The sequence below is a fragment of the Bufo bufo genome, chromosome 4, assembly GCF_905171765.1.
Source record: "Bufo bufo chromosome 4, aBufBuf1.1, whole genome shotgun sequence".
Taxonomy (NCBI): domain Eukaryota; kingdom Metazoa; phylum Chordata; class Amphibia; order Anura; family Bufonidae; genus Bufo; species Bufo bufo.
In genome coordinates, this window is record NC_053392.1 from 101,445,957 (window position 1) to 101,590,135 (window position 144,179).

The following is a 144,179-nucleotide window of genomic DNA, read 5'->3' on the forward strand; positions in this document are numbered from 1 at the left end:
CATAGATTTTCCGCAGGAGTTGTAGTTCTGTAAGTAGGGATTCAGTAAAGTCATCACGGTATGTGGAAATCAGCATTTCTGTTGAAGTTTTCAGTTCTTCTTCTGAAAGAGTCCTCAGATTCAAGATGGGAGCAAAGAGCTTGCAGACTTCTTCCATTGATTTAAATCTTTGATCCAGGTCTGAAATTATGACATCCATTGCTGGGAAGAACATATTGACTTTGAAATAAATTTCCACATCCAGATCTTTTACATTTTTATCAGCCTTCTTTTTACGAAGCTGGTGAGCATTCAGTAGCTCCTTGGGAATCTCCATAGAATCAGCAACAACTTTGGACTCCGAGAGTAGAGCTGGCCACTTATCCCGTAGAATCTTCATTTCTTCAGACAAAGCCCTGATGTTGGCTGCACCTATGTCAATAGATACAGACCTGGACTGAAGGATTTTATTCCGTTCCTCAAAACTTGGCAGGACCTTGACCCAGAATGTAGCCAGAACAATTGCACGGAAAGAGGAGAAATAATCTAGCAGCCCTTCCGCTTCAGAGTGTGCAGCACTTGTCAGTTTTTTACTTTTCAGCACTCTTTCCAAAGCTTTCAGAACACTTGGAAGCTTTTGTGCGATTGGCTTTACTGCTTCAATCCTGGAACTCCATCTGGTGTCACTAAGGCCATGTAAAGAACCACCAACTTCATCTAACAAAGCGCTCCATCTCTCAGGACTGCTGCTAAATAGAACATATAGCCTATTTACACTCCCAAAGAAGGTCTTCATTTCAGGGGAACTTGAAGCTGCATGTACACCAACCAGATTTAATGAGTGTGCTGCACATGGACTAAACAACGCTGCTGGATACTTTTGTTGGATCCTGGATCTTACACCTTTAATTTTTCCTGACATGTTGGCTCCATTATCATATCCTTGACCTCTACAGTCTTTGACATCAATGCCATGCTCACACAATCTTGTTAGCAGCATTTCAGCAATTTCTTCACCAGTCTTCTCAAAGAAATCAAAGAATTCCAGGAACCTTTCTTGAATGCCCCATTTTCTTTTCACAAGATCTCTGTGCACATATCGCAGAATAATAACATTCTGTTCCATATGCGATACATCTGGTGTTGCATCACAGATCACTGAAAAATAAATAGATTGTTGCCTTTCAGAAAGCATGACATTCAAAACATGTCTTCCACATACATCGATTAATTCGTTTTGTGTGGCTGATGACAGATAATGTGCAGGTAGACGCTTTCCTTTTTCCTGGCTTTGTTTCACCTTTTCCAAGTGCTCCCTAAGTACACTATCATATTTGGCAACAAGTTCAAGAGTTCCAAGGAAATTACCATTTTGAATGTCTCCAATTCTTTGAGAACATCCTCTAAAAGCCAGATTCCGTGAGGCAAAAAATAAGGTAACATTAAGAAGCCTTTCCAACAGAGCTGCAAACTTTTCTGCTTCTCTTGTCAATTTTCTTTGCATCTCAAAGTCCACACCTTGTCCGCCTATGGACCTCTGTAAAGCTCGCCAACTTAGGTAGTACTTTCGGTGTTGAGCAGAACGTTCATGCTCTGGCAATCGTGTATAAAGTCGATGCCATGTGTTTTTGGAAGGGTCAAAGCCTTCGCTCCTACATAGTATACTCCCATCCTTTCTATGGTAATAATTTGTATAAAAAGCTCTGCAAGTGATGCAGTATAAAACATGTTTGGAATCACTCCATCGAAGCCAGTCTCTTAAAATCTTCTCACGTCCATTTGAGGATTTTGCATACAAAAGATACTCAGAAAATGAACGTCCATCGCTGTCCAAAGTCATACGATATGCCATTTTTTTCAGATCCTCTTCAGTCATCAATCCAGAAAGCACAATTTGATTTCTTTCTTTGTCTTGAAGATTTTCTGGCCACAGTGCTGGATCTTTCCAATCGACTTTGCACAAATCCATAGTAACAGGACCTGTAGAACTTGAGGCAAAAGAGGAGCTGCATGAAGTTTCTAAATCGCTCAAAATTTCAAAGGGATATGCAATGGAGGAGGTATCTTCTATACTTGCAGCAGACTGGGTGCATGAGGACACACTTTCCTCAGGTAAAACACTCTCAGTGGAGCAGTTTTGAATTTCAAAGGCAGCCATACCCTCTTCTTGCAAATCTTCAGATATAGTGAGCAGCTCACAATGTTGAGAATGGCCCTCAATTGTGTCTGACCTAACATCCATATCTAGTTCTGAGGATTCTCCTTGTTCAACATTAGGTTCCTGGGTAGTTTCTGGCTTCTTAAAATAGTGAAATATTAGATTTTTCTTCTTTATTTTTTCTTGTTCTTCCTCTCGCTCTTTCCTCTCCTTGCGCTTCAGAAATCCAGACTTGTGTGGATACATTTTTGGATTGACCTGAAACAGGGAGATAGGATTCTTGTTCTGAACAAACGCAGCCAGAATCCCAAATTTGGGTCATATCTAAGTAAGATTGCCCAAAGGCGCTTATCACTCACTCCACCTCAATGTGATCATGGGCTCCATTCACTAAAGCATATTGCATGCGGTATTGGGCGACGACACATTTTCCTAAAAATTGCATGCAATAATAAAATAGCAATTGGTTTCATGAGATAAATACAGGCAGTCCGTCCCCAAGTTCCAAACTGGCTAGGGACTGTAGGTTTGTTTTTAAGTCAAATATGTTCGTAAGTCGGAAAAGCATGCGCAGAACAGCAGATACGTTGTTTTTTAAAAAACTAGCAATGCTAATAGAGCTTCCTTGTGTTTTCACTGCCATCTCCTTCCCTCTAATTAGAACCCCCAAACATTATATATATTTTTTACTCTAACACCCTAGAGAATAAAATAGCAGTTGTTGCAATACTTTGTCACACAGTATATGCGCAGCGGTCTTACAAGCGACTTTTTTGGGAAAAAATACACTTATTTTTTTACTTAAAAAATAAGACAACAGTAAAGTTAGCCCGATTTTTTTTATATTGTGAAAGATAATGTTACGCCAAGTAAATTTTGACCCCACATGTCACGCTTAAAAATTGCACCCGCTCGTGGAATGGCAACAAACGTTTACCCTTTAAAATCTCCATAGGCAAGGTCTAAAAAATTCTACAGGTTGCATGTTTTGAGTTACAGAGGAGGTCTAGTGCTAGAATTATTGCTCTCGCTCTAACGATCGCGGCGATACCTCACATGTGTGGTTTTAACACCGCTTTCATATGCGGGCGCTGCTCACGTATGTGTTCGCTTCTGCGCGCGAGCTTGGTGGGACGGGGTGCGTTTCTGGCTCCTAACTTTTTTAGCTGGCTCCTAGATTCCACAGTGTGGTCTGTGTAGTGTGCCTTTGAAATTAACTCTTCACAGACTATGTTATGTTCTTTTTGGACTCTGCATTAGTTTTCCTTTTAATACATTTTTCACATATCATTTGTTTACATTTCAAGGTATAAAATTTATTTCACACATGATTTTAACCACATAGCGCTGCACTCTTTCCATGTTTTGAACACATGTGATCTATCTGACCCCCTGACACACACACAGATCCACCTGACTCCTACTTGCACTACTCACATTACGCTGACCCCCACCTGACACAGACGCTGACCCCCACCTGACACAGACGCTGACCCCCACACCTGACACAGACGCTGACCCCCACCTGACACAGACGGACGCTGACCCCCACCTGACACAGACGCTGACCCCCACACCTGACACAGACGCTGACCCCCACCTGACACAGACGCTGACCCCCACCTGACACAGACGCTGACCCCCACACCTGACACAGACGCTGACCCCCACCTGACACAGACGCTGACCCCCACCTGACACAGACGGACGCTGACCCCCACCTGACACAGACGCTGACCCCCACCTGACACAGACGCTGACCCCCACCTGACACAGATGTTGCACGGTCTGCGCACCGACGTTCGGCTTCTTTTGGCAACTCGTGACGCGCAGTATGCGACGGTCGGAAGCCTGTCAATCAAATAGGAACGCCCAGTCCCGCAGAAGACCTACCCGGAAGCGGCGGTAAAATACGGTATGTACGAGAAAAAAAACAGCCGACAAGCTGGCCGGGACTTGATTCTTGATTCTTGATTCCGGACTCTTCCGCGCCCGAAACAGAGAAAATAGTCCCTACCTGCTGCCGCATACAAACGGAGCAAGCAGGCAGGTACTGAGCGGCGATTTAAAAAAAAAAAAAAACGTAGAAAGCAGGGGGCGGGGGGGGGGGGGGGGGGGGTACGACGGCGTTTGACTAGCGGTCAGGGCTGTGGAGGTTTTTTTTTTTTTTAAAACATTAATTGGTTATGTCGAGGCTGCCCGGGCCCCCCTGCCAGCAGGGCCCGGTACAACTGGGCCAGCTGTACTGGCCTATCAGCGGCCCTGAATACAGTGTTGGACCCCCTTTTGCCTTCAGAACTGCCTTAATTCTACGTGGCATTGATTCAACAAGGTGCTGATAGCATTCTTTAGAAATGTTGGCCCATATTGATAGGATAGCATCTTGCAGTTGATGGAGATTTGAGGGATGCACATCCAGGGCACGAAGCTCCCGTTCCACCACATCCCAAAGATGCTCTATTGGGTTGAGATCTGGTGACTGTGGGGGCCATTTTAGTACAGTGAACTCATTGTCATGTTCAAGAAACCAATTTGAAATGATTCGAGCTTTGTGACATGGTGCATTATCCTGCTGGAAGTAGCCATCAGAGGATGGATACATGTTCTCATTCTGTTTACGCCAAATTCGGACTCTACCATTTGAATGTCTCAACAGAAATGGAGACTCATCAGACCAGGCAACATTTTTCCAGTCTTCAACAGTCCAATTTTGGTGAGCTCGTGCAAATTGTAGCCTTTTTTTCCTATTTGTAGTGGAGATGAGTGGTACCCGGTGGGGTCTTCTGCTGTTGTAGCCCATCCGCCTCAAGGTTGTGCGTGTTGTGGCTTCACAAATGCTTTGCTGCATACCTCGGTTGTAACGAGTGGTTATTTCAGTCAACGTTGCTCTTCTATCAGCTTGAATCAGTCGGCCCATTCTCCTCTGACCTCTAGCATCCACAAGGCATTTTTGCCCACAGGACTGCCGCATACTGGATGTTTTTCCCTTTTCACACCATTCTTTGTAAACCCTAGAAATGATTGTGCGTGAAAATCCCAGTAACTGAGCAGATTGTGAAATACTCAGACCGGCCCGTCTGGCACCAACAACCATGCCAGGCTCAAAATTGCTTAAATCACCTTTCTTTCCCATTCTGACATTCAGTTTGGAGTTCAGGAGATTGTCTTGACCAGGACCACCCCCCTAAATGCATTGAAGCAACTGCCATGTGATTGGTTGACTAGATAATTGCATTAATGAGAAATAGAACAGGTGTTCCTAATAATTCTTTAGGTGAGTGTATAGAGTTTGTACCTGTTAGAACTCCACCTGCCCAACTTCTTTATTGTATTCGTATGTAGCCCTAATTTATGTGCATGGGTTGCTGCACCGATACGAAAGGAGTGAGCAGAATTTTTTTTATTATTCAAATCAAAATGTTTAATGCACTTTGCAAGAATAAAATGTAATTGATATTTTGTTAATGGCGATCCATCGAGATGCACAAATAAAGGGCCGTCAGAAAAACTTCTAAACTGTAACCATTCTTTAAAGGAAGATACCGGACAGATAGCTAGATCGTTAATCCTATTCATTACAATCCAATTACCTTTCCCAGCCTGATCAGTTTTCGATCTTGTCAGAAAAATGCGTATTTTATGTAAAGTTAATTTCAGATGAGAAATGAGTAATGGATTTGCTGCTCTCCTATTTTTTGCAGTAAATTCGGAAAAACGAAGAGCTCCAAAAAAAAGCTAATAAGAAAGCTGTCTTAAACAAAGAAGTTTCGTATTTCGTCATACATATAAGTATAGAACAATTTTTTTTTTTAATAATCTATCGAGAGAGGACGAGTTTTTGGCAAACTGGTTCATGTTTTCACTGATCCTTTTATGATCTGTTTCAGAAGAAAGTTGGAAGAAAAGGGGGGAGCACCCAAAATCTTCTGAAAATAGGAAATACCCATCAGCAGCTTGTTAATATACTGTCCTCTTCTTCCAATTTTCAACAAATCATAAATGTAATGGATCGCTGGGGGAATCTCACCATCCAAATAACTATAGTCATAATACAAACAAAAATGTTTCCATTTGTTCCAAGCCACTGAATAAGAGGCCCATGTATTAGCGGCAACTGCCTTAGGCTACTTTCACACCAGCGTTCGGGTGTCCGCTTGTGAGTTCCGTTTGAAGGCTCTCACAAGCGGCCCCGAACGCATCCGTACTGCCCTAATGCATTCTGAGTGGACGCGGATCCGCTCAGAATGCATCAGTCTTGCTTGCAGCGTTCGGGTGTCCGCCTGGCCGTGCAGAGGCAAGCGGATCCGTCCAGACTTACAATCTAAGTCAATGGGGACGGATCCGTTTGAAGATGACACAATATGGCTCAATCTTCAAACGGATCCGTCCCCCATTGACTTTCAATGTAAAGTCTGGACGGATCCGTCTGAAGCTACTTTCACACTTAGAATTTTTTCTACAATATAATGCAGACGGATCCGTTCTGAACGGATCCCAAGTCTGCATTATATGAGCGGATCCGTCTGTGCAGACATCAGACGGACCCGCTCTGAACGGTAGTGTGAAAGTAGCCTTACTGACTAGCATAGTGATGAGAGACCAGTCAATTTCCATAGTCTTTCTGGTCAAGGGATTCCTTTCCTTTCCGCTTCTGGTGCCAGGAGTCAGAATTATTTGAAATTCTGTTGGGACAGAGAATCGTCGGTTTCGTTAGATATACCTGTAACATATTGGGCCTTGACCCACATATTATTATTCAAACATATAATGACAATTTGTCTTAACAGATTGATGACCTCCTCAGACTTAGCGGATAAACAGTTTAACGCAAACACCACTCCTTTATTATCTGAAAACAACAAAATACGCCTGTTTCTGAGATGTTCGTTCCAAATAGTTAACGCGACCAATACCGGAAAAAATTCTAAAAAGTTTATATTTTTTTATAATATTCATAGAAAACCAATCAGACGGCCAAGTTTCTGCTGACCATTGATTACCAAACAACACGCCATAACCAATTGATGCCGCTGCATCTGTGTATAAATGTAATGACTCAGCTGTGACAAATTATTCTTGCCAAATAGATCTACCATTAAAATTCACCTGTGTGAAGTTGGCACCCCATGTTTTTAAATTTAAAAAATAAATACATCATTCGTTTGTGCTGGTTTGTGCTGCAAAAATGAACGTTTGCGCCGCTTTGGTTTCCGAGATATTGCGCGCTTGATTTGCTGAACCCCGCCCACTTTCCACCCCATGTTCTTAAATTTCAAAAAGAAATACACCATTCGTTTGTGCTGCATTTGTGCTGGTTTGTGCCGCAAAAATGAACATTTGCGCCGCTTTGGTTTCCGAGATATTGCGGCGTTGATTTGTTGAAACCCCGCCCACTTTCCACCCCATGTTCTTAAATTTCAAAAAGAAATACACCATTCGTTTGTGCTGCGTTTGTGCTGCAAAAATGAACGTTTGCGCCGGTTCGGTTTCCGAGATATTGCGCGTTAGATTTTTATGAAGCCCCGCCCACTTTCCACCCCATGTTTTTAAATGTCAAAAAGAAATACACCATTCGTTTGTGCTGCGTTTGTGCTGGTTTGCGCTGCAAAAATGAATGTTTGTGCCGCTTTGGTTTCCGAGATATTGCATGCTTGATTTGCTGAAACCACGCCCACTTTCCACCCCATGTTCCTAAATTTCAAAAAGAAATACACCATTCGTTTGTGCTGCGTTTGTGCTGGTTTGTGCCGCAAAAATGAACATTTGCGCCGCTTTGGTTTCCGAGATATTGCGCGCTTGATTTGTTGAAACCCCGCCCACTTTCCACCCCATGTTCTTAAATTTCAAAAAGAAATACACCATTCGTTTGTGCTGCGTTTGTGCTGGTTTGTGCCGCAAAAATTAACGTTTGCGCCGCTTTGGTTTCCGAGATATTGCGCGCTTGATTTGCTGAAACCCCGCCCACTTTCCACCCCATGTTTTTAACCCTCACCCTAGACCTCCCAGGTGTGCTACAGCTTGCCCCCTCCCCCCCCCCACAACTTTTTTTGGGGCGCAAGCATTTTATTTTATTTTTTCTGCGTACGCTGACTGTGGCCGGCACTCTTAACGTCCGGCCACTGTTAGCGCATCGCACACCCCACCGCTGATCAACTTCAGACGGTTGATCAGCGAGTTTTAATTTTTAATTTTTATTTTTTCACATTTTTTGACCTTTTTTTATTTAGTGTTTTTTTTTGTCTCTTAGGTTTAGGGTAAGTTCGCGAACACCCGTGCCCCCACACACACGCACACCAAATAAAGTTTATCACACATACAGTACACACACACACACTCCCCTATGGCCCGCCGGATGTTCTCGGCTGAGGAGGCATACGCCCAGCTTGCCTCCGCGTCCGAGAGCCCCAGTGAGGAAAAGGAGGACCCCACTTTCCTTTTGTCATCCGCGTCCTCCTCATCATCTAGCGATGATGATGAGCCCCCAAGGCGGCGGAGACGCCGCCAGGCGGAGCAAGGGGACCGCCATGCTAGGGACCCTGTGGCCCACACTAGTACGAGTGCAGTACGCAGATCTGCAGGGTATAGCGATGTGAGGTCGCGGTTACTTAGGCAAACGAGGGTTGCTATGGGTTACTCACAGTTTGTAGGGTAACCCTGGGCAGCGTACAGCAGTGATGGAGAGGCTGGCACAGAAGTCCTCTGGGGCACTCTCTGTATATAGGGACCAGGCCTGATGGTGGATGAGGTGCCCTGGATGTTGCAAATGTTTAAAGTGCCTAGGGCAAGGTTCCTTTAAGGTTCGTGACGCCAGTGCCTGTAACGGTGGCACACCGATTTATAGTTGTAATAAGTGAGGAACACAGTGTTGTGGTGAACCAAACTTTTCTGTACTGGAAACAGTTCAAACTTTATACAATTTAGGTTCAGTTCCACTTTGCAGCATTAATCAATAGCAGGCTCTTACAGCAATGGTAGGTAATGTTCTTTGCAAGATACTCAGAGGATAAAATCAACACTCACAGACCAGGCTGCACTATTTCCTCAGATATCCTGGCTGTCTGTATCCCAAGGCCCGTATGCCCTAATGCTGGCTTTTATCCTTGGTAGCAATCCTCCTCAAGTATAAATCCCTTGCTTTAGGTTAATGATCCTTCTGCCCTTCAGCTTACTTGACTAGCTGGAACACTGGCTCTGCTCTGCTCTGGTTAGGGAACTGCAGGTTTCTCCCAGGAGGCAAACTCTTCTCTTGGGGTCAATATTCTGAGCTAACAAAGGCTTAGGAACTTCAGGCAGGCTAGACTGCACTTACTAGCCTCCTGGACTGCACTGCTCTTCCCTGTCTGTGCCTAACTATATATACTAAGTGCTCACTAGCTCCCTCTAGTGCCTAGGATGCTGAACTACACCCTAACAGGCCTGATACCCAGATAAACAGGAAAATATGCATAAAACATCATATTAACAAAAATGTCATGTTAACCCTTGTGTAGTGCCCACATTTACCTAGTGGGACACTACATACCCCGTTGCTGTGATGTTGCCCGTCCTCGGCACAACATAAGGGGCCCGCCCAGCAGGAAACCTCAGCCTGAAAGACAAAACGAAAAGCAGGCATATACAACCGTCACCATTGTTACAATACAAATATCAAGCAGTTCCTCTGGCAAGTGTGGTGAAAAGGGGCGTCGTTCTCTTCTCTCAGGATAGTATAAGGGAACAGAGGGCGCTGACCTGGTACAGCGTATCAAGGATAACCAGGATAGTCCATAAAGATAGTCTATAATGATGATGATAGAAAATGCAAACATGAGGTAAGTTCCTGGAGGCTCAAAGAACAAAAATGAGTCCGTACCCGGGTCTTATAAACAGTTAAACAGGGTTTTCCCGGGAGGGGCTACTTGGGCCCACAATGTAGTCCCCAAATCTCACAGGTGGGTGCCCCTTAGTAGACCGTGTGGATCTTCTTACTGGCGGAGATTCTTCCTGGCTTAGTTCAGGAGGGTTGGAGGAGTCCATAGGCTCTGCAACTCTTTCAGGTACACTCTGGGACAGGTCATCCTGAGGTAGAGGAATAGCAGAAGCTGAAGTGGGTTCATCCTGGGATTGAGAACCAGCAGGAACTGGAGCTGGTACCACCAAGTTTAACCAGGGTGTGAGGAACCAATGAAGTGGCTCTTTATCATGTATCAGGTTCTCAACAGCCTACATAGGATCAGCAGGCTGGGCCGGCAACTCGGGCTCAGGAGACTCCGGCTCGATGTCCTCTGCTGCACTTTCTCCTTCTATGCAGGGTTTTAAACGATTCCTGTGTACAATTTGGGAGCCTTTATCTTCTCTGGAAATTTTATAAATATGGGCCTCAACATTAGGGATGGCAGAAATGACATAGGGAGTCCTTTCCCACTTACTGTCCAATTTACTGGCACGGTGGTTATTTTTTAACCACACCATGTCTCCTATAGCTAGAGGCCCTGCATGAGCAGCCAGGTCATAGTCTCTCTGCTGTCGCTCCCGGGCATTTTCCATGCGCTCCTGGACAATCTCCTTAGCATTGAGGAGACGCCTTTGATGCTCCACTACCCAATCGGTTTTTGGTAGCAGATTGATGACATCCGGCACCTGTACATCCAGGAAGTGGTCAGCAGGTAACCTCCCTTAATTGACCGAACATCAGATAGAAGGGCGTGTACCCGGTGGAGCAGTGAATTGTATTGTTGTAAGTATATATGAGTTGTGGCAGCAGAGTAGGCCAATTACCCCTGGTCTCAGTGGGTACTGCTCTCAGCATTTCAATGAGAGTCCGTTACCTTGTGGATGATAGGCGGTGGTCCGGACTTTCTGGCAAGTATGTAGCAGGCACATCTCTTGGAACAGCTGTGATTCAAACGCGGGGAGGATCCTCTCTGGGCAGCCGTAGGGCAGGAGGAAATGCTTCCAGAACGCCTCCGCCACAGTCTTGGCTGTCAGGTCTTTCACAGGCACTGCTACGACAAACTTTGTGAAGTGATCAATAATAGTCATGGCATAAGTATACCCTGAGCGACTTGGCTCCAGCTTCACATAATCAATGGCAACAAGTTCTAAGGGAGTTTTACTTACGATAGGATGGAGAGGCGCCCTCTGGTCATAGCATTCACTTCTCCCCACGGCACAGGCAGAGCACTCCCGGCACCATTTCTCAATGTCTTCTCTCATCCCGATCCAATAGAACCTCCTGCGAATAGTGGCCTCAGTTTTCTGCACGCCGAAGTGTCCGGACTGGTTAGGATACATCTCCAGCACCAGACTGGCATCTCGACGGGGTATGAGGATCTGGTATATTCTATCGCAGGACACTGGATCCAGGCTCCTTCTAAGCAACATGCCTTTTTGAAGGAAGAGTTGGTGGAGATTAGGGATGAATTTTGGGGTGTCCGTGACACGGACCCGAACCCGAACATTTTCGTAAAAGTCCGGGTTCGGGTTCGGTGTTCGGCGCTTTCTTGGCGCTTTTTGAAAGGCTGCAAAGCAGCCAATCAACAAGCGTCATACTACTTGCCCCAAGAGGCCATCACAGCCATGCCTACTATTGGCATGGCTGTGATTGGCCAGTGCAGCATGTGACCCAGCCTCTCTTTAAGCTGGAGTCACGTAGCGCCGCACGTCACTCTGCTATGATCAGTTTAGGGAGAGGATGCAGCTGCTGCTGTTAGGGAGAGATTAGGCAGGGATTTACTCAGCAAAAACACCTAATTCAGTGATAGATCTACAGCTGTGGATCATTGAACTGCTGCTATTTAATTGCTCACTGTTTTTAGGCTGCCCAGAGCGTTTTTATGTCACTTTTTTCTTGGGTGATCGGCGGCCATTTTGTGTCTTGTGGTGCGCCAGCACAAGCTGCCACCAATTCCATTTAACCATCAATAGTTTGGTTATTTTTTTGCTATATCCTACATCAGGGGCTTGGCTGTGCTTGCTATTTTATTGAGGGGTAAAATACAATTGGCCAAGATAGCAGTACCCTAAATCTGGTGTTTCAGCTGTGGCTAGCCAATTGTAATACTGTCTGCTGTCTGCCGAAGCACAGTTTTTGTTCTGGGTTGAATACAATTCCCAATTTAGCAATCCCCTAAATATTTTTTTTCTGCTGTATCAGGCCAAGTTTAAATTGATCCATAAAAGGGTATATTAGATTGAAGGTGCGGATAATGTCATCCTCAATAACTTCACACGCTACCGTGCATTTCCAAGTTTAAATAATTCTGTCTATAAACGTATACCTGTCACCCAGCGCCTAAATAATAGGCCTAAAATTTATATTCAGCTCAATCTGTGTTTATTGCTGAGGCTGGTCAATTTATTTAGTGTCCGCCAAAGCACAGTTTTTGTTCTGGGTTGAATACAATTCCCAACTTAGCAATCCCCTAAATATATTTTTTCTGCTGTATCAGGCCAAGTTTAAATTGATCCATAAAAGGGTATATTAGATTGAAGGTGCGGATACTGTCATCCTCAATAACTTCACACGCTACCGTGCATTTCCAAGTTTAAATAATTCTGTCCGTAAACGTATACGCCTAAATAATAGGCCTAAAATTTATATTCAGCTAAATCTATGTTTATTGCTGAGGCTGGTCAATTTATTTAGTGTCCGCCAAAGCACAGTTTTTGTTCTGGGTTAAATACAATTCCCAACTTAGCAATCCCCTAAATATATTTTTTTCTGCTGTATCAGGCCAAGTTTAAATTGATCCATAAAAGGGTATATTAGATTGAAGGTGCGGATAGTGTCATCCTCAATAACTTCACACGCTACCGTGCATTTCCAAGTTTAAATAATTCTGTCCGTAAACGTATGCCTGTCACCCAGCGCCTAAATAATAGGCCTAAAATTTATATTCAGCTAAATCTATGTTTATTGCTGAGGCTGGTCAATTTATTTAGTGTCCGCCAAAGCACAGTTTTTGTTCTGGGTTGAATACAATTCCCAACTTAGCAATCCCCTAAATATATTTTTTCTGCTGTATCAGGCCAAGTTTAAATTGATCCATAAAAGGGTATATTAGATTGAAGGTGCGGATAGTGTCATCCTCAATAACTTCACACGCTACCGTGCATTTCCAAGTTTAAATAATTCTGTCCGTAAACGTATACCTGTCACCCAGCGCCTAAATACTAGGCCTACAATTTATATTCAGCTAAATCTGTCGTTACTGTTGTGCCTGTATTAGTGTAATACGGTACCTAAATAGATAGCCAGATAGTGTTAGGTGCCTGTAAAAAAAGGCCTGAATTTGAATTCAATACATTGGGCCAAATAATTTTTTTCTTATTGTGGTGAATGGTAACAATGAGGAAAACATCTAGTAAGGGATGCGGACGTAGACATGGTCGTGGTGGTGTTAGTGGACCGTCTGGTGCTGGGAGAGGACATGGCCGTTCTGCCACAGCCACACGTCCTAGTGAACCAACTACCTCAGGTCCCAGTAGCCAGCAGAATTTACAGCAATATTTTGTGGGGCCCAATGCCGTTCTAAGGATGGTAAGGCCTGAGCAGGTACAGGCATTAGTCAATTGGGTGGCCGACAGTGGATCCAGCACGTTCACATTATCTCCCACCCAGTCTTCTGCAGAAAGCGCACAGATGGCGCATGAAAACCAAGCCCATCAGTCTGTCACATCACCCCCATGCATATCAGGGAAACTGTCTGAGCCTCAAGTTATGCAGCAGTCTCTTATGCTGTTTGAAGACTCTGCTGGCAGGGTTTCCCAAGGGCATCCACCTAGCCCTTCCCCAGGGGTGGAAGAGATAGAATGCACTACCACTTATGTTTCCTAATGATGAGGACATGGGAATACCACCTCAGCACGTCTCTGATGATGACGAAACACAGGTGCCAACTGCTGCGTTTTTCTGCAGTGTGCAGACTGAACAGGAGGTCAGGGAGGAAGACTGGGTGGAAGACGATGCAGGGGACGATGAGGTCCTAGACCCCACATGGAATGAAGGTCGTGCCACTAACTTTCAGAATTCGGAGGAAGAGGCAGTGGTGAGACCGAGCCAACAGCATAGCAAAAGAGGGAGCAGTAAGCAAAAGCAGAACACCCGCCGCCAAGAGAGTCCGTCTGCTACTGGCCACCGCCATCTGGGACCGAGCACCCCAATGGCAGCTTCAAGGAGTTCCCTGGCGTGGCACTTCTTCAAACAATGTGCTGACGACAAGACCCGAGTGGTTTGCACGCTGTGCCATCAGAGCCTGAAGCGAGGCATTAACGTTCTGAACCTTAGCACAACCTGCATGACCAGGCACCTGCATGCAAAGCATGAACTGCAGTGGAGTAAACACCTTAAAAACAAGGAAGTCACTCAGGCTCCCCCTGCTACCTCTTCTGCTGCTGCCGCCACGGCCTCTTCCTCTGCCTCTGGAGGAACGTTGGCACCTGCCGCCCAGCAAACAGAGGATGTACCACCAACAACACCACCACCTCCGTCACCAAGCATCTCAACCATGTCACACGGCAGCGTTCAGCTCTCCATCTCACAAACATTTGAGAGAAAGCGTATATTCCCACCTAGCCACCCTCGATCCCTGGCCCTGAATGCCAGCATTTCTAAACTACTGGCCTATGAAATGCTGTCATTCAGGCTGGTGGACACAGACAGCTTCAAACAGCTCATGTCGCTTGCTGTCCCACAGTATGTTGTTCCCAGCCGGCACTACTTCTCCAAGAGAGCCGTGCCTTCCCTGCACAACCAAGTATCCGATAAAATCAAGTGTGCACTGCGCAACGCCATCTGTGGCAAGGTCCACCTAACCAGAGATACGTGGACCAGTAAGCACGGCCAGGGACGCTATATCTCCCTAACTGCACACTGGGTAAATGTAGTGGCGGCTGGGCCCCAGGCGAAGAGCTGTTTGGCGCACGTCCTTCCGCCGCCAAGTATTGCAGGGCAACATTCTTTGCCTCCTGTTGCCTCATCCTCCTACTCGGCTTCCTCCTCCTCTTCTTCCACCTGCTCATCCAGTCAGCCACACACCTTCACCACCAACTTCAGCACAGCCCGGGGTAAACGTCAGCAGGCCATTCTGAAACTCATATGTTTGGGGGACAGGCCCTACACCGCACAGGAGTTGTGGCGGGGTATAGAACAACAGACCGACGAGTGGTTGCTGCCGGTGAGCCTCAAGCCCGGCCTGGTGGTGTGCGATAATGGGCGAAATCTCGTTGCAGCTCTGGGACTAGCCGGTTTGACGCACATCCCTTGCCTGGCGCATGTGCTGAATTTGGTGGTGCAGAAGTTCATTCACAACTACCCCGACATGTCAGAGCTGCTGCATAAAGTGCGGGCCGTCTGTGCGCGCTTCCGGCGTTCACATCCTGCCGCTGCTCGCCTGTCTGCGCTACAGCCGAACTTCGGCCTTCCCGCTCACCGCCTCATATGCGACGTGCCCACCAGGTGGAACTCCACCTTGCACATGCTGGACAGACTGTGCGAGCAGCAGCAGGCCATAGTGGAGTTTCAGCTGCAGCACGCACGGGTCAGTCGCACTGCGGAACAGCACCACTTCACCACCAATGACTGGGCCTCCATGCGAGACCTGTGTGCCCTGTTGCGCTGTTTCGAGTACTCCACCAACATGGCCAGTGGCGATGACGCCGTTATCAGCGTTACAATACCACTTCTATGTCTCCTTAAGAAAACACTTAGGGCGATGATGGAAGAGGAGGTGGCCCAGGAGGAGGAGGAAGAGGGGTCATTTTTAGCACTTTTAGGCCAGTCTCTTCGAAGTGACTCAGAGGGAGGTTTTTTGCAACAGCAGAGGCCAGGTACAAATGTGGCCAGACAGGGCCCACTACTGGAAGACGAGGAGGACGAGGATGAGGAGGATGTGGAGGAGGATGAGGATGAAGCATGTTCACAGCGGAGTGGCACCCAACGCAGCTCGGGCCCATCACTGGTGCGTGGCTGGGGGGAAACGCAGGTCGATGGCGATACGCCTCCCACAGAGGACAGCTTGTCCTTACCTCTGGGCAGCCTGGCACACATGAGCGACTACATGCTGCAGTGCCTGCGCAACGACAGCAGAGTTGCCCACATTTTAACGTGTGCGGACTACTGGGTTGCCACCCTGCTGGATCCCCGGTACAAAGACAATGTGCCCACCTTACTTCCTACACTGGAGCGTAATAGGAAGATGCGCGAGTACAAGCGCACGTTGGTAGACGCGCTACTGAGAGCATTCCCAAATGTCACAGGGGAACAAGTGGAAGCCCAAGGCGAAGGCAGAGTAGGAGCAAAAGGTCGCCAACGCAGCTGTGTCACGGCCAGCTCCTCTGAGGGCAGGGTTAGCATGGCAGAGATGTGGAAAAGTTTTGTCAACACGCCACAGCTAACAGCACCACCACCTGATACGGAACGTGTTAGCAGGAGGCAACATTTCACTAACATGGTGGAACAGTACGTGTGCACACCCCTCCACGTACTGACTGATGGTTCGGCCCCATTCAACTTCTGGGTCTCCAAATTGTCCATGTGGCCAGAGCTAGCCTTTTATGCCTTGGAGGTGCTGGCCTGCCCGGCGGCCAGCGTTTTGTCTGAACGTGTATTCAGCACGGCAGGGGGCGTCATTACAGACAAACGCAGCCGCCTGTTTACAGCCAATGTGGACAAGCTGACGTTCATAAAAATGAACCAAGCATGGATCCCACAGGACCTGTCCATCCCTTGTGCAGATTAGACATTTATAACTACCTCCCCTTAACCATATATTATTGTACTCCAGGGCACTTCCTCATTCAATCCTTTTTTTATTTTCATTTTACCATTATATTGCGGGGCAACCCAAAGTTGAATGAACCTCTCCTCTGTCTGGGTGCCGGGGCCTAAAATATCTGACAGTGGCCTGTTCCAGTGTTGGGTGACATGAAGCATGATTCTCTGCTATGACATGAAGCCTGATTCTCTGCTATGGGACCTCTCTCCTCTGTCTGGGTGCCGGGGCCTAAAAATATCTGACAATGGCGTGTTCCAGTGGTGGGTGACATGAAGCACGATTCTCTGCTATGACATGAAGCCTGATTCTCTGCTATGGGACCTTTCTCCTCTGTCTGGGTGCCGGGGCCTAAAAATATCTGACAGTGGCCTGTTCCAGTGTTGGGTGACATGAAGCATGATTCTCTGCTATGACATGAAGCCTGATTCTCTGCTATGGGACCTCTCTCCTCTGTCTGGGTGCCGGGGCCTAAAAATATCTGACAGTGGCCTGTTCCAGTGTTGGGTGACATGAAGCATGATTCTCTGCTATGACATGAAGCCTGATTCTCTGCTATGGGACCTCTCTCCTCTGTCTGGGTGCGGGGCCTAAAAATATCTGACAGTGGCCTGTTCCAGTGGTGGGTGACATGAAGCATGATTCTCTGCTATGACATGAAGCCTGATTCTCTGCTATGGGACCTCTCTCCTCTGTCTGGGTGCCGGGGTCTAAATATATGACAGTGGCCTGTTCCAGTGGTGGGTGACATGAAGCCTGATTCTCTGCTATGGGACCTCTCTCCAATTGATATTGGTTAATTTTTATTTATTTTATTTTTATTCATTTCTCTATCCACATTTGTTTGCAGGGGATTTAACTACATTTTGCTGCCTTTTGCAGCACTCTAGCCCTTTCCTGGGCTGTTTTACAGCCTTTTTAGTGCCGAAAAGTTCGGGTCCCCATTGACTTCAATGGGGTTCGGGACGAAGTTCGGGTCGGGTTCGGATCCCGAACCCGAACATTTCCGGGAAGTTCGGCCGAACTTCTCGAACCCGAACATCCAGGTGTTCGCCCAACTCTAGTGGCGATGTCTGCACAGTCTCAATAGTTCTGGGTCTGCACTCTTCCTGCGGACTCTCTCAGGAATTCTCCCACTAGTAAGTGAAGTCGAGCAGTTCACAGAGGACTCTTCTTTCGGACTGGAGCTTAATCCTTAAACTCAGGAATATTCGATGAGGAAGAATCAGCAGCTGAGCAATTTTCAGTGCAAACATTATCTTGCTGAGCAAATTTGTTGTAAAACGCCGGCATCTCTACTTCTTCCCAGGCATCTTTTGGTTCCTCTGGGGCTTCTGTAGTGGGAAGCCGGGACAGGGCATCAGCGTTATCATTGGAGCGGCCTGCTCGGTATTTCACAGTGAAGTCATAGTTGGCAAGGCAGGAGGCCCATCTTTGCTCCAGCGCCCTTAATTTGGCTGTGTTCAGCTGCGCCAGGGGGTTGTTGTCCGTGAAGGCGACAAACGGAGTGGCAGCAAGATAGTCTTTGAACTTTTCAGTTACAGCCCACACTAAAGCGAGGAACTCCAGCTTGAAGGAACTATAATTCTGATTGTTTTTCTCAGCTCCCCTCAGGGATCTGCTGGCTTCGGCAATCACCCTCTCTTTGTTGTCCTGCACCTGGGCCAACACGGCTCCCAGGCCTCTTTTACTGGCATCCGTGTAGAGGTGGAACGGCTTCTGATAATCCGGGTAACCCAGAACAGGGGGTTCAGTCAGCTTCTTCTTTAGGAGCTGGAAGGCAATCTCCCGTTCCTCATTCCATTCAACAGGGATAGGAGTCTTTGGACTCTTCTTGGGATGCCCCCTTAGGAGTTCCTGGATCGGATCCGCAATTTGAGAAAAATGCGGGATGAAGCATCTATAGTATCCTGCAAAGCTGAGGAAACTTCTCACCTCTTTCACGGTGGTGGCAGTAGGCCAATTACGGACAGCAGCAAGTTTATCAGGATCAGACTGGACTCCTTCGGCACTAACAACGTGCCCTAGATACTTCACGGCTGGTTTCAGTAGGTGGCACTTGGACGGCTTAATTTTAAGGCCATATTTAACAAGGACTTGAAACACTTCAGTCAGATGTTTTAAATGGTCCTCATACGTCTTTGAGTAGATAATGACGTCATGCAGGTATAGTAGTACAGTCTCAAAATTCCTATGGCCTAAACAACGCTCCATCAGCCGCTGGAATGTCCCTGGAGCGTTGCACAATCCAAACGGCATATAATTAAACTCAAACAGGCCCATAGGCGTAGTGAAAGCGGTCTTCTCTCGATCTTCTGGGGCCATGGGTACCTGCCAGTACCCACTGGTTAAGTCCAGAGTGGAGAAGTAGGCTGATGACCCCAGGGCAGTCAAGGACTCCTCAATGCGTGGCAACGGATAAGCGTCTTTGTGGGTGATTTGATTGATTTTTCTATAATCCACGCAGAACCTTATGCTGCCATCTTTTTTCCGGACAAGAACTAGGGGCGCAGCCCAGGGACTATGACTGTCCCGGATTATGTTAGAGTCCTTTATCTCCTGTATCATCTCTTTCACAGACTGATAGGTAGTAGGTGGTTTTAAAGTCAGTATAAAACTGAGTCTACTTTTGCAGCGCCTACCAGTAGCCATTTGGCTCCAGGAGAAGTATATAGTGGGCTCAGCATGCATGTTGGTACTTGCATCCCTGGATCCGATGAAAGCTGTCACAGCACCGGACGGGGTTAAAAGCAGAGTGTGCCTGGCGTGTATGCTGTACCTGCGCTCCCTGGACTTTGTGTGGCTATCATGGCCCATAAACAGATTGGTTCCTAACACTAGTTCCTCTCATAGAGGCGACCTTGACGTGGTGAGTGGCTTATTACGCTTTGGCCAAAATGTACACCAATGCCTCATTCAACATCCAGCATAGAGGCAGGGCAGAGTGCTGGTTGCAGAGTGCTATTGCATTTGTGTTTTTGCGTTTGTAGGTGTATTTCGCCATAGCGATGTGCACCTGCATACAGGGTTGTGCTGACTGAATCCCCCACATTTTTTCTTTGTAGTATATATTGGAGGCGTGGCGATCTCCATGCAGCCATGCACACCTGACCAGTTAGTCTGCCCTGGAGGCTGGTTTTAAAGTCAGTATAAAACTGAGTCTACTTTTACAGCGCCTACCAGTAGCCATTTGGCTCCAGGAGAAGTATATAGTGGGCTCAGCATGCATGTTGGTACTTGCATCCCTGGATCCAATGAAAGCTGTCACGGCACCGGACGGGGTTAAAAGCAGAGTGTGCCTGGCGTGCATGCTGTACCTGCGCTCCCTGGACTTTGTGTGGCTATCATGGCCCATAAACAGGTAGGAACTAGTGTTAGGGACCACTCATAGAGGCGACCTTGACGTGGTGAGTGACTTATTACGCTTTGGCCAAAATGTACACCAATGCCTCATTCAACATCCAGCATAGAGGCAGGGCAGAGTGCTGGTTGCAGAGTGCTATTGCATTTTTGTTTTTGCGTTTGTAGGTGTATTTCGCCATAGCGATGTGCACCTGCATACAGGGTTGTGCTGACTGAATCCCCCACATTTTTTCTTTGTAGTATATATTGGAGGCGTGGCGATCTCCATGCAGTCATGCACACCTGACCAGTTAGTCTGCCCTGGAGGCTGGTTTTAAAGTCAGTATAAAACTGAGTCTACTTTTACAGCGCCTACCAGTAGCCATTTGGCTCCAGGAGAAGTATATAGTGGGCTCAGCATGCCTATTGGTACTTGCATCCCTGGATCCGATGAAAGCTGTCACGGCACCGGACGGGGTTAAAAGCAGAGTGTGCCTGGCGTGCATGCTGTACCTGCGCTCCCTGGACTTTGTGTGGCTATCATGGCCCATAAACAGGTAGGAACTAGTGTTAGGGACCACTCATAGAGGCGACCTTGACGTCGTGAGTGGCTTATTACGCTTTGGCCAAAATGTACACCAATGCCTCATTCAACATCCAGCATAGAGGCAGGGCAGAGTGCTGGTTGCAGAGTGCTATTGCATTTTTATTTTTGCGTTTGTAGGTGTATTTCGCCATAGCGATGTGCACCTGCATACAGGGTTGTGCTGACTGAATCCCCCACATTTTTTCTTTGTGGTATATATTGGAGGCGTGGCGATCTCCATGCAGTCATGCACACCTGACCAGTTAGTCTGCCCTGGAGGCTGGTTTTAAAGTCAGTATAAAACGGAGTCTACTTTTACAGCGCCTACCAGTAGCCATTTGGCTCCAGGAGAAGTATATAGTGGGCTCAGCATGCATGTTGATACTTGCATCCCTGGATCCGATGAAAGCTGTCACGGCACCGGACGGGGTTAAAAGCAAAGTGTGCCTGGCGTGCATGCTGTACCTGCGCTCCCTGGACTTTGTGTGGCTATCATGGCCCATAAACAGGTAGGAACTAGTGTTAGGGACCACTCATAGAGGCGACCTTGACGTGGTGAGTGGCTTATTACGCTTTGGCCAAAATGTACACCAATGCCTCATTCAACATCCAGCATAGAGGCAGGGCAGAGTGCTGGTTGCAGAGTGCTATTGCATTTGAGTTTTTGCATTAGTAGGTGGTATCCCGTTGATACACATGTTAATTTTTGGGCGAGATCCTACGTATCTGGGCATCCAGCTTGGATCCCTTGGAACTATTGTTCTACCTCCCGAGGGGCGGTCCTCGGCCTCGGGGGTGGCCCGTTTAACTGCCAACACGTGGATTCAGTATGTCCATATTTTTTACAATAGTGAAAGACAGGCTGCCTGCAATTTCTAGACTGGTAACTCGGTCGTCCATCAGGTTCCTTGGGGTATACATCTTTATATGCAGGCGGGAGCCTTGGAGGCAGGGGGCTTTCATCTTCCAGTAGCAATGGTCTTTCCCATTCTTCTATTTTCCTGCACACCTTCTCCAGGCTCTTAGTGAGATGGTTTACCTGCTCCAATAGTGCCGCCACCATATTTGTTACTGGGGCCTGTGTGGCTTGACTAACTCCAGACGGCCTCACATTGACAGTTTTTGACTGACAGGCCTGAGGTTCAAGAAGGCTGCTGGCCCCATGGTTGGGTTTTGGCCTAGGATACTGATGGCCAGCTCTTTAAAGTCCAAAAACACACAATGGGGGTGTTGAGCCGACAGCATCCTCAGCTGGCCCTTTAAATGCTCTGTGTTTATACCCGCAATGAACTGCTCTCTCAGAGTCCGGTCCTGATCCTCGGCCTCCTTTGGGTGCACCTGGACCACAGCCCTCAGGGTCTCTTGCAGGGACAGAGCAAAATCACGGAGTGACTCATTAGGCTGTTGCTTCCTGCTGAAAAATCGCATCTTAACTTCGGACACCATTCTGGCCTCAAACGTGGTGCCGAGGCGATCAAATATCTGTTCCAGGCTACTCTTTTCAGAAAGGGGCCAGGACATGACTTCCCTGCGGGCGGTCCCTTCTAACTGGGCTAGGAGGATCTCCATTTGTTGTTCAGCAGAGATAGGGTAGAGCCGGAACAGGGCCAGGATTTGGTCCCTAAATTCCTTCAATTTATGAGCTTCCCCGGAATATCGTGGGAACCAGGGAGCCCCAAAATAATACGGCATGGTCAGTGGCATCAGGCTTGATGCTGCCGCAGCGGCAGGCGCCTTATTATCCGCTGCATGCGCTTCAGTAGGCACATCGGGGGCTGCCTGCCCCGCTTCCTCAGGTGCGGACATAGCGTTGCTAAGGGGGCTATGGAGTGAGTATGGCCCTTTAAGAAACTCCGGAGCTGACCGGAGCTAAGGTGAACGTATTTTTCCCCCAGGTCAAGTCTCTTATTGCTAGTGGGGGACCTTCCCCAGTCTCCTGGCAAGGATCGGGACCTTCCCGGTACGGCTATATGCAGGGGCCGGTGAATATGAAAGTTTGTACTTACTCCGGCGGTGCTCGCTCCAACTCGCGCGAGATGTGTGATTACGTCAAACGGGAGTCCCACGCGTGGCGTCAGAAGGTAGGCGCGGCCTCTTGGAGCTCCGGGATTCAAGGTAGGCGGTATCTTCTTCAGAGACAGGGCGGCGTTTTCTTTTTTGCAGGCTGGGCGGTACCTTCTCTTTGTCTTTTTCGCGCCAAACGGACCCAACAAGGCGCACAAATAATCCAGTCAGGTTAAGCGGCCATTTTTTGAGCACACGCTGTCCATTCATTGACAGCAAGCGGTGACTTCAGAAACAGCAAAACAGTCCATGCAATAAAATCTTCACACTGCGATTATTACAGTCCTTTGGCCCAGCAATTTTCCTCAATAAATAAGTAGGGCTTAGTCACTTTTTGGGCATACAATGGCACACAGTTTTAAATTCCACAATGGCGTAGAAACGATCCGTAAATCCTGTTCGTGACGCCAAAATATGCAGTACGCAGACCTGCAGGGTATAGCGATGTGAGGTCACGGTTACTTAGGCAAACGAGGGTTGCTATGGGTTACTCACAGTTTGTAGGGTGACCCTGGGCAGCGTACAGCAGTGATGGAGAGGCTGGCACAGAAGTCCTCTGGGGCACTCTCTGTATATAGGGACCAGGCCTGATTGTGGATGAGGTGCCCTGGATGTTGCAAATGTTTAATGTGCCTAGGGCAAGGTCCCTTTAAGGTTCGTGACGCCAGTGCCTGTAATGGTGGCACGCTGATTTATAGTTGTAATAAGTGAGGAACACAGTGTTGTGGTGAACCAAACTTTTCTTTACTGGAAACAGTTCAAATTTATACAATTTAGGTTCAGTTCCACTTTGCAGCATTAATCAATAGCAGGCTCTTACAGCAATGGCAGGTAATGTTCTTTGCAAGATACTCAGAGGGTAAAATTAACACTCACAGACCAGGCTGCACTATTTCCTCAGATATCCTTGCTGTCTGTATCCCAAGGCCCGTATGCCCTAATGCTGGCTTTTTATCCTTGGTAGCAATCCTCCTCAGGTATATATCCCTTGCTTTAGGTTAATGATCCTTCTGCCCTTCAGCCTACTTGACTAGCTGGAACACTGGCTCTGCTCTGCTCTGGTTAGGGAACTGCAGGTTTCTCCCAGGAGGCAAACTCTTCTCTTGGGGTGAATCTTCTGAGCTAACAAAGGCTCAGGAACTTCAGGCAGGCTAGACTGCACTTACTAGCCTCCTGGACTGGACTGCACTGCTCTGGGCCTAACTATATATACTAAGTGCTCACTAGCTCCCTCTAATGCCTAGGATGCTGAACTACACCCTAACAGGCCTGATACCCAGATAAACAGGAAAATATGCATAAAACATCATATTAACACAAATGTCATGTTAACCCTTGTGTAGTGCCCACATTTACCTAGTGGGACACTACACGAGCAGCTCTGGGGCTCGTACTAGTTTTCTGGCCCACCAGTTAAGTCCACCGGAGCCCCCTACCGGTAAACTTGTCTGGTATACCCCAGAGCGTTTTGAGCCTGTGATTCCTGATTTTGTAGACCAACCAGGAATCCAGATTTCCACAGTGGGCTTCACTGAATACGACTACTTTCTTTTTTCAGTGACCACTTTGTGAATCTGATGGTGGAGCAAACAAACCTGTACGCCCAACAGTTCATTGCTCAACCCCCGGGCTCCTTTTTGGCTAGGCCCGGTGGCTGGACTCCGGTCAGTGCAGCCGAGATGAGGACGTTTTGGGGCCTTGTGCTGCACATGGGCCTAGTCAAGAAACCTAGTGTCAGGCATTACTGGAGTGGGGACGTCCTCTACCAGACCCCACTTTACAGTATGGCCATGACACGCTCCCGGTTTAAGGGCCATCCGGAAATGCCTGCATTATTCAAATAATGCAGCATGTCCCCCCCAAGGTGATCCTGCCTATGACCACCTGTACAAAATCAGGCAAGTCATCGATCACTTTGGGGCCAAATTTGTGCAGGCCTATGTACCTGGAAGGGAGGTCGCGGTTGATGAGTCTCTCATTGCTTTCAAGGGGAGACTCATTTTCCGCCAGTATGTTCCCTCTAAGCGGGCGAGGTATGGCGTGAAGCTGTACAAACTTTGTGAGAGTACCTCAGGGTACACTTACAAGTTTTGTGTGTACGAGGGGAGAGATTCCCGTATTCAACCCCCAGAATGTCCCCCCACTCTGGGTGTTAGCGGGAAACTTGTGTGGGACCTTATGCACCCACTGCTAGATAAGGGTTACCACCTGTACGTGGATAACTATTATACTAGTATCCCCTTGTTCCAGTCCCTCGACGCCGGATCCACGTCCGCTTGTGGGACCATGCGGAAAAAGCAACGCAGCCTCCCTACCCACCCCCTCCAGGTACCTATCCCCAGGGGTGCGACCCGTGCCCTTACCAGTGGAAACCTGTTGCTGGTCAGATATAAGGACAAGAGGGATGTCCTTGTAAGGTCCACAATTCACGGTAACAGCATTACCCCTGTCCCTGTGCGAGGTACTGCGGCAACGGTCCTCAAGCCCGATTGCATCGTCGACTACAATCGGTATATGGGAGAAGTTGATCTCCCTGATCAAGTCCTCAAGCCATACAATGCCATGCGCAAAACCCGGGCATTGTACAAAAAAGTTGCGGTCTACTTGGTGCAAGTTGCCTCGTACAACTCTTTTTTGTTCTGTCCCGGAGCGCTGGCAACACAGGGACATTCCTTCAGTTCTATGAGGCAGTCCTCAAGGAATTGAAACCAAATTTTTATATCCTCCTTTAAGATTTTGTTTAGGCGAATATGATCTTGTGGTTTCTTTTTCCCAGCTGTGGCGGCATAAAGTCTTTTGGAAAAAATGCGACCCATTGGGATAACCCTAGTAATAAAGTTTAGGGAACCCAGTGTCGATTGAATCTTTTTCAAAGTACACATTTTACTTCATAGCAGATTCAGTAATGAACTTTTTGTAGATACAATTTTTTCGGATGGGATCCTGAACTCCATATATATGGTATCTATTTCGATTCCAAGAAATTCTATTAAGTTCGTTGGATAAACTGTTTTTTCCTCCACCAAAGGGAGGTTGAAATATTCGGCTATATTTTTAAAAGTATTTAAAAAATGTATACAGTCTTTGGAATCGACCGACCCAATGAATAAATAGTCATCTAGATAATGCAAGGTATAACCCCCATTATAATGATACTCTACCATCCATTGGATGAACGTTGAAATGGCTTCAAAATAATGGCACGATAGAGAGAAACCCATTAGTAACGCTTTATCATAATAATATAGCCCTTCAAACTGGAAACCTAAAGAATTATATCCGGATGGGTCTACTGGTAAAAACCGAAATGCTGATTTAATATCCGTTTTAGCTAAGAAAGAGTTTCTACCAGCTTTTCTTAATAAAGACAAAGCCTGGTCAAACGATGTATAGTGTACTGTAGCCAAATCCTTGTTAATCATATCATTAAGCGAATCACCTTCTGGGTAAGATAAATTATGAATCAATCTATAGCTATTAGGTTCCTTTTTAGGCACTAAGCCTAATGGAGAAATTCTGAAGTTGGAAAATGGAGGTGAAGAAAATGGCCCAGCAACTCGTTATTCTAAAATCTCTTTATTTATCTTATCTAAAACTATTTTTTTGTTTAACTGAACAGATTTTAAGTTATCGGGAAAAATAACAACCCTGCCCAGTAAAGGCAGGTACATAAAAACCATTAGTAAATCCATTAATTAACAATTCCGCCTTCTGTTTTTCTGGATACATTTTTATACTGGAGATTAGCCTTGATATGTTCAACGGCATCACCTCCCCTATTTGATTCTTTATTAACAAATTGTTTCTTAAAGCACTCATTTGCTGGGTGGTTTCCGGAACAAAAGGTGCATTCATGTCTGTATTTGCATGTGGACTGCCATTTACAAGTGGCTTCATTAAATGCGAAGCAAATATCTTTTTGGGGGTTTCCTGACGAAAATTATGATTTCTTTGCGGGAGCATGAGATTGATCCAAAGACCAACATCTTTTTGACCCCAATTTAAGTCGTTGTAGACGGCTAATTTTTGCCGAAAGGATTCATCATACGAATACCAAGCAGATCCCCCGAAATTTCTTTATGCCTCTAAAATGGCATCTAAATGATGGAATAAGCCACTGCAATATTGGGAAATTTTTCGCCCATTACTGCGGAGTAAATACAAAAGCACTGAAGCCAATTTCTTTTCGTCCTCATCTTTATTATTATCAGTTTTGTTTGACGGTAACAGGGATAATAAATCAAAAAATTCCCTGTGCCAGATCTTTTCTTTTATAGATTTGGTCAAATGAAAACCAAGTGGTGATATTTGACATGGCATGGATTCCGCATAAGCGCTCTCTTTAATACCACTAGCTGCGACCAATGATGGTAAAAGACATTTATCTTTTGCTAATGATTTGGGAATTTCAGGGTATATCTGACAATCAGATTCAGATGAAGAGTCCTGAGAGGACCAAGCTGAATCCTGATTTGGTGGCGCGTTTTTAAAAGATAAAAATGACATGAATTCATTGAATAATTGAATATGATCCTGAGGTATCTCTGTGGATGTTTGCACTGCCTGAGACCCTGAAAGTATAGTGCCCTGTAATAAACAGTCACTATTAGTATTAATAGAGGTATGCTCACCCTCCTGTATATTGACGGTTGCGATGTCTCTTGCAGGTGCACGGGATCGACCAGGAGCCGTTGTAGAAGATTGTTGGTGAGTAGAGAACGTCAGGCGCTGATCCCTTCTCGCGCTGAGTGGTGCAGAAGTTTTCTGACAGCGTCTTCTTGAATCCAAAGAAGGAGAAAAGTGTCTCTTTTCTCTTCTTACTCTCTTTGCCGGCGGAGGAGATGAGGTAGGAGGAGAAGGAGTATTGCTGCTGGCAGACTGAGCGATGTGCTCTGAGATCGCTCCCAGCCCTGCGCTCCTGAGATTAGAGGAAGCGCCGGCTGAATTAGAAGATTGTCGATCCAGGGGCGCAGACGGAGGATCCTGCTGTAAACAGTGCCGTAGCCAAGCTTCTCCACCTTGTTCTCCTGCTCTCCGGATCAATTGCTGGAGTAATTCATTCATGTTGACAGGCGCAGTTCTGGATTCTTCCAAGGTCTGGCCGAATCTGCGCAGCTTCTAACCGCTCTCTTTCTTTTACAGGTGCTCCGAGATGACTGTTGAACTTCTCTCCAATCAGCTACTGACCTCGAGGACCCACAGACTGCAACAACTGCATCTGTAACCCAGGTAAGATCTGTACAGATTTTCAGTATTGCGCATGCAAGCTTAGAGGGTTCATGACACCATGTCCCCCCTTACTTGCATCCGCAATAAGGTTTGCCCAGACAGTGATGGTCAGTTCGCAGTGTTCACCAGCGACTTGACTCACCCGTCCAGCGATGCACAGGTAAGCCCTTACCTGTGCCTGTGACGGGAGCCGGTCTGAAATCAAATGCGGTCACCGGGAGCAGGCAGTTCCGAGAACAGCCGCCGGGGGCCTTCATCGGGCTGTTCTCGGAACTGCCTGCTCCCGGTGACCGCATTTGATTTTAGACCGGCTCCCGGCACAGGCACAGGTAAGGGCTTACCTGTGCATCGCCGGACGGGTGAGTCAAGATGGCAGCCCGCATGTGTTCGCTGGTGAACACTGTGAACTGACCATCACTGATAGGGATGCCTCAAGTGGTAAGAGGTATATAGTTGCACAGACCTCAGCCTTCCTACAACCAAAGTTTGCCCTTTTTTTTGCAACTATGTATTTGTGATCAGAACTAGTGAGCAAGTGAGGACATATCAAATCAACGGCTGGCCGTGCAGCTGTTGATACTTAGTTTATTGTATCTATCCAGCGCCACTGCCGATAATCCTACTCTAGATACATAAACTACATCTATGCTCAACGTGTTTCTACATGGGGGAATAAGCCCCACGTGTCATCAGGAGCAATCTTTTCAGCAGAGTACTCTAAAAAAAAAACTGTCCACCACTGATGGCGTGTGGACCGCATGTGCCCGTCACTAGGATGGCCGTACACGGCCGCTCTAGATGTGGGTCTGAATACAGAAAGCCCTACCCCTGTGGGCGTGCGCCTATGGCCATTCCGCCAGTCAGGAGTATGGGCATGTCTGACGACTCCGCCCCCTGATGCCAGCAGACCGAGATACAGGATTATCACACGAGGGGAGTGCATCAAGCTCTACAGGTAGCCGGGGAATATAAATCGGCGGCTTGAAACATGATCTCCAGTATATATACATTGTCTCTTTACTTATTGGTACCTCTGACCCAGGCGGGTACCAGAGAGAGAGAGAACAAACCACCTAAATAAGTGAATCGGACCAGGGGTTAGAAAATGTCCTCAAATATGTCATAACAATGCAGGCAAATAGGCTATTGGAATACTTAAAATGTTAGGTCACACCTCCAGATATATAATAAGTCAAGGAGGTAAGGGAGAGTGAGTGGCCACCAAGGTTATATTCACCTACAAAATAAAAATATACGTAGTTGAAGCGGCCAGCATAAGCTCACCAGAGCCCATGTATCAAATAAAACAGGCGAAGGAGATCATCATTTAACACTTTGGGACATACAGTTCTCAGATTAAAGATCCACTGGCCTTCTTTACGTAAAAGTATCGCATCAATGTCTCCACCACTCTGGGGCCTCTTGACACTCTCTATGCCATGAAATTTGACCACTTTCACCATGATAATCGCACATGTAGTGCGATTGGGGTCTTCTTTTTATTCCTGATGTCTGACAGATATTCCCCGATCCTTTAAACTCCTGCTTCGTTTTGCATACCTACTGTATACCACAGTTACACGTAAGCAAATAAATGACCCCTATTGTTCAACAATTAATAAAGGATTTGATGTAAGGCTACTTTCACACTAGAGTTAATATTTTCAGATATTGAGATCCGTCATAGGGTCTCAATACCGGATAAAAAAAACGCTTCCGTTTTGTCCCCGTTCATTGTCAATGGGGACAAAACGTAACTGAACAGAACGGAATGCTACAAAATGCATTCCGTTACGTTCTCATGCCGGAGAGCCAACCCCTGTATGCTGCGGTTTGCTTTCCGTCCTGGGATGCGAAGCAAGATTGTCATGACCCACAATGCAAGTCAATGGGGACGGATCCGTTTTCTCTGACACAATAGAAAACGGATCCGTCATGAACTCCATTGAAAGTCAATAGGGGACGGATCCGTTTTCTATTGTGTCAGATTGTGTCAGAGAAAACGGATCCGTCCCCATTGACTTGCATTGTGGGTCATGACGGATCCATCTTGCTTCGCATCCTAGGACGGAAAGCAAACCGCAGCATGCAGGGGTTGGCTCTCCGGTTTTGGCTATGTTAGAGATAATACAACCGGACCCGTTGATAATGGATACAGATGGTTGTATTATCAGTAACGGAAGCGTTTTTGCTGAGCCCTGCCAGATCCAGCAAAAATGCTAGTGTAAAAGTAGCCTAATATTCCTTCTTTGTAGTGGAACTTCTAAAAGTTTTGCCCGGAGCCAAGTTTCTTCCATAGGGCTATCCTAAAGGCTGTGTACCAACCGATCTCTTAAATTTCAACTACGTCGGTACATAATCTGAGGATATTTCAAAATCAAATCCCTTATGTCAGGGTCAGAGCGCAGGATACACCAGTTGGCTTGCAGTATTTCACGTATTTGTACATGAGCTTTATCATAGGTGCCAATGATCCTAATCCCATTATCCTCTTTCTAAGGCTACTTTCACACTTGCGGCAGAGAGATCCGGCAAGCAGTTCCGTCGCCGGAACTGCCTGCCGGAACAGGCAAAATGTATGCTAACTGATGGCATTAGTAAGACTGATCAGGATCCTGATCAGTCTTAAAAATGCCTGATCAGTCGAAAAAATGCATTGAAATGCCGGATCCGTCTTTCCGGTGTCATCCGGCAAAAACGGATCCGGCATTTATTTTTTCACCTTTTTTTCAGTCTGCGCATGCGCATACCGGAAGGACGGATCCGGCACTAATACATTCCTATGGGAAAAAATGCCTGATCCGGCATTCAGGCAAGTCTTCAGTTTTTTTAGCCGGAGATAAAACCGTAGCATGCTGCGGTTTTCTCTTTTGCCTGATCAGTCAAAACGACTGAACTGAAGACATCCTGATGCAAACTGAACGGATTACTCTCCATTCAGAATGCATGGGGACATACCTGATCAGTTCTTTTCCGGTATAGAGCCCCTGTGACGGAACTCTATGCCGGAAAAGAACAACGCAAGTGTGAAAGTAGCCTTAGCTGCTTTCGGACACAGTATTTGTGTACGATTACAGCCAAGTGAATGATGATAGGCTTGCTTACCGACACTTTGAGGATAACAGCGTGCGGTAAACCTGGCAGCCGGCAAACAATGATTCTGCATGGGACGAGCAATGCCATTAGTGATCACTCTTCCCCATACTGTGGAGGAGATCACTGCATGTAAATGCGATGGTCTCCTCCACAGACGAGCAGACAGGAAGGAACGTTGTTTGCTTCCCAACTATTGCCTGCTCAAATGAGCAGTGTAAAGGAGCCTTAAGATCACACCTAATGATCCTGAATTTGGTTTGGATTTCTGAGACTGCTCATTTCGGAAACTTGCGGGTCTCAAAGCAACCACATTTACGTCACATCAGCAGGTGGGATGTAGTAGCACGATCTTACAACATATTGTGTGATGACAAGTTGCAGTGTAGCCCCAGTCTAAAACTTTGGAAGATCATTGATTCATTTTAATACTGGGTTCCTCTTTCTTTTTGAATTCAAAGGTTTCCACAAGGATCACTGCAAATGCTTTCCGATTCCACGTGCCTGGCTCTCTTACAATAGGCACTACAGATAGTAAATAGCTCTGGTTAGAATATGATATGCTTCACTGCATCGTCGCCAAAGTGATTTCTTAGTAGGAATAACAGTTGTAAACAAATTTATGTCTCAGCGTTTTACAAACTGATGGCGGAATTGCTATTTGACGTATCTGGATTTTGGGCTCAGAATAGAATAGCTTTTACGAGCCGTGGACTCGCCAACTATTGTTTAAGGGAATGTGCCATCAGAAAATGTCCCATTGTTTAAATCACGATTTTATGTTAAACACATTTTCTATAACATCCCTATATTATTTATTTTTAGAAATCTTCTCCAGTAAATAATATTTAAAATACCTGCTTCTCTTCTACAGGCAAGTACACATGCTTTGTCTCAACCAATAAAAACCCATTCCCGTTCACAAATAAGCCATTTCCTCATATGGGAAGGTCACCTGTAAGGGAATTAGCCAATAGCCCTTATGTTTTTGGCCTATGTAGTTTACACACTTCACCCCCAGAACACACCGCCGACACTGCCTGACGTTACTGCAATGGAGGTAAATATCATGTGTGTGATAGGGAAAACCACCAAAAATACTAGAGAAACGCAACCACCTCATGTGAACCAGGAATATTCACATTCTTATCTAAACACTGTATGATCAACCATGGCTTCCTACTAATACTGTAGTTCATATGAGGTGGTTGTGATCCTCCAGCATTTATGTAAATTGTTGTTTGCTAACTACAAGCGCCATACTTTAGTTTGCATAGATTGCAATAAAGATTGTTCCTATCCAAGCATCGGTGGCAAATGTTGCCCACAGTCTTCTACAACTGAACCTTTTGCTTCAGGTACACCACTTGTCTTAAGTATGTTCTCTAGGTTGTTTTCATCTGTGTGACCTCCATTTTTTAACGGCAGTCACGTGGCCATTTTCAGAACCATTGCAGCTGTTTTAACAGCTAGTCCATAGCAGCCATGTTCTGGTTTTGGAAGTTTTAACGGCCAGACGGCCCCTATAAAAATGGGCCCATTTTTAACAGCCTTTTAGATAGAAATGCAACCGTATAATGGCCATTAAAAATGGGTACATGAGCGGCACGAAAGGCAGGGAGTTAAAAAAAATACCCACCACTGGCACTCGCAGGGCTGGGGGGGAAGAATGGAGCATTATATATGTATGGAGGCACAAAATAGGAACATTATTTTTTCCCTATGGAGAAATAGATGAAAAACAGCTGAAAAAAATGCCATTGCTTCAACATATTGCCAGAGACGCAAAAATGCTACCAGACTGAAAAAAAAATGCCATTAGCCAGAAAAAAATGCTTGTATCCCCTGCATTTCATATTTCCAACAGACTTTCAGCTAACATCTGAAGCTGGTATTTTTGAAGCAAAAATATGCATCAAAAACACCACTAAAAACTCAACAAAGAAACCTGTGTGTGAATCCACACTAATGGCCCGAAAGCAATCATCCAGCTGCAAATAAAACCTTTTTTTGAAAAGCTTTTTTAGAATAGTAATACTATTTTATGTTTTATAGCCATGTCAGTGTCTAGATCAGTAAATCTCCATCTCCCGATACATCCCCACATGCACTCTCCGATCCTCACAAGACCTCCTTTCTCTCCTCTACTCTTATCACCTCTTCTCACAATCGGCTCCAAGATTTCTCCCGCGCATCCCCCATACTCTGGAACTCGCTACCCCAACATATCAGACTCTCACCCACAGTGGAATCCTTCAAAAGAAACCTGAAAACTCACCTCTTCAGACAAGCCTACAACCAGTGACCCTGCTGCCTCTATACCTCCATGACCAGCTTCACCCGCACCTACTGTGTCCTTCTCCCATACCATGTAGGTTGTAAGCCCTCATGGGCAGGGCCCTCTCTCCTTCTGTACCAGTTTGTAACTCATCTTGTTTATGATTAGTGCAATTGTCTGTATTATGTATGTGCGCCCCTTATCATATGTACAGCGCTATGGAATGAATGGCACTTTAATAATGAATAATAATAATAATAATCTTGCTGATCATCAGGTAAAACGCTGCTTCCTAGTTTTATTAGGATGTGTGTTGACAGCATTTTGCTGAGTAGTGAGTAAGGTGATGTTGTGTTTCAAATGATTTGCTGTCTGTGAGGCTATCCATCAACAAGCAATTACTCTTACCTTCTGCAGAATCCACCGTTAACCCTTTTGTGAGCAGCGTCTATTAGGGAGAGTTCACTGTATGATCCTTCTGTTGTAAAACCAATAAAAATAATTTTAAAACATTAGGGAGAGTTCACATGACCTTAAAAAAATGCATGCAGGACTTTTTTTTCCATCTGAAATAACAGATCTCTGATGGAAATGGCTAAAAAACGGATGCCAAATGTGCAGAACTGATGCACAGGATCTGTTTTGTTTACAAAATCTGCTTTTTTCTTGACTTTTCAGAACAGAAAAATAACGGTGATGTGAACTCCGCCTTAGTTGGGAATTACTGCATCTGGGTATTGCCAATGTACTAGATGTTCACCATGAGGTTCTTTGAGACATTACATTTTTCTGCTCCTCCACCCTGACCTATGGTGGTACATTTCAGGTTGATACCTTACTTTTCTTAAAAAAGGATATCCCATGATGAATATCGGATCATGAGGGGTCCAAGCACTGGGACCCTGAGAGGTCCCGAGAATGAGAAGTTTTCGAGACTCCTTCGGTCCACTCACTGCTGTTGAACTGATGGTGTGCTGTAAATGACCAGTGGACTGATGAGCACCATCACTCCACTCAGAGAGGGGACTTTCAGGATTGCTGGAGAATCCAGTAGTTGAACCTCAGATAATCTGATATGTATCGCCTATCCTGTGGATATGCAATAAAAAAAAAAAAAAAATTGTGGGAAAACCCCTTTAAAGAAGAATTATATCTTTTATTATCTTCTGACGTGCTATTGAGTCAATTCATATACACATCAATATATGACAGTAATGGGGATCCATAGGCTGGGACTCATGATTATGAAGGGGCTGCAGAAAATGCTACAGCACCCAGACTTATTAAGAATTGTGTTTTAGTCTTAATAAAAAGTGACCAGGTGCAAATATGGCAAATTTATTAACTGGCTAAAATCTATTAACAAATCTAGAGCATTGCCTAGCAGTGAGTGTGCAGTACCCCAGATCAAGAGGATATCTGCAAATTGTTCATTTCTTCATGTTATGTCAAATAAATTTATGTCATGCTATGTATTATACCCAGTATGGTAATGTATGGAAGTGACCAAGTTAATCAACTCAAGACACAGCCCCTACAGGAAACTTGGGTGTCCTGTATCTGCCCCTTGGGGAGTCTAGAGTAGTGTTGATCACAAATATTCTAATCGCAAATTTTTATTGAGAATATCGGCACTTCGAGAATTCAGTACCCTCACTGCTTCTTGCTTGTGACCAATGAGAAGGCTGCAATATCTTTGTCAGAGCTTAGCAACATCCCTAGCAACCAATAGGAAAGTTGCCTACCCCTTACTATATAAGAACCTCCCCAGCAGCCATTTTCTGCTGTTTCTTGCAGTTCTGAGAGAGAGAGAGAGAGAGAGAGAGCAGTGACATTGCTGTGCTCTGTGCTTTCATCTGGATCCTTATTCAATTACATTAGATAGTTAGTTAGCTCATATATATATTAGAAATATTAGCTTTAATGTTACCGTTATAAGATCGGATTGGATTGCGATTGTATGTGTGTGGGGACTGAGCAATCGGATATTGTCCAGCTGAGCAGATATGTACCTGTCTAGTGAAGTGACGGTACGGTATGGGGTGTACAGCTGTTTCACCTCCCGGTAACGCTAAATCAACCAGTAAATAATGGCGGTCAGACAAAGAAAGCTTCTCCTGACCAACAAGACTGTGACTGTGTGTGGGTGGTTTATAGTGTGTGGCAGGAAAATGGATGTGCAATGTGCATGTGAGAGATATTTCTCTGCTGTCCATACATACATGCTACAGATATAGTGCTGTGATGTCAGAACAATACTTAGTGCACCAATCAGTAATATCTACTCAGACCTGATAAAATGTGAAGTTGCACGTGTTGCGCCAAAAAATATGTGCATCATTAGTGACGATTTGCGCAATCACTAATATATTGGAGCACTCTAACTGCATATAAAGCTATTGTTCTGCCATGCATGCCAAATGTAATCAAAAACAGTGCTGTAATGTAAAATTACTTACAGTGATTAGGAGTTCTTCCTCACACTCACAAAAGTTGCTGCCAACTATTTTCTCCAGTCTCAGGAAACTTCTAGCAGCTTGAAAAATTTTGAAAAAGTGAGCCACGCTTATAATGCGCGCGCGATACATGCATATTACATTACCGATTTTCGCAATCAAGAAAATAATGGAAATCACTAATTCTAGAATTTGCAAATTTATGGCAAATATTAGGCCAAAAATTTGTGAAATATCCTGAAAATGAATATTGCCTATGCTGCTCATCACTAGTCTAGACTGAGTTCTAGCCTGAGTTAGCTAGTAGAGGAAGAGTGAGAGCAACTCCATGTACTGTATTCAGCATGGGACTGCACTAAAGCTCCAGAGACTTACCGATATGTGGACGATCTATGGAAAGGAAGAAAGAGAGAAAATGGCAAAGTTCAAAAATCTACATGGCTGCACATTGGAGTCAGTAAGGTATACTGCTACCTAAGCTATTTAGACTTTACTGCAGTGACAGGAACACTGTTAAGACACTCTTTACACCGGGACACATTGGCATCTCTAAAAACCTGTGTACCGCAGTTGTGAATTACAGGCACAATTGCAAAAGTGAGATTGCCAGCTATAGATTCTGCAAAAAGAGACTGGAGAAGGAGGGGAAGAAAAGGTTTGCCTTCCTTTCACTGCATGGCCCTAGGGAGCAAAAGTGTGAGGAAATCCACAGTGAAACCACTCCCATCCTCCGCTCCGGCTCCTCCCCATCCTCTACTCGGGTTTGTCGGGTTCGACTGAACTTTGGGTAAAAATTCGGGTTCGGGAACTGAACTTGACCCGAACTCGAACCCCATTGAAGTCAATGGGGACCCGAACTTTAGAGCTGTAAAATAGTCGCTTTATTAAATGCCTGAACACCGAACCCAAACTTTTGCTGCAAAGTTCGGGTCCCGGCACCCAAACTCGCAAAGTTCTGTATGTACCCCAACCTTGCAGTTCGGGTTCGCTCAACACTATTTACAACCTGTCCCTGTCAAAGAGCCCTGACAACTTTTGAAAAGCAGTGGAAAATAGTCCAATGTTGAACATCCAAAAAGTTGTAAGTGATCTGTTAGAAAACTCTACAAACCGCCAAATGCCCCAATTTCTGTCACAAAGTCATATATTCCATTGATCAAACTTTGGCGGATGACAGCCACCCCTGAGAGAGCTTATGAGCCCCTTGACCATTTCTTCCCTTTTTCATACTGTATGGCCTGGCAGGTTCTAGGTGTTAAAAAAATGACTCAGTCACCATCACTATGGTTCCAGTGCTGAGCAACCGCTTCTTCTGCTTCTGGTTCCTGCTGGAGGGCAAGTGTGACATGCTATCTACATCACTTCTGCTGGTCATAAGATTTGTGGATCTGACTGCTGGGACCCCCATCTATCTTTAGAAAATACACTGAAGCTGATGCACCAAAATTATTAGAGGAGTTGTCCTATTACAAACATTTCCCCCTTATCCGCAGGATAGGAGATAAATATCTGATTAGTGGAGTCTGACCACTGGGATCCTCTTTGATCACAAAAAGGGGCCATGTTGTCTTCCATTTAAATGGGGGTATGGTTATACATGCTCACTGCAACTACAGTCGTGGCCAAAAGTTTTGAGAATGACACAAATATTAGTTTTCACAAAGTTTGCTGCTAAACTGCTTTTAGATCTTTGTTTCAGTTGTTTCTGTGATGTAGTGAAATATAATTACACGCACTTCATACGTTTCAAAGGCTTTTATCGACAATTACATGACATTTATGCAAAGAGTCAGTATTTGCAGTGTTAGCCCTTCTTTTTCAGGACCTCTGCAATTCGACTGGGCATGCTCTCAATCAACTTCTGGGCCAATTCCTGACTGATAGCAACCCATTCTTTCATAATCACTTCTTGGAGTTTGTCAGAATTAGTGGGTTTTTGTTTGTCCACCCGCCTCTTGAGGATTGACCACAAGTTCTCAATGGGATTAAGATCTGGGGAGTTTCCAGGCCATGGACCCAAAATGTCAATGTTTTGGTCCCCGAGCCACTTAGTTATCACTTTTGCCTTATGACACGGTGCTCCATCGTGCTGGAAAATGCATTGTTCTTCACCAAACTGTTGTTGGATTGTTGGAAGAAGTTGCTGTTGGAGGGTGTTTTGGTACCATTCTTTATTCATGGCTGTGTTTTTTGGCAAAATTGTGAGTGAGCCCACTCCCTTGGATGAGAAGCAACCCCCCACATGAATGGTCTCAGGATGCTTCACTGTTGGCATGACACAGGACTGATGGTAGCGCTCACCTTTTCTTCTCCGGACAAGCCTTTTTCCAGATGCCCCAAACAATCGGAAAGAGGCTTCATCGGAGAATATGACTTTGCCCCAGTCCGCAGCAGTCCATTCACCATACTTTTTGCAGAAGATCAATCTGTCCCTGATGTTTTTTTTGGAGAGAAGTGGCTTCTTTGCTGCCCTTCTTGACACCAGGCCATCTTCCAAAAGTCTTCGCCTCACTGTGCGTGCAGATGCGCTCACACCTGCCTGCTGCCATTCCTGAGCAAGCTCTGCACTGGTGGCACTCCGATCCCGCAGCTGAATCCTCTTTAGGAGACGATCCTGGCGCTTGCTGGACTTTCTTGGACGCCCTAAAGCCTTCTTAACAAGAATTGAACCTCTTTCCTTGAAGTTCTTGATGATCCTATAAATTGTTGATTGAGGTGAAATCTTAGTAGCCACAATATCCTTGCCTGTGAAGCCATTTTTATGCAACGCAATGATGGCTGCATGCGTTTCTTTGCAGGTCACCATGGTTAACAATGGAAGAACAATGATTTCAAGCATCACCCTCCTTTTAACATGTCAAGTCTGCCATTTTAACCCAATCAGCCTGACATAATGATCTCTAGCCTTGTGCTCGTCAACATTCACACCTGAGTTAACAAGACGATTACTGAAATGATCTCAGCAGGTCCTTTAATGACAGCAATGAAATGCAGTGGAAAGGTTTTTTTGGGATTAAGTTAATTTTCATGGCAAAGAAGGACTATGCAATTCATCTGATCACTCTTCATAACATTCTGGAGTATATGCAAATTGCTATTATAAAAACTTAAGCAGCAACTTTTCCAATTTCCAATATTTATGTAATTCTCAAAACTTTTGGCCACGACTGTACATTCAACTCTATGGGACTGCTGAAGCCAATGTACTCAACTGTTTCCGGCAGTCCCATGAGTTGAATGGATTGGCAGTGCAAATGCATGACAACTGCTCCAATGGGGGAACACAGGATCCCTGTTCTCGTGATTCACAGGGGAACTCAATGGTTGCACCCCTGCTGATGAGACATTATTTCATAGCCTTTGGACAAGTAATAAGTGTTAATGGGACAACCCCTCTAATAATTTTGGTGCATTATACTCCAGCATATTTATGTATTAGGAAATTTAGGAAACGCAAAGTCAATAAATACCCCCCACCCAAAGTGTCTAAAGATGCACCAAATTTATGATTCAGGTGTGAGTCACTGTGATAAGTTTGGTGCACCCTAGACAGGATTTGTGAATTTGCGTCTATTGAGATCAAAGGGTTTTTCAGAGACTTTAACACTGCTCATGCACACGGCCATTGCCATTTCTGCAGTCCGCAAATTGTGGATCCGCAAAACATGGATACCGGCCATGTGTGTCCTGCATTAATACAGGTAGAACATGTTCTATTTTGTTGCAGAATGGACATACGGGTGTCCACATCTTTTGCGGCCCCATTGAAGTAAAGGAGTCCGCAATTGACCTGCAAAAAATGCTGAACAGATGCGGACCAAAAATACGTTTGTGTGCATGAGCCCTTAGGATGATGAATTTAGTGCAAATCAGAAGCCACTGTGCACCTGAACCAGGCTCAGCTCTGTACACAGCATCATGTCTGTGCCTGGTTACCACTGCTCAGTCTCATTCAAATGAAGTTGTGCCTGGTACTGGAGCACAGCAGCCTCAGAGAACAGCAGACTGTAAGGGGTTCCAGATGTTGGAATTTCAATTTAATATTCATGATCTATCTTAACCAAATCCTGACCGTCTATTGACTATAAACGTCCTGGGGTCGGGATTTATGGAATGTCCATTCTGGGGTCACAGCTGCATGCTAATCGTACAGTTGCTGGGTGGCGGGCCCACTGTGACAACAGGGTACGCCATAGAGAAGGCAGGGATGGTTTCTCAGTGATGCAAATTTACCACTAACATGAAGTACAATGTGTCATAAAAGAAACAATCTCAGAATAGCTTAGGTAAATAAAAGCATTCCAAGCATTACCACATAAAGTGACATGTCAGATTAACACAATTAGGCTTGGTCAGAAAGGTGGTAAATGGCCTGGTCTGGAAATGGTTAAGGATGGTTCATCAATATTAAAGTCCTAGTTAAGAAAAAAAATGTTGGACTTATTCACAAAAACTATTATTGCCCAATCTTCTTCCACAACATCTTACATTTTCATTGGTTTTAGAGTAAGGTCAAAAGTTTACACAACCTCGCCTGGGTATTAGACTGCTCTTTTCTATACTGTTAGGTGAGTTCTAGTGAAGTTGATTTACAATTAATAAGCTACAAGGATACAAATAGAAGCATCTAATTAATTGTGTTGTATTGCAATAAGTTATTGGCAGGGTAATACAGGAGAATATGGAGAAAATATGGAGAAAATATGTATGTATGCAATTAGAGTTGTCACGGCTGTGTCTTGGTCCCGGTATAGTTTGCCATGACATGTCTGCCGTGCATGCAGTTGCCTGGGGCAATGTGATATTTCTGCATGTGTGTGCACTGCTCCTGTTTCCTGGCCTCTCCCCAGCCTGGTGGCTATGGGGTTAAGGTGTGGATCTGGGTGTGGCCTCATGGCTCTCCAAGAGCTATAACTTTGTTTTTTCATCAATATACCTTTATGAGGCCTTATTTTTTGCAGGACAAGTTATAGTTTTTAATGCACCATTTTGGGTACATATTATCACTGATTAACACCAGCTATCTGTCTTAAACCCCCTTTGTTTACGTCAGTAAAAAGGCGTATTGGTGGTCACTAAGGGGTTAATATTCCTGAGACGTTCATATTGGATACACACATTTCCTTCCTGTACTGTCTGTATAGACAACGCAGTAGTGTGTGCTTTATAGCAGCTGAAATGCATTTCAGTTACTTTACAAGTTTGTATCATGGACTATTGAAGTCTCCAGAAAGTATTGTGCAGCCCCTCCACCACAGACCAGGACGAGACCAGGGAGATGACCAGAACCTTACAATATTGTCCCAGTCTGAACAGCAAAGCTGACGTGAACTTCAGAATGCATGAAGTGTCACTCTTCTGTATCTGCTATAGTAGCCATTGTGAAAAGGGAAATATTTCAAGATTTCATCTTATATGTAGACATTACCCAAAAAATAAATCCAGCATTTTTTTAAGATTTACATTTATTAAAAAACTAATTTTACGTACAAATCATTTTCTGATTATACATTCTCTTTAAAGGGCATTCAGTTTAGTTTTTTTTTTCTAATAAAAGAGATGACCTTTTCTTACTCGACTTCACCGACACGACTGTAGATTTATTTTATTTTTTTTAAGTCATTGTCCTGCCCCAATAAAGTTTCTGGTTTTTACCATGACCTCCATCTTCCTTTCATTGTCTTCATATAGTCATCAATGTTTATGGAGGTCTCAGGTAGAAAACCTTACAATTGCCATTGATCGGCCATCTGCCACCTGATGTATTTCCGGTCTATGGCCCTTTTAATAATGCATTCGAAGATGGACGTTTTTCAAAACTGAAAGAATAGGGAATAAACCACAATGTCTGGCAGCAATTGTCTCACACTGCTTAAATTTCCCTTTTCTTGATTTTCTATCTTTTTTGAACTTTGCAGAAGGTACACATGATACAATTGGCTTCAAGTACAATTTAAAGTTAGAATTTGTCAGTTTAAGTGGAAAATTAAAACAAGTGCGGCAGGTAGAATTTCACGTTCTGACAAAAGTAGCCTTTCTGAGCCGTAATATCTGCGAATTAACAGGAAGACGAGTGCCTCCATGTAAACGGTCTACTAATCTTACTAGAAATGTTACTATTAAAATTGGTAGTGATACCTGCAAAATAATATATCACAAAATACTTGGGCAGCCTGTTCTTTCTCATTTAAAGAAAGGTTTGCACAACCTGTCACTATAGGGGTCCATTCAAACGTCTGTAGTGTATTGCGGATCCGCAATACACCCGGCTGGCACCCCCATAGAACTGCCTATACTTGTCCGCAATTGCGGACAAGAATAGGACATGTTCTATTTTTTTGTGGAGCCGCGGCCCGGAAGTTCGGGGCCGCGCTCTGGAAATGCGGGTGTGGAGAGCACATAGTGTGCTCTCCGCATCCATTCCTGCCCCATTGAGAATGAATGGGTCAGCACCCGTTCCCGATATTGCGGAACGGGTGCGGATGTGTGAATGGACCCTAAGTCCCAGCATCTCCTCTAAATTAATTTTATTGTCTGCATAATTACTAAAATGTACATAGCATATAATATATTGTAGGGTTATGTTTAATTAAGGCTACATGCAGTGTCTTTTGCGGTCCGCAAAACACGGATGGCGTCCGTGCGCGTTCCGCAATTTGTGGAACGGCACAGACAGCCTTTAATATAACTGCCTATTTTTGTCCGCAAAGCGCGTACAAGAATAGGACATGCTATATTTTTTTTGCGGGGCTACGGAACGGAGCAACGGATGCGGACAGCACACGTAGTGCTGTCCGCATCTTTTGCTGCCCCATTGAAGTGAATGGGTCCGCACCCGAGCCGCCAAAACTGTGGCTCGGATGCAGACCAAAACAACGGCAGTGTGCATGAGGCCTAAGCAAAATGTACATCCTCTTTTCAAATGGGCCATTCAAGAGGTTGTCCCATGTACTCCTGAGGTCAGCCAGGAAGATAAATGTCGGTGGTGCAGAACTGGAAGCGGCAGGGAAAAAAAATTGTAGTATGGCTTCTTTTGTTATTTTACACCACTATCAACTGTTGCCCAAGTTTTTATTTAACTAGGACAACCTCTTTAAAGGAAAATCTACTTTAAGATTTTCTTCACACACCAATTTGCTCTGTTGCTTTTTTACACCAAAAACTGCTTTCAGTTTTTTTAAATACTGCATTTTTTTTTGTGACTTTTCGAATGAGTGGATGGTGTTTATGTTTTTTAGGGTACTTTCACACTTGCGTTGTGAAGATCCGGCAGGCCGTTCCGTCTGTATTATTACTTCTGGGACACAGTGGGGACATTATTACTGTAGGGGCACTATTACTACTACGTGTTGTCTGGTATATAATTATTTCTATTGGTGGGACTTTGGGGAGCACTATTACTGTGAGGGACACCCTGGCACGGTATCAGCTTAGCACAATTATTTTTGGGGAACATTATGTTTACACTATTAGTGTCAGGGACACTGTTTCCTGGGCACAGTTATTTTTTAGGACACTGTGTGCCAATAATTATTGAAGAGGAACTATCTGTGTGTAACTAGTATATGGAGTACAGCAGGCACAGTATTGGGGGTGGCAGGATGGGGTGTTCAGAAGGTGGGAGGATGATGGAAAAGTAGGAAACTAAGATGTCTGTCAAACTCTGCAGAGAAAAGAGATGGCTGAAAGAAATCATCATGGTGGTCTGGTCTGAAAGGAGAAGATGAGGACAGAGAACATCTACATCAAAGGAGACGTTATGTGGACCTGTATTAGGCTACTTTCACATTTGCGTTAGCGATTCTGACAGGGTCTTCCAGCAGAGAACAGCCTGCTGGAATTCACTGGATCCAGCACTGCTGGATGCAGACAGAATGCCCACCGGCCCCATTGACTATAATGAGGTATAGCAGAGATCTGGCCACAATCTGGCAAAAATGTAGAGAATCAGAGGGACACAAACTGCTGCATACTGCGGTTTGTGTCCGGCCGATTCCTTGCATTTTCTGCTGGATCAGGTGGCCGGAGCGTAGTTTCGCAGGTGTGAAAGTAGCCTTACCCTGTATGTTTTGTATTGCTATAAGTAATGTTAGGATGGAATAGGTTAGGTTGCGAATTTGGCTTGGGGCTGGGGGCAGGCACATTCTTTGCACAGGGGCCCTCTGCTGTCTGTGTCCGCCCCTGTCCTGATGCATACTGAACGGATTGCTCTCCATTCAGAATTCATTAGGATAAAACTGATCAGTTTTTTCCCGGTATTGAGCCCCTAGGATGGAACTTATTACCAGAAAAGATTGATGCTAGTGTGAAAGTACCCTTAGTCATGTTTCTCCCTATAGAGAATGAGATGAAAAAAATGCCATTATTCCAAAAAATTGTTTAAAATTTTTTTTTTTAATACACCAGAGACACAAAAGAGGCCAGCAACTGAAAGAAGGCTATTAGCCAAAAAGTGCTTATGTGGCCTGTATTTCGTATTTCCCATACACTTTATGCTAACGTTCTACAATAGCTCCACCACAAACCAGAGTTTTAAAAAACACCAAAAAAAAAAAAAAGAAGAGCTGAAACAAACACTAAAAATCTATGTCTGAATCAATCTTAAAGAATATTCTCTCTTTCTTTCTGGGCACTTTGGAACCTCTTCTGTATTGGTAATAGATGGGATTACATTAGTGATATAAGGTACCCCCACTGGCATTGTTAGGCCTGGGTGCTAGGGGCACTTTCTGGGTCTTGTGCCTCAGACTGGTGATCACAAATTCCAGTCACGTTCAGCTACTGATATCACTCGCCGGGGTCTGCTTGCATGCTCTAAAGAGGACATCAAAGGGGATATCACAAGGGAGTGGAGAGAGGTGAATATTTTCCCCCCATACCAATGTTTTATATACTCCAAAGGGGCCAGTAAAGACTGTCCTGATATTTAACCATACATCTGCTGGTACAAGAGTCACAGTTTTCCTGGGAATGTCAAAGGAGATACAATACTTCTAACCACACACATGCACATCAGATTTCCATAGGGATAGATGACTAACCAAGAGCTCTGACCCAGCACTTTGGCGACGCTCGCTTATAAGTATACCTAGATACCTTTTTGAGTGCAATTCTAGTGAATGAAAATTACCCCTTGTCACTATATTGACTGTGAATGGTAATTGCAGAATTCAGCTATACTTTCATCTAATAAATTACTGATGTTTTGTGAGACCAAAGACTCGTCAATCTTCTTGCAGGCCAGAAGTATTAGTACATTATTTTTTTTTAATCCTATTTTCATTTTGTATATATTTTACCTTTCAATTCGAATAAAACACTTATGATGCATAAAAGAAAAGGGAATCAGATGCCTCCATGAAACAATCAGAGATACAGATGTAGAAGAGCTAAAATTGACTCTGATAACACATGACACGGTGTTATGTTGGTTATCTAGTGACAAAAGTCATTGAAATCTAATTTAGGCGTATTTCATTTTAGTAAATGACCCCCATAAATTTTAAGGCTGAAAAAAAGACATAGGAGGAGATTTATCAAACTAGTGTAAAGTAGAACTGGGTGTGGATTGTTGGTCTCTTGGTGAGGAGAGATCTATTACTGGTCAGTATGTTGCACCTTTTATACTGATAACTTGGTGTTTGCATTGTTTTTTAGTATCTTAGTATCTTAGTATATTTATTCCTCTGCACTTGCTCTGATTTTTCATTAGTCTAAATACAGTACAGACCAAAAGTTTGGACACACCTTCTCATTCAAAGAGTTTTCTTTATTTTCATGACTATGAAGGCATCAAAACTATGAATTAACACATGTGGAATTATATACATAACAAACAAGTGTGAAACAACAGAAAATATGTCATATTCTAGGTTCTTCAAAGTAGCCACCTTTTGCTTTGATTACTGCTTTGCACACTCTTGGCATTCTCTTGATGAGCTTCAAGAAGTATTTGAAGCTCATCAAGAGAATGCCAAGTTTTTAACGACCTTGGTAATATACAGTACAGACCAAAAGTTTGGACACACCTTCTCATTCAAAGAGTTTTCTTTATTTTCATGACTATGAAAAGGTGGCTACTTTGAAGAACCTAGAATATGACATATTTTCAGTTGTTTCACACTTGTTTGTTATGTATATAATTCCACATGTGTTAATTCATAGTTTTGATGCCTTCATAGTCATGAAAATAAAGAAAACTCTTTGAATGAGAAGGTGTGTCCAAACTTTTGGTCTGTACTGTATATTACCAAAGTCGTTAAATGTATCAAATATATAATAATTTTTATACGTACCATCATTGGACTGTTCCTGACCAGTTTATGCACTTGATTGGACTCCCTTACCTCTTTATCACCACTCCTTAGAATTTTAAGTGTTTTTAATCCATTGTGTTGTGTCAATCATGTCTGTACTTTGATTACTAATAAAATGTTATATATTAATCATGAATTGTGTTTGATCATGTTAATTATTACACAGTAAAGCCATATATCCTTGTTGGTTCTATGTGCTGTCACGTATATAGGTTAAATATCATTTGTATTCGGGTCGGCTCAAGATAAGTACGCCTACCTACCTACCTACCTACTATGCTAAGCAGTAGGGGGTATGCCGAGACTGCTGTACGGAGGGTAGGCTAAAGGGGCCCACCCCATTGAGTAGTTAGAATAAAAGGGGACTTGGGAGGGTGGGGCAGAAACGAGCCGCCGGTAAGGTGAGGAGGAGGCTGCGGCTTATAAGCAGTATAGCCCTGCCCCCCTCACACAAATGCGGCAAATAGCCATTTGCCTATAACTTGTATTCGGGTCGGCTCAAGATAAGTACGCCTACCTACCTACCTACTATGCTAAGCAGTAGGGGTATGCCGAGACTGCTGTATGGAGGGTAGGCTAAAGGGGCCAAAAATAACAAACATAGCTCAGGGCAATAGTGTTATTAACAAAATTACAATACCAGATTCCTGAAAGCATTAACCTTTCACACTGTGGATTTGGTATATATCGTGCATAACCAGCCGACTTCTTAATAACATGCACTGAGACGTTGTACTTGGAGGCGGCGAAGCCGCACCAGTGTGAAATGAATGCCCTGTGATGGAACTGGGACTGAACCCAACATTCCTTAATAATATTCGGATGAATTTGAGAAAGTTCTGACAACTCAAAGGACCCAGCTTTAGCAGAAGAGCATCGCCTGGGGTTGCTTCGGTAAAGCGCGTCCGATCCTGCACTGCCATAACTGGGCACTACTTATTACGAGTGGGGAAGTATCTAACCTCTGTGAGCTGACCTGCTCGGGCCGTCTTTGTGGACGTTAAAGTAAGAACTTAGTATGACCCATCCCATGACAGCTGATCCTTCCTCAGATAGCTCTTGCATGTTGTGGCGCAGGTGAACTCGCCTGGTCTGAGGAAGCCGTAGAAGGCTAGGTACATGGTTGTCTTGATCAATAAACTAGTGTGCTTACTGAAGGGGTTTTGCGTAGTTTATCTGAAATCAATTTGAACATTGAGCCTGTAAATGGCTGTCGTGTAGGGCGGGCCATAGCGGACACCTTCTGAATACCCTTCAGTAGCATTCTAATTGGATGGGCTGAAAACAAGGAGGGTTGATTAGGATGCCGTAGATACAAATGATGTTGAATCCCAGCCGGGTATAACTTAATAGTGCTAAATGACAGCTTGTGGTGAGAGTGGCCCAAAAAATGCGGCAAAGGCCAGTAGGTAAGAGATGTTGCCCACTCCTGCCGAAGAATGGGTTCTCTTAAAATTACAGAACGAGGTCCATGCCTTCCTATATATCCTCATGGTGTTACAGGACAGGGCTTTAGTCATAAGGGACCTGGCGGTGGTGAGATGAACCGTTAGTCCATCACTAGCTGGTCGAGCCTGGGCACTGGTGATGGTACGCGGTCTGCTTGTGGAGAGACCTGCAAAAAGAGAAGAGCCAATAGCCCTGTATGGAAACCTGCGGAAAGACCATTGATAACATACTGTACCCAGTCTGCATGTGGGTGGGACCCTAACAGGATAAGACAACATCCCTGTACAGACTAAAGGCTAAGACAAACTCTGGTATGCTGAGTTTCTATTCAACCTCACGTCCTTAGATTTGAGGACCACAGAGACCTCCCCACAGACTATGGTCTTGTTGTCTGGCGCCTCATGAGCTGTTATGAGTAAGGACGCTAAGTTCATGTCCTTGCCGTCAATAATTTCCTGTCGAATGTTGGCTGGAACTAAGTGGAATGGAGCGATAGGGGGTACAGAACATGACCCACCAGCAACACTAGCCTGGAGGCCGGACTTTGGCACACCAAACGGGAAGCTGTATCGCCTGCCTCGACCGACTCTAGCCTGGCCTGAAAGTTCAACATAGATGACGCCATGGAGTTGATGGCCGCGTGCAGTTGTGTAAGCGAGGTCTGAATAGTGTCCATGGACACCACCTGCAGATTTTGAACCTCCGGAACTGAAGACAGAAGACGGAACAGTTCCGCCTTCCTTGCAGAAGCTGGAAATGGAATGCCTCTTTGGATAACTCTGCCATCAACTTGGGCGCAGTCCATGACCTTAATGATGGTGTGGAGTATCTTGCGGAATGTGACACCACGCTCCCACGGGATGATGATGTATCGCCCATCAATGATTCTTGAGACATCCTATTAAAACACAACATGATTAATGCAGAAGATGAATACCCAACACGAGTTTGTGCCATTCACCAGTATCACGGACCACCGATGTGCCAAGAACCGCCGTACCAGCACACGAGATGCCGTCCAGCATGCGGAGCACCCCTTTACCGAAATGACTGAATATGGGAAGATGTGTACATAGCAGAATAGAACAGCCTTGCAAGCCCCGAACGAGTGTAGACTGAGACATGAGAGTGGACGAGGCCTACAGTGTAGGACCGTATCCTGTGGTCGTGACAGGACTTAACGTGTCTGTAGACGTGACAGACGTATCGAATTGATGCCTGTAGTCGTGACAGGACATAAACATGTCTGTAGACGTGACAGACGTATCGAATTCATGCCTGTAGTTGTGACAGGACATAAACGTGTCTGTAGACGTGACAGACGTATCGAATTCATGCCTGTAAACGTGACAGGACTTAAGTTTTTTTTATTTTTTTTATCGAGTCTGTGGTCGTGACAGGCTAGAGCCTAACCGAGGATATAATAGACACGTGAGAGACCTGTCCAACAGACAGACTTGCCATGACCAACTTTGTAAGTGGAATGTGAGTACGCACCCACTATGCTACTGTACCTGGCAACTGCTACCTTGCTGATGAAATGACTGAACGTAGCTGAACATGTTAAAAATGGAATATTAGCAACTATTCCAACCCCCTAGTCTTAAATCTACTCCCGTGATGCGTCTGCTGGTACGAAGCCGTGCATCGGATGGATAGAAGGAGCCACAAACCTATGGACGCATATATGAAAGAAAAACCTGTAGACAATAGACCCAATAATTGATAAGTAACGCACTGCTTGAGATGACCCCACTAGAGAAGATGATAGGCAATCAACTTGCGACACACGCTGCGGAACCTTAAAGAGTCCCCCTGTATTTGATTTTTTTTTTTTTTTTTTTTTCCTTCAACCCAACCCAAACTCCCACTTTTTTTTATTTATTTTTTTAACCCAAACTCCCACTTTTTTTTTTTTGTAACCACTATCATCTGCTGCCTGGAGGCTGCAGCAGACCAGGTGAATCGAGACCATACCAGAAGCAAAACAGCCTTGCATGCACCCCTGCCTCACTACGAGCACGGCGGCCCGTGCAATACATTACAATGTGTCGAGAGCGGAGTCGCGCTGACTCCTGCAACCTGAGAGTCTGCCGCGTGGGGAGCCGATGCTGCCAGGCAGAAACGTTCCGGTGCGGTGGTGCTCCCTTACCAAAAGGAGCCGACACACCGCCGGCCAGAATGAGAGGACGAAAGACCGCAGTAAGTCACTTACATTCATGAATCAGGAAAAGCAATGCAACCAAGGTGCCTGTGCAGCCAGACATAAGCCTGATGGGACTGAATATAGCCTATGTACTGCACTGTCCTATGATGTAACAATACCGGATATACATATAAAACACTCATCATCATTTTTAACCCCTATAACTTATTATTATTTTCTTTTTTTCTGTAACACGCCTTTTTCCCCCTTTTTTTTTTTTAACCACTGTACTACTACTACACAACCATAACCAGAATGTATCAAGACATGACAGGCAAATGTAAGCTGTAATAACACCGCCGACCAGCAGATGGTATGCTGGTACAACCTAAGGCAGCAGTGGCAACCACGGCTCTGAACACATGGAAGCCGGCTCTGCCGCCCGCCGAGACGTGCAGGTAACAACGTGCGGTGTGTTGGTGCCGATCCCTCCCCACCTGCCCAGGAATGAACCCGCAAGGCCCCGATCTTACCGCTGGAAGACGTGAACGCTGGGATGTAGACATCGATGTCGATGAGAGGCAGAGACCGTATACTCACGTGCGTACAGGCGCCCGGAAGTGACGCAGAAACGAGCCGCCGGTAAGGTGAGGAGGAGGCTGCGGCTTATAAGCAGTATTGCCCCGCCTCCCCTCACACAAATGCGGCAAATAGCCATTTGCCTATAACTATATGGGGAAGTATTTTTGATGTTTCGTCCATCCAGTTCAGTCCTGTTATCCTGTAAGTTGATCCAGAGGAAGGCAAACAACAGGGGAAAAATTCCTTCCCGACTCCAATCAGGCAATCAGAATAACTCCCTGGATCCACGACCCCTCTCTAGTAGCTATGCCTGTAATATTATTACGCTCCAGAAATACATCCAGGCCCCTCTTGAATTCCTTTATAGTACTCACCATCACCACCTCCTCAGGCAGAGAGTTCCATAGTCTCACTGCTCTTACCGTAAAGAATCCTTTTCTATGTTTGTGTACAAACCTTCTTTCCTCCAGACGCAGAGGATGTCCCCTCGTCACAGTCCTGGGGATAAATAGATCATGGGAAAGATCAGTCTGTACTGACCCCTGATACTGATATTAGTTTGCTGTCCATTAAAATTCTTAAGTCCTTTTCCATGTCAGTGTTGCCCAGTGTTTAACAGTACGTATATAGTTTTATAGTGGCTCACTCTCCCTTGACTATGGTGGGGGTGCTTAGTTTAAAGTGACTCACCCAGTCACTAAGGTTATGGCGTATATTTCAAATGATAAATTAAAGAAGCGCTCACCATCCGTATTACATATCCATAATTATTCAAATGATGTAAAATAATGTAAAATACTATTTATTATATAACTATTTTGAAAATTGAAATTAAAATAAATATAGATAAAATGATATAATAATATATTACAAAGGTGAATATAACACCACTTGTGGTGTTGCGGCAAATATCTCCCCTATAGAATACACATAAAAATGCTTCAATATAAAGTTCTGATGTTTAAATCAATATAGAATCAAAATTTAAATTTAAACTTTGCCATTCATAAAAGTTCAGGACAGTAGAAGCGCTCTTGCATTAGGTCCGATATATATGGAATAAATAGGGCACCGATGATATCACTCTTACATCATCCGAAGCAATATGTCCAGAAGGATGATGTATTATAACCAATAAGAATGGGCCCATTCATGTTAATGACATATTCAGAACGATCCTCTTTTGGTTGTTAGTATCCTCCTTTTTCTTGCAAATATAGGTTAGTGTTTAAATAACGTCTCTACTCACTCGAGACTTGTTTTACACCAGGGGTGTCAAACTCAAATACACAGTGGGCCAAAATGTAAAACTTGAACAAAGTCGCGGGCCAGCATTGAACAAATGAACCTTTTAACATGGACCCAAACAAGATTTGCTTTAACATTGAATATGGAACAAGCATATTCATTTATTAAATAAGATTTAAATAATAATAAATAATAATAATTTTTAAAATAAAATAACAATAATAAAATCAATCAACCATTCAAGCCCATGTCTTGGAGTAGCAAGAAAAAGTGCATAAAGAAAACATTAATTATTGCTCAGTTTGCTGCACACTGATCTAATCTGATGTGCCCAAGCCAGATACCTGGCATCTCTTCTTGGATGATAGTTCATCAATGTCTGGGCTCAAGCTTTGAGCTGAGGAAATCCTCAGTATCGAGCGAAGGTGTTCATCAGTCAGACGTCTCCTGTGAGATGTTTTGGTCATCTTCATCGAGGAGAAAAGTTGCTCACATAGATAAGTGCTGCCGAACATGGAGAGCATCTGAGCAGCTTGGGTGCGGAGCTGAGGCATTGTGTCAGGGATGAACTGTGGAAACTGTGCGGCGCCCACAGCATCATACTTTGACTTCAGCGTGTCATTACACTGGAGTTCATTTAGCTCTGTTGAGGAACGGTTGAGACGTATGCATATATCCATGCATGCCTGCAAACACGTGCGGGCATGTATGGTATATATGTGCATACATTAACCACTGCATCATGGGGTGATGTGCGCAGATGTGCCAAGCATCTGCGCACGTCTGCCCATGGTGATCCCCAGGGGCTCATGGTGGCCCTTGTGAGAAATATGTGGTCCCTGGAAGCTGTGCCCCCTTATAATCCCCCTTATATGTGTCCCCTTATAGTTAGTATATATTTCCTGTATGACCGTGTATATATTGGCCCTGTATGGCAAGTGGGGACATATGCATGTCCCCTGTATGTGATGCCCCAGATATATGTGAGGGTGTGTGTATATATAGATATGTGTGTATGTATTTGCACACGTGTCTATGTATATACACTTATGTCAGCATGACAGTTTGTATGTGGGCTTATTGCTGCCCATTCATACCCCCGGTTTTGTATGTGTTTATAGATGTGCCCCAAGCATCTGTGGATATATATATATATATATATATATATATATGGGCCTATAACTGCCCATGTATGCCCCAGGTTTAGAATGAGTATATATGTGTATATAGATGCGCCCCAAGTATCTATTTACATATATATACTTAAATGCCCCCCAGAGGGACAGCGTTTAGCCAGTTCCTGCAGATGGCTGGTGACTTCAAAGGCTAAGAAATCAGTTGCCTTTTGTTGATTTTATCAGCCAAGTTACTTATGTTTGGGACAGGGCTGGGTGTGTGGTGTTGCTAGCCTCAGGGGGCCAACTGGCAGTCCTGAGTGCAGGTATACGTCACAGTGACACTATGATGTCACATCCCTGAGGAAGGAGTAGGGGGGCTGGTTTTGGGCTATAAAGCCCCAAACACAGCAGAGGTGCGGCCTCTTGCAACCAGACTAGATTCAGAGACGCATGGGAGAGAGGAGCTCCATGATGACCACCTGGATAAGGCCTAAGTATCACCCCTGGTCCTGTAACCCCTATATTTGTGTCCCTGATGTGCACCTTGGGCCCTGCCTTATAACCCTTGCCCCTGATGTGTACCCTGGGTCCTGATTTACCCTTGCCGTGTTACTGGACACCCTGATCCCCCAAACCCTTGCCTTATTGTATCCTTGTTTGTACCCCTGATCCTGTGCCACTGGTTCCCCTGATTGTATTTGTGGTTCAGTTACACCCCCCTGATGACCCCCACTGTATCTCCACCGTGTAACCCTTTCCCTACCCTGATTAACCCCTGGTGGTAACCCCTGCTCAAACCCTGCCACACACACCCCCCCTCCCCCCCTCACTGTACACTTGCAGGGTATTTACCCTTGCATTGCTGTACAGTTCTGATATTATCCCCATTGTTAACCCTTTGTGTTTGTGGTCGGCTTACACCCCTGTGAGGCCACCATTAACCCTCGTCGTACCCCGTAGGGACAGTGAATAGTCGGGTGGGTTACTGATATTTGTGTGTATGAATATATTATTGCAATGTATAGATAGTGTGTGGGGTGGAATTTGGGATTGTGCTGTGTAGTGTAGTTAGGCTTGTATTGTGTTTATGGTAGTACTGTTTCTGTACTGCGGTGTGTACGTCTATATGTATATATATTCATATCCATTGATCCATGAATATGTATAGATATTAGCGTATTGCTAGACGTGTATAATTGTATTGTGTAATAAATATTCCTTATTGTTCATAATGCAGTGTATGGTGTTTTTAGTAGTCGCCGCCGTAGTATAGTGATAGTAAGGCGCATGCAGCTAGCATAGTGATTAGTGTAAAGCATAGCAAAGATATTGTGTTATTATTATATAAAGGCATAAATGGGCGGAGTTATCACTAGATGGCTCCTCCCATTTATGAATATTAATTATCGATATATGCATAAATATTGGTGATTAATATTCCCCCTTTACAAGCTCCATTTGGAGGTTGGTTGGTGCGTTTTCCACATTAACTGCGAAGGGATTACTGAGCAGTTCAAACCTACATTTCTGGACATCAAAGTCGGCAAATCGCCGGCTAAACTCAGCGCCGAGTACACTGAGTTTTTCAGCAAACTGTGCGCATGGGAACAAGTTTGTAAAGAACTGCGTTTTCATGGTTGGGCAGCAGGGAAAATGGCCAAGGTTTCCTTGCAGCATCTGATTCTCCCACAGGCACAGTTTAGTTTTAAAAGCCCTCACTGCAGCGTACATGTCTGTGATGATGCGCCCGCGCCCCTGAAGCTGCAGGTTCAGCGCATCGAGATGGCTCGAGATGTCACACAGAAAGGCCAGCTCACACAGAAACTTTTTCTCCCGAAGCTCTGCTGTGTCCTTCCCTTTGCTTTCCAGAAACGGACATATTTCCTCATGCAGCTCAAAACATCTATTCAGTACTTTTCCTCGGCTTAACCATCTCACCTCTGTGTGATACGGCACGTCTGAATACGCCGAACCACACTCCTCCAGAAAAGACTTAAACTGGCGGTGATTCAGACCTTTGGCTCTTATAAAGTTAACTACTTGTGTTACTGTGGTCATAACATGTTCCATCTTTAGGGCTTTGCCACACAGTGATTCCTGATGTATGATGCAGTGATAAACAGTTAGTTCACCTGCACAGTTCTCTTCCTGCATCTTCTCCCGGACCCTGCCCACCAGTCCACTTGTTTTACCGCACATCGCTGGCGCACCATCTGTCGTTACTCCCACGACTTTATCCCGACAGCTTTATTTCAGTTACGCATTTGGAAACCTCCTCAAAGATTTCCTTTCCTGTGGTTGTGCCATGCATTGATTTGAATCCCAATAGCTCCTCCGTAACACACATATTTGAGTCCACTCCACGGATGAAGACTGACAGCTGAGCAGTATCAGATGCGTCGCTGCTCTCATCCACAGCAAGGGAGAATGCAACGAAATCTTTTCCCTTTTCCAAAAGCTGGTCATACAGATTGGTGGCAAGATCACATGTGCGATCAGCTACTGTGTTTCTGCTCAGGCTCACGTTTGAAAAGGCTTGCTTTTTCTCTGGGCACACGATGTCACAAACTTTCAACATGCACTTTTTCATAAACTCTCCCTCATTAAAGGGCCGGGCTGATTTTGTGATCTCTACTGCTACAATAGAACTAGCTTTTACAGCAGCCTCACTTTGTGATGTGGCTTTTTTGAACATATTCTGTTGTGAAACCAAACTTCTTTTCATCTCCTCCACTTTCTGGCTCTTTTGAGTCATGTCCAGGTCCTTGTACTTGTCATGGTGTTTTGTTTCATAGTGTCGTCGAATGTTGTACTCCTTAGTTATAGCCACGTTGACTCCACAAATCAGACAAACAGGTCTGTCTTTTACATATGTAAACAGATATTCTGTCTCCCACCTGTCCAGAAAGTTCCTGTTGTCTGCCTTTTTGCCATTTTTGGGAAGGGGTTCCACAGTGACAGTTGTAGCTTGAGATCGCTTTGACTTCTGCCACACAGGAGAGGGCGTTTCTGGGACCTGTCCTTATTGACGCGCCAAAACATCAGCAAGGCATTATGTGATTTGTAGTATTAGCGATGAATGAATGCGCTGTATAATACCGGCGGGCTAGCTCTAGTAGTCATTTGGTATAGCCTCGCGGGCCAAATATAATTACACTGCGGGCCAAATTTGGCCCGCGGGCCAGAGTTTGACACCTATGTTTTACACCTACACCAGAGGCGGCCCTCCTGGTATAGGTACAGTCACCCACCCTTGTATTTTCGTCAGGCGTGTATGTGCCGGCTTTCTGTGCAGCGGCCGTACTTCTTCGGTCTCGCGCTGTAGCTGGCGTCCCACGTGATGCCCCGTCACGTGACTCGTGTAGCGGAGCTTGTGATTCAATGTTTGTCACGTGATGACTGGATGGGTGTTAGATCGTAAAGAAAATGCTTCTCAGTTTATCTTAGGCCTCATGCACATGACCGTTGTGTGCATCCGCGTCCGTTCCGTCATTTTTCACAGTTTAGCGGAGGTCCCATTCATTTCTATGGAGCTGTGAAAAAAAACTGATAGTCCTCCGTTTTTTCTCCGCGTCCGTGATCCGTGATTCCAGTCCGTCAAAAAAATATAACCTGTCCTATTCTTGTCAGTGGAAAATGGAGGACAGACCCTTTCAAGTCAATGGTTCCGTCAAAAAAAACGGATGCACAACTGGTATGTCATCCGTGTCCGCGTCCGTTTTTTTCTACAAGACCTTGGTGCAATAAAATTACACTTTTCATTAACCTTCCTTTTTTTCCCCTGTCAGACAAAAAAAAAGGAAGACCCAAGGAAACACAACTGAAGCAAAATCGGACACGGACCACTGAAGCCAAATCACTGACAGTGAAAAAACACTGTCGTGTGCATGAGGCCTTAGAGTGCCTTTTTGTCGTCCTTGATGTCAGAAATATAAATGGACAATATAGATGGGTTATGGTGGGTAGTTGCGGTCTCTATTTGCGCCAGACCCGTTTCAAGGTATTCCCACCTCTTCCTCAGTGGCCATATTGTGAGTCCCATCTACCCTCCTTTTATACCCTTGGACCCACCAAAAACCCAACATGGATCTCTGAAAGAGACAGAGTATCTCATTATAATCCAGCATAGTTTTGCCTTTTTATACAGTTTCATAAAGTTTCTATGTAACAGTTCTTACTTATAGAGATGAAGTTTAGGAAACACTGTAAAAACGCAGCTGCGTTTTTGTTGCGGTTTGTATGCGTTTTTTTCTTTTGTTGTGCGTTTTATTGCTCTTTGGTTGCTTTTTTTATTTAGAGGACTTTCTATAGTTCAAAGTTGAAGTATGTATAAAATTACTCATACAAAATGCATAAAAATACTGTCACCAACTTGCCTCTCCAAGCTCCAGCGCTGCAGTCTGGGTCTCGGACACTACAGCGCGGTGCCAGACGTGCTGTCATGCCAAGCCCCTTGGTGACTCAGTGTTTAGGCCACACCCCTCTCATGCCTTTTAGGCCACACACCCTCTCGATCTTCCCCTTTGGCCACGCAACCCTTAGGTCACACCTGAGCTACACCCCCCGGTGAGGTCAGCGCTCAGGTGATTAGATCCCTATTTAAGGCTGCAACTGGCAATCACCTTTGGCAGTTATAGGCTTTCCTTACTGTGCTCTGCTACCTGTGTGTATTGAACTGTTGCTTTTGGATCTGACCTCGGCTATACCTTGACCTCTCTCTCTGCTTAGCGATTCTGTACCTTCTTCCTGTCCAGTATTGACCCTTGGCTGTTATTGCTCCCTCCTTCCGCTTTGTGATTCTGTTGGTATCGATCTCCTGATTTGACTGTTTCTGGCTCGACTTCCCTTGGCGTTTGTTTGCGTGTCCTGTATGTGAACAGGTGCCTGCGGGCACTTGGATTGTATCTCTGCACTTACCAGTATAGGGAACGTTGATCAGTTGTGGACTTGTCGCCTAGGACTTGTTCTGCAAGTAGGCAGGGTCAGTGGGCTGGGTACAAGTTAGGGCTCACTGTGTGTGTGCACGCCTGTCCCTACCTACGGCCGTGACAAATACATAATTTTTAAAATATATAAATAATATTACCCTTTATGATAAGACTTTAAAATATTTGCATCTTCAACATTTTGTCTAAATGATAAAAGAGAGAGATTGGTGAGGTCCCACCCCGAGGGAAGATCGTGGTGCTAATATGACAGCCAGACACACAATGTTCCATTAGAGTAGGACACTCCCACGTGTCTATAGGAATCCATATAGTTCAAAATCTGAATTCAGGCCCCCTGGAAGTAGAGTGTCAAATTCATAGATGCGTCTCGATTCTTGTCTAGACATCTTGAGAATATGATCTCCCCCCCTCCAGTGTGTTTTGACTTTTTCTAAGGCTGCAAATTTCATCCCTGTAGGGTCCTTATTGTGTTTTTGTTTAAAATGTAGGGACAGGGAGTGTTTTTCATATCCTTTTCTGATGTTAATCACATGTTCGGAGACTCTTTTTTTAAAAAAGTTCTTTGTCCTGCCAATATATTGTTTCATGCATGGGCATTCTATTATGTAAATTACACTTGTTGAGTTACACGTTAGGAAGTCTTTGATGTCCCAAGAGAAAGTGTTATTTGATGCGAGAATTTTTGTGTTTTTTTGGGAAATTTCGTTATTTTGCAGTTGTTGCATTGGCCACATCTGCAAAAACCTTTCAACTTATACCATCCAGGTACAGTGGGCTCTTTGTATTTTTTCTCCATTACTGTGGGTGCAACTTTAAGTGATAGATTAGGGGCCTTTGTGTAGGTGATTTGTGGGCCATTGATTAGTAAAGGGCCGATCGCTCTATCTCTTAAAATAAGGTGCCAGTGTTTTTTTTATTATAGCTTCTATTTTTCTGTGCTGTGTGTTATAAGGTAATATCATTCTAATATGTTCTTCTTGGTTTGCTGAAGCCCCTACATCCTTTGGTTCAAAGAAACATTTCCTTTCCATGTTCCTAACTTTGGTGAGAGATTTGTCCAATATTTCCGTTGGATATTTTTTAACTATAAATTGTTCCCTCATTTTTGATGCTTCTCTCTCAAAATCTTCCTCTTTAGTGCAATTTCTTTTTTCCTCCAATCATTTAGACAACATGTTGAAGATGCAAATCTTTTAAAGTCTTATCATAAAGGGTACGAACAAGTCATATCATAAAGGGTACTAATAAATATTATTTATATATATTTTTTTAAATGTATGTATTTTTTATGTATTTTGTATGTGTAATTTTATACATGATTCAACTTTGAACTTAGAAAGTCATCTAAGTAAGAAAAAGAAAAACGCACAACAAAAGAAAAACCGCATGCAAACCGCAACAAAAACGCAGGTGCGTTTTTACAGTGTTTCCTAAATTTCATCTCTATAAGTAAGAACTGTTACATAGAAACTTTATGCAACTGTATAAAAAGGCAAAACTATGCTGGATCTGTCTCTTTAAGAGATCCATGTTGGGTTTTTGGTGGGTCCAAGAAAAAGGGTATAAAAGGAGGGTAGGTGCCACTCACAATATGGCCGCTGAGGAAGAGATGGGAATACCTCGAAACGCGTCTGGTGCAAATAGAGACCGCAACTACCCACCATAACTGATCTATATTGTCCATTTATATTTTTGACATCAAGGATGACAAAAAGGCACTCTAAGATAAGCTGAGAAGCATTTTCTTTACGATCTATGTAACACCCATCCAGTCATCACGTGACAAACATTGAATCACAGGCTCCGCTACACGAGTCAAGTGACGGGGCATCATGTAGGGCCCCAGTTACAGCGCGTGTGGTTAAGAGCATGGCAAGTGCTCTGCAAACAAATGTGGATAGGGAAAGGACTTAAAATAACATAAAATACGTAAAAATAAAAAAATATAATCTTGATCTTGGAGGAGGAGGTCCATATGGAGTTCGAGGTTGAGGAGGCAGTGGATGTGGCGGTGTAGGTGGAAACGGCGGTGGAGGAGGAGGTAGCCAACATTGTTTTTTTGTTTTGTTTTATATTTTATTTTATTTATTTTTATTTTTGTTCAAATTTGGGTAGACCCCAAAACATTGGGAAATGTAAAAAATAAACAAAGAGAAAGTGCACTGGAGTACAACAATGGCTGGGTGAGACCAGTATAAATGTCTAATCTGCACAAGGTACGGACAAGTCTGGTGGGATCCCTGCCTGGTTCGTTTTAATGAATGTGAGCTTGTCCACATTGGTTGTGGACAGACGACTGCGCTTCTCTTTGATAACCCACTCCTGCCGTGCTAAACAAACGTTCAGACAATACACTGGCTGCAGGGCAGGCCAGCACCTCCAAGGCGTAAAGGGCAAGCTCAGGCCATTTGCCCAATTTGGAGACCCAGAATTTGAAGGGGGCAGACCCATCAGTCAGTACGTGTAGGCGTGTGCACAAATACTGCTCCACCATGTCGCACGGCCCCGTGATGTCTACTATCCAATTGGATATCTTCTCTATCAACTTTCGATGTTCTTTTATGCGCCTACCATGGTGATCACGGGTAACGGGAAACCATGGATGAAATGTGATCTAGCTGAAATGTGGGACAAGTTATTGAAGCAGAAGCAAGGAGGGGGCGCGCGGCAATTACCCACTCCCGACTCGGGAGGTAGTGACGATAAATAACAATACAGGACTCCTAAGATGCCCTGTCATTGGAATGATTCATGAATTAGGAAACGTTATACAGGAGAGGCCCTGCTGCCGCTTTGTTGACTCTAGATAACTTCTGCCTGATCGCACGTCCCCGTGACATCCACGATCCAATTGGAAATCTTCTTCTCTATCAACTTCCGATGTTCTTTTTTGCGCCTACCATGGTGATCACGGGTAATGGGGAATCAGGGTTCAATGCTGGAGAGGGAGAGTGAGAAAGAGAGACCACATCCAAGGGAGGTCAATGGCTGAAATGTGATTGAGGGGAAATGTGGACAAGTTGTTAAAGCGGAAGGATCGAATGAAAGGGGCACGCATCAATTAATGATGAATTTTAGAAATTGAAGTCCCTGTCACCTATGCAGAGCAGGGGTTTTTCATCGGCAAAAATGGGTTAATTGTCACCCACCAATGGAACAGACAATTTTACAAAAATTTGTTCCCTGTCACCTATGCAGAGCAGGGGTTTGTATACGGCAAAGTTGTAAAATGTCACCTGAGAATGCAACAGACCATTTTTTTAAATTTAGGTCCCTGTCACCTATGCAGAGCAGGGGTTTATTCACGGCAAAAATGATAAAATGTCACCCAAGAATGTAACAGACGCTTTTGCACCCTGCTTCCTCTTTTGCTGTGCTGGTGCCTCTGTGAGACCACCGCCTCTTCCTCCAAACTGCACACGTCACTCGCATGACCTTGATTCCATGTGGGGTCTAGTACCTCATCATCCTTCACATCATCTTCCACCCACTCTTTACCCCTGCCCTCCTTGTCGGTCTGCAGACTGCAGAAAGCCGCAGCAGTTGGCACCTGTGTTTCGTCAGAGATGTGCTGCGATGGTCTTCCTATGTCCTCATCCTGAAACATAAGTGGTTGAGTATCAGTGCACTCAATCTCTTCCACTTCTGGTGAAGGGCTATGTGGATGGCCCACGGAAACCCCGCCAGCAGAGTAATCAAAAAGCATAAGAAACTGCTGCATGACTTGGGGCTCAGACTGCTTGCCTGATTTGCAAGGGGGTGATGTGAAAGACTGATGGCCATGGGCTGTAGGTGCCAACTCTGATCTTTCAGCAAGGCACTGCTTGGGAGACAATGTGAAGGAACTGGAGGCACTGTTAGCCACCCAATCTACTTGTCACTACCATCGTCATGGTCGCGACTCCTTGAGCCGCATGCGGTTGCCCGCGGTCTGGTCTTGTTGTCAACCACAGGTGAGGGCTGTTAGTATGTTGCATCACGTGTGGTTGCCGCTGGCAACATGAGGTTGTTGACAGTGGAGCAGCCTGAGCTGGTTGCTAGGCGGCCCCACTGTCTATGCATGCGGTTGCCTCTGGCAACGTGGGTTTGTATGTGTGCACTTTATTTGTTTGGTATGCACAGGATTTAGTTATGTGTGCATTTCCCATTTAAGTGACACTTACCTTCTCTGGTGTTGGAAGGGTTAATTCCTTTCCTAGTATGTCTTTGTGGGTGTGGCTACTTGTCTATTTAGCCTCTGCTGGAAACCTGTAGCTGAGGGGTACTCCAGGCATGTTATGCTGGAGTCATCCTCCTGGTATCCTGATGCCATCTATCCAGTGAGGGCCACCCTTGTGGTCATAAAACTAATGTATTGATGTTATGCTTATGTTTGTGTGGAGTCTCACCTTATTGCAGTTATGGATCTGATTTCCTGTGTGAGTTTATGTTGTATGCTGTGTCCTTTTGTGTTTGGTGTGGATAACAGCTATTGAGCACGGGTTCCAGTCAGTGTGTCTGTGGCAGGTAGGTGTGGAAGTGGTTTCACTCGCCTGCCATATCCATATGCTGTTGATGTTCCCCTTTCCTTGCAGCTTGGCCAGTGAGACTCCTGTTCCTCTGTATCTAGGAGGAACAGGTCATCTTACCCTGCTCCTAGTCCAGGGATCTCTTGAGGGCTAGTAGGGACTCGAGGTTCCTGAGTATGAGCCCTCCTACCATCTGGGTTGGCTCATACAGTTAGGAGTCAGGGTCAGAGTTAGGGACGCTTTAGGAGGTGACGTGCTCCCTAATTCTGTAGTCCAGGCCTAGCAGCTTCCTTATCCTTAACATCGCACGGATGAGGTTTCCCCCACTCTCATCCGTGACAGTATGACCACAATGGCTCCTTGCGTGGATACCTTCGAAAGAGGGTGCAGCATGTATCGCCACCTGTTGATGGGGTGCATGCGCGTTTTCCGGAGGGAGAGCGTTATGGGGGTTTTCACCGTTAACGGCGCGGTGAGTGGTTTTTTCCCGCCATTAGTTTTCACCGTTGTCTGTATTGGTGTCCCCTTGTCCCTCTCTATCTTTCTATCTGGTCGTCTGCTGGCAGCATTCCATTGGTGTTCCGGCTGTGTGCTGGTTGGGAGTAGCCGTTGGCAGCGACCTGGAGTGGGAACGTGACTTGAGTTGGACGCTTTTCATTCCCCACCCCCTCTCCCATTGTTTGTTGGGTCCCACCAACTTTCCCCTTTTTTGGTTGGGGGGGGTTTTGAGGGGTGGGAGTGTCACAACCTTCGGAAGAGGGCGCAGCATGTGTCGCCTGCCCTTTTCTGGCGCACATGCTTATCCTCCGGAGGGAGGGTGAAAGGGGGACCCTGTTACAGTGCAGTTCTCTGTAGCAGTGGTTGCAGTGTGTGTGAACTGGCACTTGTGTTTGGGTCTTCCGTCATCCACGTCTCAGTGGTTCTCTCCCTTGTGTCGGTGTGGCTGGTTGCTCTCCTTTGTGCTGGCTTTGGTGTATGCTGGTGGAGTATGCATGCTGGCAGCGACTTGAGTTGAACTGTGTCTGAGAGTGGACGCAGTGATCAGTGCGGTCTCTCCGGGCTGTTTGTTGGCTGGCGCCCTGGTTCCTGTGTGTTGCTCCAGGGGCTGGCAGCTGGTGCCCTGGTTCCTGTGTGTTGCTCCAGGGGCTGGCAGCAGTCTGGGGGAGATTAGCTTGCACTGACACTGATTCTGCTACCTTTTTCCCTTCCCCCATCCCTGTTCTTGGGTTCCTCACTAGTTTACCCTTTTTTTTGGTGGGGGGGCTTTGAGAGGTGGGAGTGTCATGACCATGGTCATGGTCGCGACTCCTTGAGCCGCATGCAATTGCCCGTGGTCTGGTCTTGTTGTCAACCATAGGTGAGGGCTGTTAGTATGTTGCCTCACGTGTGGTTGCCGCTGGCAACATGAGGTTGTTGGCAGTGGAGCAGCCTGAGCTGGTTGCTAGGCGGCCCGCTGTCTATGCATGCAGTTGCCTCTGGCAACGTGGGTTTGTATGTGTGCACTTTGTTTGGTATGCACGGGATTTAGTTATGTGTGCATTTCCCCTTTAAGTGACACTTATCTTCTCTGGTGTTGGAAGGGTTAATTCCTTTCCTAGTATGTCTGTGTTGGTGTGGCTACTTGGGCTATTTAGCCTCTGCTGGAAGCCTGTAGCTGAGGGGTACTCCAGGCATGTTATGCTGGAGTCATCCTCCTGGTATACTGATGCCATCTATCCAGTGAGGGCCACCCTTGTGGTCATAAAACTAATGTATTGATGTTATGCTTATGTTTGTGTGGAGTCTCACCTTATTGCAGTTATGGATCTGGTTTCCTGTGTGAGTTTGTTGTATGCTGTGTCCTTTTGTGTTTGGTGTGGATAACAGCTATTGAGCATGGGTTCCAGTCAGTGTGTCTGTGGCAGGTAGGTGTGGAAGTGGTTCCACTCGCCTGCCATATCCATATGCTGTTGATGTTCCCCTTTCCTTGCAGCTTGGCCAGTGAGACTCCTGTTCCTCCGTGTCTAGGAGGAACAGGTCATCTTACCCTGCTCCTAGTCCAGGGATCTCTTGAGGGCTAGTAGGGACCCGAGGTTCCTGAGTATGAGTCCTCCTACCATCTGGGTTGGCTCATACAGTTAGGAGTCAGGGTCAGAGTTAGGGACGCAGTAGGAGGTAATCTGCTCCCTAATTCTGTAGTCCAGGCCTAGCAGCTTCCTTATCCTTAACATCGCACGGATGAGGGTTTCCCCCACTCTCATCCGTGACACTATTGCCTGTACTTGTTCTGGTCTCACCATTCTTAGAGCCGCATTCAGCCCTACCAAATAACTCTGAAGGTTCTGTCACCTACTCGCCCCTGAGGAAGGGGTTTCACTTGTGCGTGTAGCTGGCACAGATCGACCACGTCCTCTCCCTGCAACAGGAGCTCCACCAACACCAGCAGCACCATGACCAGGGCCACATCCCTTATTTGACGCTCTCCTCATTCTTTGCTTTCACCCACCAAACTAACATATGGTTTATGTCAGGCGACAATGTAACCGCCAATAGTCAACAATTAAGTTCACTGACACTAAGGCAGTGTCGGTGTCATAAAGAGGAAACATTTCTTGAGGTCACACAATAGTGTGACAGGCGAATTTTATACAATTACTTCACGGTCACAAAAAAGGTTAATTTGTCAAACGAAATTGTAACAGCCGTATTTAAAGGGATTCTGTCACCAGTTTCTTACCCACCCATTTAAAAATATGGTTATGTTCATGGAGCACTAGCGATTCCTAATGTGGTCTTATAACAGAAATCCGTAGGCTCATTTTGTCTAAAAAAACGTTATAACTAACCTGTCATTCATCTCACAAATGTGCCCAAGGGGATGATCATGTCTTCCAGATGCCGCCCATACCCGCCGCCGTTTGTGCCCAGCTCCTCCTTTGCTGTCATCAGCGCCGCCTCAGAATCCTTTGCTACGCCTCCGGCTCTCCCTCACTCCCCCCTCCTTCTTCTCTAACATCCCACGCGTGCGCACAGGCCTGTGCCTGATGCGCCCGTGCGGACTTCTCCGTTCGGCTTCATGGAGCAAAGTGCGCATGCGTCGGCAACTTGCCGCTCCATGCAGCCGAACGGATAAGTCCGCACGGGCGCATCAGGCACAGGCCTGTGCGCACGCGCGGGATGTTAGAGAAGAAGGAGGGGGGAGTGAGGGAGAGCTGGAGGCGCAGCAAAGGATTCTGAGGCAGCGCTGATGACAGCAAAGGAGGAGCTGGGCACAAACGGCGGCGGGTACGGGCGGCATCTGGAAGACATGATCATCCCCTTGGGCACATTTGTGAGATGAATGACAGGTTAGTTATAACGTTTTTTAGACAAAATGAGCCTACGGATTTCTGTTATAAGACCACATTAGGAATCGCTAGTGCTCCATGAACATAACCATATTTTTAAATGGGGGGGTAAGAAACTGGTGACAGAATCCCTTTAACACTTGTATTGGACTGTCAGAAATGCAGCAAAGGTCCCAAATGTAGTATCTAGCACAAAATGTTTTTTTTCTTAATACCAGAATATAAAAGCAGTAATTAGCGCTTGTATTGGACTGTCGGAAATGCAGCAAAGGCCCCAAATGTAGTATCTTACACAAAATGGGTGTTTTTTTAAAACCAGAATATAACAGCAGTATTTAACGCTTGTATTGGACCGTCACAAATGCAGTGCAGGCCGCAAAGGTACTTTATGGAAAAAAAAAAAAAGATTTTTTCACCTACAAAATCTAACAGATGGATTTACTTGGATTGTACTTTACAGAAAAAAAATGTGAATGTCACCCCCTGGGTCCCTGAACTCACAGACGGATTCCCTATATTATTTTCCCTTCCCCTGGCACATATGCAATGCAGGTGCACTTAAAAAATGGGTATATGTTGCCCACTGAACTAAAAGAACGCCGACGCACACCTAACTAACAGATGGATAAAACGTATTTTTCTGTGTCACTGGGCTCAGGGCAGGGTACAAAAATGTTGCATTGCACCCACAAAAAAATTAAAAATAAAATAATTGCTGTAGATCGCAGAGTTAACAACAAGTTCTGCTAACAGAAAGATTCTGTCCTATTCTCTCCCTCACAGCAGCAGTATCCTCTCCCTACACTAGTAACAGCAGAGTGACGTGCAGCGCTATGTGACTGCAGCTTATATAGAGGCTGGGTCACATGCTGCACTGGCCACTCACAGCCATGCCATTAGTAGGCATGTCTGTGATGCAGTGGCGTACACACAATCCATGGGGGCCCGGTGCGAAACTGATCCATGGGGCCCCCCCCCCCCCGGTCTCAGGAGGGGCATTTCCCCAGGCAATAGGAGATTATGGGGCCCCTGTGTCAACCACACACACACACAGCCCCACCCATAAATCGCGCCCGTACCTCTTACATCCAGTGACGTCTCCTTCGATGTAGATGTTCTCTGTCCTCGTCTTCTCCTTTCAGACCAGACCACCATTTTTACGCCGTTTTTAATCTCTGCAGTTTGACAACAACAAAAAAAATCTTAGTTTACTACTTTTCCATCATCCTACCATCTTCTGGACAAAATATCCTACTACCCCAATACTGTGCCCTGTGGTCCCCAATAGTGCCCCCAATATTGTGCCAGTATCAAGTGCCAACCGCCCCGTGTGCCAGTATCAAGTGCCAACTCCCCCCCTCATTTTTCAGTATCAAGTGCCAACCTTCCTTCCCTCCCCCCTCCCCATTTTCCAGTATCAAGTGCCAACTCTGCCCCCCTCATTTTCCAGTATCAAGTGCCAACCTTCCCCCCCCCCATTTTCCAGTATCAAGTGCCAACCTTCCCATCTTTTTCCAGTATCAAGTGCCAACTCCCCCCCCCCTCATTTTCCAGTATCAAGTGCCAACCTTTCCCCCCTCCATTTTCCAGTATCAAGTGCCAACCTTCCCCCCATCTTTTTCCAGTATCAAGTGCCAACCTTCCTTACCTCCCCCCTTTTTCCAGTATCAAGTGCCAACCTTCCTTCCCTCCCCCCTTTTTCCAGTATCAAGTGCCAACCTTTCCCCCCCCCATTTTCCAGTATCAAGTGCCAACCTCCCCCCCATCTTTTTCCAGTATCAAGTGCCAACCTTCCTTCCCCCCCATTTTCCAGTATCAAGTGCCAACCTTCCTTACCTCCCCTCTCCCCATTTTCCAGTATCAAGTGCCAACTCTCCCCCCCTCATTTTCCAGTATCAAGTGCCAACCTTCCCCCCCCCCCCATTTTCCAGTGCCACCCTCCCCCCCCCCCATTTTCCAGTATCATACGCCAACCTTCCCCCCCATCTTTTTCCAGTATCAAGTGCCAACCTTCCTCCCCCCCCCCCATTTTCCAGTATCAAGTTCCAACCTACCTTCCTTCCTTCCCCCCCCCCATTTTCCAGTATCAAGTGTCTCCTCATGTCCCAAGTAAAGTCCGGTATAAAAAAAAAAAAAATAAACCCTTATACTTACCTCCTTAGCAGCGATGCGATGCAGGCCTCTTCTGGCCTGTGTCCCGCTCTGTACTGCTCAAGCGGCGCGATGACATCATCGCGCCGCCTGCACCGCTCTGATAGGCTGCCGGCACAAGGCCCGCAGCCTATCAGAGGAACAGGGAAGGGAGATGCCTCCCTCCCCTGCCCGGCCGCAGCACAGCAATCTGTATCGCTGTCCTATGGAGATGAACGCTTCCACAATGGAAGCGTTCATCTCCCTGTCACCTGCGGCTGCCGCCGCTGGCCCACCTGAGTCGCACACGCACTACTGCAGGGGCCAGGGGTCCACAGGCGGCCGGGCCCCCTGGAGTGCCGGGCCGGGTCGCAACTGCGACCCCTGTATGTACGCCACTGCTGTGATGGCTTTTAAGGGCACACGAGTTAAACGCTTGTTTATTGGCTGCCCTGCAGCCTTTCAAAGAGCGCCATTAAATCGCAGAACACCGAACTTTTACTGAAAAGTTTGGGTCCGGGTTCCAAAAATCCTAAAGTTCGATACGAACCCGTTTACAGTTCGGGTTCGCTCAACCCTAGTTATAATTAGTGTTGAGCGAACTTGTGTTTTAAGTTCGGCGTCTAAAGTTCGAGTTCAGGTTATCGAAGTATCCGGTTATGGATTTGAAATTCCGTTAAGGTCCATGTTAGCGGAATCCATAATGGGATTCTTCGATAACCCGAACTTTAGACGCCGAACTTAAAACACAAGTTCGCTCCACTAGTTATAATGCATCATCCTTCTGGACATATTGCTTCGGATGATGTAAGAGTGATATCATTGGTGCCCTATTTATTCCATATATATTGGACCTAATACAAGAGCGCTTCTACTGTTCTGAACTTTTATGAATGGCAAAGTTTCAATTTTAATTTTGATTCTATATTGATTTAAACATCAGCACTTTATATTGAAGCATTTTTATGTGGATTCTATAGGGGAGATATTTTCCGCAACACCACAAGTGGTGTTATAGACACCTTTGTATTATTTTATCCAATTTTAATTTCAATTTTAACACGTCTTATACAATAAATAGTATTTTACATTATTTTTTTCATCATTTGATTAATTATGGATAAGTAATACGGATGGTGAGTGTTTGTTTAATTTATCATTTGAAAGTTACCCAGTGTTTACCATTTAGCATGTACGGGTGACTTGCATTATTCCCATGTGCATAACCTTACATTTGTCAATGTTATAGGGGTTATCCTGGCAAATTTGCAACGGGTCGCTCCTATGACCCTGTCGCGTCCCAGGCTTAGTGGAATGCCGAGTGGTGTGGTGCGGCCTATATGTGTCACAGTGCTCCTACCTGGTCCCAGCAAGACCCCAGGCTTAGGCTCCGAAGCAAATAAAGGGGAATAGTTGAGTTACGGGGATGAGGAATAACTTGAGTCCAGACCTTGGTAAACTTTAACAGCAGCTTTACTTGGTTGAACTTGATTCCAGACAATATTTAGGCTGTTCTTACATTCCGGCATTCTCTTGGTTCCAGCAGGCTTTGGCATAAACTGGCAAGCAAACTTGATAACTCTCCCTTCTCTCTTTCTCTGCTGGGCTGACATGCTTAATAACTCTGCTTGGGTCTGGTTACTGGACTTCTGGTTGGTTCTGGTACCCTTGGATTGAGGTGCCTTTGACTGTTATCCCCCTCCTCACACTCAGTAAAGTAAATTAGCATGGATTGGAATATATAGAAGGGTACTCAGCATTCAGAGTCACACCGAAATAGAGGAATCTAAAATAGTCCAATTTATTAAACATAAGATCGCATGTTTTTAGACTTATTAGCATAAAACAAAATATTATAAAACAGAATAGCAATGGATAGATAATATATTAAAATGTCCAATCCCGCTTCAAAAAATATAAAATGTCCAATACCGCTTCAAAAACACAACTAAAGAAATGTAAAAGTCAGTACCACATCCAATCTTAGATCCTAAATCAGGTACGCATGTAGACTTTCGATATATGTATCATATGCTGGAGTTAAAAATCGTATTTATGAAATCAGTCCATGCTAAAACAATTCGTGGCGTCCCACGTTTTCGAATAATAGCATAATCGACAAAGCAGCAATATTCAACAGAATAGTGTACTTAGAATCTGTACTTATCTTTGTGCGTAGGAACTTTTGTGCGGCCCTCCGCTGATAGTCTATATGCTGTGGAGTGTAAAAAATTCGTATTCGGTGTCCTACGTGTCTCTGCCTTCGAACATGAGTTCGGTGAATTTTTCAGCCCAGACACTGCGATTATGGAGTCCCACACTTTAAACTGATCTTTTTTCGGGTACAGCAAACCGCAGTTCACCTCTTCCTTGATCCTATGGGCGTTCTTCTCCAGAGTCTGTGTCTTTTGGGTGTTTGTAGATCGCGATCTTGAATCTTTTTTCTTAAAGCAAATAAAATCTAGTTGTTGTAAATTATGGTAATTGATATCTAAGTGGGTTGAGCACCAAACGTGTTTCGGAGTGTTACTTTACTCCTTCATTAGTGGTCAAAGAAGAACGCCCATAGGATCAAGGAAGAGGTGAACTGCAGTTTGCTGTACCCGAAAAAAGATCCGTCTAACCGCTTAAGGACCGGGCTCATTTTCACCTTAAGGACCAGGCCATTTTTTACAAATCTGACCAGTGTCACTTTGTGTGAATAACTTTAAAACGCTTTTACTTATCCAGGCCATTCTGAGATAGTTTTTTCGTCACATGTTGTACTTCGTGACACTGGTAAAATGGAGTAAAAAAAAATTCATTTTTATTTATAAAAAAAATACCAAATTTACCAAAAAAAAAATTCATTTAAAATTTGCAAATTTCCAAGTTTTAATTTCTCTACTTCTATAATACATAGTAATACATCCAAAAATAGTTATTAATTTACATTCCCATATGTCTACTTCATGTTTGGATCATTTTGGGAATGCTATTTAATTTTTTGGGACGGTACAAAACGTAGAAGTTTAGAAGCAAATCTTGAAATTTTTCTGAACTTTTCCAATACCCACTTTTTAAGGACCAGTTCAGGTCTGAAGTCACTTTGTGAGGCTTACATAAAAGAAACCACACAAAAATGACCCCATTTTGGAAACTACACCCCTCAAGGTATTCAAAACTGATTTTACAAACTTTGTTAACCCTTTAGGTCTTCCACAAGAGTTATTGGCAAATGGAGATGAAATTTCAGAATGTCCATTTTTTGGCAAATTTTCCATTTTAATCCATTTTTTCCAGTAACAAAGCAAGGGTTAACAGCCAAACAAAACTCAATATTTATTGTCCTGATTCGGTAGTTTATAGAAACACCTGATATGTGGTCGGAAACTACTGTACGGGCACACTGCAGGGCGCAGAAGGAAAGGAACACCATATGGTTTCTGGAAGGCAGGTTTTGCTGGATTGGTTTTTAGACACCATGTCCCATTTGAAGCCCCCTGATGCACCCCTAGAGTAGAAACTCCAAAAAAGTGACCCAATTTTGTTGGTACTATTGGTACTATTTTAGGGTACATATGATTTTTGGTTGCTCTATATTACACTTTTTGTGAGGCAAAGTAACAAAAAATAGAAATTCTGAAATTTAATCTCCATTTGCCATTAACTCTTGTGGAACACTTAAAGGGTTAACAAAGTTTGTAAAATCAGTTTTGAATACTTTGAGGGGTTTAGTTTCTTAAATGGGGTCACTTTTTGGAGTTTCTACTCTAGGGGTGCACAGGAGGGTTTCAAATGGGACATGGTGTTAAAAAAACGAGTCCAGCAAAAACTGCCTTCCAAAAACCATGGCGTTCCTTTGCTTCTGCGCCCTGCCATGTGGCCAAACAGCAGTTTATGACCACATATGGGGCATTTCTGTAAACTACAGAATCAGGGCAATAAATATTGAGTTTTGTTTGGCTGTTAACCCTTTCTTTGTTACGGGGAAAAAATTTATTAAAATGAAAAATTTGCCAAAAAATTGCTGTTTTGGCACCGTTTTAATTTTTTATTATTTACAACGTTCATCTGCCCGCTGTGGCCCCCCTTACCGTCTCCCACACTGTCTGCTAAGTAACAGTATAGGAACACCAGGGAGGAGACATCAGCTTCTCTCCATGGGCATTCCTTCTCCCTGCCTGTAGCGCGAACTGAGTGGCGCCTAGGAATAATAGTAAGTGCAGGGAGATCCCTGGGCACAGCTCTACATGTCCTGCTACTTCGTTAATAAAGTCTGGACCCATGAAAGGTCCTCTAGTTAATTATCATTGGTGGCACAGTGGCCACAGTCCCTCCCCTCCTCCACCCACTCTCTCCTTATTGGTGGCAGTGGCTGGCCGGCATCACAGTTGGAAGGAAGGAATGCTCTCCTTCCTTCCCGCTGTATGGCCACGTGCTCCATGTGATGTGCATGTCGGGCGCGCAAGCGCCTAGCGTCTCCACTCCTCTGTATTGCCGCAGCCCGGCAAACAATCTTCCAGGACCCAGTCTTGGGCCGCGGCCCGGCAGTTGGGGACTGCTGTTATAGAGTTCCGGAAGCTGAAGGTGAACAATGGATCCACTTGATAGATGGATACGTTCGAACAGATACGTTCAAATTATTTCCGTTCGCCTCCATTTCTTTCCTTTTCTGTGACGGATCAGTTTCTAAGGGATCCTGAAACGCTAATGTGAAAGTAACCTAACACATGCAGCTGCCATTTTAGGAAAAACTGATTCGTTACCACAAAGTGCGACGAAATTTGGATTAGTTGCGAATCAAAGTTTTCTTAAACTTCGGACCGAATTCCGCTTCAAATGCTTCGCTCAACACTAATGGTCATAAACGAATGGGGCCATATTTCTAATTCAACCTTGGAAACACATGGTTAATTGCTTGCCCCTGTTCAATTTCATATTTGTCTTTCTCATTAATATTCATCACTTTAAATGAGGTGAAAATACGTTTGTGTGTTCTTTTCTTCTGATCCACCAATATGTACTCTTGGTATTATTAACCAAACTTTTGAAATCTGTTTCATTGTATGCTGCAACTAAAGCCGGAAGTATCAATGAAAAGGAGAAGAAGATATTATGTGACTGTTTTATTGCAGACCCGAAGTGTCAGTAATAAATCTTTTTCTCAATAAAGTTAAATCAAGCAATATTTGCCAAATACCGATGAATCAAACAGGATTCAGGTGTATCATGGTGAGATTACTGTACAATTGTAATAACATATTTAATATCAAAAAGCTTTGAGAACTCCAGTCCAGTGCACTCCTAAAGGGAGTTATGTGGCAACATTATATTACTGGTTCTGGAAGACTACATAACTGGAATTAGGCTTCTGAAATGTGTGCATGGAAAGCAATTCAAATAGATTAATCTGTATTCACTCTCTTTGCATTTGTCCTGTTTTGTTGCATTGCAATTTGGGATTAAAATACACTGATTTAAATTTGGACCTGAAAAAAAATTTGTACAAATTGTTATAGTCGAATAAAAAAGAAAGCATTGTAAAAAAGAAAAAAAAAAAAATTAAGTTGTGGGTGCATATATATCCATTTGCTATGAAACCCCAAAATACCGTCTGCTCCAACCAATTAACTTCAGAAGTCAATCAATTAGGTATATTAGGTCCCCTGGATGCAGCTGAAGTGTCACATCACCGATCACATGATTTGAATATAACTACACCTGTTCTGAAAGGCCCCCTGAGTCTACAACACCACCAAGACTAAGGAACCTCCAAACAGGTCAGAGACAAAGCAGGGGAGAAGTACAGATCAGCATTAGGTTATAAAAAAAATGAGGCATGGTATACTTGCCTCAGCTTCATCTTCTTACAGCACATGGCCAGATGCTACCTGAGTAGGCTAGTAAGGATGTTCAACCTGTGGAATGACAAGCCAGAAGGGGCCTATTTAGAGACCAGGTCAGCAGGAGTCTTCAGGCTGCAGCACCACCTCCATGACTCCTTTGATACAAATTAGCATTTTCATCAAGCTTTTTTTTTTTTTTTAGATAATGCAGCAATTGATAAAAAGCAGATGGGCATGTTCAGACAATATCAGTCTGTGGTGGCACTTTAAGAGTACAATTTGCCCTGGTTTTCTTTAACCATAGGTTAAACAGTGCAGTTGCACAAGATCTTGAATGTTGTCAGCTACAGTGTAGAAGACTAGTCTAGCCCAGCAGATAAAAGGGAACACCTGCTCCACAAAGTGCTATAAGACATCAATTTGAGTATTGTTGCTGACAAGTTCAGGTCTCAGCACCTGGTCTAGTAGAATGTCCCCACTCCTGGGCCTTCAAAACTTCTCTTCTCTTGATGCCCTGGATGCTAGATGCTCTAGGAGTGTGGTTGGAACCAACAGTGCCCATCTCCTCTGCATGCCGGAAGCTCCAACCAGACTCTCCTTCTCAGTGGCATTGGGCTGCCAAGACAACAGGCAACCAAAGATGACATCATCAGTACCCTATATGAAACTCACTTCTGCCTCTGGATGCTGCGTGTTGATAAAGTATCCTACCATATCACTGATGCTCTTCTCATATTGCACTTTGAACTGTTGTCTGGTATTTGTAGATCCAGACGTTACACACTTTTGACTTGCTCTAGACTTCACTTGCTCTCTTTATCCCTGGTACTTCTGCTTCCAACTCTTGGCTGTTTCTGCCTACTCACTACTATGCTACCTCCTCCAATACAAAACTAGCTAATCTGTAGAAAAAAGACATGGATTGCACATCCACAAGCATTGACATAGGCCCACTTACCAAGTCAAGGTTCGAGTGGTTCCTACTCTAACTTTGTGCAGCTCCACATTGAGATCTCCTCCGCTGCAACACAGGACCTAAGCCCCCTTGGCACTGGGCCCTACCAAACATCATTTTTGCAATGGCAGAATACATAAAACACTATTCTGCCCTAGTCTTTATTTATATTTTGGGTGTGGGGGATACCACATATGTATGTGTTTTAACTTTTTTTTGTTATTTTTAAAAAGGACCAGGAACCCCTTTTCATATGGCCAAGCAAGATGCAAGAGTTCCAAAAAAAGACTCATCTGTTGTGCTGTCCCAACAATGGTTTCTAATTCATATTAATTGTATTCAGTGTTATATGTATTATCCACTATGTTTAGTGTATTTTGCTGTCATCTAGTGGACATTTGGTTTTATGAAGTTATATATGCTGTAATTTCTATGTTATTCCTCTTGTAACTCCTCTTCTTCTGTGAGCTCACATCTTTTGTCCTTCAGTTCTTTCCTGTTTTTCAGACATGCTTCACAGAGCAGGAGAGAGGACTTTTCTTTGACTTCTATCATCATTTGTTAAGGTACGTTCAATAAAGTACCTAAAGGCATATACAATGCATCTCCTTCACTGGAATTCTACATGCACTAGGGGAATGATTATAGCGAGTGCACTATCTTCCATTGCTCATACAAGAGATTGCCACTCACACATTAAAGCCTTCTCTCATGTACATGACAGAATATCTGTTACTGGCTCTCCCATTCCAGCACTAAGCTCCCTTCTCCTCCAATTCTAGTCCTTAATTAACCAAAGGTGTGACATGCCATCTAAATGCATGTCACTGCTGCTAGCCAATCAATAGCCTCAGCAGTGACGGCTATTACGTGCCATGTGGTGTTGTGTGTAGGCTGGTTGGCCAGTGGTGGTCATGTGCGTGTAGATACATGTTCCATTTCCTATCCAGCAGGGACTGGAAGCAAAGGGCTAAAAAATTGTGTTTATTAATTTTTGAGCTTTTTTACTTTTTTTAAATCTAATTAGAGGAGTTTTTGTCACTCTCAGCTGTTATGCCTGCAGGATCAATGACGAGGAACATGGGAATCTAGTAAGTCTGACGCATTGTGTGTATACTGTTGACTACAAATCTAAATTAAAAGTCATTATAAGGCAATTTGTCTTACATTAGAAAATTCTGAAAACTATGAGCAATGTATCTTCTTCTAACCATATTTTTCTCTGTTGCATCAAAGAATATCATCACGAGATCAACTCAATAACTGCACTTTCAAGAACTGTGAACGTCACAGGAGAGTAAAATACTGCTATTTCTGGGAAGCACAGAGCGGCTCGTGCTTACCGTACTGAAAACATGTAAACAGTACATTTAACTGCACATTTAAAGGGAACCTGTCACCTCTACTATGCTACCCTCACTGAGCATTTCTAAATGTTCATCGTGTTACCCTAAACATATAAATTACACTTTTAATTTCATTTGCAGACGAATTTAATAAGTATTATGCATTTTTGTACTTCTTGCCTTTTATGCAAATTAACATAAAAGAGTCATATCTTACTTGTGTGACCAGAGAAGAGTCATATTTTCAAGCTCTGACTCATCTCAGGTTAATTTGCATATGTATCAAATCGTTGTTTTTTTTGACACAATAAAAGCACAGAGAGCTATGGGGACTGGGTATTGCCATCTAGCAACCCATGTCCTCAGCTCTATTCCCAAAATCCAGGTGACCGGTTCCCTTTAAGAACTTTTCAAAATGATTTTAAAGTCAGTGAACCATTTGGACAACTAAGGCATAATCAATATAAGCTTTACCCAAATGTCAACAATGTGTCAGTATAATAAAACACAAAATGTGAGGTAGTAGGGAAATAGCCCCGTCCCCACAATACCAGACTCATGGTATCATCTACCAGTATGGAGATATGTCCAGTAGTGAATCTGACATTGCCCATTTTGACATCATCAGGCCCATGATGACATCACATGCACTTTCATGGGTTTTTGTTTATTCTAGCTAATTTAGCTAATTAAGAAGAATGCAATAAATTACTAAGCCGCACATGTCAGGAGAGATGGCAGGTCTTCTTTAAAGTTGACCTTTCATGGTTTTTGTTTATTTTAGATAAATACCTTTGGGGGGTACCCCGCTGATGCTGCCACCCTGCCTGTTTTTTTTTTAAATATTGCTCCGGTGTCGCGCTGTCCCCCCCTGTATTTTTCCCGCTCAGTATGTTAATACTGAGCATCGGTACAGGGAGGAGGAGACGCCAGGGTTTCTCAATGGGCGTCTTCTTCTCTCTGACCGTGCCGCGATCCAATCACACCAGAGAGCGTCACACCCAGGGAGAAGGTGAGCTTTTATTGTCTCCCTGGCTGTGACGCTCTCCGCTGTGATTGGATCGCAGCACAGCCAGGGAGAAGGAGACAACCATTGAGAAACCCTGGCATCTCCTCCTCCCTGTACCGATGCTCAGTATTAACATACAGGGGGGCACAGCAGGGCGCAGGAGCAATATAAAAAAAAAACAGGCAGGGTGGCAGTATCAGCGGGGGTACCCCCCAAGTAAAAGGTATTTATCTAAAATAAACAAAAACCATGAAAGGTCAAAAGAAGAAGACCTGCCATCTCTTCTGACATGTGCGGCTTAGTAATTTCTTGCATTCTTCTTGTAATTACAATTCTGGAGCATCTATTCTTATGTCTGTTGTGTCATTCCTTTATTATTACTACTAGACGTTTATAATGACGTATAGCTAAAATAGCATGGTATCATCTAATACTAGACGTTTGTGAATGAACTGTAATAAAAGTCCAAATGGGTGTTGGGGAGGGGGTATCCCAACACAATTTGACACTATTAGTGCTGCCAGTGACAGACTGCACAGGAACACTCCCAACTGGTAACACCCAGTAGAACATTTATTGCAGACTGCTGGCAATTCATTCATAAACTTCTACAAGTAATAAAGGAGGAATGGCACAACATAGTCATAGGAATAGATGCTCCAGAATTGTTATTTCATGGGGGATGCAAGAAGTTACTAAAACAGACATGTCAGGAAAGGTAACAGGTCCTCCTTAAGCACAACAGGCATAGGCCTCTTTTATACCACTTTGGGTAGCGTTCATTTCATAGGGCTGGTACCACTTGTGATATCACAATCTGCCGTTATGACATCACTTACGACATCATCACCTGTGCCATTGCCATCGGGGACATAAAATTGACTTGTCATATTTCACACTGTTAGTGACCTTGCTCCATCCTAGAGACATGATAATATACACTGCCTGTCCCAGAAAAAGTCGCCACACATTCTAATATTTTGTTGGACCGCCTTTAGCTTTGATTACGGCACGCATTCGCTGTGGCATTGTTTCGATAAGCTTCTGCAATGTCACAAGATTTATTTCCATCCAGTGTTGCATTAATTGTTCACCAAGATCTTGCATTGATGATGGTAGAGTCTGACTGCTGCGCAAAGCCTTCTCCAGCACACCCCAAATATTCTCAATGGGGTTAAGGTCTGGACCCTGTGGTGGCCAATCCATGTGTGAAAATGATGTCTCATACTCCCTGAACCACTCTTTCATAATTTGAGCCCGATAAATCCTGGCATTGTCATCTTGGAATATGCCCGTGCCATCAGGGAACAAAAAATCCATTGATGGAATAACCTGGTCATTCAGTATGTTCAGGTAGTCAGGAACAGGGCAAATCTGGACTCATCAGACCACAGGACCTTCTTCCATTGCTCCAGAGTCCAATCTTTATGCTCCCTAGCAAATTGAAGCCTTTTTTTCTGGCTACACAGCTGTTCAGTCCCAATCCCTTGAGTTCCCTTCGCATTGTGCGTGTGGAAATGCTCTTACTTTCACTATTAAACATAGCCCTGAGTTCTACTGTTGTTTTTCTTCGATTTGATTTCACCAAACGTTTAAGTGATCGCCGGTCACGATCATTCAGGATTTTTTTCCTGCCACATTTCTTCCTCGAATACGATGGGTCCCCACTATCCTTCCAGTTTTTAATAATGTGTTGGACAGTTCTTAACCCAATTTTAGCAGTTTCTGCAATCTCCTTAGATGTTTTCTCTGCTTGATGCATGCCAATGATTTGACCCTTCTCAAACAGACTAATATCTTTTCCACAACCACGAGATGTGTCTTTCGATGTGGTTGTTCAAGAAATGAGAAGCAACTCATTGCACCAGTTGGGGTTAAATAACTTGTTTCCAGCTGAAAGATAATCGCCCATGCAGTAATTATCCAATAGGAGGCTCATAACTATTTGCTTAGTTAAAATACAGGTGGCGACTTTTATTTTTGGACTGGCAGTGTATATTGTTAAACTATGGGGATGCCCTTGACAACATCATCAGCTGATTTTCTTCTTACATTTTTTTTTTGTTAGAAAAATCCCATGAATATAAGATGGAAGATGTCCTGCTGCTAGGACTTCAGTGGGTTAGCTGTAGTACTGTATGAGGAGGAACCTGAAAGCAAGATTTTTTTACCCCATGATGCCAAAAAATAGAGCCGTTAAATTAGTGGGCTGTCCGTGTGATTGTTGGATGTCTTGAGTCCTCCAGAGAGAGAGAGAGATGTTCTTTTTAACTACTCTAGTGATTTTATGGAGGGCTTGGGTGAGAGACCACCTTGTATTAATGCAGAATTCCATAATAGTATATTTGAGAATAGGTTTTGTAAAGCAGTCATGTCTGTCAATAAATGTATTAAACTGGCTAGCATAAGACATTATGGCAAGGGCAAGGAAATGCCCTTATGTAGCAACCTTTTAAAAAATATATATTATTTATTTCAACCCCAACCTGCTGCACCTGTGGAAAAAAACATAATTTCCTGATCCTTACTGAACTGTTCTGACTCCCTGGATCCCTTCTCTAGTCTTCTGGACCCCTTCTGCACACTGCTGCTGCAGCCAATGACTGGCCTGAGTGGTGACATACCAAGCAGCACATCACTGTTGGGTCACACATTGATTGGGGGCAGGTCATCATTGAGGCCAGTTATTGGGTGCAACGATATGCATAGGGTTGCCACCCGTCCGGGATTGACCAGGACAGTCCGGGTTTGTAACCCTGTGCCCGGGTACAAGCCTTTCTTAGACCCGGGCACAGGATTATTCATTCGAACTGCAGACAGTGTGGACGTCTGACCGAGACTGAGTCCGATCGCATATTTAAGCTGCCTGTCACTAGTGACTCACTCACTGCGGCGGCCGGGTGATCAGCTGAGCGCAGCGCTCCCCCCTCCCCCCCCCAGTCTACACTACAGTGATGCCAGGCAGCGCAGCGGCTCACTCACTGTTCAGTCTCCGGAATCCTCGCTCCTCCTCTGCCTCCCAGTCCCTCCCTCCTTCGCTCTGATAAGGAAGTCAGGTCCACACAGGAAGTGACATCAGAGAGAGAGGCAGGGAGGGAGAATTGAAATCTTTCTTCTTCTCCAGTCCAGCAGCTCCAGGCTCCAGCAGTCTGCCCAACTAGTGCCCACTGTGCCCTGCCTGCAGACAGTGCAGCAGTGGTTTTTCAACCTGACCAAGACAGTCCTGAGTCCTGACACCAGATAATCACTTACTTCTAAAAAGGTATAAATATAAAACATTTAAAGTGTGTATGTAACAGTGTTTAAACAGGTTTCTGAATCTGTCAATCAGAAAAAACGTTGTTATGTAGCTGACTGACATTAGGGATGGGCTGATGTCAGTCAGCTACATAACAGTATGCTTTATAACTCCCTGCCTGCCGCTGCTCTCTTAAAATAAAGACTTATAATATGCTAATGAGCCTCTAGGTGCTATGAGGACGTTCCTGCAGCACCTAGAGGCTCCGTCTATTCACCCTTTGGCAGTGGCACGCCCATGTCCAGTTGATTGACGTCCGAGTTCTCCTCTTCGTCCCGTAAATCCCGCGCCGAATACTAAACGGGGCGGCTCAGGCGTGGGATCAGGGGCGTAACGATCGCGGTGCGACAGCGACCAGGGGTGGAGGCGGGACATGAGTGTGGTTGGAGGCGGGACATGGGCGTGGCTGGAGGTGGGGCCTGGAAGGGGCCCTCCCTCCATTCTGTTCGGGTTTAGCTTGAAGAAAAGGTGGCAACCCTAGATATGCAGTACCCAAGACTTGGGGGTATCTGCAATTGTTTAATGTTTTATATGTATTGTATTATATATTGTTATGTATTCTAACAGAGGAGGAATGGTTGGCAATAGTTGGCAGGAACAGACCTAACCACTCTGTTCCTCCTCTCTTGATAGGAGTGGACTGGTCCTACTTCCTGTTAGAAGGGGGAATTCCAGTTCAGATAGTAAAGGAAGAGAAACCACATGTCAGAGCTCCTACTCCTAGAAACCATATCCAATTCTCCTGTGAGACCAACATTCCATCAGCATCAGGAACACTGCTTCCAGCGAAACTATAGCTTTACAGACACTGATGTAGGTGAAGGATTATGTCTCAGACAACCAACTCCAAACTGACCACATCATACTAACATCAAGCCTGTCTCACAGTGGACACCTATATCTACAAGTGCCTTCAAATGATGTTAAATCCAACCAGCCACCATACCTCCTCATCTGGTGCCAGATACTGCACTCTGTACTTACTACTCCATGATGGGCCACAAGTTATATTCTGCAACTAAAAAGAGACTTTTGTACTTTTACTTCTGGCCTGATTCTTCAAGCCACCCTTCCACTGCACCAATCCCCAGGGACCAATGGCCTGAGGGAATACATAGTGATACTACACTTCATTGGGGCCACTACCACTCCTATCCCCTGAACCAGCTCTTTAGGGGCTTGCTGCAGATGCACTTGACTCCATCTGTCAAGAAGTTTACAAGCCGAAACTGGAAAACCATTGAAGAAAACCTATGTTGGTGGAAAGGAGCAGCAGGGAGCAGGGGAGTATGTTTTTTCCATGTGTACAGCAGCCTGTGTTTATATCTTAAAAAAGTGATGGTGCATATGCAGTGTCCGGGTTTGGGGCGGCCCCAATTCTACGCTGGGTCCCCGGACACCGTCAATGTGTCACAACATGTTGCTGCTCTCCAGAAAGGATGGTAAGGCGTGATGCACCCCAATGGGAAACAAATCCAGAGAGTCAGGGTCTGCAGTAAACTAGTGTACTTCTTTACTGGAGGAATTCAGGTGCAGAACAATACAAGCAAAGCTTTGGGCTGGCATATCCAGTCTCCTCCCTGGCAGAAGAAGGGTTTGATGCTGAGGAAAGGCCTGAGCTAGCTGTCCCTTTTTCTCTCTCAGAAGGCTGGTACCATGGCCAAAGGCTGGAGGCCCACAGCCGCTGTAGCTCAGTAGTCTGGATGTCTCTTTGGTCACAGGGCTGGTGAACCATAGCGTCCCAATCTTAGGGTCTTCTTATGGTTACTCGTGTAGGCTGGCATGAGTTTTCCCCTCCAAGCACTGGTCCCTAAGTGCAGAACACTAGGGGCTCTGACTGCTCTCCTTATATACCATTTCTAGCTAGACTGGAACCTTACATATAAAATGAAATAAAGTAAAAAAGTTTATAACTTTGCATAGGGGAAATAGGCAAATGACCACAAATGTCCAGACTTTACAGTACCCCTGCTCCATGGCACTACACATATCAATATATTAAAAAAACATTGTACAGCACTTTTTTTTTAACTCTATCCAGTAATTCTAAGACTGACATCATGGCCTAGAGGGAAAAAAATTGAGAAAATATATATTGAGATCTGTTATCTTAGTTGTGGATATAAATGCAGGATCTTTGCAGAAAAGTATCTATTATCCTTACAGTACAAGATTACTTTGCTTCCTATAGACACTTCAGGCCAGATACAGTACTTCCATTGAGTAGATGATCCTTCCATGTTCCTTTACACGTAGATCCGTTCTGTCATCACATTTAGCCAACCATAGACAACCACTATTTGGAAAGACTTCTAACCACAGTTGGAAAAAGACATCCGGTTCATCAAGTCTTATTTTGAGAGGAGGCCAACACATTTAACGCTTTAACAACTGATTGCTTTTAATGGGCCAGAAACCTGAAAACAAAAGTTCCTTTTAGGTCTAGTTCACACATTGCAAAATTAGATCAAAACCAGGAGGGGATACAAAACACATAGAGGATACACCACAGAATTGCGTGCAGAAAATCTGCAGGAGAGTGAATGATAGATGTAAACACGCTGCAGAAGAAATCCACAGAGTAAGGCTACATACACACGAACGTTGTTTGTTTCTGTGTCCGTTCCGTTTTTGCAAAAAATGCAGTATGTCCGTTCCATAGCCCCGCAAAAAAAAATAAAACATGTCCTATTCTTGTCCATTTTAGGCATTGCTACAATGGATCCGCAAAAAAAAAAACAGATGGCAAAACACATACGGTCGTGTGCATGTAGACTAAATTGCAGTGCGGTGCAAATTTTACACCCTTAGGCCTCATGGACATGACTGTTGTTTTGGTCCGCATCCGAGCCGCAGTTTTTGCAGCTCGGATGCGGACCCTTTCACTTCAATGGGGCTGCAAAAAATGCGGACAGCACTCCGTGTGCTGCCCGCATCCGTTGCTCCGTTCCGTAGCCCCGCAAAAGAAATATAACATGTCCTATTCTTGTCTGTTTTGCGGACAAGAATAGGCATTTCTACAATGGGCCACCCATTCCGTTCTGCAAATTGCGGAAGGCACACGGATGGCTTCCATTTTTTGCGGATCCGAGGTTTGCGGACCGCAAAAAAACTGAATGGTGGTGTGCATGAGTCCTTAATGTGTTAGTTTGTGCTGCTGATTTTCGGTGTGGATTTCACCCATAGCAATACATAGCAATGCGGCATATCCACAGCAAACTTGTAACATATGCTGTGGATTTGTTGCAGCAAAATCTGTGCTGGAAATTTCACTGTGGAAAATTCTCCTTAAGGCCCTGTTCACACTTTTTTTTCCATGCATGTTTGGCACATTTTACTCACCAATATTTGAGCACTCTGAATATCTCCTATTGTTTTCAGTAGGAAATTTGAGCTGTGATTCATACAGAGTGTTTTTTTTCCACGCGCTAATTGATAATCCACATTGCAGAGAATAAAGCAACCTGTTCATTCTTGGTTGGAATATTGTGTTGAAATTCCCATTGAAATCAATGGGAGGCCTAAAAGCCATATCAAAAGGACCAAAAACTGTCAAATGGAAAACCGCATTAAAAAAACAACTTAGAAAATGCATGGAATTTTGTTAAGGATTACCCTCCTAAATTTTGCTAATACAATCGTGTGAACATACCCTTAGGCCTCATGCACACGAACGTTGTGTGCATCCGTGGCCGTTGTTCAGTTTTCCGTGATTTTCTGCGGACCCATTGACTTTCAATGGGTCCGTTGAAAACTCGGAAAATGCACCGTTGTTCATCCGCGGCCGTGATCCGTGTTTCCTGTCCGTCCAAAAAATATGACCTGTCCTATTTTTTTGACGGACAACGGTTCACGGACCCATTCAAGTCAATGGGTCAGTGAAAAAACACGGATGCACACAAGATTGGCATCCGCGTCCGTCTGCGTAAAAGCTTTTTCAGAGCTGAGTTTTCACTTTGTGAAAACTCAGATCCGACATTATATTTTAACACAGAGGCGTTCCCATAGTGATGGGGACGCTTCAAGTTAGAATATACTAAGAACTGTGTACATGACTGCCCCCTGCTGCCTGGCAGCACCCGATCTCTTACAGGGGGCTGTGATCCGCACAATTAACCCCTCAGGTGCTGCACCTGAGGGGTTAATTGTGCGTATCATAGCCCCCTGTAAGAGATCAGGTGCTGCCAGGCAGGAGGGGGGGCACCCCCCCCTCCCTCCCCAGTTTTAAATTCATTAGTGGCCAGTGTGCCCCCCCCTCCCTCCCCTGTATTACCTTACATTCATTGGTGGCCAGTGGGCCCCCCCTCCCTCCCCTGTATTACTGTACATTAATTGGTGGCCAGTGGGCCCCCCTCCCTCCCCTGTACATTCATTGGTTGCCAGTGCGGCCCCCCTCCCTCCCCCTCCTAATCAAAATCCCCCCCCCTATCATTGGTGGCAGCGGAGAGTTCCGATCGGAGTCCCAGTTTAATCGCTGTGGCTCCGATCGGTAACCATGGCAACCAGGACACTACTGCAGTCCTGGTTGCCATGGTTACTTAGCAATTTTTAGAAGATTTATACTTACCTGCGATGTCTGTGACCGGCCGGGCGCTCCTCCTACTGGTAAGTGACAGGTCTGTGCTATAAGCAATGCGCTGCACAGACCTTACCAGTAGGAGGAGCGCCCGGGCGGTCACAGACAGCGAAGGTAAGTATAATGCTTCTAAAGTTGCTAAGTAAACATGGCAACCAGGACTGCAGTAGCGGAACTCTCCGCTCCCACCAATGATGGGGGGGGGATTTTAATTAGGAGGGGGAGGGAGGGGGCCCACTGGCCACCAATGAATGTACAGTAATACAGGGGAGGGATGGGGGGCCCACTGGCCACCAATCAATGTACAGTAATACAGGGGAGGGATGGGGGGCCCACTGGCCACCAATGAATATACAGTAATACAGGGGAGGGAGGGGGGCCCACTGACCACCAATGAATGTACAGTAATACAGGGGAGGGGGGGGGCTGCACTGGCCACCAATGAATTTAAAACTGGGGAGGGAGGAGGGTGTGCCCCCTCCTGCCTGGCAGCACCTGATCTCTTACAGGGGGCTATGATACGCACAATTAACCCCTCAGGTGCGGCACCTGAGGGGTTAATTGTGCGGATCACAGCCCCCTGTAAGAGATCGGGTGCTGCCAGGCAGTAGGAGGCAGTCATGTACACAGTTCTTAGTATATTCTAACTTGAAGTGTCCCCATCACTATGGGAACGCCTCTGTGTTAGAATATACTGTCGGATCTGAGTTTTCACGATCTAACTCAAGTCCGATGGTATATTCTAACATAGAGGCGTTCCCATGGTGATGGGGACGCTTCAAGTTAAAATATACCATCGGATTGGAGAAAACTCTGATCCGATGGTATAATAGGGACTCCTGACTTTACATTGAAAGTCAATGGGGGACAGATCCGTTTGCAATTGCACCATATTGTGTCAACGTCAAACGGATCCGTCCCCATTGACTTGCATTGTAAGTCAGGACGGATCCGTTTGGCTCCGCACAGCCAGGCGGACACCAAAACGACTTTTTTTTCATGTCCGTGGATCCTCCAAAAATAAAGGAAGACCCACGAATGAAAAAACGGTCACGGATCACGGAACAACGGAAATCCGTTTTGCGGACCGCAAAAAAAAAACGTCCGTGTGCATGAGGCCTTAGGCGAATTTCACACCAGTATGTTAGGTTCATGACGGGAAAAAAAAAAGATGTTTAGGCCATAGTATTTCGAGTCCGCATCTGATCCGCATTTTAGGTGGATCGGATGTGGACCCATTCATTTTGAAGGGGCCCAAAAAAATGTGCACAGCACACTGTGTTCTGTCTGCATCCGTTTGCCCGTTCCGCTATCCTGGAAAAAAAATAGAACATGTCCTATTCTTGTCCACTTCACGGACAGGAGTAGGCATTTGTAACAAAGTGCAGGAGCTGCGGAAGGGGAAAATGAGGGATGCACATGGCTGGTATCTGTGTTTTGCGGAAATTGCAGTCCACAAAACGCGGATCTGTAAAATATACATTATGTAAAGAAAAAAAAGGAGATGCAAAGCAGACCTCACACAAAAATCATCCGTATTTTGCAGACCGTAAAATACATGCGGTCGTGTGAATGCACCTTTATTCTAGGAAATTCCCATTGGGTTCAAACCACATCAAAATCTGTGGAAAAAAATGCAACAAAAATGGCTTCCAGCAGAAAAGAGTAAAATGTTGGTGCGGATTCCGCATGTAAATTTTCAGCGTGTAGTACAACCATCTGAACATACCTTAGGGCTCGTTCACACGAACATGTGAAGCCCGTGCCCGTGCTGTGGACTGCAAATTGCGGTTCCCAATGCACAGGCACCATCCATGGGGCAGGCGCATGGGGATCGTAGACCCATTCACCCATTTTGTTCCGCAAAACGATAGAGCAAGTTCATGGGCGTCTGCAGAAATTTTTCCAGGGGGGGGGCATAATTTTATTGACATCCATGCTCTGCTTGTTTCTGAGAATGTAATGAAGGGGAGGGGGGCCAATTCATTATCACAAAGTATAATAACGCATGAGCTGTGCAACGTGATGGAAAAGCTTAAATGGATATTATAAGTGCCAGGAATACAAAGTTGTATCCCTGGTTCTATAGCTCCCTCTGCCTCCTTGCCCCCTCATATATAATAAAATCTTACTTTTCTTCCAGTCTGCAGTCACAGTGTGTGGCACTGCCCTAGGAAGTACCTCTAGCTGCCATATGAGGAGTGGTCAGTGGATGGATTCCTAGGCAGTAATGTAAACCTCTGAAAACACAGGGTTTACTGCAAAAAGCTTGAAGGGGCTGATTATACTCACCAGAACTAATATAATAGTCTGTAGTTGTTCTAGACCTGGTGCCTTTAATGTAAACATTATTCAATGCACATCATTAGTCATACACCCATGATCATTTTCCATAATTTATTTGATAAACAGCTACACTAGATATTTCTTAATTACCGATAATGCTTTCCTTTTGTGGTGGCTTCCTATTTTAAAGTTTAGTCCCTGTACACAAACCCTCTTATATCTGCAGTTAGGCTTCATACACGTGCCAGCTTTATAATTCCATGTAGGAGGCTGCATTCTGCATGAAAGTTTTTTTTCCCCAAAGCTCGTTTTTGGAAACCATTTTTTGGTTCCACTTACAGTATAGTAAGTGGAACCAAAAAATGGTTTCCAAAAACGAGCTTTGGGGGGAAAAAAACTTTCATGCAGAATGCAGCCTCCTACATGGAATTATAAAGCTGGCACGTGTATGAAGCCTAACTGCAGATATAAGAGGGTTTGTGTACAGGGACTAAACTTTAAAATAGGAAGCCACCACAAAAGGAAAGACCAATTCTTCTTATTTCACTTGAATGACTATTAATTCTATATTATTTTTGCACCCTTTGTTATAGTCTCAGCAATATGTTAATTTGCATTTTGTCGCCAACAAATGAAATGTTGTGTTTTGTACCTGAACGCTTCCAGGCTTTTGTCATATGTAACTTACAAGCAGATGGTCTACAGAATACCAGGCCTACCACCAGTATTACCCCTTCATATACCGCCTGCCTGGTCACCCTGACCAGGAGGGCAGGCGGTATATGATTGAAGGGGCAATACTGCCTGGTATATGGACAGCAGAGATGGCATCCTCTGGGCAGTCTATGGTCATCCTTCACCAGCATCCTGACTGCCACCTGCTTGGCCTGGCTCTCATGGCACTTCACTGCCTGCTGCTTGGCTATCAGTGACTCGCCCCACACCTAACACTCCGGGTCAGTGAGTGACTCCGTAGTCCCACTGTGACACTGACTGACTGTCACTCACTGATAGCCAAGCAGGTGGCAGTCAGGGAGCTTCTGAAGGATGATTTGACCATAGACAGTACTGCCCAGAGGATGCCATATCTGCTGTCCATATAATACTAGGCAGTATTGCCCCTTCATATACCGCCTGGTCACCCCACACCTAACACTCAGGGAGTACTGTCACACTGACTGGTCTGTGACACTGACTGTCACTCACTGTATTAGTGTCGCTCTAGCTCATTCATTCAGGCTGCCTGTGGTTGTGGAGTCCTGAAGCGGCCGGCACACTGCGGGCGGCTCTTCTTCTTGCTCCGGCTCCGCAATGTCTTTCCCGCCCGGAAGGTGGGCGGAGCTTCGTACTGCCGTGCGCGCCCGGCCCTGGTGATTCATCAGGGCGCGTGCATGCTCCTGATAGATACCGCTTCTCACTCTGTGGCGCTGCGCAGTGCAGCAGTTGCAGAGCAGAGGCAGAACTCAATTCACAGATTTCCAGGGCCCAGGCACTTGCGCGCCCCCCCCCCCCCCCGGACGCCCATGAGCAAGTTCTATCTTTTTGCGGTGCAGAAGCACAGAACGGAACCCCAGAGAGCACTCTTCTTGAAATGAATGGGTCCGCATCCGTGATGCGGAATGGCCACGGAACGGTGCCCGTGTATTGCGGATTCTTTAGGGCTCATGCACACAACAGTATTTTGCGTTCAGTATACTGGCCGTTTTTTTAGTTCAGTATGCGGTACATATACTGAACCATTCATTTCAATGGTTCAGCAAAAAAAACTGAAGTGTCTCCGTGTTCATTCCGTTTCAGTATTTCCGTATTTCTGTACCGTGAAAAGATAGAGCATGTCCTATTCTTGTCCGCAAATCACAGTGCTTGGCTCCATTCAAGTCAATGGGTCCACAGAAAAAACGGAACACATATGGAAATGCATCCGTATGTCTTCCATATCCATTCCGTTTTTGCTGAAACATCTATTGAAAATGTTATGCCCAGCCCAATTTATTCTATGTAATTACTGTATAATGTATATGGCATACGGAAAAACGGAAAGGAAACACAACGGAAACAAAAAACGGAACAACGGATCCGTAAAAAACAGACGGCAAAACACTGAAAAAGTCATACGGTCATGTGCATGAGCCCTTAGGCCTCATGCACATGACAGTTGTTGTGTTCCGTTCCGCAAAATGGGGTTCCTTTGTTCCGTGATCCGTTTCCATTTTTGTTTCCGTGTGTCTTCCTTTATTTTTGGAGGACCACCAGACAAAAAGGAAGGTAAAAAAAAGTCTAAGACAGGTTTGCCATGGAAATGATAGGAATAAAACGGACGCGCGGACGCGGATGACAATCTTGTGTGCCACCGTGTTCTTTAGCGGTACCATTGACTTGAATAGGTCCGCGAACCGTTTTCCGTGGACAAGAAAAGGACAGGTTATATTTTTTTGACGAACTGGAACCAAGGATCACGGACGCGGATGGCAAACGGTGCACTATCCGTATTTTCAACGGCTCCATAGAAATGAATGGGTCCGCATCTGAAACGCTAAAATTGGTGGAACGGACACGGAGACAAACAACGGTCGTGTGCATGAGGCCTTATACTGTATTTCTTCTGCTTCCCAGTGATTCTGAAGACATTGCAATCTATCTAGGTACAGTCCTGCCAGGACCTTCCTTCAAAATGACATCACTTATACAATTAGCTAAAAAAATAAAATTAAATCCATCAGAAAGATAGCAAAAACATTAGGCGTGGCCAAAACATGTTTGGAACATTCTTAAAAAGAAGGAACGCACCGGTGAGCTCAGCAACACCAAAAGACCCGGAAGACCACGGAAAACAACTGTAGTGGATGACCAAAGGATTCTTTCCCTGGTGAAGAAAACATCCTTCACAACAGTTGGCTAGATCAAGAACACTCTCCAGGAGGTAGGTGTATGTGTATCAAAGTCAAAAATCAAGAGAAGAGTTCACCAGAGTGAATACAGAGGGTTCACCACAATATGTAAACCATTGGTGAGCCTCAAAAACAGGAAGGCCAGATTAGAGTTTGCCAAACGACATCTAAAAAAGCCTTCACAGTTCTGGATCAACATCCTCTGGACAGATAAGACCAAGATCAACTTATACCAGAGTGATGGGAAGAGAAGAGTATGGAAAAGGAAAGGAACTGCTCATGATCCTAAGCATACCACCTCATCAGTGAAGCATGGTGGTAGTAGTGTCATGGCGTGGGCATGTATGGCTGCCAATGGAACTGGTTCTCTTGTATTTATTGATGTGACTGCTGACAAAAGCAGTAGAATGAATTCTGAAGTGTTTCGGGCAATATTATCTGCTCCTATTTAGCCAAATGCTTCAGAACTCATTGGACGGCGCTTCACAGTGCAGATGGACAATGACCCAAAGCATACTGCAAAAGCAACCAAAGAGTTTTTTAAAGAAGGGAAAGAAGTGGAATGTTATGCAATGGCCAAGTCAATCACCTGACCTGAATCAGATTGAGCATGTATTTCACTTGCTGAAGACAAAACTGAAAGGAAAATGCCCCAAGAACAAACAGGAACTGAAGACAGTTGCAGTAGAGGCCTGGCAGAGCATCACCAGGGATGAAACCCAGCATCTGGTGATGTCTATGTGTTCCAGACTTCAGGCTATAATTGACTTCAAAGGATTTGCAACCAAGTATTAAAAAGTGAAAGTTTGATTTATGACTATTATTCTGTCCCATTACTTTTGGTCCCTTAACAAGTGGGAGTCACATATGCAAACTGTTGTAATTCCTACACCGTTCACCTGATTTGGATGTAAATACCCTCAAATTAAAGCTGACAGTCTGCAGTTAAAGTACATCTTATTTGTTTCATTTCAAATCCATTGTGGTGGTGTATAGAGCCAAAAATGTTAGAATTGTGTCCATGTCCCAATATTTATGGACCTGACTGTATTCCTCAGATCAATAGCATGGATACAACTGCACAGTGGATTCGTTTTTGCATCTTTACTGGCAGGAGACTATTATACTTAATCCAACTGGAATGAGTATTTGATTCCACTTTAACCGATCGGTATAGCCTCTAATTTGCTGAATACACATAGGCTGGATACATATGGCTATAGTCTCTATATTGAAGAACGAGAGACTAGTATATTCGCCAGGACAATGTAAATTGAGTCACACGGTGGGTGTATTAATAAGTTAGTTATTATGCCTCTACTCACAAAAGACTATTTCATATACTATATTGGCTGGCAGCGGGGGCGTCCCACCCGCTGCACAGCCACTCACCTGTCCTTGTTCCTTTGTGCGGTACCGCTTCTCTGTCTCTAGTAAGTTCGTATTGCAGGTTCTGTTACAGAGACAGCGTTCCACGTGGTTTAGAGTAGTGTTGAGCATGAATATTCGAAAAGCAAATTTTTATCTCGAATATCGTCACTTTGAGAATTTTCGAATATTTCGAATATAGTGCTATACCGTATATTCGCTATATCGAAATATTCGTCATTATGACTCATTGGCCCAGAAGCAAGAAGCAGGGAGGAATCATGTGTTCAGATGGAAAAAAAATAACGAATATTCAAAAAAACAAATATATAGCACTATATTAATATATAGTCATATATATTCGTTTTTGACCCACGCCTGTATTGATTGCGTAATATTGGCATATTACGCTATCATTACCTTGCCGATTTTAGAGTAAAAAAAAAGAATGTAGAATATAACGAATATTCGAATTCGCAAATATTCAACAAATATTCTACAAAATATTACGAATTCGAATATGACCCCTGCCGATCATCACTAGTTTTAGAGCTGATCATGTGATGTGGGAATAGATCTTGGGCCAGATTTATCATGACTCTGACAGCTCACTCCACTTTCACATATGGCTAAAGTCAGATTTATGATCGGCCCTTTAAGACTGTAATAAACGTGATTTGACGGTAGCAGTTTATCCGTCAGTAAGCAGCCTTACAAAAGTCGCACGTCTTTGCGAAAAAGTCGCATGTTCTATTAAAAAGTCTCATAAGATAAGCAAGGTCCTCACTGGAGTGAAATTGCGCATTTTTTGCAACTTTTTAAATAGTCGCAATAGTAAATCTGTCTAGAGATTCATTTACATAAGAAAACACGCCCACTTTTAGAAAACTGGCGAGCATAGTGCAGAGCCAATAAAAGTCGCAAATTTTTGCGCAGTTTAAGCGATTGCGCAATAATTTGCGACTTTTTCACTGACTTGAACTAATGATAAATCTGTCCCCAAGTGTTTTTCCTGCTTGTAATGTACCGCTCGTTGATAGTATATTCAATGGGGATATTTTCCTGGTTTCTTTTTATCATGTAACGACTGACGTCAGATTGAATACATAGAAATACATACATTTCGAGGTATTCCAACCTCTTCCTCAGTGGCCATAACTGGAACCGGATCCACCCTCCTCCTTTATATCCTCATATCCCTGGTTATCCATAAATTATCGGATGGATTGCTTTTCATTTATTTATACCCATTCGTGTCACCTTGTCTCCAACTTATAAGTATATAGGTACCAATTTTTGTCAAATACATCACATAAAATTAAATAAAATATTGCTATATTTCTACAATAAAAGGAAAAAACGCTAGAGTGACAGTTGCGTTTGTATTGCGATTTCCATGTGTTTTTTTTTATATTAGTGCGTTTTATTGCTATTTAATTGCTAATTTACATATGCTTCATTTTCTGTAGGAGAAAGACAAATTTTCAAAGAAAAATATATAATTTTTAGGGGTCAAATCATGGCTCAACATATAGTGGAATAAGTATGTTTATTTATTCTATATTCATTCTTTTTTATTCATATTTCTCTTTATCTTCACGTGGAATATTCCTGTATTTATAGTGAAGTGGAAAGGGGGTGGTGGTCTTCCTCCGAGGGGAGATCGTGGTGCCAAGAAATTGGCCAGACTCATGATCTCCCAGCAGTCAAAGACCCTATCATTATATGAATCCGAAGATCTCAAATTCTGAGTTGAGGCCTCCGGGTATCAAAGTTTCAAAGTCATAAATACGTCTGGATTCCTGTCTTGACATTTTCAGAATGTGATTTCCACCTCTCCAGTGTACATCTATTTTTTACAAAGCTGCAAATATCATTCCACTTGGTTTTTTATTAGGACACTATTTAAAGTGTAAAGATAATGTATGTTTCTCATATCAGTTTTAAATATTTGTGATATGTTCAGAAACTTTTTTTTTATGTTCTTTTCGTCCTCCCCACGTATTGTTTTTTGAATGGGCATTCTATTATATATATTACACTGGTTGAGTTACATGATAAAAATTCCCTTATTTTACATTACAGCACTGTCTTTGATTACATTTTGTGTGCATGGCAGAACAATGGCTTTATATGCAGATCGAGTGCTTCAATATATTCGCTATCACACCACTGTAATTCCTATCACACTACCTAACAGCTACACTATATCACTATGTAACCTACACTGACTATCTCCCACTCACTATCTGTAATATACACTGCTCAAAAAAATAAAGGGAACACAAAAATAACACATCCTAGATCTGAATTAATAAAATATTTTTCTGAAATACTTTGTTATTTACATAGTTGAATGTGCTGACAACAAAATCACACAAAAATAAAAAAATGGAAATCAAATTTTTTAACCCACGGAGGTCTGGATTTGGAGTCACACTCAAAATTAAAGTGGAAAAACACACTACAGGCTGATCCAACTTTGATGTAATGTCCTTAAAACAAGTCAAAATGAGGCTCAGTAGTGTGTGTGGCCTCCACGTGCCTGTATGACCTCCCTACAACGCCTGTGCATGCTCCTGATGAGGTGGCGGATGGTCTCCTGAGGGATCTCTTCCCAGACCTGGACTAAAGCATCTGCCAACTCCTGGACAGTCTGTGGTGCAACGTGACGTTGGTGGATAGAGCGAGACATGATGTCCCAGATGTGCTCAATTGGATTCAGGTCTGGGGAACGAGCGGGCCAGTTCATAGCATCAATGCCTTCGTCTTGCAGGAACTGCTGACACACTCCAGCCACATGAGGTCTAGCATTGTCTTGCATTAGGAGGACCCCAGGGCCAACCGCACCAGCATATGGTCTCACAAGGGGTCTGAGGATCTCATCTCGGTACCTAATGGCAGTCAGGCTACCTCTGGCGAGCACATGGAGGGCTGTGCAGCCCTCCAAAGAAATGCCACCCCACACCATTACTGACCCAATGCCAAACCGGTCATGCTGGAGGATGTTTCAGGCAGCAGAACATTCTCCACGGCGTCTCCAGACTCTGTCACGTCTGTCACATGTGCTCAGTGTGAACCTGCTTTCATCTGTGAAGAGCACAGGGCGCCAGTGGCGAATTTGCCAATCTTGGTGTTCTCTGTCAAATGCCAAACGTCCTGCACGGTGTTGGGCTGTAAGCACAACCCCCACCTGTGGACGTCGGGCCCTCATATCACCCTCATGGAGTCTGTTTCTGACCGTTTGAGCAGACACATGCACATTTGTGGCCTGCTGGAGGTCATTTTGCAAGGCTCTGGCAGTGCTCCTCCTGTTCCTCCTTGCACAAAGGCGGAGGTAGCGGTCCTGCTGCTGGGTTGTTGCCCTCCTACGGCCTCCTCCACGTCTCCTGATGTACTGGCCTGTCTCCTGGTAGCGCCTCCATGCTTTGGACACTACGCTGGCAGACACAGCAAACCTTCTTGCCACAGCTCGCATTGATGTGCCATCCTGGAAAAGCTGCACTACCTGAGCCCGTTGTGTGGGTTGTAGACTCCGTCTCATGCTACCACTAGAGTGAAAGCACCGCCAGCATTCAAAAGTGACCAAAACATCAACCAGGAAGCATAGGAACTGAGAAGTGGTCTGTGGTTACCACCTGCAGAACCACTCCTTTATTGGGGGTGTCTTGCTAATTGCCTATAATTTCCACCTGTTGTCTATCCATTTGCACAACAGCATGTGAAATTAATTGTCACTCAGTGTTGCTTCCTAAGTGGACAGTTTGATTTCACTGAAGTGTGACTAACTTGGAGTTACATTGTGTTGTTTAAGTGTTCCCTTTATTTTTTTGAGCAGTGTATATATATAAGCTAACTATCTAGTGTAATTAAATAAGGATCCAGATGAAAGCACAGAGCACAGCAATGTCACTGCTCTCTCTCTATCAGAGCTGCAAGAAACGGCAGAAAATGGCTGCTGGGGAGGTTCTTATATAGTAAGGGGTAGGCAACTTTCCTATTGGTTGCTAGGGATGTTGCTAAGCTCTGACAAAGACATTGCAGCCTTCTCATTGGCCCACAAGCAAGAAGCAAGGAGGGTACTGATGAAACAAAAATCTTGAATATTCGCGATTACGAAGATATAGCGCTATACTCTAGATCTTCGCCGATGTTCGCAATAAAATTTTGCAATTAGAATATTCGTAATCAACACTAGTGCACAGGTGGCAGTCGCTACCGGGCCCAGGAGCCTGTGGGGGCCCAAAGACCCTTGTGCCGCATAAGAAGACACCAGTATTATAGAAAGTGCATGCAGGTCAAGTTGCACCTCTGGCTGGAGGGAAGGGGTTAGGTCAAGAATTTGGCATGAGGGGGGGGTGCCATTTCAATTTTTGCCTCAGGCAGCACGAAGGCTATGTGCTTTGCTGGCCACAAAGCACTGAGGGAAGGGGGGCCAAGCTGAACTATTGCACCAGGGCCTGTATACATGGCCACTAATACACACAGCATTCTCTGATTGTCTCTCTGGTGCAGAAGGGACATAACAACGGGAGGCCCCAACACTGAGGCCTCATGCACACGACCGTTGTTGTGTTCCGTTCCGCAAATTGGGTTTCCGTTGTTCCGTGATCCGTTTCCGTTTTTGTTTCCGTGTGTCTTCCTTTATTTTTGGAGGACAACCAGACATAAAGGAATGTAAAAAAAAAAAAAAAAGACAGGTTTGCCATGCAAATGATAGGAATAAAACGGACGCGGATGGCAATCTTGTGTGCCTCCACTTTTTTTGCGATCCCATTGATTTGAATGGGTCCGCAAACCATTTTCTGCGAAAATAATAGGACAGGTTATATTTTTTGGACGGACTGGAACCACAGCTCACGGACGCGGATGGCAAACGTCGCATTAGCCGAGTTTTCAACTGACCCCTTGAAAATCAATAGGTCCGCAGAAAATCACGAAAAAACGGCGCAACGGACACTGAATAAAACAACGGTCGGGTGCATGAGGCCTGACCCAGTGAAGATGAGAGAAAGGAGAGGAGTTCACGGACAATTCTGATGTGTCCACACATGCTTGTAATCTGAGAAAGGAGACCGAAGACCAGACCCCGTCCTATAAGATGCCATGTTTGACCCTTCTTTGTCCTGAATGAACAGGTGTTGACAAGACCAGAGGAATAAATTGCTGGAATTCGTCAAATAAGACTTTATGCACTTCCTCTACATGCTTCAACACACAGCAAATATAGAGCTAAGGAATTCTAGCATCGTACATGTCACTAATCTCTTCAGAATGCGATTTGGATTTTAGAATTAAACACATAGCAGCAACGGCTGGTATGAAATATATTCCTGTAACCTTCATGCTTCAATTTTACTCAAAAAATATTTTCTACAACTAAATCCAGAGTTGATCTTTCATACGGGTACATCTGTCCTGGCACAGTAAATCCTGACCTTTTGTACTGGAGCCTCTGTAGTAAAATGTCACTGCGGTATATTCAAGGGTGGTGTGATATGTCATGCAGCCCTGACGGATACAAAATCAGCATAAGGTTTCTTTTCTTAGTTTCTTTTAGTTTATAGGCACTGTTCACATTTGTATCACGGTCTCCATTGCAGATTCCATCACTAATACCAGAAAGAAAATGGCACACCATGCTGCAATGTTTTTTTCTAGTAAAATGCCGGACAGCATGACAGAAACCCAAAGGACCCATTATAAAATGGTAGGGTTTGTCGGCCACTATTGGTATCCATCATCCATGACAGAAGCCGCTCGCCATCAATTTTATGTTAGGCTCCATTCACACGTCTGTGGTGTGTTGCGGACCCACAACACACCCGCCCGGCACCCCTATAGAAATGCCTATTCTTGTCCGCAAGCTGCGGACAAGAATAGGAAATGTTCTATCTTTTGCGGAGCTGCGGACCTGAAGATCGGGGCCGTGCTCCGCAAATGCGGATGCTGACAGCACACTGTGCGCTGTCCGCATCCATTCTGTCCCCATAGAAAATGAATGGGTCCGCAGCCGTTCCGCAAAATTGCGGAACGGATGCGGACCCATTTGCGGACGTGTGAATGGAGTCTTACTCTGTTCTTATGTCAGAGCAGAAGAGAATTGGTGAGTGTAGTCACGAAAACTGGAATCTTTTTTGTCTACAATGGTGCAAACCAGTATGTATGTACCCCTTATTATCACACATACGTCACACCAAATGATCTTATTTCAATAATAATAATGCAATATACAATGTAAATAAACAAATAGGGGGACATTTTTTATTTCAAGTACGTCTGTTTTCTGGCAGAAATTTGGCGCATGTTTTGGCGCACTTTTCTGTTTGTGGAATTTTCTGCGACATTTGCCTATGTACGTCACAATGGTCTTGTAAGATAACGTCCCGGATTTTGACCTGGATTCCAAAGCATTTGCTATGTGCGACATTTACAACAGTTGCAACCTACCCCAGAGGCATACCCCTGGTCATACACCACATTGTACTTGCACCACATACATTACTGTGCGCCATTTTTTGAATTCGGCAGAACTCCACAAATCAAAACCAGGCTTAAAAGTGACATAAAAACAATCGCAAATGATAAATTCCCCCCCCCATAATACATGTGTTTTAAGACCAATCTTTGTTAGAGCATGTCCACTAACTATTGTTAGAGGCATTAATATAGATAGAGTGAGAATGAGGACCAGGTACTACCATCATCGAGATTAGTTGGAATCCAAATGGTTGGTTTTAGATAGGCTGGTATGTCATAAATGTGATAGGTTAGTGAATACCCTTTTCAATATATATTATTCTGTTTTTGGGATATTGGCTTGTATAACACTTTGCCATAAATCAGTGCACCCAACAACAACATGCTGTCTGCACAGGATAGGTTAGCGTGTTATCCAGTAAAAGTTTATTAATATATGTACACTGCGTTTCCAAACCTTAGACCAATCCCAAAATACATTAGGAATAACTTTGTAAATACATGGCATTATTTAGCTTGTCTTGATCCCTACTTACATCCTGTTACATCTGCCAGAGCTGCATTCCTAACTCTGCTGGTAGTCATTGTTGTTAGACACTTGGTTAGCTGCACTCCTATTATACAGTGGGACATTTAGGAGGTGATTTTTTTAAATAAATTGTGAACATGAAACATGGAGCAATTGCCCAAGTCAACCAGTCACAATCCATCTTTCAATTTACAGAGACCCTTTGGAAAATGAAGGTTGAATACACACTGAACCGAACTGAAATTGCATTCTGTTGTGGCACTCATTATTAGAAGCTGGTTTTATACTATCCACTCAGATTTTTGATAAGTGATGCCCCATGGTGAGGGGTGATCACCAATCTCACCAATTTCCAGGTGACAATATAAAAGTTAATTTACATGCTTAATGCTATAGGTAATGCAGAAGTATTTTTACACATTCTAATAATAAAAAATAAAAACGTTGTACAGTAATGATCTCCTTGTGAGACAAAAGGAGTCAATAAAGTTAAATGAAACAATGAGCTAAAAAAAAAGCATGCACCTGAAAAAAAAAAAATCACAATTATGTATTTATTTATATACATTTTTATAAAATAAAGTCAAACATAAGAAAATACATACAGCAAAATCACATTGAGACGGCCACCTAAAAAGTGGATTGAAAAGTGGTCTTCTAAGGGATGGTCTTCTTAGGCTATGGTCACACCGTCAGGTTTCCTGATGCCGTTTTGGAGGCCAAAACCAGGAGTGGACATAGAAGGAGAGAAAGTATAAAGGACAGATGCGACTTCCTCTCTTTTTTAAATTCACTCCTGGCTTTGGCTTTCAAAACTGCATCTAGAAATCTAAGAGGGTGGCCATACCCTTAAAAGGGTTCTCGAGGCTTTTAATATTGATGACCTATCCTCAGGCCAGTATGCACAACATAATGGAACTGAAATTATTCCACAAGAAATTTGATTTGGAGGTGGTCTTCTCAAAAAGTTATATAATAATATTCTCCTGTTCAGCTCACCAGCAGGGGTGGATTGGCCATAGACCTTACAGGGAATTTACCCGGTGGGCTGGTGCCCAGAAAGCCACCTGAGCCCTCCAGACCGCCAGCCCATGGAAGTTGCTGATAATGTATTTTGTGCTGCTGGCAGTATTTTGTGATGAACTGTGGTATTTGGCTCTGTTGGGGTGGTATAATGTGCCACAATATGGAATTGCTGACCCCACCTTCTTGTGTTGGCCCTGCATTTCATCAATTTGGACCCGACTACAAACTGGACAATTTTTATTATTTTTTCCAGGGTCACTTTAAGTTCCCAGTCCACCCCTGTTCTTAGTACGGTCTCTAACCCTAATACTGACCCCTAATACTGTCCCTAAGTCTAATACTGGCACACAGTGCTTACTACACCATACTGACCCCTAACCTTAATACTGACACCTAACCCTAAGGCTACATTTGCACGGCTGTATATGTTTTGCCATCTGGAACACACACGGCCAGCCCTATGATAGAAATGCCTATTCTTGTCTGCGACTGCGGTCAAGAATAGGAAATGCTCTATCTTTTTAGCGGGGCCGCGGAACAGAATTATGGATGCAGACAGTACACGGCCCCATTGAAATGAATGGAAATACAGTTGTGTGAATATATCCTAATGCTGACTCTAAGCTCAATACTGGCCCCTAACCGTAATACTGGCCCTAAGGGTGCATCCAGATGACTGTATTTCTGGGTCCACATCTGTTGCACAATTTTGCAGAATGGGTGTGGACCCATTTATTTCCACTGGGCCGCAAAAAGATGCTGATTATGGTCTTCTGAATGTAGCCTTATGCTAATACTACGCCTAACTCGAATATTGGATCCTAAGTCTAATGCTACGCCTAACACTAATACTGGTCCCTATCCCTAATACTGACCCTAACCCTAATCCTGCCCCCTAACTTTAATACTGGCCCCTAACTCTAATGCTATGCCTAACCCTAATACTGGTCCCTAACTCTAATACTGGCCCCTTACCCTAATACTGGCCCCAACTCTAATGCTAGCCCCTAACTCTAATACTCGCACTTAACTCTAGTACTGGCCTCTAACTCTAATACTGCCCCTAACCCTAATACTGGCCCCTAACCCAGAACTGCCAGAAAGTCCAGAACCCAGACTAAAGTCAGAGATTAGCACAGCAGAGAAAGATAAAGCAAGGTATCCAAGTTCACCTTCCAGTTTACCCCAAAACCTGCTAGAACCAAGAGAGAGATCAAGTATTGTCTGGATGCAAGTTTATTTAAGTAAAACTGTTGAACTTTAAAAAGTCTAGACTCAGCTTATTTTCTACCAACTATGACTCTCCAATTTATTTCTACGGAGCATAAGCCTGGGAAGCGACAGTATCCAGGTAGGAGCACCGTGACACAGCAAACTAATAAGGCCGCACCACAAGTCTGCATCCCTAAAAAACAATCAGCCCTGCAGGTCGGCACGCTGCAAAGGCATCTTTGTTAGTGTCATGTTCAAATGTGCCCGGATTGCTGAGAAAAAGTAAGTTTTCAAATGTGCAAATGAGCCTCTGGGAGCAACAGGGGCGTTGTCGTTACACCTAGATGCTCAGCTCTCCCTGCAACTTCCCCGCCCTCTCAACTTTGGTTGACAAGATCAGGAAGTGTAAACGTGATCACACCTGGCCTTGTCAGTCAAAGTACAGAGCTCGTGGCAGTTGCAGAGATAGCAGAGCCTCTAGGTGTAATGGCAATGCCCCAGTTGCTCCTAGAGGCTCATTTGCACATAATAAAATATCATTTTTCTCAGCAATGCGGGCACATATGAACATGGGACCAACACAGATGTCTTCAGCTGCCAAGCGCACATACAACAGGTCAGCCAGTTTCATAGGTACAAATCTGCTGACATATGCCCTTTAACCCTCGGCACTGGCGTAACTATAGTGGTCACAGCGGTCGCAGTTGTGACTGGGCCAATGGAGTACATAGAAAATTAAGGGCCCCATAGCAAGGATCAAACCAGTCTCCCCACACAGGACAGAACAGAAGGGTTTCCGCCTAAACCCCTTTCAATGAGCCTTGGGCCATTTTTTTCACTGCCTCATTTGCTAAAAGTTGTTCCTTTAGAGGGTAGAGTCCTGACCAAGTGTTCACCCCCAGTAGAATTGGGGATGATCCCAACTGGGCCCCCTCTTGCCCTGGGTCCCATAGCAGTAGCATGGTCTGCCACTATGGTAGTTTCGCCCCTGTACCGGGCCCCTAAGCCAGGGGGGCCCATTATGGTAGCGCTCACTAGTATGCAGGAGGCGGGAAGGGGTTGTGAAGCGATGTAAGCGCTTTACTTACACCTCCTCCTGCTTGCTTTTCCCGGGGTCCGCACTGCTGTGTCTTGGCTGTCAGAACGTACAGAACGCACTGTGACCTGACACTGCAGGCAGTCAGGTGACTGCTGCGCAGGCCCTGAGAAGAGAATGGGGAAACCGCCAGATCAGGAGAGATACATTTATTTATTTATTTTAGTCTGATCTGAGGTCTAATGGGGGTCTGGAAGTCTTGTCTGAGGTCTGATATGGGGGTCTGGAAGACTAATAGGGGTCGGGAGGTCTGGTCTGAGGTCTGATCTGGGGGTCTTAAGGTCCAATGGAGGTCTAATTGGTGATCTGGAGGTCTAATAGAGGGTCTGGAGGTCTGGTCTGATATGGGGGTTTGGAGGTCTAATGGGGGTCTGATATGGGGGTCTGGAGGTCTGTTCTGAGGTCTAATGGGGGTCTGAAGGGCTGGTCTGAGGTCTGATATGGGGATCTGGAAGTCATATGGGGGTCTGGAAGTAGTAATGGACGAACATCGGACGGTATTGTTCGCAAACCGCATGTTCGCGGCGGGCCCCATTGACTTTAATGGCAGTCGAACCTGAAAAACCTTCAGGCCATATTTGCAGCAACCAAATACTTACTAGAAGAGCACAAAGTCCCACAACATGGACAGTGACATACCAGAGGGGGATCATTGGCAAACATTCCCACAAAAAATATGTATTTTAATCAGGGGCCATTTTTATGCATCTTAAAAGGGAAACTCTCAAAAATGTACCCCTGCTGGAGCCTAGAATTTTTTTTTTTAAGCCACGAGAGTACAGGCCCCAAAAATTAGGCATTCACCTGACAGAAAAGAACTTGTGATTATGTGGCTGGAGGTACATTAGGCGGTCACTGAATAGCAATTTTACTGTAGGCCAGTACAGGCCCCAAAAATTAGGCATTCACCTGATAGAAAATAACTTGTGATTATGTGGCCGGAGGTACATTAGACGGTCACCGGAATTTTTTTTTACTGTAGGACACTGGAGTACAGGCCCCAAAAATTAGGCATTCACCTGACAGAAAAGGACTTTTATGCCGCTGTATATACGTAAGACAAGGACCATTTTTTGCTCTGGATGGTGGCGGATATGTGTGTGCCAAGAGTTCCATGGCAAATTCTGCCAGCTCTGGCCACAGGTCAAGCCTGCACACCCAGTAGTCGAGGGGTTCCTCGTTTCTCAGAGGGTCTACATCGGTTGTTAACTTGATGTAGTCAGACACCTGTCGGTCTAGGCGTTCCCTGAGGCTGGATCCGGAGGGCAGCTCTCGATGGGTTGGCTGCAAGAATGATCTCATATCCGAAGTGACCAACACATCTTAAAACCTCCCTCTTCTTGCAGGTGCAGTAGGATTGGTACCCGCACCGGTTTCGCTGTGGGTGGAAATTACTTTGCCAGCGCCCGCAACAGCAGAATGCAGCATCTCTCGCAGCAAGGCCTGAAAATGCTGTATTCTAACAGCGCTCTGTGAAGCTGGCAACATGTTCAACATTTTGTGTTTGTACCGGGGGACCAAGTACGTTGCCACCCAGTACTGGTCCTTGCCCTTTATGCTTTTTGTACGGGGTTCCCTCTTCAAACACTGGAGCATGAAGGCCCCCATTTGCACTAAATTGGAAGCAGTGGAGCGCCCTGGCTCCTGCTCATCACCCAGGAGAATGTCGTCCTCGGTCTCCTCCCCCCAGCCACGGACAACAGCAGGGATCCCCAAAGAGTTTAAAGTCCCCCTCAAGCCTGCTCTTATTGCTCCTCCTCCTCCTCCCAGACACCATCCTCCTCTGACTCCTCTTCACACTCCAGCCGACTTGTCTCAGATGGAGTAGCCCCCCTGGGAATTCATTCAGCTTTGGGACTTCCTCATCTTCCAGCTCCTGCTCCTCGACGGCTTGATCAATGACATGACGCAATGCACGCTACAGAAATAAGGCATAAGGTACGATGTCACTGATGGTGCCCTCGCTGCCACTGACCAGTTTGATCTCATCAAATGGCTGCAGAAGTCTGCATGCTTTGCGCATGAGCAGCCACTGGCAAGGTGAAAAGAAACCAAGCTCCCTATTACCTGTCCTGCTGCAGAGTTCGTACAGGTAGTCGTTAATGGCACGTTGCTGCTGGAGCAGCCTATCAAGCATATACAAGGTGGAATTCCAGCACGTCGGGCTGTCACAAATCAGATGTCTGACGGGCAGGTGGTGTCGCTGCTGAACGTCAGCAAGGCGAGCCATGGCCATGTAAGATCTTCTAAAATGGGCAGAAATTTTCCTGGCCTGCCGCAAGACGTCCTTGGCAACAAATCGCTGCACGACTAAGTTCAGGACGTGTGCCATGCACGGCACGTGTGTCATTTTGCCCTGTTTCAGCGAAGTCAGCAGATTGGCACCGTTGTCGCACACCACTTTACCAACTGTCAAATTGAGCGCGTGTCTGTGGTCAGTTGTATCTTGGCACCGACACTGTGCCAAAGATATATTCAATTGCCGCTGAACGTGGCCATATAGCTCTGGGATGCCCTTCTGGGAGAAATATTTCCTTCCCGGGACCTTACATTGCGGTGTGCCAATGGCCACAAATTTTCAAAAAGCCTCCGAGTCCACCAGGTTATATGGCGGTAGTTGGCGGGCTAGCAGTTCCGACAAGCCAGCGGTCAACCGTTGGGCAAGAGGGTTATCCGGCGTCGAACAACTTTTTACGCCTTCTGCCAGATGAACGTGACAACGCCATGGTGGAAGGTGGAGTGGAGGACAAATGGGAGGAGATAGGAGAGGAGGCAGGACGTGGAGTGCCGGGAGTGTGGCTCTGTGGATTTTGACGGCATTGCTCCCACTGGGCTTGGTTATGGGAGGTCAGGTGCCTTTCTAAGGCGGTCGTCCCTAGGTGAGTGTTGGGCTTACCGCGACTTATGCGTTGACAGCACAGGCTGCAGATGGCAAAACTATTGTCAGCAGCTGACACGTTAAAAAAAGCCCACACTGCGGAGCCATGTGCCAGTGTCCTGGGAGCACAAGATGTGACCGTGCATGGTGGATGGCTCGCTCCAGATACATTTTCCGTCAGTTTTTTGCCTCCTGTGCACTGCGAGTTCTGCCTGCTCCTCCTCCCTATCTACTGCTCCGTATCCCCCTCTGAACTCCTCTCCTCTTCCTCTCTTGTGGGCACCCATGTGACGTCCATCGACATGTCATCATCGTCACCTTCACCACCACTGACATTCGAGATCTCGGAGTAGGCAGCAACAACGGGGACCACGCTCCTTTGGCTGATCTGGGTACTGTTGTCAGACCGCTGGGTAGCAGCCGTTGATACCTCCTTTACCTCATCCGATGCCAAGAATGGCAGCGCATCGGTAAGGTCTGGTAATGAATGGGAAAATAATTCCTCTGACTCGAGTGGAGGGGCTATTGTGGTGGTGGTGGTGGTGGTGATGGTGTCTTTGGGGGTACACACAGCAGAAAGTAAGGAGGGTGCAGATACAGAGGATGAGGGGGGTGCAGAAGCGGAAGACTGAGTGAGCCACTCAACCAACTCTGGTGCATCCTTTGAGGTAATCACACGCACCTTCTCCAAATTCCCACTTAGGCTCGGGTCTGGTGCACCTGCCCGAATCCTGCCACCCATGTGGAATGGCTTGCCTCTTCCTCTGCCTGTCATTTTAAAAATGACCCTGTGTCAAAGTCCCTAGAGAAGAGCAGCATTTATGGAAACAGGTAAATCGCAGGCCTCAATCAGTATTTTGTAGAAGTCCGTATATCGCACCCCTCAATCAGTATTTTGTGGAAGCCAGTGTATCACAGGCCTCAATCAATATTTGGTGGAAACAGGTATATCGCACCTCTCAATCAGTATTTTGTGGAAGTCTGTATCGCAGGCCTCATCAATATTTGGTGGAAGCCGGTATATAGAACCCCTTAATCAGTATTTTGTAGAAGCATGTATATCGCACCCCTCAATCTGTATTTTGCGGAAGCAGGTATATCAAACCCCTTAATCAGTATTTTGTGGAAGCAGGTATATCGCAGCCCTCAATCAGTATTTTGTAGAAGCAGGTATATCACACCTTTCATTCACTATTTTGTGGAGACAGGTATATAGAACCCCTGAATCAATATTTGGTGGAAGCAGGTATATCGCACCCCTCAATCAGTATTTTGTAGAAGCAGGTATATTGCACCCCTCAATCAGTATTTTGTGGATACAGGTATATAGAAACCCTGAATCAATATTTGGTGGAAGCAGGTATATCGCACCCCTCAATCAGTATTTTGCTGAAGCCGGTGTATCGCAGGCCTCAATCAATATTTGGTGGAAGCAGATATATCGCACCCCTCAATCAGTATTTTGTGGAACCCGGTGTATTCCAGGCCTCAATCAATATTTGGTGGAAGCAGGTATATCGCACCCCTCAATCAGTGTTTTGCAGAAGCAGGTATATCGCACCCCTCAATCTGTATTTTGTGGAAGCAGGTATATCGCAGCCCTCAATCAGTATTTTGTGGAAGCAGTGATATAGAACCCCTTAATCAGTGTTTTGTAGAAGCAGGTATATCGCACCCCTCATTCACTATTTTGTGGAGACAGGAATATAGAACCCCATAAATAATATTTGGTGGAAGCAGGTATATTGCACCCCTCAATCAGTATTTTGTGGAACCCGGTGTATCGAAGGCCTAAATCAATATTTGGTGGAAGCAGGTATATCGCACCCCTCAATCAGTATTTTGTGGAAGCCGGTGTATTCCAGGCCTCAATCATTATTTGGTGGAAGCAGGTATATCACACCCCTCAATCAGTTTTTTTGTTGAAACCTGTGTATCGCAGGCCTCAATCAATATTTGGTGAAAGCAGGTATATCCCACCCCTCAATGAGTATTTTGTGGAAGCATGTATATTGCAAACCTCGAACAGTATTTTGTGGAAGCCTGTGTATCGCAGGCCTAAATGATTATTTGGTGGAAGCAGGTATATCGCACCCCTCAATCAGTATTTTGTGGAAGCCTGTGTATCGCAGGCCTCAATCAATATTTGGTGGAAGCAGGTATATCGCACCCCTTAATCAGTATTTTTTGAAAGCAGGTATATAGAACCCCTTAATCAGTATTTTGTAGAAGCAAGTATATTGCACCTCTCAATCAGTATTTTGTGGAAAAAGGTATATAGTACACCTGAATCAATAGTTGGTGGAAGCAGGTATATCGCACCCCTCAATCAGTATTTTTTGGAAGCAGGTATATCGCACCCCTTAATCAATATTTTGTGGAAGCAGGTATATAGAACCCCTTAATCAGTATTTGTAGAAGCAGGTAAATCGCACCCCTAAATCAGTATTTTGTGGAAACAGGTATATAAAACCCCTTAATCAGTATTTTGTGGAAGCAGGTATATCGCAGCCCTCAATCAGTATTTTGTAGAAGCAGGTATATCACACCTTTCATTCACTATTTTGTGGAGACAGGTAAATAGAACCCCTGAATCAATATTTGGTGGAAGCAGATATATCGCACCCCTCAATCAATATTTTGTGGAAGCAGGTATATCGCACCCCTCAATCAGTATTTTGTGATAGCAGGTAAAGTATTTGTGGGAAAACACAGAATGTAAAATGGCTGCCAGATCGGGTTCTGTTATAGGGTGGGGGTGTGTCCATGTGCTTAAACATCTCAATTGGCTGTCCTGTCCCACCTGATGGATGTGTCATGGGTCAAAATTCGGTGCAATGCAAAAGAATATGGCGCATGTGAACATCACCATATGTTTGCATGTTCAGCGAATCGCGAACGAGCAAAGTTCGCCGCGAAACGACCGCCGGGAGAACCATCTCTATTAATGGAGCATTTCTATAAGTAAGGAGACCGAGTCCTGCAATAACACTACATAGGAATATCCCCAGAATTCTTTCATAAGGTTGCACAGGTGGAACTTCAGGACGATAGTTTTGCATTGCCTTCAAGTGAATTTTTGGTGAGTCACTCAAGGTTTACATAAATATCGTATTTTCACTGCTATGAAGAGGCTGATCTAGTTATCTGCAGTCATCCACTTCACATGACTGAGTGCTGTCATATTCTGTGACTACTTTGATATTACAAGGCTTAAGTGTGATAAAACGACACCTGAGAAGCTGCCATAAATCCACACATTTTTTATGAAAATAAGTGTCTAGGATTATGGTCAACACAGGTGAGACTATGATATATATATACTGTATCTGTGTATCTAAAATATACTATGACGTCTACAGGCCACACACCTTTACTTTAAAGGAATGTCTCACGTATGCAATTTTGTTTTATTAGAGTCAGCAGAAGACAATTTATAAGCTTGTTCTGTTTTTTATATTTTTTTTGCTATATACGAACTGTAAAATTGTTTCAGCCAAATGACCATTTGGCTAAGATCCGCCTTCCTTGATTCCTTCATATAATAGGCTTGCATGGATAGAAAGAAAAGCAATGGAGAGCGGCGCAGCCGTAGCGAAATGAAGCTTGACTCTGGTGGAAGGTAGTGGCATATGGGGTTAGTTTTAGTGTTGGTTGGAGCAGGGAGGGGCGAGGAGCAGGGGGGCGGGTTTTCGCGCCAGGTATATAAGGCAGGACATTGAGGGGCTTATTGTGGTTTAGGACGTGGTGTAGACGTTACGTAGATGTCATGGCTTCTCTGGAGCAATTGATTGCGGAGGTTAGAGCAGCGGCGGCTGATCGAGGGCCGGACTGGGTGCAGTAGACCCTGCAGGTGGCATTACAAGATGGCAGGTCGGCGGAGGTGGCCCCAGCTAGGACGGGGCAGGCGAGGAGGTCTAGGCCTCCGGAGTGGATGATCCCTGAAGTGACTCCCTGAGTCCGTCGGAGCTTAGGGAGCCCCTTTAAGGGACCCTCCATTGCGGCAGCCCTGTAGTGGTGCTAGCGCAGCCCATAACCGCACGGTGAGGAATCCCGCATGGTGGCCGGGCTCGGCAGGACAGGGACTGGTTTACCCCTGTCCTGGCTCCCTGGCTAGGCAGGTGGAAGGCAGGGACGAAGCGGCGGCTTCCCCGCTGTAGAGCCGCAGTGGGGAGTGAGCCAGGAACTTACCTCGAGGCGGGGCCGTAGCGGCATGCAGGCTCCATGACCAGCAGACACGTAGCATCCATTTTGGGTGGCCGGGGAGACGGGCAGAGAGAGATAGAACTTGTCAATGCGCTTAGGCCCCCTACTGGTAGCCGGAGGCATGTGCGGCGGAGGGAGAGGAGTGGGGATGCCGCGGCTCCACCTCCTAAGATGACTGCAGGGGCAGGTGGGAGCCCATTATGCGCAAGTAGGACTGAGGCACCTGTGGCAGGGATGAGGACACGGGCAGTCAGTGGCATAACTACCGGGGAAGCAGCTGGTTCGGGGCCCGGGCTGCCAAGGGGGCCCGGCGTCCCGGCAGCGTGTGTGACAGTTTATTTACAAGTTCATTAAATATCGATGTCTTACTGTTCAGGGCCCCTTCACAGCAGCTGACCAGGCCCCCTCGCTAATGTGATCTAATCTTACTGTCTCCTAAAGTCTTCTGATGTGTCTGGGATTCGAACCCACAACCTCCAAAGTCTGAGTGCATCAGAGGCAAAGCATTTACCCTCACAACCATAAAGGCTGCATTACAACTGAGTGAAAAAAAAAGACTTCTACTGTTATAGCTGGCTAAGTGTACAGATATACACATGACAGCTGCCCCAACACACCCAGCACTGCTATATCTCTATATGACAGCTGTCCCAGCACACTCAGCTCTGCTCTATCTCTATAAATGAGCAACTGTCATGTGTATAGATGTACACTTAACCAGCTATAACAGTTGAAGTCTCATTTTTTTTCAACCAGCAGCAAGGCATCTCTTATGATCTAGAGGTTAGGTGCTTTGCCTCTGATACAGAAAGTCGTGGGTTCGAATCCCAGCAGAAACCTTTTCTGAAATACAAGCACTGACTCCATATATGGACATACAGGGCGGGACACAGGAAGAGGCTGCATCGCATCGCTGACATGGAGGTAAGTAGAAGTGTTTATTTTTTTTTTTTAATACCCGACTGTTACTGCCATGGGGGGGAGCGGGGGGCACTTGATACTGGCACATGGGGGGGGGCACCTGATACTGGCACATGTGGGGGGAGAGGGGTTGGCACCTGATACTGGCACCTGGGGGGGGAGGGGGGGTTGGCACCTGATACTGGCACATGGGGGGGGAGAGGGGTTGGCACCTGATACTGGTACCTTGGGGGGGGAGAGGGGTTGGCACCTGATACTGGCACCTGGGGGGGGGGTTGGCACCTGATACTGGCACATGGGGGGGGGGGGGGGGGGAGAGGCACCCGATACTGGCACATGGGGGAGGCACCTGATACTGGCACCTGGGGGGGGGGAGGCACCTGATACTGGCACATGGGGGGGAGAGGGGTTGGCACCTGATACTGGCACCTGGGGGGGGGAGGTTGGCACCTGATACTGGCACATGGGGGGAGGCACCTGATACTGGCACCTGGGGGGGAGGGGGGGTTGGCACCTGATACTGGCACATGGGGGGAGAGAGGCACCTGATACTGGCACATGAGGGGGGGAGAGGCACCTGATACTGGCACATGGGGGGGAGAGGGGTTGGCACCTGATACTGGCACATGGGGGGGAGAGAGGCACCTGATACTGGCACATGGGGGGGGAGACGGGTTGGCACCTGATACTGGCACCTGGGGGGGAGGGGGGGTTGGCACCTGATACTGGCACATGGGGGGAGAGAGGCACCTGATACTGGCACATGAGGGGGGGAGAGGCACCTGATACTGGCACATGGGGGGGGAGAGGGGTTGGCACCTGATACTGGCACATGGGGGGGAGAGAGGCACCTGATACTGGCACATGGGGGGGAGAGGGGTTGGCACCTGATACTGGCACCTGGGGGGGAGGGGGGGGGTTGGCACCTGATACTGGCACATGAGGGGGGGGGGAGAGAGGCACTTGATACTGGCACTTTTTTTGTGGGGGGGGAGATGGCACTATGATACTGGGACATGTGGGGGGGGAGGAGGAGAGAGGCACTTGATACTGGCACATGATGGGGGGGCATTATGGGGGACACTAGGCCGGCAGCCTATCAGAGGCCGGACACTGAGGGGCATCTACTGGGGCACTATATATGGGGCATTTTATACTGGTACATTATGGGGGGCACTAGCAGGAAGGGGGGAGAGAAGCACTATGGAGGCATTTACTGGGGGCACTATATAGGGGTATTTTATACTGGGACATTATGGGGGCACTATGGGGACATTAGCTCAACTGGGGGCATTACAAGGGGGTATTTTTGCACTGTCACATTATAAGGAGAATTATTACTACTGGGGGGGGGCATTATGGTGTGCTTTATTACTCCCCCATGGTATGACCCCCTAGTAGCAGCACCAGCCTCTCCCTGCTCTGCGACCCCACTGCCCCTTCTCCAAATCCTTATTATGAAATCTTTCTCATTAGGATAAAGTACAACATCAGCTCCACCGAGCCCCCGGCCAAAGTGTTGAAGTGGCGTCCGAGATCCCCAAGGGTCAAGTAACTGTAAGTTTTCATGTGAAATAGGTTTATGTTATACACATATAGCATCCACTGTGCCACACAATATACAGTATACCGCTACACTGTGCCCCACAATATACAGTATACCGCTACACTGTGCCAAAGGAGTGGGGTTTACACAGGAGGAGGGAGGTGCGAAGCAGAGTTAGCATAGAGGAGGTTTCTGCACTCTCTCCAGCTGTACTGGGAGGCAAGTCGCCACTTTTGCGGTCTGCTGAGGAAGGCGAATGAACCTAGGACTCAGAAGACAGTGAAGATGGGCAAGTGGAGATGATCGGGACCAGGGTTGAGCCAGTTGCGGTGACCGGAGGTTCTAGGATTGTCCAGGAGCAAGGGAAGCAGCGATCTGCAGCTGCTGGGATTCCTCCCCAGGGACAGCCATGTGAGAGTACGCTTGGGGGGGCGGGTAGTGCTGTACGGGGTATGCCGGCGGTTGTTGGGGGGGGGAAATCGGTCAGTGCGGAAATTGCTGGAGGGGCTGGCAGCTTGAAGCGGTCGCATGGGTTCGTCGTTTCGGGCAAGTGGCGTTGTTAGCAAAAACAAATGTAGAGGCGGCGTTTCGTTTACTACCAATACATCCGGACAGTTTTCACCTGTTGGGTTTTAAATGGGAAGGGGCAATTCTATGTGGATTGTTGTTTACCTATTGGTTGCGTGATTTCGTGTTCATTGTTTGAAACTTTTAGCTCATTCCTGGAATGGGTGGTTAAGGCCTCATGCACACAGATCTTTTTTTTTGCGGTCTGCAAAAACGGCTTCCGTTGTTCCGTGTCCGTTTTTTCTTCCGTGGGTCTTCCTTGATTTTTGGAGGATCCACGGACATGAAAAATGAAAAAAAAATCTAAGTCAAGTTTGCCTTTGAAATGATAGGAAAAAACGGATCACGGACGCGGATGACAATCTTGTGTGCATCCGTGATTTTTCACAGTTGTCCGTGAAAAAAATAGGACAGGTCATATTTTTTTCACGGACTGGAAACACGGATCACGGACGCGGATGCCAAACGGTGCATTTTCAGATTTTTCCACGGACCCATTGAAAGTCAATGGGTCCGCGGAAAAAAACGGAAAACGGAACAATGGCCGCGGATGCACACAACAGTCGTGTGTATTAGGCCTAAGCAGGAGTCTGGATGGGATTCTGTGCTTCATTATTTGGATGATTTTTAGTTTTTGGGGCCAGTGGACACCTGGATTTGTTCAATTTTGTTGCATACGATGGAGCGCGTTGCAGCGGCGTTCGGGGTTCCATTAGCACCGGAAAAAACGGAAGGGCCAGCGACTTCGGTGAAATTACTGGGTATTGTTATTGATACAGTAAACATGGAATGCTGTTTGCCAAAGAGAAAGTGAATGATATGGTGGTTGAACTGGAAGGATTGCGGAAGGTTAAGTAAGCTCAATTGCGTAGGGTCAAGTCGGTGTTGGGGAAGCTTAACTTTGCTTGTCGGATTTTTGCCTATGGGGAGGGTTTTCTGCCAGCGATTGGCCTTGGCTACGGCGGGGGTGGCTTCTCCTTTCTACTTTGTATGATTGTCTGCAGAAGTACGGGCCGATCTGAACATATCAAGGGAGAAAAAGAGAACTGGATTGCACATCCACAATGCTATGCTTAGATCTAATTAAACTTGCTTTGATATACCTGCTTCCACCAAATATTGATTCAGGTGTTCTATATACCTGTTTCCACAAAATACTGATTGAGGGGTGGGATATACCTGCTTCTACAAAATACTGATTACGGGGCTCTATATACCTGCTTCCACAAAATACTGATTGAGGGGTGCAATATACCAGCTTCCACCAAATACTGATTGAGGCCTGCGATATACCTGCTTCCACAAATACTGCTCTTCTCTAGGGACTTTGGCACAGGGTCATTTTAAAAATGATAGGCAGAGGAAGGCCGTTTCGCAGGGGTGGTAGGGTTCAGGCAGGTGCACCAGGCCGGAGCCTAAATGGAAGTTGGAAAAGGTGCGTGCGATTACATCAAAGGACGCACCAGAGTTGGTTGAGTGGCTCAGTCTTCCGCTTCTGCACCCTCCACACTCTCTGCTGTGTGCACCCTCAAAGACACCACCACCACCATAGCCCCTCCCCTCGAGTCAGAGGAATTATTTTCCCATCCATTCCCAGACCTTACTGATGCACAGCCATTCCTGGCATCGGATGAGGAAGAGGAGGTAGCAACGGCTACCACCCAGCGGTCTGACGACAGTACCCAGATCAGCCCAAGGAGGGTGGTTCACGCTGTTGCTGCCTAATCAGAGATCTCTAATGTCAGTGGTGGTGAAGGTGACGATGATGACATGTCGATGGACGTCATGTGGGTGCCCACAAGAGAGGAAGAGGAGGGGAGTTCAGAGGGAGAGACAGAGCAGCGGATAGGGAGGAGAAGCAGGCAGAACTCGCAGTGCACAGGAGGCAAAAAACTGACGGAAAATGTATCTGGAGCGATCCATCCACCATGCACGGTCACATCTTGCGCTCCCAGGACACCAGCACATGACTCCTCAGTGTGGCCTTTTTTTTTTAACATGTCAGCTGCTGACAATAGTGTTGCCATCTACAGCCTGTGCTGTCAATGCATAAGTCTCTGTAAGCCCAACACTCACCTAGGGATGACCGCTTTAAGAAGGCACCTGGCCTCCCATCACTGAGCCCAATGGGAGCAACGCCGTCAGAACCCAGAAAGCCACACTCCCGGCGCTCCACGTCCTGCCTCTTCTCCTCTCTCCTCCCATTTGTCCTCCACTCCACCTTCCACCGTGCCGTTGTTGCCTTCATCTGGCAGAAGGCAGGCTTCCGTGGCCCAAATGTTCGAGCGTAAAAAGTTGATGACGCTGGATAACCCTCTTGCCCAACGGCTGACCGCTGGCTTGTCGGAACTGCTAGCCCGCCAACTACCGCCATATAAACTGGTGGACTCGGAGGCCTTTAGAAAATTTGTGGCCATTGGCACACCGCAATGGATGGTCCCCAGAAGGAAATATTTCTCCCAGAAGGGCATCCCAGAGCTATATGGCCACGTTCAGCGGCAATTGAATATATCTTTGGCACACAGTGTCGGTGCCAAGATACATCTGACCACAGACACGTGGTCTGGCAAAAACGGGCAGGGAAGGTACATAACTTTTACTGCCCACTGGGTGAACCTTCTGACGGCCGTCAAGAATGTAACCCGTCGCACCCGTGTGGATTTGGTGTTACAGCCACGGATTGCATGCAGGCCTGCCTATTCTTCCCCTCCGTCTCCTCCTCGGCTGACTCCTGCTTTTCCACTGCTACCGCCTCTTCCGCTGCACCCCCCAAGCTCCCCAGAACCTATTCAACGTGCCAGGTGAGACGTTGCCATGCTGTGCTGCGGCTGTTGTTTCTGGAAGCCAAGAGCCACACCAGTCCTGCACTGCTTTCAGCTCTGCGGTCACAGGCCGATCAGTGGCTAACCCCACTCAATTTGACAGTTGGTAAAGTGGTGTGCGACAATGGTGCCAATCTGCTGAGCACGCTGAAACAGGGAAAAATGACACACGTGTCGTGCATGGCACACGTCCTTAACTTAGTCGCACAGCGATTCGTTGCCAAATAGCCCAGGGTCCAGGACGTCTTTCGGCAGGCCAGGAAAATCTCTGGCCATTTTAGAAGATCTTACACGGCCATGGCTCACCTTGCTGATGTTCAGCGGCGAAACCACCTGCCCATCAGACGTCTGATTTGTGACAGCCCGAAGCACTGGAACTCCACCTTGTATATGCTTGATACGCTGCTCCAGCAGCAATGTGCCGTTAACGACTACCTGTACGAACTCTGCAGCAGGACAGGTTCTGAGGAGCTTGGACTTTTTCACTGCGCCAGTGGCTGCTCATGTGCGGCACATGCAGACTTCTACGGCCATTTGAGGAGATCACCAAACTGGTCAGTTGCAGCCAGGGCGCCATCAGTGACATCGTACCTTACTCCTTCTTTCTGGAGCGTACATTGCGTCATGTCATTAATCAAGCCTTCGAGTAGCAGGAGCTGGAAGATGAGGAAGTCGCAATGCTCAATGAGTTCCCAGGGGGGGCTACTCCATCTGAGACAAGTCAGCAGGAGTGTGAAGAGGAGTCAGAGGAAGATGGTGGCTGGGGGAAGGAAGACGAGGAGCAAGAAGAGCAGGCTTTGAGGGGGACTTTAAACTTTTCTGGGAAGGAATAATGCAAGTCACCCGTACATACTAAATAAAAAAACACTCGGTAACACTGACATGGAAAAAGATCTAGGAATTTTAATAAACAGCAAACTAAGCTGCAAAAACCAGTGTCAGGCAGCTGCTGCCAAGGCCAATAAGATAATGGGTTGCATCAAAAGGGTCATAGATGCCCGTGATAAGAACATAGTCCTACCACCTTACAAATCGCTAGTCAGACCACACATGGAGTACTGTGTACAGTTCTGGGCTCCTGTAAACAAGGCAGACATAGCAGAGCTGGAGAGGGTCCAGAGGAGGGCAACTAAAGTAATAACTGGGACAACTACAGTACCCTGAAAGATTATCAAAATTAGGGTTATTCACTTTAGAATAAAGACGACTGAGGGGAGATTTAATTACTATGTATATATATATCAGGGGTCAGTACAGAGATCTATCCCATCATCTATTTATCCCCAGGACTGTGACGAGGGGACATCCTCTGCGTCTGGAGGAAAGAAGGTTTGTACACAAACATAGAAAAGGATTCTTTACGGTAAGAGTAGTGAGACTATGGAACTCTCTGCCTGAGGAGGTGGTGATGGTGAGAACAATAAAAGAATTCAAGAGGGGCCTGGATGTATTTGTGGAGCGTAATAATATTACAGGCTATAGCTACTAGAGAGGGGTCGTTGATCCAGGGAGTTATTCTGATTGCCTGATTGGAGTCGGGAAGGAATTTTTTATTCCCCTAAAGTGGGGAAAATTGGCTTCTACCTCACAGGGTTTTTTTTGGGCTTCCTCTGGATCAACTTGCAGGATGACAGGCCGAACTGGATGGACAAATGTATTTTTTCGGCATTATGTACTATGCTACTATCCCTGGTGTTGTCCGTGGCTGGGGGGAGGTGACCGAGGACGACATTCTCCTGGGCGATGAGTAGGAGCCAGGGTGCTCCACCGCTTCCAATTTAGTGCAAATGGGGGCCTTCGTGCTCCAGTGTTTGAAGAAGGACCCCTGTATAAAAAGCATAAAGGACAAGGACCAGTACTGGGTAGAAACGTACTTAGACCCCCGGTACAAACACAAAATGGCAGACATGTTAACAGAATCACAGAGGACTGTCAGAATACAGCATTTCCAGGTCTTGCTGTGAGAGATGCTGCATTCTGCTGTTGCGGGTGCTGGGAGAGGAATTTCCACCCACAGCGAAACAGGTGCGGGTACCAATCCTACCGCACCTGCAAGAAGCCACATCATCACAAGTTATTTTCTGTCAGGTGAATGCATACTTTTTTTGGGCCTAAACTGGCCTACAGTAAAATTGTTATCCACTGACCGTCTAATATACCTCCAGCCACATAATAACATGTTCTTTTCTTAAAGGTGAATGCCTAATTTTTGGGGCCTGTACTCCACTGGCCTACAGTAAAATTGTTAATCAGTGAACGCCTAATGTACCTCCAGCCACATAATCACTTGTTCTTTTCTGTCCGGTGAATGCCTAAATTTTGGGGACTGTACTCCCGTAGCCTAAAATAACATTTTTCTAGGGGCCAGCAGGGCACATTTTTGAGAGTTTCCCTTTAAGACGCATAAAAATGGCCCCTGATTAAAATACATTTTGTTTGTGGGAATTTTTGCCATTCATCCCCCTTTAGGATGTCACTGTCCATGTTGTGGGACTTTTTGTGCAGTTCTAGTAAGTATTTGGTAGCTGCAAATATGATCTGAAGGTTTTTCAGGTTCGCATGCTATTAAAGAGAATGGGGCCCGCCGCGAACGTGCGGTTCGCGAACATTTGAAACATCCCAGCCGATGTTCGTCCATCACTATAGATTACATGTTGGATTAATGTTAACAATGTTACAAGATATATATATATATATATATATATATATACACACACAATTTTTTTTTGTAATATTGGGATTGTTAATAAATTGCCAACACGGCCTTTACATCAAGTCAGGCTGATGAGCCGTTATTGGGGTTAACGTTTCAAAGGGATACAGGCCAGAGAATCTTCCATCCCATGGAGTCATGCTTCTTCTATACATGGAGATAAACCACTACCAGACACTTCTAGTCCTGCATGTCAGTCAGATTAAAATCCAACCCCTCTACTCACTGTAACCATCACTGACAGATGGATAATAGTCATGCTGTCGCCTCCACCCTGTGCCAGTCACTGTGCTGGTTACCCATACTGTATAAGATCCAATTTAAACTTATCATTCTCACCACAAAACTCTCCACAGTGCTTCACTGTCCCAAATGTTCTACTTCATCTTTACCTACAACCCTAACCGCGGGTCTACGTTCTGCCAGTGATCTATGACTAATATCTTTCATTATCCAAACCCTTACTTTTCCAAGACTTTTCTCATGCTGCATCAATTCTCTGGAATGCACTACTTCACATAGTCAGATTAATTCCCTACATCAAAAGATGAAAGGTCATGAATCCCTATGGGGTAATTTTTAATTATTGCATTCTACTGATTTTGAGCTAAAATCATTTTTTTCAATTAGTCTTTATTTAAAGTCTTCAACAGTTTTTCTTCTACAGTTTTCAGTTTCTGTGTATTTGCAGACTAGCAGGCTCTCTCACTCGGAATCCGTCAGGGAGCTGTTCAGACAGCGCGATCTGTAACCATTATCTGTTCTTTTCTAACAGCTGATAAACACTCATTATAGCTAACTTCTTATAAGTAAGATCAAAAAATGTAGCTGTAATGAGTGTTTATGAGCTGTCAGGAGTTAAGAGATAAGGGCTACATATCTAGCAGACAGAGGAGTTCCCTGACAGATTCAGTGAGAGGCAAAGAAACGGCTAGTCTTTAAAACCAAAAGCATACACTTATTATTATTATTTTTTCTTTTATAAAGACCAATTGAAACAATCTTCTTTACCCAAAATGAATAGAATGCAAAAATAAAAAAAGTCCCTAAAGGTGTCCATACATATCCTTTAAAGGGAACCTGTTATCAACTTTATGCTGTCCATTAGAGATGAGCGGATCGAAGTTGACAAAGTCGAATTCGTTCCAAATTTCAGGAACAATTTTATTCTGAACTAATGCGAATTTCCTCGCCCTTTGTGTTAACGAATCACAATTTTTCCTAACATGGCGGCTATCCTGCTAAAATGGCGGCTACATGTGTGAGGACATGAGGCAAGGAACTCTGGGAAGGCGGGATGACCCATAATGACATGCATGCAGCCAATCAGCAGCCAGCCCAGTGATGTCACAGCCCTATAAATACAAGAACAGTAAGGAACGGCACTCACTGAAGTCGTCTGCAAAACTCTTGTTTATTGTCACATAATCCAATATCCTGTGACGCGTTTCGACACTCGCAGGTGTCTTTGTCAAACAGCAATACACATATTACAAAAAACACCATTAAATAGCCCAGCCCCTCATTAAGGTGTGCACATCACATGATCGTGATGTCATAAGACACACCTCCTAAAAACAGGTGTAGACACACACTTTAAAAAAATATTCATTTAAACAAAATAATACATCTCAGCTTGAATCTGGTCTTCTCCTGTTCTTATCCATAAGTTGCCACATAACATCGCATCATCTCACCTACAGAGAAGCATGCATCAATATGACCATCAGAGAATTCATCCATATTTTCATGCGAATATTGGTAGCAGCTCAATACGATCATTTGAAATCGCAAGACCACATAAGAAAACATGAGAACTTAATTAAAATTAAAACTGTTGAAAAAGACTAAAGAAAAAAACATCTATACAAAAGACGATCCTTTCATAAAAAGCTGTTTAGTTCATAGTCACGGTTTAGACCCATAGGTTCCAAAGTTTGGAGCCTATGGATCCAATAAGCCTCCCTTTTTCTTAATATTAAGTTTCTGTCACCACCTCTCCTGGGTTGTTTAACCCCTTAATCGTAAGGGCCGACATTGGGAATGATGCAAGGGAGTTAAAAACAGAAGACGCTTGCGTCTCCAAGACAGGGTACTTTTCCCTGCCTTGGGTGTGTACAATGTTATGTGGCAACTTATGTATACAAACAGGAGAAGACCATATTCAAGCTGAGATGTATTATTCTGTTTAAATGAATATTTTTTTAAAGTGTGTGTCTACACCTGTTTTTAGGGGGTGTGTCTTATGACATCACGATCATGTGATGTGCACACCTTAATGAAGGGTTGGGCTATTTAATGGTGTTTTTTTGTAATATGTGTATTGCTGTTTGACAAAGACACCTGCGAGTGTCGAAACGCGTCACAGGATATTGGATTATGTGACAATAAACAAGAGTTTTGCAGACGACTTCAGTGAGTGCTGGTCCTTACTGTTCTTGCTTTATGGGATGCCAATCCTAGGATGTGAGCACCACAAACTACCTAACCAGCAGTCAGGGGCGGATTAAGTGCATGATAGGCCCGGGGCTGTACCTGGGGCACTCTAGAATAATCCCTGCAGTACCCCTCTAGGGACTTTTGAGGGTTAGTAGTCTAGGTACGCGGACAGGGGGCCTCCACCATCAGGAGTCTTCCCTGGGCTGAGGTTGTAGGATAGGGGTAGATATAGGGACAATTATTCCCGTACCCCATGTTATTATCTAATGCTGGATGTGATTATCGGTCACATATCCTGTTTGTATTTTTTTGGGGTCTTATATAGCGGATCCAACTAGGATCCATTTAAGGTATATCATTAAAATTGTGATTTTAGGGGTTTTCTCTATGCTGAAACTGTGATACATATTCTATATACCCCATGATATTTATGTTTATTGATTCTGCTGGAACGTAACATCCAGAAAATTACACACATTTATTTTGACTGACGTTTCCGACGCCAATCTTAATAAACCCCTGCGTTGGATCAGCCGGCCTCTTCATAACTGCGACGTATCCACCGCTGAGTCCAAATGTAAGACAGTTTTCTCGCTGTCTTACATTTAAACCATTTGTTATGCCTACACCAGGCATAGAAAATGATGAATGAGACAGGCCTGTCGGCCCAAGCCTACTTTTTTAAACCTGGCGTATGCGGGGAAGGAGTCACAGATTCTGATGCAGCATATCATGTGAATCTGCCCGGATATACTGTACAACACAAAAGTAGATGACCCCCGATGTCTATTTCAGGGAAGGTCTTACAAATCTCAGCAGGACAATGCTAAACCACATACCGCATGCATCACAACAGCATGGCTTCGCAGAAGAAGAGTCCGGGTGCTGAACTGGCGTGCCTGCAGTCTAGACCTTTCACCAATAGAAATGAATCATGAAAAACCTGGCAAAGAATACCCAGAACTGTTCAGCAGCTAGAATCTTACATCAGACAAGAATGGGACAACAGAACTCCAGCAATTGGTCTCACCAGCAAGGGAGCTGGCGTAGATTTAAGGCTGTTGGGCGCCGGTGGTGGATGCACCCAAGTTATGTAGAGGCCGGGGCCTCTACATAACTTAGAGGCATCAAGCGTCTGCGCAGGGGTATTAAGACCAGCGTTTAAAAAGCTGGTAAATGACCCCATTTATGTTTGGGACTAAAGCAGAAAAAAAACTGCAAACAATAGTCACACACAGCAGATGTTTGGATCCAGGTTGGATTCTCGGGGAACTATTCCACTGCTACCAAATAACAGTGCTTTTAACCACTGAGCTACCTCTTCTCTTCTAGTCCTGAAATCTACTTTGCTGAGACAAAGGGTGTTTGCAACAAAATTCTGTTTTTCTCCTTCTCCCTCTGGGTGTTAAGCTAAAACTGAATGCAATAAATCAGCACTTCTGTTCTAAATCATGTTACCTGCAACTTCTGAATGATTTTGAAGTTTATATTGCATTGAAACTTTGACAGATCTAAAGTATATCAGAGATAAAAATGGCATATTGCAAGTCATTCAGCAGCATTTTAAGGAATATCTCACCCAAAAGTGCAGACACCCGCTTAGTGGAATGAAACTTGTTAAAAGCAGGTAAAATATTTGCAAAATTTGAAAAAAACTAAAATTAGAAAAAATTTAAAATGAAGATACTGTGGCTCTCCAGGGTGTAACTGCCTCTTCAAATAGCTGATCGGTGGGGGTTCTGCAAGTTGAACTCCTGAGGATATGTCATTAATATTGTATTCCCGGCAGAAACCCCTTTAAGCATTTCATTTATCTTATAAATAATTTTCCATTTTATTCTGCATTAAAACAAATTAAATCTATGATTATTTCAGAATTTAAAATATGATTCTGATTTAAACAAACAGGAATTCACTTCCACTTGACATGGATACATAGAGGTACTGAAAGGCCCTTGGTAAGTATACATGTCATAGCTTGAGAGAGAAGAATGACCATCTCCTTTTATACAAAATCATAGGACAATCTATTAGATATTGATGACCTATGCTCAGGACACCCGGAACCCCACCGATCAGCGGTTTTGAGCAACTGCTGCGCCAAAAACTATAAAGTGGGGTTGGATGCAGAAGTAGTTTCCAGTGCCTGTCTGATAGTGGGGGAGCTGGGTATCAGAATCCCATCAATCTAATATTGATGTCTTGTCCTGTAGATAAGTGATCAATAGCTAAGCCCCAGAAAACCCCTTTAAACCCTAGCACTGTTCCACCAAAGAACAGACCCAATAATGCCCCTTTTTATGAAAATCCATGTAAACCACACTCTTTAGGTTCCAATACACAAAGCCCCTGCGCCTTAAAAAGACTACTTCTTTTACACTTTCATAATGGATAATGTCTAATGGTTTACATTTATTTTGCAGACGGTCATAATTTTTTTTTCCAGTAACTCATTTGAGAAATGGGTGGTATAGTCAGAGAGGTATCATAGCTGAGAAAGTATGGGAGGGGGGAGTTTGAGATTTATCAGCGATATCATAATACATGCTATTAGGAGCTGGTGGGAATAGCTCAAAGTTCTGAAAATGTTGCATAGGACATGAAAAATTTGGAGCAACTGGGCAGACAGGTTACATGTTTGCTCTTTACAATATATCATGGCTGCACATCTTTATTCTCCACTTTCCTTTTTCTGGACACTTTTCAGAACGGTCGCGATCTGTGTAAAAAATTTTTGGAACTGCATAATTTTAGCTCGTGTCATGGACGTCATTAATTTGACACAATTTGTGACCATTATTGTACATTGAGTGGAATCTATTAATTATTGTATGCTAGTCTTATTGGAGTACAAAGGTCACAAATGTTGGCACAATTGCTATTTAACACCACAATGTGCAAACTTTTTGCATGTTTCCACTACCCCCACAACCTATTTTTTTTAAGTTGTCAGGAGGTAATGGGTCATCTGCAACCTGGCCCAGAAAACACCAGACTTCCTTTCTAGTGTTGATTTGATTTTCTAGACTATGGGACGCCAGAAAATGCACCAGAATTATTACTGCTTAAATGTGTTTTCTGGGGAGTACAAAATTGATGACCTATCCCGAAGATATATCCCATTCGTGGGGGGCCAACTCATGGCACAAATCAGCTATTTGAAGAGGCAGCATTTACAGATGAGCGAAGTTTTGGAAAATTCCATTCGGAGCATTTTTTTGTAAGTAGCAGGTGCAATGACAGGCAGCTGCGATAGCACCACTCCCCATCATTGTACCCCTCAGATGCCGTGTTCTTACATGATTGCGTCATCTCAACAGAAAAAAATAAATTAAAATCATACTTACCACCTCCATTTGCTTGTGATGGGCCGGCCGCCGCCATCTTGCTTGAAGATCTGGCACAAAATCTCATGCGGCCCGAGATGACGTCGTCACGGCGGCCGACATCATACCTCACCACGCACGGGATTTAGGACAAGATCTTCAATCAAGATGGTGTCGGCTGGCTCGTCACAAGCAAATGGAGGAGGTAAGTATGATTTTTTTTACACTATTTCAGGTTAATTCGATTCGCTACCACGAAGCATAAGGAAATTTGGCTTTGCGGCGAATCTACGGTAATTTACCCTGAAATTCAGAACGAAATCCACTTCGTCGGATTCCATTCGCTCAACTCTAATGGCATTGTTCTGGTGAATGATGCAGCCTCCTCACAGCATAAAAAGCACACCGTACATTGCATGGCGGCTTTACTTTGTATTGCTGCCCAGGCCCATTCACTTGAATGGGGACTAAGCAGCACATAGGCCATGTGATCAATGAACAAGACTTCTTGACTAGGAAGAGACCACAGTGCTCACTGTAATGCCATAGACTATTCAAACAACTGATCAATGGAGGTGCTGGGAGTCGGACCTCCACCATTCAGATATTGATGACCTATCCGTAGGTAATGAATATTCTTCTCCCCCCAAAAAAAACTTTAATAACTCTGCAGCAAGCCCCTGAGGAGTCGGTGTAGAGGACTGGAGTGGTGGTGGCTCTGATGAGACGTGTCACGGTTTAATGTCTCAGGCCGTTGCTACCTGAGGATTGGTGCAGTTAAAATGTAATTTGAAGAATGAGGAAAGAAGTGAACGTATAACAGTCTCTTTTTACGAAGTGCAAAATATAACTTGTAGTACATCCAATAGCAGCGACTTCCAGTTTCTGGCAGCAGTTGAGAATGTCTGGAGAATAGGTTGGATGACTGCGAAATGGGCACACGTGGGCAAAGGTGTCCACTCTCAGGTTCAGACCTGAAATTTATCTGACCTATTGGTAGTTAGTGTTGGTCGAGCACCAAAGTGCTTAGTTGCTCGAGTAGAACATTTCGGGATGCTCGGGTTCTCTACCGAGCACAATGGAAGTCAATGGGAGAACCCGAGCATTAAACCAGGCACCCCCTGCTCTGAAGAAGGGGGGGTGTCTGGTTCACAGGAAAAAAGCTCAGAAATTTATGGAAACACCACTGAAATGGTTCGGGAACAGCATGGGGAGGATGTCTGGATGCATCTTGGACTCCCAGGTCGCTGCTGGAAACGATGTTGTCCGAGTAGTACGCCACTTTTACAGACTGACAATAATCCGCACAAAACCAAAGATAAAATCTATTTTAGAGGAAAAATTGTTAGGAAACATTCTTTCCTGTATATTTACTTGTATATAAATTACAAGGAAGAGGCACTCTGATACAACCTGTATATGACATAAAGGAGGGCCTCATTCACATTGTGGGACAATTGTTCAGGTAGTGGGACTCCTACACTCATAAAGCCTATGCACTAAGTGAAAGGACTGCCAAAAATTACAAGGAACCGGCACTACAATACACCCTTTATTACACATAAAGGAGGGCATCATAAACACCCTTAAAAAATTCTGATTGATGGCCTGCTGGTGACCCTCAAAAACTATTGGAGCAAGGGCCTGCTGAGCTGACCATCTAAAACATCAGGGGCGAGGGCCTGCTGCTGATCTGACCATCTAAAACATTAGGGGTGAGGGTCTGCTGCTGAGCTGACCCTCTAAAACATTAGGAGCAAGGGCAGCCTAGTGACCCTCAAAGACATTATGAACAAGGGCCTGCTGGTGACCCTCAAACATTATGGGTGGGGGCCTGCTGGTGACCCTTTAAAACATTAAGAACAAGGGCCTACTGGTGACCCTCTAAAACATTATGGGCGAGGGCCTGCTACTGAGCTGACCCTCTAAAACATTAGGAGCAAGGGCAGCCTAATAAGCATGTTGATATGATGGAGGAGGAGGAGGAGAAAAGGGAGATTGAACCATATACCCTTTTTAGTGGTGGAAGGGGTGCATGGGAATACAGTATTCAATTCACCATAAAAGCCACATTTAGAGTAACTTTATGTTTAGCCGCTTTACTCTGGTGGAGTAGAGAAGTCAGGGGCAATCCAGGCCTTGTTCATTTTTATAAGAGTCAACTGGTCAGCATTTCCAGGCGGATGCTTTTATCAGTTATTATGCCCCCAGTAGCACTAAATACACGCTCTGACAAAATGCTAGCGGCGGGGCAGGCCAGCACCTCCAAGGCGTAGAGCGCCAGTTCGTGCCACGTGTCCAGCTTGGACACCCAATAGTTGTTAGGCACAGAGAGATCACTGAGGACGCTGACACGGTCTACTACGTACTCCTTCACCATTTTCCAAAATGTTTCCCTCCTTGTGACACTAGGCTGCGCATCAGGTTGAGGGTGCTGGCGGGGTGTCATAAAACTGTCTGAGGCCTTGGAGAGTGTTGCCCTGCCTCTTTTTGGAACTGCTGTGTGTTCCCCTCGTCTCCACTCCTCGGTTGGCCAAGGAACTATGTACTCTGCAGCCAGCGTTGTCAGCTGGAAATTTTTGGAGCAATTTTTCCACAAGGACCTTCTGGTATTGCACCATTTTGCTCGTCCTCTCTACCACAGGAATGAGAGATGAGAAGTTCTCTTTGTAGCGGGGGTCGAGAAGGGTGAACAACCAGTAATCGGTGTTGGCCAAAATGCGTACTTCATCGTCCACCACCTCCTCTTCCACTTCCTCACTCTGCTCATTCTACTGACTTGTTGACCTAACAACAACATCAGTTATTGAAAACTGTGTCTCATCCTCATCATCAACCTCTTGAGACACTAATTGCCATTGACTTATTGGCAACTGTGTCTCATCATCATCATCCACCTTGTGAAACACTAATTGCTGATCCCCACCGTCATCTTCTTGTGACTGTGGATGCTCAAGAGTTTGGGAATCTGTGCACAATATCTCCTCATGTCCCTCTTCAAGCGGGTGTGTCGAGAGGCCCAAATCAAGAAATAGCGATGAAAAGAGCTCCTCGGAATATCCGAGTGTGGGATATCATATGTTTGCCAAGACTCTCCATGGTGGGAGGAAGGAGTATTAGGGTGAGGATTCTGTTGACTAGACTCTTGGCTACTGAGACTGGACTTTGTGGAAGACAGAGTGGTGCTTAACCGACTGGAATCATTATCTGCTGCAATCCACCTGGTCGCACTGGTCTGACTTCGAGCGTGGTGTCCTGCACCGCCCTGCAAACTGGGACATGAAGCTAGGTATCATGGATGAGTGTGTTTCTTGTGCTCTGGCAGCAGGCACAGTTTCACCGCGACCAGGGCCACGGCCTCTGCATGCACCATCAGCAGCACTTACTGCTTGCCTTGCGCATATTAAATCGTATTTATGCTTGCAAGTATGTCACACGTACAGTAGCGCAGGTTTTGTAAGTGTATGCGCAAATAAAGTACACAATGTCAGATATTTTTAGGATGCGCACACGTTATACAGGAGATGTAGCACAGATAATGTCGCTGTCTGCAGCGTCTATGAAAAAAGTACACTGAATGTCACAGATAATTTTAGGATGCACAAACGTTATACAGGAGGGATAGCGCAAGTAAATTCGCTGTCACCGGCAACTAATAAAAAATGACACTGAATTAATGTCACTGATATTTAGGATGGGCAAACATTATACAGGAGATGTAGCGCAGGTAATGTAACTGTCCACAGCGGACACAGTCTACGGAAAAAGTACACTGGATGTTAGATATTTTTAGGCTGCGCACATGTTAGAGATGTAGCGCAGATAATGCCGCTGTCACCAGCGGCAAAAAAAATTACGCTGAATGTCATTGATATTTCGGATGCGCTAACGTTATACTGTAGATGTAGCGCAGGTAATGTCGCTGCCACCAGCAGCAAAAAAATTACACTGAATGTCACTAATATTTCGTATACGCAAACGTTATACTGGAGATGTAGCGCAGGTAATGTAACTGCAGCGGACACAGTCTATGTAAAAGTACACTGGATGTCACATATATTTTTAGGCTGAGCACACGTTACACAGGAGATGTAGCACAGATAATGTCGCTGTCTGCAGCGTCTAAGAAAAAAGTACACTGAATGTCACAGATAATTTTAGGATGCGCAAACCTTATACAGGAGGAATAGCGCAAGTAATTTCGCTGTCACCGGCAACTAATAAAAAAATGACACTGAATTAATGTCACTGATATTTAGGATGGGCAAACATTATACAGGAGATGTAGCGCAGGTAATGTAACTGTCCACAGCGGACACCGTCTACGGAAAAAGTACACTGGATGTTAGATATTTTTAGGCTGCGCACATGTTACACAGGAGATGTAGCGCAGATAATGTCGCTGTCTGCCGCGGCCAAACAATTGCAAGCTATTTAGCGCAGTTTGCGCTAATCATTAAATTGCTGCCAGATACAACAATAGTTCTTAAAAGGACTTTTGGGTCTCTAACAAGTTTTTTCAATAAAATATTACTATTTTACTCCCTATCTGTCCCTTCTTCAGCACAGTTCTCCCTGACTAAGACTGAGCCTAACACGAGTCATCGGTTGCTATATAGCACCCAATGACGCTTTCCAGCCGAACACCGCGATGTGCCGAGCATAGCTATGCTCAAGCCAAACTAGTGTTCGGCCGAGCATGGGAGCCCAACACTAGTAGTTTTGTGTGATGAGTGTCTCAGCCGTAGTCCCTCACCCGTAGCAGGGTAATGCAGAATTTTGTGCTGATCACTGATGTCTTGTCTTTCAAGTGCTTTCTTGAGGTTGCAAATACATTTGGTCTCTCTGGAGAATCCTATATCATTTTTAGGAGCAGGAGCTCCGCAGTGTGCTTCCTCTCCTTACTGTACCCCACTCCTACCAAGAGGGAAGGAACAGAGTGGATAGCCCTGTTCCTGTTAAGCTTTGCCAACCATGACCCTGCTGCTGAAATATACGGCCACAACATAAAATACTAAAATTCGGCCACATTTTATGTCTGCAGGATTTGTAAGACTGGCCTAATAAATGTCAGTCTTAATACACACCCCTATTTTGTTTAGCAAATCTCAGCAAAGGTATTATTCCGCATTAAAAATTATTATGCAAATTTTATTTTTATAGGGTACTGTTCAATTCTGAATTACAAATCACTTGTGTTGTTGTCTAAAGGAATGCAACATTACCCGTCTGGTCTGATCCTCGCTGTTGCAATCCTGCATAACATTTGCCCTGTGTTTGCACCGTAACCGATTGGGTTAAGAGTATAGAACATGTGCTTTGAATCGCTCTACTTTCTTTGTGGTTCAGTCGCATACCTGCCTGTTGAATAACACAAAAGGTAAATATCTAAGCGCCTCCAAGCTCTGCAGCTTCTTGACTAAGCACATGCAGGATAAGTCCAACAAGAGCAAACAAACCAAGCTGGGCAATCACCTCTCCTGTGTCAAAATGTGAGAAGTGATCTTTATAAAACATGTTAACCGGTTATATACTAGATGCAGCTGACAGTTCTGAGAATGGTGAGGTGAATACTGCATAAGAGCAATTGAAATCTCCATACAGTATTGTCTGAACTGAACTGGCTAAAAAATCCTGATATACTCATAGCTAATCTCTGAATTAAAAGTATATCACAAAGTAGGAGAACCTTCAGGGGCGTAGCTAGAAATGACTGGGCCCCATAGCAAAAAAAAATTATGCCCCCCCCCCCCCCCCCCGGATCTCCCCCCCCCCCCCGGATCTCCCACCCCCACATACCTCTCGGACCTCGCCGCCACATCCGCAGCTCCTCAGGCACTTGCGACGGTTACACGTAGGACTGAGCACAGACAGTTGGTCACTGGCAACGCATTTGTGCCAGTGTGGGAAATGTATGAATCTAAATGTCTGTGCATTAAAGAAGATTGTTAAATTGTACAGGGGTCTGTAAGGCTGGGTTCACACTTGAGCGTTTTACAGCGCGTTCAAACGCGCTGAAAAAACGCTCAACACATGAAAACCAATGCTTCCCTATGGCCCTGGTTCTCACTTGAGCGTTTTACAGCGTGTTTGAATGCGCTGAAAAACGCCCTACGCTCAAACAAGTTCTTGAGCTTCTTTGGGGCGTTTTGACGCGCGTTTGTGGTTATAGGACACTGCAGTCAATCACACAAACGCGCGTCAAACGCGCGTTTACTATTGCAAAAAACGCGCTCAAAAACGCGCATATCAAATACGCTCAGGTCTGAACCCAGCCTTACACAAGAAGGTGAAAGTACATATTGTGGGGTGTGTATGTGTATTAAACAGAAGGTAGGGATATGTATCTTGTGTAGTTTGGGTATTAGGGAGAGTAAGGGGTATACAGTGGCGGAAATAATTATTTGACCCCTCACTGATTTTGTAAGTTTGTCCAATGACAAAGAAATGAAAAGTCTCAGAACAGTATCATTTCAATGGTAGGTTTATTGTAACAGTGGCAGATAGCACATCAAAAGGAAAATCGAAAAAATAACTTTAAATAAAAGATAGCAACTGATTTGCATTTCATTGAGTGAAATAAGTATTTGAACCCCTACCAACCATTAAGAGTTCTGGCTCCCACAGAGTGGTTAGACACTTCTACTCAATTAGTCACCCTCATTAAGGACACCTGTCTTAACTAGTCACCTGTATAAAAGACACCTGTCCACAGAATCAATCAATCAAGCAGACTCCAAACTCTCCAACATGGGAAAGACCAAAGAGCTGTCCAAGGATGTCAGAGACAAAATTGTAGACCTGCACAAGGCTGGAATGGGCTACAAAACCATTAGCAAGAAGCTGGGAGAGAAGGTGACAACTGTTGGTGCGATTGTTCGAAAATGGAAGGAGCACAAAATGACCATCAATCGACCTCGCTCTGGGGCTCCACGCAAGATCTCACCTCGTGGGGTGTCAATGGTTCTGAGAAAGGTGAAAAAGCATCCTAGAACTACACGGGAGGAGTTAGTTAATGACCTCAAATTAGCAGGGACCACAGTCACCAAGAAAACCATTGGAAACACATTACACCGCAATGGATTAAAATCCGGCAGGGCTCGCAAGGTCCCCCTGCTCAGGAAGGCACATGTGCAGGCCCGTCTGAAGTTTGCCAATGAACACCTGAATGATTCAGAGAGTGACTGGGAGAAGGTGCTGTGGTCTGATGAGACCAAAATAGAGCTCTTTGGCATTAACTCAACTCGCTGTGTTTGGAGGAAGAAAAATGCTGCCTATGACCCCCAAAACACCGTCCCCACCGTCAAGCATGGGGGTGGAAACATTTTGCTTTGGGGGTGTTTTTCTGCTAAGGGCACAGGACAACTTATTCGCATAAACGGGAAAATGGACGGAGCCATGTATCGTGAAATCCTGAGCGACAACCTCCTTCCCTCTGCCAGGAAACTGAAAATGGGTCGTGGATGGGTGTTCCAGCACGACAATGACCCAAAACATACAGCAAAGGCAACAAAGGAGTGGCTCAAGAAGAAGCACATTAAGGTCATGGAGTGGCCTAGTCAGTCTCCGGACCTTAATCCAATCGAAAACCTATGGAGGGAGCTCAAGCTCAGAGTTGCACAGAGACAGCCTCGAAACCTTAGGGATTTAGAGATGATCTGCAAAGAGGAGTGGACCAACATTCCTCCTAAAATGTGCGCAAACTTGGTCATCAATTACAAGAAACGTTTGACCTCTGTGCTTGCAAACAAGGGTTTTTCCACCAAGTATTAAGTCTTTTTTTGTTAGAGGGTTCAAATACTTATTTCACTCAATGAAATGCAAATCAGTTGCTATCTTTTATTTAAAGTTATTTTTTCGATTTTCCTTTTGATGTGCTATCTGCCACTGTTACAATAAACCTACCATTGAAATGATACTGTTCTGAGACTTTTCATTTCTTTGTCATTGGACAAACTTACAAAATCAGTGAGGGGTCAAATAATTATTTCCGCCACTGTATATCTAGTGCTGATACACGTGTAGGTGAAGAGCGGCTCTGACATAATTCGTCTCTTTCATATTATAAGCTCCCCTTATATATAATTTACTTACAGTTCTGAAGACTCAGGGGTGCTGGCAGGCTTGGCCTCAGGGGTGCTGGCTCGCTTGGCCGGGCAGAAGGAGTGTGGGAGACTGAGGCCTTTTTTCTCCAAGCTGCTCCGGAAAAAAAATATTTTTCATTACACCTCAAGTCCGACCACCAATCAGACCCCCAATGTTATCAGACCTCAGCTGACAGCCCCAATAAGATCCCCAATGTTAATAAGACCCCAATGAGACCTCAGATAACACCTCAGCTCACACCCCAATATGAATGACCCCCAATCAGACCTCAGATAAGAGCCCCATGCCTCATAGCAGCCCTCAGTAGCCTCATAGCAGCCCCCAGTAGCCTCTCCATCAGCCCCCAGTGCCTCTCCATCAGCCCCCAGTGCCTCTCCATCAGCCCCCAGTGCCTCTCCATCAGCCCCCAGTGCGCCCTCCCCGGCATTAAAATCATTCATTGGTGGGCAGTGTGCCCCCCCTCCCCTGTATTAAAATCATTCATTGGTGGGCAGTGTGCCCTCCAGCCCCCCCATCAGTGGTGTCAGCGGCAGTTGGTCAGTTACTCTGCAGCATACTTACATGAGCTATGGCCGCCTGGCGCTCCTTCTTGTAACTCGTCACAGGTCTGTGCGGCGCATTGCTTATGCTTATAGCAATGCGCCGCACAGACCTGTGACGAGTTACAAGAAGGAGGAGCGCCCGGCGGCCACAGCGCATGTAAGTATGCTGCAGAGTAACTGACCATGGCAGCCAGGAATTCAGTAGCGTCCTGGCTGCCATGGTAACCAATCTGAGCCCCAGCATTACACTGCTGGGACTCCGATTGGAACTGCCGCTGCCACCAATGAGGAGAGGGGGGACCCGATCGCACCGCCACTTGAATTTTTTTTTTTTAATCCTCAGCCGGCAGCCCGGGCCCCCAGTGGTGTAGGGCCCCATAGCCATTGCTATGGCGATCCCTACGACACTGAGAAACTTCCCCCTAAAGTGTACTTACCATAAGTGTTTGCAAGGATAACAAATTTTGTAATATACTGTATCATCTTGTTAAAAAAAAATTGTCTCTCTCTATACCTGGTTATTAGGCCTCATGCACTCGAACATCATTTTTTTCTGCAACTGATGAGCATTTTTTGCAGATTAGATGCAAAACCATTAATTTCAACGTGGTGCAAAAATGCAGACAGCCGTATGACTGCATGTCCAGCCCGCAAAAAAAAAAATTGTGGACAAGAATAGGCATCTTGACAATGAGGCCCAAAGAAATTGCGGGATGTAAACAGCCAGTATCAGTATTTTGCAGATACATGGTTTGTGGACCTCAAAATACATATGATCATGTGCATGAGGCCTTACAATGACTGCAACTGTTCAGAAACTCTGCACTCACTGAAAACCACAGGGAGGGATCATATTAGGGTACAGCCACATGGTCAGATTTCTTGATGCAGTTTTGGAATCTAAAATCAGGAGTGTTTCATAAAAGAGAAAGTATAAAGGACAGATACGTCTCTTCTTTTAATTCACTCCTGCATGCAGTTATAATTTAGTGTGGATAAATCTAAATTCTGGTGCAATTCGGCCCATCTGAGTTTAGACATATTTATGAAGTAAGTAAGCCAAAGAGAATAATCCACTGAGGAGTGTGACTTAGCTGGACATCGGCATGGTTTATCAGAAAAATTGTACAAAAGTGTCTAGCCATCAGGGGCGTAACTACCATAGCGGCAGACCATGCGATTACTATGGGGCCCAGGGCAAGAGGGGGTCCAGTCTTAGTTGGGATCATCCCTTCTTCTACTGGAGGTGAACATGGTCAGGACACTACTCTATGAAGGAACATATTTTAGAAAATGAGGCAGTTGAAAAATGACCCAGGGGTCATTAAAAATGGTTTAGGCAGAAACCCTTCTGTCCTGTGTGGGGGGCCTGGTTTGATCCTTGCTATGGGGCCCTTACTTCTCTATGTACGCCACTGCTAGCCATGCAACAAATTTGTCACCTAGCCTCAGCCACTGGGATACATTTTGTGCATATTTAGATTGCCTAAGTTTACACGGTCTACATTTCAGACAGGAAATCTGCCCCAGTATGTGTAAGAGCGGGTGGCCCAGTATATATAGAAACATAGAGGGTAATTTACAAACAGATATACTGTACGCCACTTTTTGGCGTACATCTGTCTCCGATTGCGTTGCAAAAATTATTTGTGCTGCAATCTGCAACTTTTCACCGCTCACGCCAGATCTCAAAGAGGAGGCATGGACGGGGAAGGGGACGGGCCGGCAGACCCATCTCATTTATCATTTGCTAAGCCTGCTTTAGGCGTGGAAAATGGTCTAAATCTACGCCACCAAGGAAGCTGGAGTATATTTAGACAAGAGGTGGATACGCTGAAGTTATGTAGAGGCCGGCGGCAATAAATAAATTTGGCGCATGCACAGCCAGCTAAAGGGATATTAAGACTGGTGTTTTAGATGATAAATGACCCCCATAGTTCTCCTGCTGAACAGATAATCTCCCAGTAAGAAGAGAACATTTTCCTAAAATGGCTGCTGCACGTGTGAGGACATGGAGAAAGGAACTCTGGGAAGGCGGGATCACCCATAATGCCATGCATGCAGCCAATCAGCAGCCAGCCCTGTGATGTCACAGCCCTATAAATAGCGTCAGCCATCTTAGATTCTGCCATTTACCAGTGTACTTAGTGCAGGGAGATACGTCTGCAGGCGCTAGGGACAGTGCTAGAAAAAACTTCATTGTGCTAAAAAAACGATTTACAAGTGCAGGGAAAGATTATTCAAGGTGTAGGGAAAGGATAGGGAGGAATCATTCCACAGCATTTATGCTGAACAGGGTTCGACTGTAAAAAGGAGTGCGCTTCTTCTTGGCGCTAACATCGACCTGTAAGGCTGAGTTCATACTTGAGTTATTTGGTCAGTTTTAGCCCTGTGACTGCCCAAATAAGTTAAATGTGCAGTGATTCTAAGAGCGACGCCTTTCATGTGTGTCATACTGACTCACAGTATTATTTCACTACCACAGCAGATTCCATATGTGTGTTACTGCAAGGCACAGTGTTCTTCACCACTATACAGGCTCTCTGCAGCCAGGAAATAGCAGTTTTTTTAACGTAATTCGCAGCAAATAAAAAATAAAATAAAAAAATAAGCAAACCGGCGAATCGCTTTTTTTTTTAATTCGCTCATCTCTAATCATGGCAGATGGTAAAAACTGGCAGCTAGAGACAACGCGTGCAAAGGGAACACTGATGAAAAATACATCATATTAACACTACATTATTACATAAATATATGACCGGTGCCAAAGAAAACAGTAGAACATAGAAAAGTGCTTGACAAGTAGTAGAATAAACACTTAGTTATAAAAAGCAAATAAATTCAACTGTCTCGTAATATCAATTCCAACTAAACTTCTCGTTATGGAGAGCATATAAACTCCATGTAGATGTAGCAGTTTGTCAAACTGGAACCCAATACCCCAGTGGTGCAAGTCAACAGGGCTAATCACCAAGCTGCTCATTTCTGGTGCTATATGTTATTCCTATGTTGCAGAGACAGAGGTCCTACAGATGCATTGGCAGAACTGACATACATACATACATACATACATAATCAGAAACCATGTATGCGAGTTAAACGACATCTGTCAGCAGATTTGTACCTATGAAACTGGCTTACCTGTTACACGTACACTGGGCAGCTGAAGACCTCTGTGTTGGTCCCATGTTCATACAGTACAGACCAAAAGTTTGGACACACCTTCTCATTCAAAGAGTTTTCTTTATTTTCATGACTATGAAAATTGTAGATTCACACTGAAGGCATCAAAACTATGAATTAACACATGTGGAATTATATACATAACAAACAAGTGTGAAACAACTGAAAATATGTCATATTCTAGGTTCTTCAAAGTAGCCACCTTTTTGCTTTGATTACTGCTTTGCACACTCTTGGCATTCTCTTGATGAGCTTCAAGAGGTAGTCCCCTGAAATGGTTTTCACTTCTCAGGTGTGCCCTGTCAGGTTTAATAAGTGGGATTTCTTGCCTTATAAATGGGGTTGGGACCATCAGTGGCGTTGAGGAGAAGTCAGGTGGATACACAGCTGATAGTCCTACTGAATAGAGTGTTAGAATCTGTATTATGGCAAGAAAAAAGCAGCCAAGTAAAGAAAATCGAGTGGCCATCATTACTTTAAGAAATGAAGGTCAGTCAGTCAGCCGAAAAATTGGGAAAACTTTGAAAGTAAGGGCTATTTGACCATGAAGGAGAGTGATGGGGTGCTGCACCAGATGACCTGGCCTCCACAGTCACCGGACCTGAACCCAATCGAGATGGTTTGGGGTGAGCTGGACCGCAGAGTGAAGGCAAAAGGGCCAACAAGTGCTAAGCATCTCTGGGAACTCCTTCAAGACTGTTGGAAGACCATTTCAGGGGACTACCTCTTGAAGCTCATCGAGAGAATGCCAAGAGTGTGCAAAGCAGTAATCAAAGCAAAAGGTGGCTACTTTGAAGAACCTAGAATATGACATATTTTCAGTTATTTCACACTTGTTTGTTATGTATATAATTCATAGTTTTGATGCCTTCATAGTCATGAAAAAAAAAAAAACTATTTGAACGAGAAGGTGTGTCCAAACTTTTGGTCTGTACTGTATGTGCCCGCATTGCTGAGAAAAATGATGTTTTAATAAATGCTAATGAGCCTCTAGGAGCAACGGGGGTGTTCCCATTACACTTAGAGGCTCTGCTCTCTCTGCAACTGCCCCATGCCCTTTCCACTTTGATTAACAGGACCAGGCAGTGTAAATGGGATCATGCCTGGCCCTAACTTCTTCTAAAGTCAATTACAGTGCAGATGGCGCGGCAGTTGCAGAGAGAGCAGAGCCTCTAGGTGTAACGACAATGCCCTCGTTGCTCCTAGAGGCTAATTTACATATATTAAAACATCATTTTTCTCAGCAATGCGGACACATATGAACATGGGACAACTTATCCCATATCCACAGAATAGGGGGGTAAGTGTCCTATCAGCGGGGGTCTGACCTCTGGGGCCCCTTCTGATCATGAGATCTAGGGACTGTGCGCTCTCCAGTTTGAATTGAGCTGCAGTCACACATGCACACTGCCTCTCCATTCGGCATAATGATAGCCAGAGATAGCCAAGCGCTTGTATTCGGCTATCTGCGGCAGTCCAATAGAGTTGAGTGGGGCTGTGGATGCATGTGTGTCTGTTGCTTCTTTCAAGCAGGAGCATGGGTCTCATTCTCATGCTTGCCAGGGGCCAAATCAGTCAGACCCCTGCTGTTCAGACACCTTTCCCCTATGCTGTGAATAGGAAATATGTTGTCTCAATTAGACAACCGCTTTAAATGCTTTGTCTATTGATAATATAAGGACAAAGAGTAGAAATCTGTTCCTGGAGGAAAACTCTACTAGCGCCATGTTCTAGATCAGCCACTGACTACTCATAGTACATTGGTTTCCTTGAGACATATGTTTTCGTAGGCAGTACATGTGCTTTTATGTGATCCATAAAACAAAAGGAAAAAAAAAATAAAAAATCACATCAAAACATTTTTTGACCCAAAGGATCTAAAGATTTTTTTGTCATCATTATTTTCATGTTTGATATCACGACCAGGGGTGCAACACCAATGAGGCCAGGGGTGGCGATTGCCTCAGGCAGCACCAGGTAGGGGCAAGAGGGGGCAGCAGAAGGGACATGGGCAATGAGCGATTGTATTGTGGCAAAGGGGTTAGGTTAAGAAATTGGCACGGGGGGGCGTTTCAGTTTTCGAATCAGGCAGCAGAAAGGCTAGGTGCATCCCTGATCTCTTCCATTAAAATGGGAGCATGCCCCCCTTCTCCACACACATACGAGAAGCTGTGTATGTGGTTGTGCAGGATCTCTGAATTTTCTTTGTTTATGAGGGTTCTAGTCTGTGGTGAAAATGTCTTTAAGTATAATAGGTCCTAAAATGAAGAGTTATCATTTCTAGTTCTAATAATTTCTGTGCAAAGGTGAGGGCCTTGCATTGGGCCGCTCAATGGGATGTCATCACGATGTTAGGAGCAGTTGATTTGTGGGAGCCGAGGACGGGTGATTTATGAGAACATAAGGGATGAGTGAAGGGACTAGTTCTATAGTAACAGCAAACACTTCTCTTTCATCACCCACTGAACATTTATTCTCTTGGACCTACTACTTCCTTCTGTATGAATTCAGTGGAAAATTGTTGTCTGCCTTTGTTCGTGGGAATTTCCTAAGACAAGTGACATACACGCCACAATAGATGGTTAAATTAGTACAAGGTTGTTACAAAAGTTATTTTTAAGATTCCTCTTATTTCAAATCTAAGTTGGAAACTGCAAATCCAGTAAGAAAGTAAAAAATTATTGTACTGAACATAGTGATGAATGAAAGCACTATGGATATTGTACGTAAGGCTAGCTGCTGTTTCCGTAATCTATTACTATATATACTTATTAACACAAGAGCATCATAAGATTCAGATGGACATATGGACACCTAACTGCATTCATGAGATGCTCACATTTTTTCTGGGCTACACTGCAAATTTCATCTGAATTGACTTAAGTAATAGTATTGCATGTCCAGTGGCCCGGTTTAAGGTAGCCCTAACACTACGCTGGGTCCCCCGAACACCGTTGAGGTGTCACCACATATTGCTGGTCTCTGGAAGGGATGGTAAGGCATGGTGTACCTTATTTTGTTATAATGGTGCTCCATAGGATCTTCAAAGTTTTGGATAAACCAACCGTGTCTTCTACTTCTCCACATCTTTCTCTCTGACCTGTCTGGAGAGCACCTTCATCTTCATGTTGCTTGTTTAGTCGTTTTGCAGACTTAGGGCCTTACAGAACATGTGTATTTATACCCAGGTCATGTGACATTTTGGAAGTTTATTGGTTGGAGCACTCACAGCATCTCAGCGTTTATTTTATTTATTTTTGTCTATTTTTTAAAACAATAAAAAAAATTATTCTCCTGTAAACATTTGGATTATTTGATAGGTGGCTCAGGTCCATTATATTTAGCAATCCATTTTAATTTCAAGATGTGATGTAAAGATACAGGAAAAACACCAAGGGGTGAATATTTTAAGTAAAAAAGTTTGCAGCCATCTCACCTTTCTTTGTGCTCTCGCACTCTGTATGTAAATGTAGAAAGCAAAAGAAGAAAATAGTCCAGCATCTTAGGATCCATAAATCAGGGCTTTGTTCGAGAAACTCAATACATGGCAAGTGGTTACAAAAAGATTCAAACAATTCCTACTCGTTTCGGACAACTTCTGTGTCCTTACTCCCGGCAGTATGTTTGGCACAGTTTTTCATATGTTAAAATACCTGACAGATGCTGCTCTCCATACTCCCAGGAGTAGTTATCCTGCATCCGTCTCTCTTATGTTTGTTCATAAACCTTTAGGTTATTGCTACACAGCGACAGTTGTCGCGTGACTTCTTGTCACACAAAAGTCGTGCAACAATGTTTATAATAATAGTGTATGGTGTCGCACTGCGACATGCTGCGACTGTCGCAAAAAAATCCATCCAAGTTGTATTTTTGTGCCACTTTCTTGTCGCAGAATGTTGCATGTCGCAGTGAAACACCATTGACTACCATTGCAAAAAATATTGCGCATTTAGTGCGACATGAATGTTGCGCGACACACTTCGCAATGTAGTTGTACTGTTTTTGACGCGCAACTTAGGGCTCATGCACACAAAGTATTTCATTTCCGCGTCCGTTCCATTTCAATGGGTCTGCAAAAAAAAACGGAAGTTACTCCAAGTGCATTCCATTTCAGTATGTCCGTTCCACAAAAAAATATAACATGTCCTATTATTTTCCGCAATATGGACAAGGATAGGACTGTTCTATTAGGAGCCAGCTGTTTCGTTCCGCAAAATACCGAATGCACACGGACGTCATCCTTATTTTTTACGGATCCATTTTTTGCAGACCGCAAAATACATACGGTCTTGTGCATGAGCCCTTATTGTCGCACAACACATGTCGCCGTGTAGTCCTAGCCTTAGTGTGAAATATATAGGTTAGAGAACTTACTAATAGTACATGAGGAGCATCTTAGTAACTGCTCATCGCACGGCAAGACGCTGTGATGGGAGAAAAGTCTGCTTTCTTTTACTGTAAATTCCAACCTTCCTGGACTTCAAATGCAAGAATGATGAAAGCTGGATACTTAACTGGATGTGCTACTGAAGTGTAAGCCCTTGCTATGTTATATAATTTTAAGGGATTTTGATAGAAAGCCTGATGCTACTGATGTCTCGTTAAATGCGTGCCCATTTCTAGAGGCCCACAATGAATAGATCCAGAGAAGCGAAAAAGAAAACCTTCTGCCCCACTTTTAGGCCTCCTGCACACGGCGTTTTTTTTTTCCCGTTTACTGGCCATTTTTTGCGTTCCGTATACAGAACCATTCATTTCAATGGTTCCGCAAAAAAAAACGGAATGTACTCCGTATGCATTCCGTTTCCGTATTTCCATTCCGTTTTAACATAGAACATGTCCTATTATTGCCCGCAAATCACGGTCCGTGGCTCCATTCAAGTCAATGGATCCACAAAAAAAACGGAACACATACGGAAATGCATCCGTATGTCTTCCGTTTCCATTCTTTCCTGAACCATCTATTGAAAATGTTATGCCCAGCCCAATTTTATCTATGTAATTATTGTATACTGTACATGCCATACGGAAAAACGGAACGGAAAAATGGAACAGAAACGGAAACACAACAACCGATCCGTGAAAAACGGACCGCAAAACACTGAAAAAGCCATACGGTCGTGTGCAATAGGCCTTAGCATGGGCACTATATGGTAGTAGTATTTGGGCACTAAATGGCTGTTTTGTGTGGGAAAGTATTATCTTGCAATGTATGACAGTATTTAGGCATAAATATGTTGAGCAAAAAGTATGCCATCTTTCAATGTATACTATATCAATATAATTATATATTATATATATATATATATATATATATATATATATATATATATATATATAGTGGGGATTTGCTCTGGTAGACAGGCTTGCGGACGCAGTATAGAGGCAATGACAACGTCTTTAACTTAAACAGTGCAGTGTTTTATTCACACAGACGTAAAGTGACAAGAAAAAACGTTTCAAGGAAAAACAGTCACCTTGAGCCTTGAGTCTGGTGTTTGTTCACACCAGGCTGCAGCACATAAGTCCTTGGATGAAGCAGTAGTCCACGTGCTTTGTCCCCAAACAATATAGCAGGCCTAGTCCCGGCCCAAACACTCAGGCTCCAACACAGAGACTGACAGAGCTCCACTAACAGATGGAGGATAATCCACACAGCTGAGACTGCTGGCTGGGTTTTTATCTTTATATGATATACATTAAAATATACACCTGAGGATGCATCAACAATACAAAACATATACTCCAGGGGTTCTGGGTCGATACCCCACTGCTGGTAGAGCAAAAGGCAAACAATATTACTGATGCGCCTGTGTAGACGCTGACAATGTTACCCAGCTACCACAACTAAACAACATATATTGGGGTTCTGTAACAGATACCCCACTACTGGTGGAACAAGGCTAAACTGCTGTGCAGCGTACTCAAGTTGTGTGCAATAGGTGTTTCTTGGTGATGTAGTGCAATAGACACTAACCTGGTACGGCTGACTCTCTGCAAGGGCAGGTATAGGTAGAAATAGTTCGTGACGCCAGTGCCAAGTAAACGGTGGCGCGCCGTTTGCGGATAGCAGGAATAAATTGAGGAACACGTGGTATTAAAACAGAACTCCAACTTTAGTAGTCATCATCAATACAGGGACATTAATGGAATCACAGTTCCTATGCATACAGTCGATCTTGCAATACGGTTGATGCAGGCAATTACAGTTTTAGCAAGGTGATTACAGAGTGTTGAACACAGGACTTGCAGCACAGGAGCTTGCACTCTATTTCTGTCTGATCCTGGAATATAGCAATTCTTCACCAAGGCCCAATAACCTAGTTCTGGCTTTAGAATCCTTGGCTGTAGCTTTAGAAAGTACCTCCTCTGTTATTCTTAGTACCTCTTGCTTTTCTGATCTTTGCCTCTGTCCCTCTCAGCTTCCTCAGGCTCTTGAGCTAAGATATTCCTGTTTCTGCATATGGGAATTCAGGAGGGAATCTTCTCCTGAACAGCAGGCTTCAGGCCTGGACTGGTTTCTGACATTGTCTAATCTCCAACTGTGGATTACAGACACTAGACTCCGTCTGTCTTCTACTTCCCTGACTGGGCCTTATATAAACTAGGGCTCCCTAGCTCCCTCTAATGACTAGAAGCTGGAATGACACCCCTAGCAGGCCTGTACATGCAAGTGTCATAGTAACAGAGAAACACATAGCATTGCATTACATGACATTTTATAAAACTGACATATAACAACTTCCCCATAATTAGGAGGGACGACAGCACACCAAGTGACACGTTGGTAGTGACGGGCATTACAGTTCCCGTACACTACATACCCCACTGCTTTAAGCTGAGTACGACCTCGTACTCCATCATGGGTCGCCCAACTGGAATCTCTACCTGAAATAGAAAATAGAGACATGCAGGCATACATACATGTAATTCATCTGCATTTACATTTACATCAGGTCCAATTGGCAAAAGTGAAGGGTAGTGACAAGGGGCGTCGTTCTCTTCTCTCAGGATAATGAATGGAACGGGGGCGCTGACCTGGCACAGCGTAACATTATAACCAGGATAGTCCATGACAATGAATAAGTCCATGATAAAACAGCAAAATGGATAAAACAGTATAAAAGTTCTTGGAGGCTCAAAGAACAAACATGAGTCCGTACCCAGGTTATTTCATATTAAATCACAGAGGCTCTCATGCGGTGGAGTCCATCTCTGGGCACAATACTTTTAAAAGAGTAAGAATCTCAGAGGCTCAGGTTCTTTTGAGTCTGTCTCCGGGCACGGTTCCTTAGTATGAAGTTGCACAATAAAAGGACAGCAAAGACAAGTGCTGTAATACCCCTGATCAACCTGAAAAGGGGGTGAAGGGTAAAAGGTGCAACTAAAGGAACAGGCACAACTTGGCGTGGGGTAGCAAAAGCAGGCAGGAGATCCTGGAAACAAACGTGGCCTTGCTGACTTTGTGATTTCAGTGGTCAACACCTACCACTGAGCCGTGGACAAACTGGCAGCCGCAACAAAGGACCAGAAACGTAGGACTCCTGTCCTGGAAGGGTTAACATCAAACTTCTGCAGTGAAATAAATCAAAGGCCTAGCAGGCTGATTACAGTGGCATATCATATCCACTTGGCTCCGCTGGCAGGTATCGTCTATAGTATTCTTCTACAGGAGGGTGTACCCACATAACTGTATCAGGGGGCAGCTGTAGGGTAAAGGGGCCCCTAATAGGTATTGGCCCCATAGGCCTAGGGGTGAACCCTCTGGTGGACCGTGCCGGTCCTGGCATGATCACTGCAGGGTGCAATGTGCTCGGTACCGCCGCCGCAAGCGGTCCGGTGCGCTGTGTGCAGCAGTTTACAGCAATCGCGGGTCCAGTCTGGGGCACTGACGGAGCGGTGGCAACAGAAGGTGGTCTACGTGTGGTGACAGGCACCCTTACCTCATCCTTCCCTGGCGGCGTCCGGATCCTGGCGGTGTGTATCTTGCGTAACTCCCGCAACTTCTCCTCCAGCCGGACGATCTGCTCACCGATGCTCTCTGTGTCGGAGTCGCTGTCCTCTGCTGGCGCCGCCGGCGCAGGTACAGTCACCGATGGCGCGGACTCGGCCTCTGCAGGTTCAGGCGATGCGTCTGGTCTCCGACCCATCCGGATGTTCTTAAAGGTAGCACTAAGTCCTTTTAACTGTTCCAGCTCTGATATGGTCCTCTCCCGACGAGGCAGCTCGGGGGAAGGATAGGGGCTCACCCATTTCTCCAACACGGTTGGCTGCCAGAAGACATTAGGCCCAATGAAGGAGCTCCGCTCCTGGAAGGCGTGATGGGCCGGCTCTGGAGAGCGTTCAGGTTCCCGCTCGCAGCCAGAGTAGTCTTCTCCTTCTTCTGCCTCCCAGTCCTCAGGTGCTCGCTTGGGACGGGTCACAGCAGTCGCATAAGGGCCTCGCAGGCTCTCGGCAGGGGTGTACTCCACTTCCTCTCCCTCGCGGAGGCTGTGCTGGTACGAAGGGAGGTAGTCTCTTTTGACAGACCTTTGATTCACATAGAGGTCTCTGCCAGTTAGATAGTCCTGGATAAACCCGTAGCCACGGGATTTGTCAAATGACAGCACCACTCCCTTTCTCCTTTCCAGGCGGGGTTGGGTGTGCGTATGCTTCTCATGTATTGTCTTAGTTAGTTCCTCATAGATGATTTTGGTCTTTGTATTCCGCTTTATAGCGGCCTCTCGGATCTCCGCCATCAGGGAGGACCATTTGAAAGATGGTTGGAAAAAGTCCCTCCACGAGCCATAGCAGGGCTCGGGTTCTTTCTCCCTTGGGCGGCAGGCGGGTTGCTCCGGTCCCGGAGAGTAGGCCGGTGGAGCCTCTTCTGGCTCTACACCGATATCAGTCATCTTTTCAATTTCAGGTGCGGACGCTGCAGTAACACTCTGCTCACTATCCAACATGCTCGATCCTTCTGAGGAGAGCGATAGGGTCGCGTCAATTAGAGTAGCCAGCTCCTCCCACTGCACTGGGAGGCCGCCCCCCAGGTATTCCAGTATATGGAAGGCGGTGTCCATGCTGGCAGACATGCAAATATCCAGATAAGCCGTGGCGCCTGACCTTGACCTTCTTCCCGCTTTTTCCTCAGAAAGGCGCCAATTTTTCCCGCCTTTTCGGGATGAAGGTGACGCAGCAGTAAATTCAGCAAGCCCAGCGGCCATCTTTAGCAAGAAACGCTGTCTATTCACTGACAGCAAGCAGGAATGTAAAAAGTCCACAAAACCACACTCCAATGTGGCGATTTTCTTCCTCTTGGTAGCGCAACACTGCACAGCGCTTTT

At 45.0% G+C, this 144,179-nt stretch overlaps 2 protein-coding genes across 2 annotated transcripts in view; both read right to left on the reverse strand.

The window, feature by feature from the left end:
- Positions 1 to 2,383, reverse strand: part of LOC120999025 (zinc finger MYM-type protein 1-like) — a 2,706-nt gene extending 323 nt beyond the window's left edge. Inside the window, exon 1 of the mRNA XM_040429904.1 lies at positions 1 to 2,383. This exon is cut by the window's left edge and continues 323 nt beyond it. Within this exon, the coding sequence (XP_040285838.1) occupies positions 1 to 2,383 (2,383 nt within the window).
- Positions 2,384 to 10,006: 7,623 nt separating this feature from the next.
- On the reverse strand, positions 10,007 to 108,814 carry LOC120999026 (general transcription factor II-I repeat domain-containing protein 2-like). The gene is given in 8 exon segments (XM_040429905.1): positions 10,007 to 10,263; positions 48,011 to 48,178; positions 48,277 to 48,411; positions 48,469 to 48,601; positions 52,024 to 52,320; positions 54,247 to 55,036; positions 55,038 to 55,783; positions 108,677 to 108,814. Coding segments are annotated over 8 exon segments (2,664 nt in total).
- Between the last annotated feature and the right edge of the window lie 35,365 nt (positions 108,815 to 144,179).